The sequence below is a fragment of the Schistocerca piceifrons genome, chromosome X (assembly GCF_021461385.2).
Source record: "Schistocerca piceifrons isolate TAMUIC-IGC-003096 chromosome X, iqSchPice1.1, whole genome shotgun sequence".
Taxonomy (NCBI): Eukaryota; Metazoa; Arthropoda; class Insecta; order Orthoptera; family Acrididae; genus Schistocerca; species Schistocerca piceifrons.
The window spans coordinates 293,976,672-294,120,850 of NC_060149.1; the positions used below are offsets into that span (position 1 = coordinate 293,976,672).

The 144,179-nt window shown below is 39.9% G+C and overlaps 1 protein-coding gene across 1 annotated transcript; it reads left to right on the forward strand.

The window, feature by feature from the left end:
• Positions 1-7,739: 7,739 nt before the first annotated feature.
• On the forward strand, positions 7,740-119,852 carry LOC124722066 (serine/threonine-protein kinase 16). Its single transcript, XM_047247265.1, has 6 exons — positions 7,740-7,948; positions 63,670-63,904; positions 77,488-77,692; positions 96,495-96,649; positions 116,846-116,980; positions 119,477-119,852. Exons 1-6 carry the CDS (start codon positions 7,872-7,874, stop codon positions 119,591-119,593), a joined length of 924 nt encoding a protein of 307 aa, XP_047103221.1. The 5' UTR covers positions 7,740-7,871; the 3' UTR covers positions 119,594-119,852.
• The last annotated feature ends 24,327 nt before the right edge of the window (positions 119,853-144,179 follow it).

Below are 144,179 nucleotides of genomic sequence, written 5' to 3' on the forward strand. Positions count from 1 at the left end.
ACTGTTATAACGGGAGCGTTAAACGCTTTCCTTCTTTTTATTGTTACTTTATCTAAGGACGTTATTAATACTGATAATTTACACGTTGCTTTTGTACGCCAATTGGCACATGGTTCGCGCCATGAGCGCCACCTGCCCTGGTCGCAGAGTAACTACGCTGGCCGATTACACTCAGTCGGTTGTGAGCTCTGCAAGATCCATGTACTGATTTATATTGACGTGACAAACCCTATTTCTAGAGCTATATTTTAATTTTGACAAATGGATCTATGCCGACATTTGTAAAAACGGCGATGGTACATTAGTCCTTACTAATGAAAAATTGTAAGTACCAGTCGTCGTTCTCATATTTCTGTAATGCAAGAGCTCTCTAATTTATGTTAAAATCTATTTTTGACGTAAGTTTCATACCTTTCTAATGTAAGCTATGATGTTCATTGTCCTTAGGCCACCTTCTGAAGAAGACAAATTTAAATTTGTTGAAACCTAGGTAAAGAATTCTTTATCCATTGCAACTGGTCGGCTGTTTATAATTTTATTAATTTAAATATCTTAACCTCAGAGATCTATGACGCAACAACAAGAAAAGAGGATGTAACAGCTATTTTCCTGGATATAGTTGGAGCATATGATAATGTTCTTATATCTGTGTTGCTACAGAAGTTGGAAACCATTGGAATTCCGCCACAACTGATTTATGGGATCAGCACTTTCCTCGCTGAAAGACAAATATGGATTCAGTTCCAAAATAATTTAATTGGATCACAACAACTTACAACAGGTCTTCCACAAGGAGCTATTCTCAGCCCCCTACTCTTTGCACTATATACTAACGAGCTGGCGAGGATTATTCCTTTTTCTATTAAAATCCTCCAGTATGCAGATGATATTTGTTTGTATGTGTCGACCAAAGGAATGTATCAGGTTGTTTGTGAGCTATCAAAGGCGATGGGCACACTGGATCAAACATTATGTAGCTGTGGGTTACAGATTTCTGCACAAAAATCGGTACTTGTTCCTTTCACGAACTAAACTATGGCAGGCTGCTTGAATAGTGTAAGACTTTCTGGTCATAAAATACCACTAAAATCCCAGGCGAGGTTCCTTGGTGTTCCCTTCGATTCCAGAATGAGTTGGATACCTCATATTCCAACCGTCGTCAGTACGTGTGAAAAAGCATTGAACCTAATTAGATCAGTGACAAGAGTATGGTGGCGGGGGGGGGGGGGGGCTAACCCCAACACTCTGCTCACCCTCTACCGCACGTTGATATGTTCCCGTACAGACTACGGCTCCACGGTCTATCACACTGCTGCCAACAAGTACCTAGCACTACTGGATAAACTGCGGTACAGAAGCTTATGCATCTGCCTCTGAGCTATGCATTCTCCTCCCACTAACGCCCTTCTCCTGGAAGCACCAGAAATGCCTCTACATATTCGCAGAGCAATGATGTGTGATTGATCGTTATATCTTTCAATGGATGGCAGATACTAAACATTCACTGATAAAAAAGTGCGAAACGCTGTCTCAAACCTGGATTAACAGAAATGTAAGGAAACAGCAGTTTTATATGTACTGGAAATATCTCCAAAAGAAATTATATCGAAGTGAGGTTCTTTCACCTTTCAAGATAGCGACTAGAGTAAAAGTTAAGCAAGTGTCCTTCCAGAAAAACATAAATTTTGCCGTAAAAAAGAAATCGTGTGAAAATTGAAAGGACGAAATTACGAAACTGAATGAATGCATAACGAGCTTACAGTTCATAATCGGCAGTTTGGAAATGGATATTTCGAAAATACAACAAGAAAATAGTGAGGTGACCACGCTAAAACTTGTGCGAGATAGTTCGTCCGTTACGGAAAAGTGGTCAAATGTAAAGTGCAATAACAGCAAAACCAAAGTGCAAATTCGGAAAACCTGTGAAAGTTACGCAAGCATTGCACACGAACACATTTCAAGTACTTTCAAAAGCCGGTAGTGAAAATGCAACAGACAGTTCGCATGAACGATGGGAAAAGCAAAAAGGCACTGTGAATAAGGTAAGAGAAGAAAATTTATTGACGCAAACAAGCGTGAATGAGGTCAATGTAAATGTGCCGATCAAAAATTGTGCCAAAATGTTTCGTAAAACAATACAAAACGATTCGCACATTGTGAACTCCAATAACAGCAGACTGTTTGTGTTTTCAGACAGCCATGGTCGTGGACTTGCGAATAAGCTAACAGAAACAACTAAAAGATATTCGTGTGGTATAGTGAAACTGGGAGCCCCACTTAGCGAAATTAAAAAAAATGACTGCATCCGCACGATAAAGACTATGTTGTACTTCTGGGAGGCGCAAACGACATATACAAAAATGAAAAAGCGAGTGCAACGCGCGATCTTAAACAGTGTCTGAGAAACCTCAGTCACACTAACGTAATAATGGTCAATGTTTCGCATCGTTATGATCTTGTAAGATGGTCATGTGTTAACATTAATATGAAAAGTGCCAATGTGAAATGCGTTGATATAAAAAATATTGGATGTAGATTCCATACGCAACACGGAATTCACCTGAATGACTTGGGGAAAGAATATCTGGCAAACCTGATAACCAATGTCATAAAAAACCACCAAAATAAATTCAAAACCAAAATGATAATTGCATCGCCATCGCCTGACTTCATAACGAAAACACTTCAAAAAAGGTAAAAGCATTAGAACCATCATCAGCACCAGCAAGGCATGTAAAAATTACTAAATGTCAATAGAAAGAACAGTGGACAATGATTTCAACAACAAAAGAACTACGTTTCATGATCATCCAAATATTATTTTAGGCAAAAACAAAAAAAAGGAGAATACTCCAAGTTCACAAGAAAACACAGTAGTGGCGAACCAACATTTGAAGTGTCAGAAACAGCATCACCATCATCAACAACAAATAGAAGTTTGTTAGGCAGAAGAAATGCTGAGTCCCCCGCTCATCTCAACGATTTTTATGTGTTACCACTGTAGGGAAAGTAAAGACAAATATGGAGTAGCAATTTATGTTAAGGATAGTGTAGCATACAAAGCTATAGATATTAAAAAATATTGTGTGGAACAACAATTTGAGGCATGTGCAACAGAAATAATAACTAAATTCTACACAATAATAGTGTTGGCTGTCTACAGGGCTCCTTCAGGTGACATAAAAACTTTTCTACATATAATGGAACTCCTGCTGTCAGGGTTACTTTCAAAAGCGAAGGATGTTGTAGTTTTAGGTTATTTCAGTATAAAATTTATGACAGAAAATTAGAATAAAATTGACTTTGAGATTGTGATGACCTTATATAATCTGATATCAGTAATAAACAACCCAAAAAGAATTACATCGGTGTCCCAAACTATGATAGACAACATTTTTTAGATGTAATTAGACATGAGAATTATACTGTGAGGCAGGTTATAAGTGGGCTTTCAGATCATGATGGACAGATTCTCACTCTTTATGGTGTTACTCTGTTCGAAAAACAATTTCCTCAATGGAAATTCATAAGAGTAATGAATGAGCAGGAAAAAGAAACTTTCAACCATAGGTTGCAGCAAATGGACTGGTCTTTAGTATATAGCCATGGTAATGTTGATACTAAATTTAACTGTTTTATAAATGAATTCTGTGCTCTTTTTTAAGAAATATTTCTAAAGAAATGGGTCAGAAACACTGCTTCCAATTATGTAAGTAAGCCCTGGATTACAAAAGGTATAAAACAGTCATGTAAATCCGAATGGGAAACTTATGCTGCAGTAAGATTATGTAAAGATGTACAAAAATGGGAACACTATAGATTATACCATAAAATTTTAACGAAACTAATACAGAAATCAAAAGCTCTTTATTATGAGAAGAAAATAGATAATTCTTATAATAAAATAAAAGCAATTTGGAGCATTGTAAAAAAAGACACAGGAAGAGATATAACAAGCAAAGAAGATGTAAATAAAATCAGATATGAATAAACACTTCCTATCAGTAGCTCAACACATTGGTTGCAAGCCCAATGTTGATGAAGCTGTAACTCTTTGTGAAGCAGTATATTCAAATACAATTTCAGAAACGCGCCTTAATCCTGTCACTGTAGAAGAAATTCAAAAAATCATAGTGCCTCTAAAAGGTAAGAACTCTGCAGGGTTTGATCATATATCTAGTAATTTAATGAAATATTCTTGTGGTGGATAAGGGACATTCTATGTCATATTTGCAATGTTTCCCTTCAGAAAGGTGTTGTTCCCAGTAGACTTAAGTATACCATTGTGAAGCCCCTGTACAAAAAGAGCGATAAAGCTGAACTACCTAATTATCGAGCTATCTCTTTGCTGACAGCTTTCTCCAAAATTCTAGAAAAGCTAATGCATGTAAGAATTGCTGATGATCTCATGAAGAATTGAGTTCTCATCAAGATCCAATTTGGCTTTCAAAAGGGATGTTCAACAGAAGACCCAGTCTATGCACTTGCAAATGAAGTCCTAGAAAACCTTAATGAAAAAATGCTAGCACTTGGTGTCTTCTGTGATTTATCCAAAGCGTTTGACTGTGTTGATCACCAGATTCTCTTGCAAAAAGCAAAATTAGTAGGAATAAGTAGTGTTGCAGGCAACTGGCTACATTCGTATCTCCAAGACAGAAAACAAAAAGTTGTCTTGAATAGTTCAAGTGGAGTATGTGACGTTTCCTCACATTCTGAATGGAGTTCCATTACATGTGTAGTGCCTCAGGCCTCAATTCTTGGGCCACTATTATTCCTGATTTTTATAAATGATCATGTACAAGCCTGCTGTGTAAATTTACATTATTTGCTGATTATACCAAAATTTTTATGAGCAGTAGAACAGATAGTAATCTTGGTAACTGATTAATCACATACTCTCAGATGTGGTTAATTGGTTCAAGGTGAATGGTCTCTCATTAAAGTCCAGTAAGACCAGCTTTATTCAGTTATGTACAACAACAGAAAGAGAGAGAGAGATAAGTGTGACATGTGGTAATCAGCCAATAGAAAGAATGGAAACAACAAAATTTCTTGGAGTGCACATTCATAAGAAAATGAACTGGTCTTCGCATATTATAGATCTCTGTAAGAGGCTTAACTCTGCTACATATGCTTTACGGGTTGTCACTACATGTGTTGAACCTAACACTGCAAAAGTGGCATACCATGACTATTTTTACTCACTCGTTGAATACGGCATTATTTTGGGGGGCAACCAGCCATTAGCAAGGAAAGTGTTCATTGCACAGAAGTGAGCTTTAAGAGTTATATGTGGATTGCGCCCAAGAGACTCGTGTAGAAATAGCTTTCGAAAAGTTAAAATATACACAAATACATGCCAATATATTTTTTCTCTCATGTGTTTTGTTTGTAAAAATATAGAGATATTTAAGCCAAACAGTAATTGCCATGAGCATAACACACAGAGGGTTGGGTTGGGTTGTTTGGGAAAGGAGACCAGACAGTGAGGTCATCGGTCTCATCGAATTAGGGATGGACGGGGAAGGGGGCCGGCCGTGCCCTTTGAAAGGAACCATTCCGGCATTTGCCTGGAGCGATTTAGGGAAATCACGAAAAACCTAAATCAGGATGGCTGGATGGGGGATTGAACCGTCGTCCTCCCGAATGCGAGTCCAGTGTCTAACCACTGCGCCACCTCGCTCGGTAGCACACAGAGGAAGAATCACATACACAGCGAGCATAGAAATTTGAGCTTGGCGCAAAAGGATGTCCACTACACTGGAACAAAACTCTTCTTTGTAGGGAGCACATTGTGTTCATGTGGGAGCAGTCTAGATGCTTGTAAAACAATAAACTGGTAGCCAAGATCGCAGGAATTCTTTTTATTCCATGATTACCGGTTTCGGCGAAACTACAGCCGCCATCAACGGATCTTAGGACACATACAGTTGATGTTGTAACCTGTATGTGTCCTATGATCCGATGATGGCGGCTTTAGTTTCGCCGAAACCGGTAATCATGGAATAAACAGAATTCCTGCGACCTTGGCTACCAGTTTATTGTTTTACAAAACTTTTCAGTGCTCTTCTTCCTGAAATAAAGACAGAGAGTCATAACAAGAGTAAGTTTAGGAAAGCACTAAAAAGATATCTGCTAGAAAAAATTTTTTACAGTCTAGATGAGTTTTTAATTAAATAAATTGTAAAATTTTAATATTATATAATACAAGTTGACATAACGCCGCTAAGAATGTTATTGAACTTGAGCTCTGTATCTGTTTGTTATCTGTATCTGTTTTCCGTAGTGCTTTAATGATTCTAAGAAAATATGTATTTTCTTTTACTTGTATTGCTGATCAAAGAATTTACTGTATAAATTTTAATATAATTATGTACTCAAATGTCTGTATATGCTATAAGATTATCATATTGTACTTGTAAAATACTGACTCGTTCCACGTCCTCGTGAACCCAACACAGTTGGATCTCTGGAACAAGAAATAAAATTAATTCACATCAATCCAATGTTCCTATATGACTGTCACAGCTCTTATCACGATATTCCTGTAACACACGCCGACTATTCCAGCAAAGTAAAAGGATATGGGGAGTTTTCACCTACATCGCACCTGGCAGAAAAGTGGGCAGGATATCTTAAACTATGTACAGATGGCTCAAAAATGGGGACGGAAAATCAAACCTGGTGTGGTTTCTTCTGTCCAGAATCTGCAGAAGAAAGAAAGATTCAACTACCAAGTGTTTCTTCCACATTTCTTGCTGAAACTTTCGCTATTATAGAGGCAATCAAATATGCGACATCTGTCAAACTCCCCAAGGCAGTAATAATCACTGACTCTCAAAGCGTTCTGAAATCCATTAGTTACAAGAATTGGGACAAAAGAACTAGTAAATACACCCCCGATATACTGGATCAATACCAGAAAGCTAAAAAGACTGGCCAAATTATAGAATTTGTATGGACCAAATCACATTCCGACATTCTATACAATGACAAAGCTGCTCAACTAGCGAGAGATGCGATTAACAGTGGAAGACATATCGACATTAAACTCCCATGCACAAAATACCTCCTAAAAGTAAAACAAAAAGCGATTCTCTCATGGCAGAAAGAATGGAATGAAAGCCAACAAACAGGAGGTAAAAGCTATACACGTATACAGACATTTATACCAAGACAGACATGGTTTGCGAACTTCAAACACTCAAAGAAAATTATAACGTCCATTGTGAGAATGCGCCTCAATCATGGATCTTTCCCTGCCCGCTTACATAGAATCGGAGTCAGCCTAATGTCAATGTGAACAGGAAACAATTGGTGACGTAAATCACATCTTATTTCAATGCAGACTCAATGAGAAAGGCGGAGTCGACTTTTTGAAGGAGCTCTTAAGACTTGCTCACTGCCAGCCGCTTTGTACGATCCTAATTCACGGAGACTCAACCAGGAGTACATATGATGCCATATCCCGGTTTCTAGCGAAAGCAGACTTAATAATCTAAAATGAATTGAACTTAACTTAAGAACTTAATTAACAAATGAATTTTTAGCAGCCAACTGTGTTTTGTAATCTGATTACAATAATTTTCATTTGAAAACATAAGAATGTATGCCCTAAACAGTACGTATAACGAAGAAAAATTTTTTTACCTTGTTATGTGTGCCAGTTCATTTATTTGTGATGGCGAAAAAGTTTGTATGATAGAAGCGAATAAAAAAAGTTGTAGAGACTGGAGATTATCTTTGTGTTTGTTTGGGTGTTGACATGTGACGTAGTGTGTTTACATCACGTTACTGATAAATGTGTAATTATTTTACAATATGTGTAATTTTTACAAATAATTTAAATCTTTTATGAATGTGTGGTAAAAATGGGCTGTGCTTGTTCAAGAACGAAAATTGCCGTCGGTGGAAAGACGTACACTGTCCAAGAACATTTGGCAGACGGGTATGTTGCCGTAATAGGATTATTTGTACAGTTGTCTGGTTCAGTAAATGAGAAAATGTATATTTTATATGAGCATACAGACAACGACATGCCGCAGATAATCAACATGCGAGCACCTATGTAAACTTAGCAATGATATAGTTATTGCAGTTTCTTCTAGCGTACAACTGTATAAAATCGCTTCCTCTAACGCACAACCAGTTTTGTCCATTGTAAATTGGAAAATACCAGCAGTCTTTCTGTGTATTGCATTTTTCCAATGCCCATATTTTAAATCATGGTTATACATCTATAATCGAAATGTACAAACTGTTGTATAATACAGAAACATAAAAAAACAAATTTTACTCAGTTCGAAAGCACTAGTACTTAAAAAGATAAAAAAATAATACGCCGCTCGAAACATACTCTGTTCTTCTCACAGATACGTTTATAACACAATGCATTGCTGCAATTTCTTTTCAATGTCGTATACTCTCCTCATCAAGGTATTGTTATCAAAAAGTAAAAGACCAAACCATAAATAATTTGCAGAAATATAATCACAGTAATTCAGCACAAATCATAAGTACCTTCCTCTGTGTTATGAATTCACAGTTTGAACAACCCAAGAGTTTGTTCTACAATTGCCGTCATTTCTTTATTTGTCTCCCACATTTGACTCATTTCATGAAGCATATCTTCTTCCTTTCCAGCAACTGACGGGAAAGACTTAAGTGACAAATCATAATATTATGCCTTAACAACTACCCAGGCTCCTCTGTGTTTTAGCTGTGTGTATGCTCTTAATTGCATCGAAAATTGCCACTAATGACTGATTACTAGATTTGCCACAGTTATGCAAAGATCAGCTGGCACAATTAATAATTTTGAAAGAATTTATTCATCCTCATGTGCGAGGAATAAATTTTGAATTCCTCTTCATTGCTTTGCACATAAGTTGATATCATATTTTATCACCCATTCTTTCATCAGACTGGACATTTGTTTGCTGTGGCACTCAAAAAATGCAGGCTACAAGTTTATTCACCAGATCAGCACATAATATAAATTCTCTGCATCAAATATTAATCTCCCTCCTTAAACATTCACACAGGTCACTTCGGATCACTGTAGATGGCGTAGATCTGGTAGCAGGCACTAATAAGGAACAACACTGCTGATAAATGTCATGGCAGTGAATTGGTGTGTATGTCACAGCTGCCTCATTTGCTGGGGTATCAATGCAGACTATGGAACTTGCTACAATGATGCACCATTTGGAGCCATGTAAAATGGCTTGAGAACAGTGGTCATAAAATATCTTAACTGAAAAGTGGCAGAGACATGTTCGTGGACTAATGATGCCAGTTGCTTTCCAGCTTGACAGGAATTGCTGATTCACTGAATGCAGGTCCATCTCAACCAGATTTCGGGCAAGCATAGTGACCTGATGAAACACTTGGAGATAGGTACCTTGCAAATAGCCACTGTTCGCAGCTGGTGCATGAAGCCAAACAATACAGAAACTGTGCAGTAGCTCACAGGAGCCGTATAGTGTGATCCAATGACTCATAATTTTGCCTATTTTCTGATGATGCAAGGCACTGAGTTCATTGGCAGCCCTGTGTGGCATTTAACCCACAGTGTGTTGGCAGTATAGTTCAAGCTGGATGTGGTTATGTGATGTTTTAGGGGTGTTTCTCATACCGTATTTTGTGTCCAGTCATTCAAGTTACTATGAATGTGAACCAGAATGTTTATTTCAGCATTCTTGATGCCTGGGTGTTTCCCTTTCTACTATATCTCCATGATAAGTATGGGGTGGACACTGGCCATCTTCCAAGATGACAGCAGCTGCATTAACAGGACTGCATGTGTACATTTCTAGTCTGATGAACATTTGAGAATCGCATCATGGGTCTACTGACCCGTCCTGTAGAAAATTCCTGGGCCTCTGTAATAGTGGTAAAATACAGCCATCATTATATGCTCACTTTGGTAGCTCTGTGGGTTCTATTCATCTGTGAGCAGCTTCAGCTGGATATAGCATGGCTCTACCTGAAGAAAATTTTGGACTGTATTCCTAGCCGAATGGAGGGCATTATGAGGCCTAGAAATGGTATTAGCATTTTCCCTGGGGACAACTACTTTTTTTTTAAAGTGATATGCAAATCCATTTTCTGCAAATTGTAGATGAAATGGTTCTTATGAATGTAGAATATGTAAAGAAAACTGAAACATAGCCCATTTACTTATATTTATCACATTGCTGCCTGAAAAATGGAAGTCAGATTTCACGTAACACATAACTTGGTATTGTTAACAGTATTTACATAAACTGGTTCAGTTTAGGAATTCGTCAGTGGAGTAGAAAGAGTTAATCACCTATAAGCCCAATAAGCTCCTTTGAAACTGATCTTTATTTATAGACTAATTTTTTATTACTCCTCGCAAGTGATTGAAAATGTGTACTCATGAATAATGGAAAGCTTCCTGACCCAAAGTAAATTACTTAAAATCTTTAAGCAGTAATCGTAGTATTGGTTCCATGAAGTGAGCTGTTGGCGTGATTAAGAAGTATATTATTTATGCCACATTTCATTAAGCAATAAGTATATTGGTAAGTTATAGTTAGTGTCCTCAATTGCGTGAACATGCCTCTGCGGGACATCACTGATTTCACACTACAAATAGTTTGTACTGCATGCTTTTTGACTTGGAAAACTTTGGCTTGCATTTGTGAGTTACTCCAGAAAATTATCCCATAGTACATTATAAGCAGAACATGCTAGCATTTTTGTATCACCTATGACCCCCGCTCCCCCAATGAACCATGGACCTTGTCATTGGTGGGGAGGCTTGCATGCTTCAGTGATTCAGATAGCTGTACTGTAGGTGCAATCACAACAGAGGGATGTATGGTTTCTGAAGAGAGGCAGCAGTCTTTTCAAACGGTCTTGCGGTGCTGGTACTGCTAATGGCTGAGAGCAAGGGGAAACTACAGCAGTAATTTTTCCTGAGAGCATGGAGCTCTGCTATATGGTTTAATGATGATTTCATCCTCTTGGGTAAAATATTCTGATAAAATAGTCCACGATTTGGAACTCCAGTTGAGGCTACTTAGGAGGACATCGTTATTAGAAAAACAAAATGGCATTTTACAGATCGGAGTGTGGAATGTCAGATCCCTTAATCGGGCAGGTAGGTTAGAAAATTTAAAAAGGGAAATTGATAGGTTAAAGTTAGATATAGTGGGAATTAGTGAACTTCAGTGGCAGGAGGAACAAGACTTCTGGTCATGTGAATGCAGTGTTAAAAACACCGAATCAAATAGGGGTAGCTTAATGCCGGAATAGGTCTAATAATGAATAAGAAAATAGGAATGCAGGTAAGCAATTATGAACAGTGTACTGAACACACAATCATACGCAAGATAGACACTAAGCCCACATCCACCACAGTAGTACAAGTTTATATGCCAACTAGCTCTGCACATGATGAAGAGATTGAAGAAATGTATCATGCGATAAACGAAATTATTCAGATAGTTAAGGGAGATGAAAATTTAAATGTCATGGGGTGACTGGAATTTGATAGTAGGAAAACGAATAGAAGGAAAAGTAGCTGGTGAATGTGGACTGGGGGTAAAGAATGAAAGAGGAAGCCGCCTGGTATAATTTTGCACAGAGAACAACTTAATCATAGCTAACACTAAGTTTAAGAATCATGAAAGATGGTTGTACATGTGGAAGGGGCCTGGAGACACTTTAAGGTTTCAAATAGATTATATGATGGCAAGACAGAGATTTAGGAACCAGATTTTAAATTGTAAGACATTTCCAGGGGCAGATGTGGACTCTGACCATAATTTATTGGTTATGAACTGTAGATTAAAAGTGAAGAAACTGCTAAAAGGTAGGCATTTAAGAAGGTGGGACCAGCGTAAACCGAATGAACCAGAGGTTGTAAAGAGTTTCAGAGAGAGCACTAGGGAACGATAGACAAGAACAGGGGAAAGAAATACAATAGAAGAAGACTGGGTAACTGAGAGAAGAGATAGTAAAGGCAGCAGAGGATCAAGTAGGTTAAAAGACAAGGGCTAGTAGAAATCTGTGCGCAACAGAAGAGATATTGAATTTAATTGATGAAAGGAGAAAATATAAAAATGCTGTAAATGAAGCAGGTGAAAAGGAATACAAATGTCTCAAAAATGAGATTGACAGGAAATGCAAAATGGCTTAGCAGGGATGGCTAGAGGACAAATGTAAGCACGTAGAAGCATATATCACTAGGGGTAAGGTAGATACTGCCTACAGGAAAAATTAAAGAGAACTTTGGAGAAAAGAGAACAACCTGTATGAATATCAAGAGCAGAGATGGAAAACCAGTTCTAATCAAAGAATGGAAAGCTTAAAGGTGGAAGGAGTATTTAGAGTGCCTATACAAGGGTGATGTACTTGAGGGCATTATGGAAATGGAAGAGGACGTAGAGGGAGATGAAATGGGTGATATGATACTGCGTGAAGAATTTGACAGAGCACTGAGACACCTAAGTCGCAACAAGGCCCCAGGAGTAGACAACATTTCATTAGAACTATTGATATCCTTGGAGAGCCAGTCATGACAAGACACTTCCATTTGGTGAGCAAAGTGTCTGAGACAGGCAAAATACTCTCAGACTTCAAGAAGAATATAATAAATGCAATCACAAAGAAGGTGGGTGTTGACAGGTATGAAAATTAACAAACTATCAGTTTAATTAGTCATGGTTGCAAAATACTAATATGAATTCTTTACAGAGTAATGGAAAAACTGGCAGAAGCCGACATCGCTGAAGATCAGTTTGGATTTTGTAGAAATGTAGGAATACTGACCCTATGACGTATCTTAGAAGATAGGTTAAGGAAAGGCAAACCTACATTTCTAGCATTTGTAGACTTAGAGAAAGCTTTTAGCAATGTTGATTGTAATACTCTCTTTCAAATTCTGAAGGTGACAGGGGTAAAATACAGGGAACGAAAGGCTATTTACAATTTGTACAGAAACCAAATGGCAGTTATAAGAGTCGAGGGGCACGGAAGGAAAGCAGTGATTGAGAGGGGAGTGAAACTGTATATTGAGCAAGCAGTAAAGGAAAGAAAAGAAAAATTTGGAGTAGGTATTAAAATCCATGGAGAAGAAATAAAAACTTTGGGGTTTGCTAACAACTTGTAATTATATCAGACAGCAAAGGACCTGGAAGGTCAGTTGAATGGAGTGGACATTGTCTTGAAAGGGGGATGTAATATCAGCAAAAGCAAAACAAGGATAATGGGATGTAGTTGAATTAGATCAGGTGATGCTGAGGGAATTAGATTAGGAAATGAGAAATTTACAGTAGTAGATGAGTGTTGCTATCTGGGAAACAAAATAACTGATGATGGTCAAAGTAGAGAAGATATAAAATGTTGATTGGCTGTGGCAAGGAAAGCATTTCTGAAGAAGAGAAATTTGTTAATATCGAGTATAGATTTAAGTATTATGAATTCCTTTTTGAAAGCATTTGTATGGACTGTAGCTATGTATCGAAGTGCAATGTGGATGATAAATAGTTTAGACATGAACAGAATAGAAGCTTTTGAAACATGGTGCTACAGAAGAATGTTGAAGATTAGACAGCTAGATCACGTAACTAATGAGGAGGTACTGAATAGATTAGGGAGAAGAGGAATTTACAGCACAATTTGACTAGAAGAAAGGATTGTTTGGTAAGACACATTCTGAGGCATCTAGGGATCACCAGTTTACTATTAGTGAGAAGCATGGAGGGTAAAAATCATAGAGGGAGACTAAGAGGTGAAAACACTAAGCAGATTCAGAAGGATGTAGGTTGCAAGAGCTGCATCAAACCAGTCTGTGGACAACAACAACAACAATATGACTGCAAATAATGATTTATTTAGGCAGTTCAGCAGTTCTTTGATATGCTCCTCCCCATTGAATTTATTATCAAGCTGCAATCCCAAGAATTTAACACTGTCAACCTCTTATATCTGTTTGCAGTCATATCATAGACATATATTGTGAGCAAACCTCGTTTGGAGTGTAGGTCTTGGTCATTAAATATTCTGAAACATAAATTCTGTCAAGCTTGCTTTCAGAGTGGCTCGTGATGTGTGTGAAACTAGGTGTTGTCCTTGCGTATTTTCCCAGGTCCCATGTATGAGTTAAACACATTTCATGAATGAAATATTCCAGTTCTGCAGATTTGTTTAAGTTAGGCATCTGATCTCTTGGGCATAGCGTGCAATTGAAATCGCTTGCTAATATTATGTGGTCTTGGTTCTTTCAGAAAAAAAAAGTTTACTGACAAAGAATTGGCAACAAACGGTTTGTTAATGTAAAAGTAACTAACACCACTCATGCATTAGGCCTTAGGCCTTTTCCAACTGGCCGGACTTAGTACCAGGCCCCTGTATCTTGGAAAAAGTTTGAGGAGGCACCAGGAATTGAACTTGGGTCCTTCTACACCAAAGGCAGTGACATTAACTTTTTTCTGAATGAATTTTCTTCTCATTGTAAGGAAATGAGAGAACAAAATTGTCTTTTCCTTCTTGTCTCAGAAGTCTCTGTTTGGTTTTCTAGCTAAATTGAATCTCTAGTGCCTTTTAAATTTAAGGTTGTTCCTTCCATGTATGTTACAACAATCAAGGATCTTCTTGATATTAAAATACAGATTTATGGAAAATGAAAATATATAAAAAACAAACTCCACCCGAACAGGCTGTGAAGGCCCAATGGTACTGACTGACCACTGTGTCATCCTCAGCCCTCAGGCATCACCAGATGCAGATACAGAGGGGCATGTGGTCAGCACACTGCTCTCCCAGCTGTACTCAGTTTTCGTGACTGGTGTCGCTACTTCTCAATCAAGTAGCTCCTTAATTGGCCTCACAAGGGCTGAGTGCACTCCGCTTGCCAACAGCACTTGGCAGACCCGGACAGTGACCCATCCAAGTGCTAGCCAAGCCCGACTTCAGTGTAACACCTGTACTGAGATGTTAGTGCATAAGGTTAGTAAAATATATAGCTTGCACAGTGTTCACAAGATATTGATGGTTTATTGTGTCAAATGCTTTTGAAAAATCAAGTGAAACGAAAGCACACTTGATTTTTATGCCACTGTAGTAGTGATTCCGTCTCTGTATTAACGTAAGAAGTGAAGGATCTTCCTGTCGATGTCTACACTTAACTGGTACTAACCAATTATTGCATTCATTAGCATTTTAAGTCTGTGGGAAATGATACATGCCATGCTTTTATGGTCACTGTTCAGTAACATAATTGGTCTAAAATCAATTAATCTGCTTCCTTGATGTTTAGGGATGAATACAGTGATTCCTTCCATGAGCTCTTTAGGAAGATTAAAATTTAGTTCCAGTAATTCACTACACATACATAATAGCTTAACTTCATTTGTTGAAATACATTGTAAAATTCCACACTCCGTCTGTTGGGTCCTGGAGATTTATTTTTTGGACTTCATGATACAGCATATTCCAGTTCCTGTTCATTGATTTCTTTTGTAAGTGTTTCTGTTTCAGCTGTGCTTCATTTTCCTTGCAGGTTATGTATTAGTTCTTGCTTTATTCCTTCATTGGCATGGTTCATTGTCAGCAGCTCCTCCAGGTGTTCATAGACATTATATTTTATTTTGTTTTGCTGCTGGACTATGGTGCCATAATGTAGCTTTAGATATGTTCTTATTTTCCCTTTTCATTCCTTTATTTTTGCAGATGTCATGTAACATGGATTGTTCCTCTTCCTGTATTATGCTCTGTGACCTGGTCCTTATTTTATAGCCACCTGACTCCTGTAGCTTAAGTTTTGCTTTCATTTTTTTTATGTGCACATAATTGTCTGTGACAGGGTCTAATTTGTATAAGGCTCTGAAACAAGTAAAATAAAATTCAGTTGCTTTCTTTTGCTATGAATTTTTGTCTCTTGCACAAATTTTAAACATTTTCATTATTTTAAGTTTGACATGTTTTAGCCACCATTCTGTTATCAAGTTGTAGTGTGCTAAATTCCTTTCACATTCCTTCTGTGTTGTGTTAAAGGTAAGCTGACATTTTTCATCTTGGCGATGAGCATTTCTGAGTTCCTTTGGGTTGAAATGTTTCTTGCTTACTCATGTTTACAGTGCATATACATGCAGCATGGTCAAAGAAAATTGTTGTTCAAACTTTGGAGTGTAGGTCTTGGTCATTAAATATTCTGAAACATAAATTCTGTCAAGCTGGCTTTCAGAGTGGCTTGTGATGTGTGTGAAACTAGGTGTTGTCCTTGCGTATTTTCCCAAGTCCCATGTATGAGTTAAACACATTTCATGAATGAAATGTTCCAGTTCTGCAGATTTGTTTAAGTTAGGCATCTTATCTCTTGGGCATAGCGTGCAATTGAAATCACTTGCTAATATTATGTGGTCTTGGTGCTTTCAAAAAAAAAAAAAAAAAAAAAAAAAAAATCTGCCCTGCATTGCCTATTGCTACTTCCTGATGGAGCGTACACATTGATTATCAGTGTACGGCTAATGGTGACAGTGATCCCTCTGCTGGCTAGTAGTTTTGTCACATCTTTTATCATAATCCCTTCTTTCGTCGAAAAGGCTGTATGTAAATCTGCTCCACTTCCCAGATTAGTGATAGCATTGTATTCAGTTATTTCTTGAGATAACATAATGTCTAAATGTGTATAGTTGCAGGTAAGGTCAGATCTTATTTATATTCAAAGTAGCAGTTCTACAGACTTAAGGCTGGTTCATGTTCTGAGGTGCATGTTGGGAGCTAATGGTCCTTGCTTGCAAGGCAGTCCAACACAAGCTAATGTTCCAAAATCAGTTCTTTGGGAGTATTCTGTTTTGTAGATGATTGGTTCTCTTTTTGAGTTGACAGTGAATCTTCAACAAATTCTGGGATTGCAGCCATGTCATTATTCATGACTGTTTCTTCCACTTCTGCTGCTGCCAGTTCCCTGTTTGTGTGGTCCAGTACAAAGTGTCTTCTGTTTTTTCAGGCTCACAGTGATCTGACATAGGATGTTGATACAGGCTTCCAATAGAGTCATAGGGCACCTCGTGGTATGTACTCATTGTGAGGGTGTCTGTCGCATCAGTGTCCATCGGTCCTGACATAAAGTGGCTTGAATCAGGATTTTTCTGGGTCAGCAGACTACTAATTTATTTTGCCTTTTCTTGAATTGGCAGTGCTACTTCGTTAGCATCCTTGTGTGCCAGTCTCTGTTTCTTTTTTAGATGAGCTCCTTTTGGAATTTTATTTCTTTTCAGCATTGGTCCCGGAGGCGTGAATTTCGTGGAGAACATCAGTCTTTTGTGGCCTTTCTCAGTTCAGCACTGTCAGCTCTGCATCATCACAAATTTCCATGAGAGTTTCCAAGTTAATATCATCACTTAAAGTGCTGCCTACAATTTGAGATGCAGGTTTGAGTCTAGTGGCTGCTGCTGTGTGCAGAGCCATTTTCACATGGGGGGTTGTGGCTACCCCGGCGGGTATCTGCACCACTCAATGTTGTATGCAGAGTGTGCAAATGTGGCCCAGCAAGCCACAGCCAGCAGACATGTGTGGTTGGCCATCATACAAGGGTAATCCCAAAAGTAAGGTATCCTATTTTTTTATAATTACATAGACCTATTTATTTCTACAAAGGTTTACATCAGTTTACAGCTTGAACATTTAGCTATTTTTCGACATAATCACCATTTCTGTCGATGCATTATTGTACATGCTGTGGCAGTTTTTGTATGCCCATGTCATACCAGCTCGCCACCCTGCTGTTCAGAAAGTTATGAACCTCTTCTTTCACCTTGTCGTCAGAGCTGAATCGCTTTCTGGCCAAATGTTCTTTTAATCTAGGGAACAGGTGATAGTCACTGAGCACCAAGTCAGGACTATAGGGTGAGTGGGTCAGTATGTTCTACTGAAACTGTTGCAGGAGAGCAATGGTTTGCCGAGCAATATGTGGGCGAGCGTTGTCATGGAGAATGTCTACGCCCTTGCTCAACATTCCTCTTCTCAGGGTCTGAATTGCCCGTTTGAGTTTTTTCAGAGTCTCACAGTACCTATCAGCGTTAATTGTGATCCCAGCAATTCAGCTTCGATGATGAGGTGAAAGAAGAGCTTCATAACTTTCTGAACAGCATGGCGGCAAGCTGGTATGACATGGGCATACAAAAACTGCCACTGCATCTACAAAAATGCATTGACAGTAATGGTGATTATGCCAAAAAATAGCTAAATGTTCAAGCTGTAAACTGATGTAAACCATTGTAGAAATTAACAGGTCTATGTACTTATAAAAAAATACAAGACCTTACTTTTGGGATTACCCTCGTATAGTACTATAGCATGATGGGCACATACTGTGATAAACGAAGATATGTGCTTTAGGAGATCCATTTTAACTGCCTAACTCTGTTAAGCACCAGGAATTTACGTACAGTTGACCACGTTTCTGCAAAATTATCGAGCACCTTGCCTTAGGACAATACTACATTTTTTATCTCCCATCTGTAAATTCAAATTGTAGCTCGAAAATTGTGACTGCAGATACCAAGTACTGCATGCATAACTGCTACATCGCTAACATTACCATCTCTGTGTTTGAATTTCAAGACATCTCCTCAGGATTCTATTATTCTTGTCACTCATTTCAGAGATTTTCAGTTTAACGTAAACTATGTTGTCCACTGTAGAGTAATTCCACATTCTGGCCCTAGATGGACTAATTTGGCCCAACCAACCATCATGTTTTCCTCTGCCAGTGGTGTCATTGGATGCGATTCTGTGACTGTATTGGATGCAAATTTCTCGACCTCTGCTATTGGATGGAGAATCATAGGGTTGCCCTTATTAGGTCAGGGGTGAACTACAGCCTGCCAAAATTGGAGATACATCAGCCACAATGTTCTCAGAGAATACTTCTCCTCACAGATCAGATATAGAAAAGATTAGTATGATATTAGGAAACTGCCCGGAGCATTCAAGAAGAGATCCCAGAATTAGTGTCACTTACTGAAGGCTATGTGGCTATGTTGCCCAGATGGTAATAGGAACGGAAAGAGCAGAAACCAGAAGTGAGTGACAAGAAAAGCCTAAGTTCAGATTGGGGTATTTATCATAAGGATAGGTTATTTACCAATGGTGGCAGTGTATTTATTGCAAAAGCATTTGATAATATCTTGCGAGGTCATCACAGATTCCAAATGTGAACTAATCTGGTTGAAGTTATAAATCATAGGTCAGCCAAAAATGGTAATTGGATGCTTTTATAGACTGCCTGGTCCAGGAACTGTACTGGTTGAGTTCTTTAGAGATAACTTGCACAGTATCATTAATTACATTCCTGATCATGGCATTGTAATTGGGGGTTGACCTCAACTTGCCAGGTATATGTTGAGAGAGTCATGCAGTCAAAACTGGTGCCAGGGACAGATATTTGTATGACCTTATCCTAAATGTTTTGTGTGAAAATTACTTCAAGTGTAACATGTGAGAACAAGTAACAAACAGACCTGAACGTATTGAATCAGTTAACACAGAGGAAAGCATCAGTGATCATAAGGCTGTAATAGCAATTATGACTACGAGGCAAGGATTGTTAAGAAAGGTAGGAAAATATGTTTGCTTAGCAAGAGTGACAGGATACAAATTGCAGAGTATCTGAGTAGTTAACATCAAATTTTCGGTGCTGGAGATGATGATGTGGACCACAAATGGGAAGAATTCAAAAGCATTGTTCAATATGCCTTAGACAAGTATGTCCTAAACAAGGTCGTAAGGAATGGGAAAGACCCACCATGATTTAATAGCCATGTTAGAAAACTGCTTCCTAAACAGAGAGAGCTTCAACACTGATCCAAATTAAGTCAAACTGTAGCCGACAAACAAAAGCTAAATAAAGCAAAAATGAGCATAAGGAGAGCAATGAGATAAGCGATCAATGACTTAAATGATTTAAAATCATAAGAGGTTTTGGTCTTATGTAAAATCAGTAACTCGGTGTTGGTCGATACCAAAAGAGAGTAGTGAGAAAAGAATATTGGTGCTAGTTAGTAGCCATGGGAGGGATGTAGGCCAGATGGTGCAGGAAAAGCTAGGAGCAGGGTACCAGGTCACAAGTATTGTGAAGCCTTAGCCAGGTGACAGAGGACATAGGAAAACTGTGCACGGATTTTGGCAAAGAGGATCAGGTTATTATAGTAGGTGGAGCAGGAAATAGCCTGTCTAAGAACAGCAATTACAGCATTAGGCATGACCTGGATAAAATAGGAGTAGCAACTACACACACAAATGAGAGTTTCATGGAGGTCTTGCAGCACCCTGACCAGCCTGGGTTAATATTGCTGTGATCCTTGTTAACTCTGAGTCAAGCAGGTTACTGCTGACTGAAATGGAGTCTCATATGAGTGCAGTGCCTGTTGCTACAATTGTGAAATTGTGAGATGGGGTTATACTAGACATAGCCTGCACCTGAGTAGGAGAGTGAAATATAGGTTGGCTGAACATGTACGGGGGGAGGGGGGGGGGGGTACCATTACACAATACAAGATTCCTGTGGTTACTGGTGTCGGAGGGACACCTTTTTTAGGTTAGAATCAAGTTTCAGACACCCTGTTTTGCAAGAAGGCACTATAACAGAAGAGCCCCACAAGAATGCACAGAAAAGTAAGGTTAGCTTATTCCACCAAAATATTAGAAGACTGAGTAATAAGGTAGAAGAGCTTCTTGCCTGTGTGCAAAATTTAGAGGAAGAGAGAGACATCCTGTGCCTGTCTGAGCACCACATAACCACAGGGTTAGATAAGTTACATATAAAGGATTACAGTCTAGCAGCTTACTCACACAGAGCTAATATGGGAAAGGGAGGATGTGTTGCATATATTAAGACAGAATACAAGTTCAAAAGTGTTGACACGTATTTGTAGCGATCAACACATAGAAGTGTGTGATTGTGAATTAATACTGAAAAACAGTTCACCTTTAATTGTGACAGTATATAGATCCCCACTGGGAAATTTTGAATTATTTATGAGGAATCTGGATTCCTTACTGTGCTGTCTGTCAGACATCAGCAAGCAGTTGTCTGTTGTGACTTCAGTGTAGATTTTCTAAAGGATTCTGATAGAAAAAATGATCTGGAAACCTTACTTGGATCCTACAATTTGATCTCAATAGTTAACTTTCTAACATGGGTGTATAAAGACAGTAGGTCCATAATTGATAATGTTGTCTTTGATGTGGCACAAAGCAAGAAAATAACTGTTTACACAGTAAGAAATGCTCTCTCTGATCTTGATGCACAGTTGGTCAGGATAAATGACATAGTGCCCTACAATGTGGATACACCTCAGTGGAAATAGTCAGAATCATTAATGACTACAGGGCAAATATTTTTAAGAGTAGTTTACAAGAAACAACCTGGTATGAAATTTATAAAGAATGAAATGCCAATATAAAATTTAATCTATTCCATGATAAATTCATATCAGTATTTGAAAATAGCTTTCCACATAAGCTAATCAGAAGAAACATTAAACAGCCATGTAAAAACCATGGATCACTAAGGAGGTTAAAGTGTCTTGTGAAAGGAAAAGGGAAATATGTCTTTTGGCAAGAACAAGTAGAGACCCTGCTCACTACAAAAACTATTCAAAATTACTAAGAAAGATTATGAAAAAATCAAGAAACATGCACATAATGTCAGAAATTGGTACATTTGACAATAGAGTTGAGACAATATGGAGTGTAGTGAAGCAAGAGACAGGGCAACCAACCACAGAAGAGGATAACATTACTATTGAATTGAATGGTATGGTCATAAATGACAAGTCACAGGTAGCAAATGTATTTAATAATCATTTCTCAAACATAGCAGAAAACACAGGGACCAACAGTTCAAGAGAAAGATCGTAGCAATTTGTTGAAGAAGTAACTCTCATAAAATTATATTTTATGAATGTACCACCAACTTCTACTTCTGAAATCAAGAGGTTCATACATTCTCTCAAGAATAAAAGCTCTTCTGGTTTTGATGATGTTTCCAGTAGAGTACTAAAGATTTGTTCCCATATAATAAGCCCAGTATTGTCCAAAATATGTAATGCATCACTAACTCAAGGCATTTTTCCAGAGAGACTAAAATATGCCATTGTTAAAAGCCTCTTTAAGAAAGGTGATAAGAGAGATGTCAGTTACTACTGACCTATTTCACTGCCAACATCATTTTCCAAAATTTTTGAGAAGGTGATGTATTCTAGAATAGTATCTCACCTTGCCATCAATAATATCCTCAGCAAATCACAGTTTGTGTTTCAGAAGGGTTGCTTTACGGAGAATGCCATTTACATGTTCAAACACCAGATATTACAAGTATTAAATAACAAAATAGCACTGGTAGGTGTTTTTTGTGATATATTCAAGGCATTTGATTGTGTGAATCATAGTATACTCCTAGATAAATTGAAGTATTATGGGATTGATGGTATAGCCGACAAATGGATCATGTCGTACCTAACCAAAAGAATGCTGAAAGTTGTACTTAGTAGTAATTCAACCAACAGAATCCAGGGACATAATTCTGACTGGGGAGAAATCTCTATGGTGTTCCCCAAGGCTCATTCTTATGTAGGTCCACTACTGTTTCTCATATATGCTATGTAAATGATCTACCATCTAATGCACAACAAGCAGAATTAGTTCTTTTTGCAGACACATCACTATTGTAGTCACTCCCAGTATACATACAAAAATGGAAGAAATGGTGAAAAAGTTCTCAGAAATATCATTGGTTTTCTGCAAATGGTCTCACCCTGAATTTCACAAAGAGACATCTTATTCAGTTCTGCACCTCTAGGGATACTGTACCAGTGATAAATCTAACACATGGTGATGAAATAATACATAGGATGGAAACTTCAAAATTCTTAGGTGCCCATATTGATGAGAATGTAAATTGGAAAAACACATTTTGGTACTCCTAAAATTATTTAGTTTAGGCACATTTGCACTTAGAATCATAGCAAATTTTGGTGAGAGAGAAATCAGTAAATTGACATATTTTGCTTATTTTCATTCAGTAATGTCATATGGAATAATGTTGTGGGGTAACTCATCTTTAAGAAAAGAGGTCTTCATTGCCGAAAAACGTGCTGTAAGAATAATATGTGGTGCTCACACACGATCATCTTGGAGACATCTGTTTAAGGAGTTGGGCATTCTGACTACTGATTCACAGTATATTTATTCCCTCATGAAGTTTGTAGGAAATAATCCACTACAGTTCAAAAGGAACAGTGAGGTCCATAATTACGATACTAGAAGAAAAAATGACATTCATTACTCAACATTAAGGTTGTCTTTTGCACAGAAAGGGGTGCCCAACGCTGCAACAAAAATTTTTGACCACTTACTCAGTGATATAAAATGTCTGACAGGCAGCAAGGTAAAATTTGCAAATAAATTGAAAAATTTTCTCCTTGACAGCTCCTTCTATTCCATAGAAGAATTTCTATGTTTGTAAAGAGTAAAAGGTGATGGGTAGGAATTGCTAACTCAATCTGTATATCTTGTTTTCATTTCAGGGGGGGAAATTAATAATAATTATATCATAATGTTTAGAGTACAAATAGATGTACAAATTAATTTGCAATATGAATGTAAAAAGACTCGTTCCACATCATGACGATTTATCATGCAAAATGATTTGTGGAACTTGAATGTAACTAAGTAACGAACTAACAAAATTGTTTCACTGTGGGAGATCATAATACAGTCTTCCATTTCAATCATTTTACGAACCTTGAAATGGCAGATATTGAGATAACCAATCGCGGAATAGAAAAGCAACAACAATTGCTTAGTAGTGGAATCAGGTGACATACCTGTAAGATTCCATAAAAATTGTGTGAAAGAACTTGCTCCCCTTCTAACAGCAGTTTATTGTAGTTCATTGGAGAAACAAAAGGTACCTAGCAAATGGAGAAAATTGTAGGCCATTCCCATTTTCAAGGAAGGTCATAGGACAGGCGCACATAATTATAGGCATATATTGTTCATGTCAAGGTGTCATAGAATTATGGTACATGTTTTTTGCACAAGAATTGTGACATTTTTGGAGAACGAAAATCTCCTTTGAAAAAATTGACATGGATTCCACAAACAGAGATCCGGTAAAACACAGTTTGCGCTGTTCCTCTATGCGATCCGTAGCACGGTAGATAATGGCGCTCGGGTTGATGCCATGTTTCTTGACTTCAGGAAGGCATTTGACACCATCACACACTGCCATTTAGTGAAAAAATATGAGTTTACTGAGTATCAGACCTGATTTCCTTGCAGATAGAACTCAATATGTCACTGTTAACAAAACAAAACCAACAAATGTAAAAGGAATTTCTGTAGTACCCCAAGGAAGTGTGATATTTTGTTACTGTTCACAATATATAAAAATGATGTAGAAAGCATCAGAAGTTCTTTAAGACCATTCACAGGTTATTCAAATGTCTGTAAGAAAGTAGCAACACCAGAAGACAGTGTTGATTTACAGAATGACGAAGTGCTGGAAACAGTATCTTCTGGAAAACATTTAGGAGTAACTATCTAGAGGGGCCTGAAGTGGAATGACCGCCTAAAATAAATAGTAGGAAAAGGAGATGTCTGGCTGAGATTCACGGAAAGAATCTTAAGGAGCTCATCCATGAAAGAAGTGGCTTACAAGGTGCTTGTTTGACCAATTCTTGAGTATTGTTGATAAATCTGGGGCTCTTACCAAGTAGGACAGAGAGAGAGAGAGAGAGAGAGAGAGAGAGAGAGAGAGAGAGAGAGAGAGAGAGAGATCCAATGAAAAGCAATACATTTTGTCAAAGGATCGATTGGCTGGTGGGGGAGTGTTACAGAGGTGCTCAACAATCTTCAGTGGCAGATGCTACCAGAGAGACATTTTCCATCACAGAGAGGCTTACTATTGAAATTTTGAGAGATTTCTTTCTGGGAAGAGTCGGACGACACATTACTTCCTCCCACATACATCTCATGGAATGACCATGACAAGAAAATTCAAGAAATTTGAGCTAATACCGAGGTATTCTTCTCATGCACCATTCACAAGTTCATTATTCATATTTGTAGTATTGGTTCCATGAACTGAGCTATCAGTTTAATTAACACATTCCATTAAGCAATAAATACTGTATATTAGTAGGTTACAGTTAGTGTCCTCGGGGTTGCTTTAACATGCCTCTGCAGGACATCACTGAGTTCATACTACAAATGCTTTGTACTGCAGGGTTTTTGCCTTGGAAAACCTTGGCTTGCTTGGGTGAGTTACTCCAAATAGTATCCCATAGTACATTATAAGCAGAGCATGCTAGCATTTCTGTATCACTTATGTCTGACAACATCCACATTGCAAATAATGATTTATTTAGGCAGCTCAGCAGTTCTGTGATATGCTCCTCCCCATTGAATCTATTATCAATCTGTAATCCCAAGAATTTAACACTATCAACCTCTTATATCTGTTTGCCATCATATCATAGACAAATATTTCGAGCAAACCCCGTACAAGCTATGAGCTGTATATAATATACCCTTTCAAAGTGTAGTAACAAAGAATTGGCAACAAACCATTTGTTAATGTAAAAGTAATGAAACACCACTCATGCATTAGGCCTTAGGCCTGTTCTCCAAGGCAGTACGGGGAGTGATCAATGACTATGGGAAATAGCATGTCATCAATCACTCCAGCTGTTATTGCCAGTAGATGAACCATGATGATGCTGCTGCACCTTTAATCAAGCAGCTCTTCATTTGGCCTCACAAGGGCTGAGCGGACCTGTACCAGGCTGTTCCAGCTCACTAAAAATCTGAGTAGGTACTGGGATTGAATTTGGGCCCTTGTGCACTGTGGGCAGCGACACTCACCATTTGGTTATGGAGGCGGCCATGTCCTTGAAAATTTCATCAATTGTGCACTGGTAACCTCATCTTTGAGTGCCCCTAACCCACAAACACACACCCATTTCATTAAACACCCTTTCTAAAACATACTTGATTTGCTATTTATCACAATGTTTGTACCATCTGCCAACAAAACATCTTGAAAATTTTGTTGACATGTGAATCCACAGCTCGGTATAGTTTTCAAAAGAAAACATTATGTGTTATGGGCTGTACAATTCTCATTTTATTTGATATTGTCCAGTTTCAGCATTTTTAGTTACTATCAAACATCCTATAAACATACTAAACACAGATGGAATGCAATATTTAAGTAAAAAAAAAAAAAAAAAAATGCACCAAATTGCAAAATTGTTGGTTAAACATACAGGGTGATTCAAAAAGAATACCACAACTTTAAAAATATGTATTTAATGAAAGAAACATAATATAACCTTCTGTTATACATCATTACAAAGAGTCTTTAAAAAGGTTTTTTTTCACTCAAAAACAAGTTCAGAGATGTTCAATATGGCCCCCTCCAGACACTCGAGCAATATCAGCCCGATACTCCAACTCGTTCCACACTCTCTGTAGCATATCAGGCGTAACAGTTTGGATAGCTGCTGTTATTTCTCGTTTCAAATCATCAATGGTGGCTGGGAGAAGTGGCCGAAACACCATATCCTTAACATACCCCCATAAGAAAAAATCGGAGGGGGTAAGATCAGGGCTTCTTGGAGGCCAGTGATGAAGTGCTCTGTCACGGGCTGGCTGGCGGCCGATCCATCGCCTCGGGTAGTTGACGTTCAAGTAATTACGGACAGATAAGTGCCAATGTGGTGGCGCTCCATCCTGCTGAAATATGAATTGTTGTGCTTCTTGTTCGAGCTGAGGGAACAGCCAATTCCCTAACATCTCCAGATACTGTAGTCCAGTTACAGTAGCACCTTCGAAGAAAAAGGGACCAAAAACTTTATTGGCTGAAATGGCACAGAAAACGTTCACCTTAGGCGAGTCACGTTCATACTGAGTTGTTTCCTGCGGATTCTCAGTGCCTCATATACAGACATTGTGACGGTTGACTTTCCCGTTAGTGTGGAAAGTTGCTTCATCACTAAACACAATCTTTGAAACGAAAGATTCATCTGTTTCCATTTGAGCAAGGATAAAATCACAGAAATCGATTCTTTTAATCTTATCAGCTGCAGACAATGCTTGAACCAATTTCAGACGATAAGGTTTCATAACTAACCTTTTTCGTAGGACTCTCCATACAGTTGATTGTGGAATTTACAGCTTTCTGCTAGCTCTGCGAGTCGATTTTCCTGGGCTGCGAACAGATGCTTGCTGGATGCGTGCTACATTTTCATCACTCGTTCTCGGCCATCCAGAACTTTTCCCTTTGCACAAACACCCATTCTCTGTAAACTGTTTATACCAACGTTTAATACACCACCTATCAGGAGGTTTAACACCATACTTCGTTCGAAATGCATGCTGAACAACTGTCGTCGATTCACTTCTGCCGTACTCAATAACACAAAAAGCTTTCCGTTGAGCGGTCGCCATCTTAGCATCAACTGACGCTGACGCCTAGTCAGCAGCGCCTCAAGCGAACAAATGTACAACTAAATGAAACTTTATAGCTCCCTTAATTCGCCGACAGATAGTGCTTAGCTCTGCCTTTTGTCGTTGCAGAGTTTTAAATTCCTAAAGTTGTGGTATTCTTTTTGAATCACCGTGTATAATACAGTGTAGTACTTATGACTACATTGAGGTAACCTCAATGCGGCACACCATAACAGATTTCACATAAAAACCAATTCATCATCCCACATACGGAATTAATTTTTTGAGAAGTATAAGGGTACAGCTGATGTGGTGATAAACACATCGACGATAGGTTGGTTCTGTTTAATGGGACCACTAATCAGATTGACTGCAATACTAATGCAACTGTACATATTGTTGTTGTGGTCTATAGTCCAAAGACCGGTTTGATGTAGCTCTCCACGTGACTCTATCCTGTACAAGCCTCTATATCTCCAAATAGCTACTGCAACCTACATCCTTTTCTATCTGCATACTGTATTCATCTCTTGGTCTCCTACAATTTTTACCCTCCACACTGCCCTCCTATACTACACTGGTGGTGCATTGATGTCTCAGGATGTGTCCTATCAACCGATCCTGTTTTTTACTCAAGTTGTGCGCCAAATTTCTTGTCTCCCCAATTGTATTCAGTACTCCATCATTAGTTATGTAAACTACCCATCTAATCTTCAGAGTTCTTCTGTAGCACCACAAAAAAGCACTCCAGACAAATACCTTCAGAAAAGACTTCATAACACTTAAATCTATGATCAATGTTAACAAACTTCTTGTCTTCAGAAATGTTTTTCTAGCCATTGCCAATGTACATTTTATAGCCTCTCTACTGTGGCCACAGTTATTTTACTGCCCAATTAGCAAAACCCATTTACTATTTTTAGTGTCTCATTTCCTAATCTAATTCCCTGAGCATGATCTGATTCCTTTCAACTACATTCAATAACCCTTGTTTTGCTTTTGTTGATGTTCATCTTACATCCTCCTTTCAAGACACTGTCCATTCTGTTCAGCTGCTCTTCCATGTCATTTGGTGTCTCTGAAAGAATTATAATTTCATTGGCAAACCTCAAAGTTTTTATTTCCCCTCCCGGAACTTTAATTCCTACTCCAAAATTTTCTTTGGTTTGCTTTACTTGAATGATATTAGGGATAGGCTACAATCCTGTCTAACTCCCTTTTCAACCACTGCTTCCCTTTCATGCCCCTCAAATCTTATAACTGCTGTCTGGTATCTGTACAAGTTGTAAGTAGGCTTTTGTTCCATGTAGTTTATCCCTGCTTCCTTCATAATTTCAAGTAGAGTATTCCAGTCAAACTTCCTGGCAGATTAAAACTGTGTGCCGGACCAAGACTCGAACTCGTGACCTTTGCCTTTCGCGGGCAAGTGCTCTACCATCTGAGCTACCCAAGCACGACTCACGCCCGGTCCTCACAGCTTTACTTCTGCCAGTACCTCGTCTTCTAACTTCCAAACTTTACAGAAGCTCTCCTGCGAACCTTGCAGAATTATCACTCCTGAAAGAAAGGATATTGTGGAGACATGGCTCAGTCACAGCCTGGGGGATGTTTCCAGAATGAGATTTTCACTCTGCAGCGGAGTGTGCGCTGATATGAAACTTTCTGGCAGATTAAAACTATGTACCTGACCAAGACTCGAACTCGGGACCTTTGCCTTTCGTGGGCAAGTGCTCTACCATCTGAGCTACCCAAGCACGACTCACACCCTGTCCTCACAGCTTTACTTCTGCCAGTACCTCGTCTCCTACCTTCCAAACTTTACAGAAGCTCTCCTGCGAACCTTGCAGAACTAGCACTCCTGAAAGAAAGGATATTGTGGAGACATGGCTTAGCCACAGCCTGGGGGATATTTCCAGAATGAGATTTTCACTCTGCAGCGGAGTGTGCGCTGATATGAAACTTCCTGGCACATTAAAACTGTGTGCCGGACCGAGACTCGAACTCGAGACCTTTGTCTTTTGCGGGCAAGTGCTCTACCAACTGAGCTACCCAAGCACGACTCACGCTCTGTCCTCACAGCTTTTACTTCTGCCAGTACCTCGTCTCCTACCTTTTAATCTGCCAAGAAGTTTCATATCAGCACACACTCCGCTGCAGAGTGAAAATCTCATTCTGGAAACATCCCCCAGGCTGTGGCTAAGCCATGTCTCGGCAATATCCTTTCTTTCAGGAGTGCTAGTTCTGCAAGGTTCGCAGGAGAGCTTCTGTAAAGTTTGGAAGGTAGGAGACGAGGTACTGGCAGAAGTAAAGCTGTGAGGATGGGGCTTGTTTCATGCTTGGGTAGCTCAGTTGGTAGAGCACTTGCCCGCGAAAGGCAAAGGTCCCGAGTTCGAGTCTCGGTCCGGCACACAGTTTTAATGTGCCAGGAAGTTTCATGTCAGTGCACACTCCGCTGCAGAGTGAAAATCTCATTCTGGCTCTATTCCAGTCAACATTGTCAAAAACTTTCTCCAAGTCTACAAACACTACAAACATAGGTTTGTCTCTCCTTGACCTATGTTTTGGGATAAGTTGGAGGGAGAGTATTGCCTTGTTTGTTTCTACATTTTTCCAGAATCCAAACTAATCTTTCTCATGGTTGGCTTCTTTTGTTCCATTCTTCCATTCTACTTACTGAACAAATAGTTGGATAATATTCACACCTGTCAGCACCTGAATTCTTTGGAATAGGAACTATTACGGTCGCCCTGTAGTCTGAGGGTATTTTGCGTGTGACATACACCTTTCACAGAGGATGGAATAATTTTGTCATGGCTGGTTGTCCCAAGGGTATCAATAGCTGTGATGGAATATCACCTACTCCATGGGCCTTGTTTCGACTTGGGTCTTTTAGTCCGATGTGAAATTCTTTGTGTTGTATCATATCTCCCACCTCATCTTCATCTACATCCTCTTCCCTTTGTATATCATTACCTCCAAGTTCATTCCCCTTGTATAGACTCTCTACACAATCCTTCCTTCCGCCTTTCAGCTTCCCCTTTTTTGCTTAGTACTGGTTTTCCATCTGACTCTTAATATTCATACAACTGCTTCACTTTTCTCTAAAGATCTCTTTGATTTTTCTGTTGGTGGTATCTATCTTTCCCCTACTGAAATATGCTTCTAAATCCATACAGTTGTCCTCAAGTTATTCCTGCATAGCCATTTTGCACTTCCTGTCAGCCTCGTTTTTAGAGGTCTGTATTCCCTTCCCCCTGCTTCATTTGGCTGCGTTTTTATATTTTCTCTATTCATCAGTTAACTTCAATATATTTTGTGTTATGCAGGGATTTCTACTAGGCCTTGTCTCCTTACATATTTGATCCTCTGTTGTTTTCACTATTTCCTTTCCTTTCCCTTTTGTAGTCAATCATTGCCTAATGCTGTAATCAGACTGAAACCTTCCGGTGTCTCCAAGTCTCTTCCACACATAAAACCGTCATTCATGATCTTTAAACCAAGTTTTATTGATTACATTATGCTCTGTGCGAAATTCTACCAGGCAGCTTCTTCATTCCTTTCTTTCCTCCCAGTCCATATTCACCTACAATTTTTCCTTCCCTTTCATTTCCTGCCATAGAATTCCAGTCCCGCATCACAACTACATTTTTATCTCCCGTAACTATCAGAATAATGTCTTTTATCTCATCATACATTTCTTCAATCTCTTCATCATGTGTGGAGCTAGTTGGCATATAAACTTGTACTATTGTGGTGGGTGTGGGCTTAGTGTCTATCTTGACTATGATTATGTTTTCAGTATGCTGTTCATAGTTGCTTACCTACATTCCTGTTTTCTTGTTTGTTATTAGAGCTACTCCTGCATTAAGCTACCTGTATTTAATTTAGTATTTTTAACACTGTATTCACCTGACCAGAAGTCCTGTTCTTCCTGCCACCGAACTTCACTAATTCCCACTGTATCTAACATTGACCTACCCATTTCCCTTTTTAAATTTTCTGATCTACCTGCCCCCCAGTTAAGGTCTCTAACATTCCACACTTCAACCTGTAGAATGCTAGGTCCCCCCCCTCTTCTGATGACGATGTCCTCCTGAGTAGTCCCCATCTGGAGATCCAAATGGGGGACTATTTTATCTATGGATAATTTTACCCTAGAGGATGCCATCATAATTTAACCATACAGTAGAGCTGTATGTGCTTGGGAAAAAAACTTCACAATGGAACTAGAAAAACCAACATATGAAAGTTACTAATTTTGGACAGTTCTTTTCCTTTAGTCTGAAAGTTAGAGCTTCGATGACTTGCTTTGACAGACTAATGTCTCGTACTGGATCATTCAGTCCTTGCTGGCAGACTGTTGACTTGTTGCACATCCATCATACTTGCTTCCACTGCTCCCATCTGTGTACTGCATTTCGTCTCTGTCTGACAAATGTACATCAGGCAGTGCAGTAAACAATGGTATCAGGACATCTTCACTATGTGGCATAGATCATCTTCCAAATCTGGGTATTCCCTCATATGTTTGTTGTACCTATTGAACCCTTTCACATTCACTAAACAAATGTAACAGTTTTCATGGTGGTTTTTGGTTTCTCTCCACACTGTTGGCACATCAGATTGTTAACTTTTTTTTTGCTCCATTTTTCCGTTCAAACACTCCACACAAAGTCGTTGATATTTTTTGTTTGTTTTTGCAGCATATATTCACTGCATATGTAATAGAAGGCATCTGGCTGGTTCACCCAGACTGCAGGATGAACTCTTTTTTTACTTGCACAAAGAAAAACACAAATTTATGTTTATGTGTATGGGTCTATTTTGTGATAACCAATTACATACGCTTTACACGACAAAAATATCAGTGCTATGCTGTCATATGTTTGCGCCTACACAAAACACTGAAGGATTGATCAACATATAAAATGGAGCTAATTAGATAAACCTAATTTCATATTCGAATTCAGTAGCCACAATATCTCCTAAAAGTGTTGAAACATTGCATGCAATGAAAAAAAAATTCATTTGTTGACCAGTGTAATTTATGTAAATATGTTTGGACTGTGGCTTATGTAAATGCTCTCCCTATGTATGTGGTGATTTTACACCCTATTTTACAGTAAAGTATGAATGATTTTATGTAGGTCAGTACCATGTCCTCATCTTTATTGTATTGTATCTGCCTTGAAATGTTTTAAGTCTGTTGTTAAACATTATATAAATGTGAGCAGTCCCGCCCTCCCTCCCCATCTGTAGACTCTTTTGTTTTATTCTCAACAAAGAAACAGTTAATGCAGAATAAGTTGTTATAAATTAATGTTTTAGCTGCATTATGTAATTGGTAATCCTTGCTTATGTGCACTTTGGCAAGGTCCTAGAAGCCTTTTTGTTTTACTTGTGGTAACAGCCCTCCTCTCCTATTCCAGCCACGTGGAGTGGCCGCGTGGTTTGAGGCGCCATGCCATGGATTGCGCGGTCTCTCCCGTATGTTCAAGTCCTCCCTCAGGCATGGGTGTGTGTGGCTTTCTTAGCATAAGTTAGTATAAGTAGTGTGTAAGTCTAGGAACTGATGACCTCAGCAGTTTGGTCCATTAGGAATTCACACGCGTCTCCTATCCCTTAATTTTCCCTCCTTAACTGGATTGGTCCACTTTGATCTGTTGTAACACTGATGTGCCCTCAATGGTGTATTTAGATAGGCCTGTATTCAATTCATTTAATTGTACAACATTGTTGATGTAATTGAAGTTTTATATGTGGGTGCTATGCTTCTCGTTATAGTGCTGATAGCCTTAGTGTTGAGCCCCTGTAATCTCAAAACATATTCTTCTCATTGTACAGGGAATCTCAAACCTTTTGGATCGAATTTGAACAGGTGACAGTGAGACCACAACCGATTATGTTAAGATAGGGACCCAATGGTCAGAAATACATATTTATTGTATTATAGACATATGCAGTGTACAGAACATAATGGCAATATAACTTAAAGTGGTTGTTGAATGTGATGACCACTACTCTCAGTGTATGCTTAGCTATGACACATCACATTCTGCTACATCTTAAAGATCCCTGTTGTCTGTTGTACCAGGAGACAGGCAGCTTGAACCATAGCAAGCAGGCCTTCATTCATTTCTATGAAGTTTTCATACACCAACATCTTGACGTAATCCCATAGGAAGAAATCCAGTCTCACTGGCCATGGGACAGGACTTCCCCTTCCAGTCCAACAATGAGGGTATGTGTTGTTCAGGTGCTCACAGATATAACGTTGAGGTGGGCTGGTGCACTATCATGTTGAAACAGCATCCTTTCATGGACAACAAGGAGTACAGTCTCCAAGAACTGTGGCGGCACATCTTGTAGGAACACCAGGTAATGTGAACCAGTCAAATGGGGAGGCAGCAGACAATGTCTTATTGGCTGATCTTGGACAATGTCCACCCTTATGTTGACAGAGAATTGTTGCTGGTGGCCACCAATTTGGGTGGTGTGGGGATTGTTCTAACTCCAGACGCGGGTGTTGCGGCTGTTGAAAATACCTTCACAGGTGAATGAGCCATCATTCAGGAACAGTACACACTGTACAAAGTTCAACACTACAGCACTGCGGTAGATAATCCATTAACATTCAAGCATTAACCCTCTGACTGCGGCCAACTGCTACAGCAGTCCGAGCATGCTGTGTCCTGGATGCAGATGACTGTCACAGCAGTACAGTGCTGCCATGCCCCAGGTGCTGCCAACTGCTATAGAAGTTCTGAGATATTTGCTTGCCTATTGTTTAGCTGCACTTGAATAAGACATCTGTTTGTTTACAGTGCTACTGGCAAACTCTCACCACATCTTATTGTTTGCGCTAAGCGCAACAGACAGTGTTTCAATATGTGGAACAGGACTATATTTGAAGTCAACGTCATCGCTTTTATCGGGCCCTTACAGCATTTGTATGAGTAATTTGCTTTAGATACAACAGATAATGCTACTGAGATTTCTGTCGAGCTGTAGTTTCATGCCTTTCTGCGAGACTCTATTCTTGGTTCAGACATCAATCACCTATTATTCGCCTGTGTTTGCATAGTGAATCTACGTATTGTGATGGCGTGTAAAAAGCTCCTCACCTCCAAAGAGATAAGACAGAAGTTGATGGAGAGTGACTCTGAAGAATCACTGTGCTCATCAAGAGACAGCAATTCAGATGAAGAAGATTCTCTTACGAATAGTGTACAGTCTACATATGTTTGTGATTCTCATTCATCTTCATCTGTAATTACTAGTGCAAAGCCGACAACATCAAGAGAAGTCCACTGCTGGGTACTTCTATTCAACGTTCATCATCTTCAAATGAAGATGCACAGCGACCCACTAGGACGACAGAAAACAAATGGAGATGTGAAAACATAAATCCAAAGAAGCATCAGTGAAAATGAGAGCTGCCTTGTTTCATTAGACTTTTTGTAAATACAGGCATTGTTGAAATGATTTGCTAGGAAATAAATAAGTATTATACGTATCAATCAGCCAGTTGCAAACCAACGACAAATTCTAGAATAAACAAGTGGAGTGACACAGATGTCTCAGAAATGTATGTTTTTACAGTGTCTGCCTTTCTGATGGCTAGAGTGAAAAAGTTAAAACTGAGTTAGTATTGGTCAACAGATCCTTTGCTGGAAACACAAATTTTTTCCAAACTAACCTCCAGAGACCAATATTTTTTGCTGTTGAATTTACTGCATTTCCACAACAACACTTTGCCCCTAAATGGGGATTACTTGTCAAAAATTAGGCCTATTGTAGAACATTTTTGGAAAATGTTCAAGGAAACTTTCTGTCCTTATGAGGAACTCTGTATAGACGAATCTCTGAGGCTGTTCAAAGGCTGTCTGAAAGTAAAGCAATAGATTCCAGCAAAGAGAAGTAGGTTTGGAATTAAAATTCTTGTAATTTGCGATTGCAAGACAAATTATATACTGGATTTTGTCATTTATGTTGGTGCACAGACAGAAATTGATAATCAAGGTATGGCAGTGTCTGGAAATACAGTAGCCACATTACTCCACCCTTACTTGGAGAAAGGACATATGCTGTTTGTCGACAACTGGTATACCAGTCCAGATCTATTTTGTTGGTTGAATGATAAACGCATGTGGTAAAGTTAGGTGAACATGGAAGGAAATGTCAGTAATGGAAGAGAAACTGAAGAAAGGAGAAATAACTTTCCGATCTTCAGAATCAGGAACGCTAGTTGCTCTGAAGTGGCACGACCAGACTGAAGTCTGGATGCTATCAACGTGCCACAAAGGTGAAATGCATCTGACTTCAAAAAGAGATCGGAAGAGTGGTGATCTGAAAATGAAACCGTGTGTGGTAATAGGTTACAATAAATCAATGGGACTAGTCAACCGAAGTGACACGCTAATAAAAACAGTGAAAAATACACAGAAGTCATTTAAGTGGTGCAGTAAATTGTTTTTCCATATTTTGGACCTTGAAATGTTCACTGCCTTTTGCTTATACTGGAAAATAAAGTACGAAAAGTTTCATCTCAATTTAATTAGAGAAAGTTTTGCAACTTTTTATGTCGATCGCAAGAGAGCAAGTGCGCTAAATGTCAAGAGCACCCTACGCATTTACTAGATCAGTGGGAAAAGTACAAGGCCTGCATAGTCTGTGCTCGAAATGGTGTTGGGAAACAAACTAAGTTGTGCTGTAATGAATGCAATGTAACTCTTTGTGCTTATCCATGCTTCAAAACCTATCACAAACAATTTCAGAAATAAAAATCCATTAAACCTTGTTTTAAGAGAATGTAGAAGTATATCACCATTGTAAATGTCATTATTTGTTTATACATTATAATAAAAAAGCACCTCACATGGAAATTAAGTGTAAATGTTGTAAATAAGTTTCCCCAATTCTTCCAAAGCCAGTCCAAAGACCAGAACAGAATATATAAAAAATCAGTGAGCATGTTGTAAGCATTGCGCGTGGCGAGCGTGCCAGAAGCATTCAGCACCCAATGTACGGCGAGCGGCGCAACAATGCAGCACATGAGGGGCGACTGCCAGTGTTGCACATAGCTGTCATATGGTTAAATGCATGTCTGCCAACTCTCATGACAAGTAACGTTCCATGTTTGACTGTGCCTCATGCATTGTACACAGCAACACACCTAACTATGAACACATCACAAGCTGTCCGAATCAGTGGACAACTGACACCAGGGATAGTGGTGTGCATGTGGTACAGGTTAATGTGCCGGTGTGATTCATGCGCATTGACACATGACAAATGTGCTGTGAGCTAAGTTGTGTACAATATTTCTGTTCGTTGTCAGGGGTGTATGCTATTTATCACCTGCTGCCTGTTCTAGTGTACAACAGACACCCAACATCTTTGCGAGAGTGTGGCAGAATTGCAAGCACCAGTATGCCTGTCTGGTGGTCAGGGGTGTACTCTGTTTATCATCCACTGCCTGTTCCAGTTTACAACAGACACCCGGCATCGTTGTGAGAGTGCAGCAGAATTGCACGTGCCATTGCAATTCACGCATTGAGACTGATAGTCGACACTTTGAATAATTAGTATGAGCTAAGTTGTTGTTATGCAGCACTAAATATTCATTTCCAGCTATTGGCTCCCTATCTCAAAATAATCAGTTGTAGACCCATCATCACCTGTTTCAGTTTGACCCAAAAGATTTAAAAACACCATGTATATAATACACAGTTGACAGATTTCTTTAGTTACGGTTTTATGAATAATATTGTGTGTATTGTAATTCAGAAATGCAGCTGTGATAACATTCGCACTTTTCCTTTATCCTTAATTTCCTGTCCTTAGTTGGATTGGTGCCCTTTCATATTTTGTAAACACTGATGTGCATAAATGATGTTTCTGGATAGATATGCAGCTCATGCAGCTGAACAATGTGGATTATGGAAATTAGATTTTATACTCCTCTCTGTATGTAATGCACAGTTGAAGTGCCTGTTATAAGGTTTATTTAGGACATTGTAACCAATATTACATGTATTGTATTTTGGAAACGAAGCATGTAATTATTCCCGATCCTTACACAGTGAACAGAGAATACGTAGAGCATAGATATACATTACTGGTATAGACCTGTAATGTCTTTGGCAACATTTTTGCTGTATGTTGCAACAGTTGTTTTTGGCTATAGTTCACTTGTGGACATATCAAGAGAATAAGTTGATGATTATCAATGGAATGATGGGGGTTCTCAGTGTTTCGATGTTGAATATGTCCTTAAGTGATATTGCAAGTGCTTCTCTCACTTGTCTTATAAACAATCTGCTCCTGTTTGATACAGGTCTTGTTAATGTTTATAACTTGTTCCGCATGTGGGCTAATGAATTGATTTGTATATCACATCTGTTGCTATATGTTGGTTAGAGGTTATCCCAGTGCATGTACTGGGATTTGGCCTATGTTAAATTGACGACCCTGCCATTTGGCGTATTTTTATATAGTTTGTTTTAATATAAGTTACATGTTTCATTATGTCTGTGTTTGGTACATGTATAGGCTGCTTTATAATGATTAAAAAAGTAGAAATTGGCCAATATAAAAAAAAGTAAAATTGTGCAGTCCATAATGGACAATGTTTTCTTTTGAAAAGCAAATGTGGCAAGGTTTGATGTTACTGAAGCAACATCTTTAATATACACAAAATCTAATCTGGGCTTTAAGATGGGACATTGTGCTACATCACACGTAGTTAGTTCACTGTTTGAGGACTTATAGCTTATGTAGTACTGCTTCCTATTGACACCCTTCACTTCCTGTCATAGAGATACAATTTGAAACATTTTACTGCATTTCTTATTACACTTTAATTTTCTAATTTACTTAAAAATCTGTTCTGATTTACAGTCAGACAGCTTTGACAGCGCACGGAATGTACCAGTAGCCTGTAATATGTTGTCTAAAAAAATTAATTCATTCTCACTGTATATGTAAGTAGCCTTCTTGGTATTGAAACCCTTCAAAAATCCAAACTGTGACTCTGACAGTATATTATTTGTAGTTAGATGGTTAAATTGCCAGTCATATACTACCTTTCCTAATATAATAATGATAATTCTGTCTTCTTTTGTATATAGAGGTTTAACTTCAGAATATTTGAGCCAATTGGGGGAAATGTTCCAGTGATAAATTCCTGTTTACACAAATAACTTCATGTGTTACTGAACCCAAAAGAACACTTAATTAATGTCATTATTATTTTATCATAACCACTAGTTTTTTATTTTTTTTATTTTAAAGATTTTGTGGTGGACATTACTCCTTTTGGTTTAGTGATGATCATATTTACATTAATACGATCATTTGTAATGGCTGGTATGAGATACACTATGGCAGTATGTGTTGAACCTGACAACTCCCATCTTTTCAAGAACAGTTGCAAAATGCATGTTAAAAAGTTTTGCCATTCTGTGAACATCTGTTACCAATGTGTCATTTACTCTTAAAGAAGTGGTGACTCATGGCCCTATATTCTGGGGAGGCCAGGAAACATGTTGGGAAATCCACCTTCCTTCCCTGTTAATGTATACGTATGTAGTGTCCCTAACAACAACAACTACAACATCATCAACAACAACAACAACAACAACAACCACCACCACCACCACCACCACCACCACCACCACCAAGACGACAACAACAACAACAACAACAACAACTACTACTACTACTACTACTACTACTAATAATAATAATAATCACTTTTATTTTATGAATGAACTAGTATATTGGTCATTTGAGCATTTTACTTGTAAAACAAAGTTAACTAGGTGATCTTTCTCCTTACTGAATCTTTCAACAATGTTGTCATACCAAGTGTCACGGCTTTCAGGTATTCACAGTAATGGTTTATCACTTGAGGTACAAGCAAGAGCTGATAAGTAATCCTGGCCCATACTGTTCCTCAAATATGTTTCTACGTATTTGGCAAGAAAAACTGCTTTCAACTGAAATATTCACTGCAGGAATGGCAGCAGTCAGACAACATAGTCTTGAAACTTCTCAAAGAATTTGAGCCATTTCATTCTCAATCATCCTTTTGATAACATATTCCAAACTAACAGAATGAAATGTTATTTTATGCTGGGAAGAAAGTACAAAGTACAGTCTCCAGTTCTACACACAACGTGAGTGACTGCAGGATGCACCATAAATTTGTAATAATGAATCCACACTGTCTACAGGAAAATGCCGTCCATAACTGGCAAACTGAGTGGTATCGCCTAATTTAAGGAAGAGCAGTTTATCAGTTGTGTTTCAGTATTATCCAATGCTTTGAAGTACACCTGTTTGTATTTTGACATCAATAGATTGTCAATGTATTCTTTCATCATTTCAGCTCTATTCATGGAAGCTTCAGCCTGCAAATTAGTTGTGAGTCTAATGGAATTTTAAAAGTTGATCTCCTTATCTTCATTTCTTAAGTTTTTTATGCAAGTGATGCATTCTTAGACAGTATTGTTGCAAAACTACCCATCATTGTTTTTTTTGTGAAGAATGTTGAAAACAAGTTCAGTCTTTAAAAATATTCCTTCAAAAGCAGAGAGAAAAAAAACAAAGTGCAGGAGTGTATATTTGAAACCAGAGGCTTCTCTTGTAGTCGTTGCACTAGGCTGTGGGCTATCAGTTATTTCATTTAAAACCTCAGGTATCCCCAAATGGTTTTCGTGACTGGTACATATTATTCAGGCATTACAGTTCTATTTCATTTGACTGCTGGAAGGGATGCATTTACCAACACTACTGTTGGGAATTGCTGTGTGCTTGAAGGACCAGTGAAAGAAAGCAGGAATACCCTGAATCCAGGACAAAAAAAATCCTTAATGGTTTTATACAAGAACAGCTCTGTTGCAAAACTGAATTTAAATGTTGTGCAAAACATTGAGTAAAAAGAGCTTGGGGCACAATTTCATGGACCTTAGCATGCAGGCCATTTAAGTTTGCTGCCAGAACTGAAGTACGATCAAAAATAAGGTTCTATCCAAACTCGAATGTGTATACCACAAATCTACTCATTTATGCTTTCAATTAGTTCAGTCTGTATAACTTGAAAATCCCCATAAATAGTCCATTTCCTTCCTGTGTGCTTTGAAATCTCTGTTTCTGTTTAGCACAAGTTTAAAAATGGCTCTGAAATTTCTGGAATTCAGGGAATTTTCTGTCTCATAATGACCTCTGAAATCTATCTCCCACTTACACAAAAGATTTGTGACATGAATTAAAATTTTCATGATGTGTGTGTTAGCTTTCACTTCTTTGTTGTGCCTGATTTTCATCAGTTTGTGATGTTCATTAAGTAGCTTCAAAATACTGAACACTTGTTTGGGTAGTTCTTTATATGAAGTAAAACTACATAGATGATCTTTAGAAGAAGCATACCATACTAATCCTCTGTACAGATTGTTCAAACAGTCAAAACCCTCAGTGGACCATACAGTTTTTCTTGTGCTTATTAGTTAATATGGCCAGAAGAATAATTTTCCTTTTGTAGGGCTAGCACATAAACACTTATGCTGCTCATGCAATGAGCTTTGGAATGCAAGTGTTTTGAACTTATCTTTCTAAATGTAATGCCTGTGTTTAATGTCTTTTCTTCAAAATTAAGTTTCTTTCAGTTTCACGTCTCCTTGAAAATGAAAACTCCTGAAAGGAAGTAATGATGCCCTCACTCGAAAGCGTTACATCAGTGCTTGTATTAGGCTGGGCTTCATCCATTTTCACTGCACATGGGACAGCTAACTTAAGAGAAATCTGGAGAGGCATTACTATAGCTGCTGGCCTCCTGTGCTGTATAAGTGCACTGCAACACAGCTGTGACAGCCTGTACCCCTTCTTCTGTTCCCGTCATGTTGTGGTTACCATGAAAACTGAGCGTTTGCAGGCAGCCTGGCATGTGCCTGGCCTCCTTGCCATGTGTTTCACGCCTCTGTCTGCCATAGGTTAGGGCGAAGCTTTCATTCTTTCATTTTCTCTCAAGTGCTGGCAGTTAAGAAGAAGTAACACAAGCTAACGTTTTTCATGCTCACTGACGAATGTGCATAAAGATCTACTGTATAAATAATTATTGCTAATACTACTACTACTACTACTACTACTACTACTACTACTACCACCACCACCTCCACCACCACCACCACCACCACCACCACCACGACTACCACAGAAAAGTGAGGTGGTCTGGCCTCCCTTGTTGCTCCTGATCAGCCACCACTGTCTTATAAAGTTGTCTGCTGCTCCTCACATCTGGGTTGTGTTTATTAGTTATGTAACATCAACCAACTGATTTTGTAGAATAGTGTTGTAAGTCTGCTTCTTGTAGTCCATACCATATTCTGAACATATTTCAAATAACTTCACTCATCCACACCATAGAACACTGTAGGTTTGTCTGATAAACTCGAATTTGAACCACACTCTCAGTTTACCCATATGCCATAAGTTCATTCTTGGAAAACACAATGTTTGGTTGAGCGCAGATCGAATACAGTCATGTCTTTTGACTGGTTTCGTGCAGCCCACCATGAATTCCTCTCCTGCACTAACCTCTTCTTATTTTGCTTCAAGGGTAGCAGAATTCTCTAACTTCATTGACTTCATCATCATCAATTTTGATGTTAAGTTTCTCGCTATTCTCAGTTCTACTTCATCTCATTGCCTTTGTCTTTCTCCAGTTTGCCCTCAATCCATATTCTGTACTCATTAGACTTTTCATACCATCCAAAAAATCCTGAATTCTTCTTCACTTTCACAGAGGATTGCAATGTAATCAGCAAATCTCATCATGGATATCCTTTCCCCTTGAATTTTGATCCCACCCTTGAGTCTGTCTTTTATTTCTGTCATTGTTTCCTCAGTGTATAGATGGAACAGTGGGGCAAGAGACTGGTGTTGCACTCTTTTTAATCCAAGCTCTTCGTTCGTTGTCTTCAAGTCTTACCGTTCCCTCTTGGTTCTTGTACATATTGTATATTACCCATCTTTCCCTATATCATACTCCTATTTTCCTCAGAATTTCCAACATTTTGCACTCTTTTACAGTTGAACACTTTTTCTAGGTCAAAAACTCCTATGAGTGTGTGTTGATTTTTCTCTGGCCTTGCTTCAGTTTTCTAGCACAAGATCAGAACTGCTTCTCTGGTGACCTTACCTTTTGTAAAGCCAGACTGATTGTCATCTAATTGATCCTCAATTTTCTTTATTAGTATGTAGCAACAAAATCCAAATCACAGTCCAGGAGAAAAGCACATAGTGCAGGGCTGTAGTCACAAGATACAATGGCGAGCTTGCTGCATACATCAGCTGGATGACAAGTGAGACCATGGCAGTCTGTGGCAGCCCTTAAATCTGCCACATGGGTGTTCCCTGTGACTTGCTGTTGGCAGATGTATCTTTTGGTGCTGCACTTAGCAGCCTCACCAGGCATGTTCATTATTATATCAAATGATCCATCAATACATCTGGCGAGATTGGGAGATCCCTCCTCCCTTAGATGTGGCCTTTGGGCTGACTGTCTTGGCTGGTGTAGGGGAGGATGATGTAGGCTTGGTCTGTTGTGAAGACTGGGGTGTAGCTTCTGATGCTGTTAGTGCTAGAAGTGCTGTGCCTGGGTCTGTTGTCCGAGATTTATGTATTTATTTATTTATTTATTTACACGTCAAGTTCCATAGGACCAAATTGAGGAGCAAATCTCCAAGGTCATGGAACGTGTCAGTACATGGAATTACAATATAAAAGTAATAACAGATAAAAATAAATGTTTATGAACCTGAAAAAGTCAGTCCATAATTTTAAGTAAAAGCAATCAACAATACAACAAGAATCATCTTAGTTTTTCAACAAACTCCTCAACAGAATAGAAGGAGTGAACCATGAGGAAACTCTTCAGATTCAGTTTGAAAGTGCGTGGATTGCTGCAAAGATTTTTGAATTCGAGCGGTAGCTTATTGATAATGGATTCAGCAGCATACTGCACACCTTTCTGCACAAGAGGTAAGGAAGTCCGATTCAAATGCAGGTTTGATTTCTGCCGAGTATTAACTCAGTGAAAGCTGCTTATTCTTAGGAGTAAGCTAATATTGTTAACAAGAAATGACAGTAATGAATATATACATTGAGAGGCCAATGTCAAAATACCCAGACTCGTGAACAGGGGTCGACAAGAGGTTCATGAACTTACACCATTTATTGCCCAAACTGCCTGTTTCTGAACCGAAAATATCCTTTTAGAATGGGAAGAGCTACCCCAAAATATAATACCATACGACATAAATGAATGAAAATAAGCAAAGTAGACTAATTTTCGTGTTGAATGATCACTCACTCAAGATACTGTTCGAATAGTAAAAATGGCAGCATTAAGTCTTTGTACAAGATCCTGAATGTGGGCTTTCCACAACAGTGTAGTATCTACCTGATCACCAAGAAATTTGAACTGTTCAGTTTCACTAATCATATGCTCATTCTGTGAAATTAAAATGTCAGGTTTTGTTGAATTGTGTGTTTGAAACTGTAAAAACTGAGTCTTACTGTGATTTAGTGTTAGTTTATTTTCTACAAGCCATGAACTTAGGTCATGAACTGCACTATTTGCAACCGAGCCAATGTTGCACACAACATCCTTTACTACCAAGCTAGTGTCATCAGCAAACAGAAATACAGGATGTTTCTAAATGAATATCGGGTTTTTAATGCTTTATAATATTTATTATATTAAACTTACAGTTATAAATGACATCAAATGAAAGAGCAACTCAAACAGTTTTTCCAAGAACCTTATAAATGCTCAATGTGAGCACCATTTGTCACACAGCACATATCAAGTCTATAGCTGAGCGCTGGATAGGCCACTAGGGGCTCAATGACAGGGCTTACTTTGAATGGCCTCCACGTTCACCCGACCTAACGCCATGTGATTTTTTCCTTTGGGGGCTTCATCAAGGATCATGTGTACATGCCTCCGCTACCAGCAGATCTCCATCAGTTAAGAAACCAGATTGAAGTAGCTGTTGCTACAATCACTGAAGACACACTTATCAACATTTGGGGAGAACTCGGCTATAGACTTGATGTGTGTCGTGTGACAAATGGTGCTCACATTGAACATTTATAAGGTTCTTGGTAAAACTGTTTGAGTTTCTCTTTAATTTGACATATCATTTATAACTGTAAGTTTAATGTAATAAATATTATAAAGCATTAAAACCCTGATATTCATTTATAAGCACCCTGTATTTTGAATTACCTGTAATACCTGAGGGCATATCATTTATATAAGTAAGGAACAGGAGTGGCCCCAACACTGATCTCTGGAGCACCACCCACTTGACTGTACCCCACTCAGACCCCACGTCACAGCCATTCTCAACACTGCGAATAATGACCTTTTGCTGTCTGTTACTAAAGTAAGAGGTGAACAAATTGTGAGCTACTCCTCGTATTCTGTAATGGTCCAACTTCTGGAGCAATATTTTGTGATCAACTCAATCAAATGTCTTAGTTAAATCAAAAAATATGCCAAGTGTTCGAAACCTTTTGTTTAACCCATCCAGTACCTCACAGAGAAAAGAGAACATAGCATTTTCAGTTGTTAAACAACTTCTAAAGCTGAACTGTACATTTGATTGCAAATCGTGTGATATGAAATAATCAATTATCCTTACATACACAGCGTTTTCAATAACTTTAGCAAACACTGATGGCATAGAAATAGGTCTAAAATTGTCTACATTGTCCCTTTATCTCTTTTTATAAAGCGGTTTACTACTGAACACTTTAATCGCTCAGGAAACTGACCATTCCTAAAGGAAAAATTACAAATATGGCTAACATGTGCAGCACTGTACTTTAATATTGTGCTAGGTACTCCATGAAAGTCCAAAGTCTTCAGTGATTTAATTATTGACTCCATCTCCCTCTTGTCTGTATCACAGAGGAGTATTTCAGACATCAATCTCGGAAAGGCATTTGCCAAGAAAGTTATATGATTCCCCGTACAAACTAAATTTTTATTTAATTCACCAGCAATGCTCAGAAAATGATTGTTAAATACTGTACATATATCTGATGTATCAGTAACAGAAATATTTTTACTGTGAACTGACTTTATATCGTCGACCTTGTGCTGCTGACCAGACACTTCCTTCTCAACTGACGATGTGGTTTTAATTTTATCCTGTGAATTACCTATTCTATTTGCTTTCCTCTTTGCCTTCCTAATAAAACTTTTAAGCACCTTACAGTACTCTTTGTAATGGGCTGCTGTAGCTTGATTGTGACTACTTCTAACATTTTGATATAATTCCCACATTGTTCTACATGATATCCTTATCCCACTATTCAGCCACCCGGACTGCCTATTACTGCAAGTACCACGTTTAGAATGTTCTAATTGTAAAAAAACTCTCAAATAGCATGAGAAATGTGTTAAGGAAAGCATTATATTTATCATCTATGTTATCGGCACTATAAACATCCTGCCACTCTTGTTCCTTGACAACGTTTAAAAAACTCTCTATTGCTGTTGGATTAACTTTCCTACATAGTTTGTAATTAAAAGTGATGTTTGTTTGAGTACTAAAGGCTCTTAGTTTTAAAAGTTGTGCATCATGGTCTGAAAGGCCATTCACCCTTTTACTAACAGAATGCTCATCTAGTAATGAAGAATGAATAAAAATATTGTCTATGGCAGTGCTACTGTTCCCCTGCACCCTAGTTGGAAAAAACACTGTCTGCATCAGATCATATGAATTTATGAGATCTACCAACATCCTTTTTCGTGCACAATCATATACAAAATTTATATTGAAGTCACCACATTTCTGGTACTTCCTTCAAAGTGAATCAAGAACCCTCTCTAACTTGAACAGAAATGCTCTGAAGTCGGAGTTAGGGGACCTATAAACAACAACAATTAGAAGTTTAGTTTCACTAAATTCAACTGCCCCTGCACAACATCTGTTCAGTGCAGTGCCGTGATACGTCTATGGGCTCAAATGGAATACTGTCTTTTACGTACATAGCCCCCAACCTCACAAGGAACTCCTTGAAAAACAGCCAGTTAATCTGTATCCTGGTGAAGGAAGTCTCTGAATTGTCAAATTATTTAAGTGGTGCTCTGATATACCAATAACTTCAGAGTCAACATCTATAAGCAGTTCACTAACTTTATCTCTAATATCTCTTATATTTTGATGAAACTCCTTCACTACTTGGAAACGTTATACCCTCGGAAGGTGAGCCCTTAGAGAGACTTCCTTTAAGCAGGTATACCTTTCAGCTGCCTTCAATCTAAGAAAGATGCAGCTCTAACACCAACTACTACAGGAATTTTTCCATGAGTGATCCCACCACCACTACCCACTGCACTGTCACCTATAAGCTTTGCCAGCCTCCCCTTCCCATACCTATTTAGGTGCAGGCCATGCCAGGTGAAACTCAATCTACTGATAGACCCAACTGGCACCACTGAAATGTCAACCATGTCTTCTGCCATCAGTGCCCTCACCAGCCCCATGCTAATGTGCCCAACAATGACATTACAATGAGACCGATCACGACGCTGAAACAGCTGCACGAAATGCACACTAATGCCACCAGTTTGAGTAGCTATCTTTACCAGGTCACCACCTACATCATATTCCCCGTCCCTATCAAGGCTGTTCCCTGCTTCCCCCACCATCACTACCTGATCCTCCTTTGTAAAATTCCTACATAACTCCCCTATACTGTCAGTCACTTGAGCCAACCTTCACAATCCTGGTGTCCTGATACTCACCCCCCCCCCCCCCCCCCTGCTAGTCTGGGGCTAAGAATAGGCCCGCTGTATTCCTGCCTGTCGTAAGAGATGACTAAAAGGTGTCTAACACATCTTGGCCTTTATGTGTTGGTCCCTTGTAGGGTTTGACCTCCATTCTTCAAAATTTTTCCAAAGAGCGAGCCAATTGGGGAAGGGCACTTTACGTGGTGCATCGTGTCCTCTCATCATCGCATTGCAGTCCCACTCATTCTCCATCTCGTGGGCGAGGATACCTTCCTGGGTATGATTTCCACCATGCACTATGCAGTGTTGCTTTCTGTGCCGTCGACGACCATGGACTTCTTTGCACCTGATATCCAGCATGGTAGGCCAGTCTGTTATGGTGGGGCCACCATGTACCCTATTGTTTGTAGCCCCCAGACAACACAGGGATCGCTCTGCTGATGCCTGCGCCGTAAACTTCCCACATATGCCATGGAGTAGATACTCGTCCCTCTGGGACATCGGGACTCCTGGCGATGGCCGTCCTGCCAGGTGGCCCTTGCTGCGGCTGGGTGGCACCCATGGTGAGGGCCCTTGGACGGAGTGGGTGGCGTCAGGGCGGATGACAGCGTTCAAGGGCTCAATTCAGTGCGCAGACGTATGACCCCAAATTGTACCCCTCCCTGGCCACACCATGGGAGGAACGAAACGCTAAGGCTGGCACTGAAACTTATTCACCCCGGTACCTAGTATGTATGAGAGCTGATGGGGAGTCTTTCATGACGATGAAGCCTCAGTTCTTCGTAGAGCATTTAGAGGACAAGCTTGGGGAGGTGGAGGGCTTGTTCAAAATGCGCTCTGGGTCAATTTTGATTAAAACAGCATCCTTTGCCCAGTCACTGGCATTACTTGCTTATGACAAGTTGGGGGATGTTTCTGTTACCATCACACCCCATAAGAGCTTAAATATGGTCCAGGGTATTATATTCCACAGGACCTTCTTTTGTAGTCTGATGACGAGCTGCGCACCAATTTAGAGCGGCTAGGTGTTCATTTCATCCAGCCCATTCATCAGGATCCGAGGGATAATCAGGTTGCCACTGGTGCCTATATCTTGCCCTTCGAGGGTGATGCATTGCCTGAGAAGGTCAAGGTGATGGTCTACCGTTGTGACATCAAGCCCTATATCCCTCGCCCGATGCGGAGCTTTCAGTACTGGAAGTTCGGCCATATGTCTTCCCACTGTACTTCCAGCCTCACGTGTCAAGATTGCGGACACCCATCACATCCCAATACTCAATGTGCGCTGCCTCCCATCTGTGTCAGCTGCAGAGAGCACCATTCACCTTACTTGCCAGACTGCAGGGTTTTACAGAAAGAGACAAAAATCATGGAATAAAAGACCCTGGACCAACTGCCTTACACTGAGGCTAAGCTGAAGTTTGAACGCCTCCATCCTGTTCGTATGACCTCCTCTTATGCCACCGCTACAACTGTTCTAGCCCCGTCAGCTCCACCTACCCCAGTCACCTCTCAGAGCCGCTTGGAAGGGGTCACTTGGGTCCCTCCCTTCCCAGGTTTCCACCAGTGGGAAAGGTGACACCTGTCAGTGGCTGAAGTGCCCAGAAGCAGCTGGTTGTAGAGCTTCACGATCCTCCTCTGTTCTGGAGACTGACTCAGTGAAGCCCTCTCAGCCGGGAAAACCGAAGGAGCAGTGAGACAAGTCCAAGAAGAAGACCTCTAAGACCAAAGAACTTGCAGTGGCACCCCCCCCCCCCCCCCACTACTTACAAGCTCTGCATCTGAGGATGAGGTGGAGATTCTGTCGTCCGCTGAGGACCTGGATCTCGCTGAACTCTCAGGCACAATGGATATTGCATCCTCAGGAAATCAGTCAATGGCAGCAGGTGACACTGAGACATAAATCGCCTCATTGAATGTTGAATGCCTTCCCAGCCTCACGATCATATTATCCTCAAGTGGAATTGCGGTGGTTTTTTTACACCACCTTGCTTAGCTCCGACAACTTATCAGCCTTCACCCTTTCTTCTGCATTGCTCTCCAGGAAACTTGTCTGCCGGCAATGCAAACCCCCGCCCTCCGTGGCTATCGGGGTTACTATAAGAATCGGGCAGCTTATGCGAGGATATCTGGTGGAGTCTGCGGCTATGTCCTGGGGATTGCTGAGGTGATTTGCGATCACAGGCGGGCCCTCCGACATCATAAGCGGCACTCGTCACTGGACCACACTATTGAATATAAGCGGTTCTGTGCCCGAGCCTGACGCCTTATTTGCCGACGAACGCAGGAGTGCTGGGAAAGGTATGTTTCCACCATTGGCATCCGTACCTCTCCATCACAGGTTTGGGCCAAGATTAGTCAATTCTATGGCTATTGGACCCCTGTTGGCGGACCTGGGCTTTCCCTGAATGGAGCAGTCTATACTGACTCTAACATGATTGCAGAACTCTTAACGGAGCATTGTGCTCAGAGTTCCGCTTTTATGAATTACCCGTTGGCCTTCTACTCCGTGAAAGAGCGGTTGGAACATTGGAGACGGAGCCTTTCATTCCATACGCGCCACCCCGAATCGTGCAATGCTCCATTCAGTGAGTCGGAATTCCAAAGTTCCCTAGCCGCTTGCTCTGATACGGCTCCCGGGCCGGATCGCATCCACTATCAGATACTCAAACACCTCTCGGTGAACTGCCAGCAACACCTCCTCGACCATTTCAACCATATCTGGGTTGAGGGTGAGTTCCTGTCACAATGGTGGGAAAGCATCATCATCCCCGTGTTGAAACCTGGCAAGAACCCACTGAGGTGGACAGCTACCACCCCATTAGCCTCACCAACGTTCGATGCAAGTTGCTCGAACGCATGGTGAGCCGGAGGTTGAGTTGGCTACTTGAGTCTCGGGGCCTTCTGGCTCTGTTCCAGGGTGGGTTCCGTAAGGGCCGCTCTTCCACCGATAATCTGGTCTTCCTGGAGTCTGCCATCTGCACAGCATTTTCCTACCGACAGCATCTGGTTGCCACCTTTTTTGACATGCGGAAGACATACGATACAACATGAAGACATCACATCCTTACCACTCCACATGGGTGGGGTCTTAGGGGCCCGCTCCCAATTTTTATTCAAAATTTTCTGTTGCTTTGCTCCTTTCGCATGCAAATTGCTCCCTCCCATAGTTTCTCCCAAGTCCAGGAGAGTGGGATCCCACAAGGCTCTGTCTTGAGTGTCTGCTTCCTTTTAGTTGCTATCAATGGGCTTGCTGCAGTTGTGGGAATGTCCGTATCGGCTTCTTTGTATGCTGATGACTTTTGCCTGTACTATAGCTCCATTGGCATTGTGTTTGCTGAACGGCAGGTGCAGGGTGCTATCCGCAAGGCGCAGTCTTGGGCCGTATCGTGAGGCTTCCAGTTTTTGGCCACCAAGACTTGCGTCATGCATACCTGCCGGCATCACACTGTTCACTCTGGGCCACAGCTTTATCTTGATGGTGAACCTCTTGCTGTGGTGGAGATGCATTGGTTTTTGGGATTGCTTTTTGATGCCTAATTGACTTGGCTCCCTCATATTTGGCATCTTAAACAAACATGCTGGCACCATCTTAACGCTCTTCGTTGTTTGAGTCACACCAGCTGGGGTGCCGATCGGTCTACCCTTCTATGACTGTATCAGGTATTGATTCAGTCCCGTCTTGATTATGGAAGCCTGGCTTACAGTTCAGCATCGCTTTCCGTGTTGTGGTTGCTTGACCCCATACTTTACTGCGGGATCCAACTCGCAACTGGAGCTTTCCTCACAAACCCTGTAAACAGCATACTTGTGGAGGCTGGTGTCCCTCCATTGCAGATGCGGTGCCAACGACTACTGGCTGCTTATGCTGCACATGTTTGTAGCTTGCCCGGGCACACAAATTACTCTCTCCTGTTCCCCAACTCAGTCGTCCATGTTCCAGAACAGCAGCCCCGGTCAGGGTGTACAATCGTGGTTCACGCCCGGGCTCTTCTCTCTGGGATTGAGTTTTTCCCTGTTCCACCTCTTTTCCAGGCCCATATATGATTATTCCTGTGATGTGTGCCCCGCCCATGCCTTCGGCTGGATTTGGCACAGGGCCCGAAGGACTCAGTCCCTCCTAAGGCCCTCCGCTGCTGCTTTCTTTCCATCCTTGACACATTTCACGCCTCTGACATGGTCTATACCGATGGTTCGATGGTTACTGGTCGAGTTGGTTATGCTATTACTCTTGGGGATCATTCTGAACAACGCTCAGTGCTGGCTGGCTGCAGTGTTTTCACTGCGGAGCTGGTAGCCATCTCTTGCGCTGCAGAGTATATCCCCTCCTGCTCAGGTGGGTCCTTTGTCATATGTAGTGACTCCCTAAGTGATTTACAAACTATCGACCAGTGCTTTCCTCGCTCTCATCTGATGATGGCTATCCAGGAGTCCATCCATACTCTTGCCCGTTGCGGCTGCATCATGGTTTTTGTGTGGACCCTGGGTCACATCAGCATCCTGGGTAATGAGCGTGTTGACAGGCTGGCCAAACAGGCTATTAGTGCCCCAGCCCTAGAGATTGGCCTTCCGGAATGTGATTTCCAGTTGGTATTGCGGCAAAAAGCCCTTGGTGCTTGGGATTCTGAATGGCGCACCCTGCCTTCCCCCAACAAACTTTGGTTCATCAAGGAGACTACAGGTGTGCGGTGCTCCTCCATGCGAGAGTGCCCAAAAAACAAGCCATAATGCAAGCTAAATACTGGTGTAACTCAAGGATCCATTCTTGCTCAACTGCTCTTTATATACACTCAGAGAGAGAGAGAGAGAGAGAGAGAGAGAGAGAGAGAGATGATGCACCACAAAGGAGTTATCCAAATATGACAGAAATCAGTAAATGTGATGTACATGTATAGAGAAACAAATGAGTACAGTTTCAGAAAAAATTGGATGATTTATTCAAGAGAAAGAGCTTCACAAACTGGGAAAATCAATAACACATTGGTCCACATCTGGCCCTTATGCAAACAGCTTGGCTTTGGTTGATAGAGTTTCTGGATGTCCTCTTGAGGGATATCATGCCAAATTGGTCTGGCAAGCATGAAGACAAGCAACAGAAGCCCTTACCATGTGTGGGCAGGCAGTATGTTGCTGAAATGTAAGCCCCAAGATGGCTTTCTATGAAGGGCAAAAATAAAGGGTGTGGAATGTCATCACATATCGCTGTGCTGTAAGGGTTACACAGATGACAACCAAAGGGGTCCAGCTCTGAAAAGAAATGGCACCTCAGACCATTACTCTTGATTGTCGGACCGTATGGCGAGTGACTGTAAGGTTGGTATTCCACCACTGTTCAGAGTGTCTCCAGACGTCTTCGCTGGTCATCTGGGGTTGGTTACAAGCTGGACTCATCACTGAAGACAATTCCACTCCAGTCAGTGAGATTCCAGTCAATGAGATTCCAAGCTGAAGACATGTCTGGAGACGTCGTGGAGAGCGGTGGGGTACCAACATGACTGTCGCCTACCATGCGAACTGACAGCCAGGAGTTATGGTCTGGGATGCCATTTCTTTTCATAACAGGTCCCATTTGGTTGTAATCCGCAGCACTTTCACAGCAGTATGTCAGTGATATTCTATGTCCTGTTTTGTTGCCCTCCATGGCAAGTCATCCAGGACTTACATTTTCAGCAAGATAATGCCTACTCGCACACAGCGAGGTTTCTACTGATTGTCTTCGTGCTTGCCAAACCATCACTAGGCCGGAAAGGTTGCCAGATCTCTCCTCAGTTGAGAACATTTTGAGCATTATGGGGGGGACCCTCCAACAAGCTCAGGATTTTGGTGATCTAACCCACCAGTTGGACAGAATTTGGCACGATATCAGTCAGGAAGATATCCAAAAACTATACGTGTCATTGTCAGTCTGAATAACTGCTTGCATAAGGGCCAGAGGTGGACCAGTGCATTACTGACTTGCTTAATTTGTGAAGCTCTTTCTCTTGAATTAATCATCCAATTTTCAGAAATTGTAGTCATTTGTTTGTCCATAAATTTACATCACCTTTACCAATTTACATCCCATTCATATAATTCCTTTGTGGTGCTGTGGATTTTTTTTTAGTGTGTATGTACTACCATCTGGACCTGTTCAGCTGCAATTTTGAGTATGTAAATGATTGAATCCAAGATACAAAAAATCAATCTATTTCTGCCACTGAACAGGCACTGGTGTATGACCAAGCTGGTCTAGGTCACTACTTCATAAGAATGGAGACTTTGTCGTAACATGACAAAAACTGAAGTATACTGATTCCACCAGTGCAGTAACCTTGCAAATGCCCAGTTGGACTGTAAAACTTTCTAAACATACTTAAATATTTTAGAGGACTGATTGAATCTACAAACATGTTCGATCTGAAAAGTAAGTGAAATGAAATAAGTTTAAAAGAGTGTGGTACCTCTGGGATGTGACCTATCTCACCCACTGTGAGTTGGACTTGGAGAGCCTTAAAACTGCATGTTGTGCTGCCTCATCAGTAAAATGGGGTATCCAGCAATCAGCTACCAGTGTTTGGAATTAAAAGTGAGAGTGTTGGGCATATTGCTCTGAGTGTCCCATCAGGAGGTATCTAGTTGAGAAAGAATATTTATTTCAACCATGTCACACCTGATGTTTTTGATTTCTTAAAGAACCTGGACTGCTAACTGTAATAAACTTTTTAATTTTAGTTGCCATAAGCTAAGTAATAAATAAATCATTCATTGAACAGTAACTGAATCTTATGGTTCTGGAACTATCATTAGTTCATTTTTGTTTATGATTTGGTGTGACTAGCAGAATTTTCGGTGTACCATTGGTTTTCTTCTTTCATAGCCTGCTGATGTTCTCCATACCTTTTGTGTTGGTCTGGTAGTTGGTGCCTTTTAAGCAAGTGCAGCCTTGAAAGTGCTTTCTTCTGCTGCCATTATTTGGTTATGTCTTACTGGAAACATTGTGCTAATGACCACAGAATCCATTATTTGATCTGCTACGTTACCACACTTTCCAGAAATTCCCTGTCCTTTCTACACGTGCATACTGTGAATATAATGTAACTGTTGATTGCACCACATGGAATATGACCATAGTTTATGGTACAGGAAGCCTGGCTTTCCTTACATGAGCGAATGAAATATTTTTACAGAGATTGTCATTTTCCTCAGCATACTGTTCACTTATTTCATTAAATATTCTTACATCTGCAACAGCATCCTCAGGCCATTCCTTTTGTCACTGCAGAGCACAGAATATTTGCTGAAATAAAGTATAGTGTATGTTTCAGTAATGAAAGGATACTCAACTTCCATTTAGGAATATATTCTGTTTGCCAGTATGCTGATATTTCAGTCAGATACCCATTACAGAGTCTCTTATGGATTTGAGGCATTTTGTCATTACACACAATATGAATGACAAAATGCCTCAAATCCATAAGAGACTTTGTATGTGTGTGTGTCTATATACACTCCTGGAAATTGAAATAAGAACACCGTGAATTCATTGTCCCAGGAAGGGGAAACTTTATTGACACATTCCTGGGGTCAGATACATCACATGATCACACTGACAGAACCACAGGCACATAGACACAGGCAACAGAGCATGCACAATGTCGGCACTAGTACAGTGTATATCCACCTTTCGCAGCAATGCAGGCTGCTATTCTCCCATGGAGACGATCGTAGAGATGCTGGATGTAGTCCTGTGGAACGGCTTGCCATGCCATTTCCACCTGGCGCCTCAGTTGGGACCAGCGTTCGTGCTGGACGTGCAGACCGCGTGAGACGACGCTTCATCCAGTCCCAAACATGCTCAATGGGGGACAGATCCGGAGATCTTGCTGGCCAGGGTAGTTGACTTACACCTTCTAGAGCACGTTGGGTGGCACGGGATACATGCGGACGTGCATTGTCCTGTTGGAACAGCAAGTTCCCTTGCCGGTCGAGGAATGGTAGAACGATGGGTTAGATGACGGTTTGGATGTACCATGCACTATTCAGTGTCCCCTCGACGATCACCAGTGGTGTACGGCCAGTGTAGGAGATCGCTCCCCACACCATGATGCCGGGTGTTGGCCCTGTGTGCCTCGGTCGTATGCAGTCCTGATTGTGGCGCTCACCTGCACGGCGCCAAACACGCATACGACCATCATTGGCACCAAGGCAGAAGCGACTCTCATCGCTGAAGACGACACGTCCCCATTCGTCCCTCCATTCACGCCTGTCGCGACACCACTGGAGGCGGGCTGCACGATGTTGGGGCGTGAGCGGAAGACGGCCTAACGGTGTGCGGGACCGTAGCCCAGCTTCATGGAGACGGTTGCGAATGGTCCTCGCCGATACCCCAGGAGCAACAGTGTCCCTAATTTGCTGGGAAGTGGCGGTGCGGTCCCCTACGGCACTGCGTAGGATCCTACGGTCTTGGCGTGCATCCGTGCGTCGCTGCGGTCCGGTCCCAGGTCGACGGGCACGTGCACCTTCCGCCGACCACTGGCGACAACATCGATGTACTGTGGAGAGCTCACGCCCCACGTGTTGAGCAATTCGGCGGTACGTCCACCCGGCCTCCCGCATGCCCACTATACGCCCTCGCTCAAAGTCCGTCAACTGCACATACGGTTCACGTCCACGCTGTCGCGGCAAGCTACCAGTGTTAAAGACTGCGCAGCTAGCGCCATTCGACGGCCAACACCGCGGTTCCTGGTGTGTCCGCTGTGCCGTGCGTGTGATCATTGCTTGTACAGCCCTCTCGCAGTGTCCGGAGCAAGTATGGTGGGTCTGACACACCGGTGTCAATGTGTTCTTTTTTCCATTTCCAGGAGTGTATAAAAAGAAGAGCTACCCCATTGTCCCCTTCTCTCCTTTCACTATAAGATACACTTTATGATGTAAATGGTCTCTGTTGCTTTAAACACTTCCACGGTATTCTTTTAGTTTCCACAAGAAGACTACATATGAATTTTTGTTGTTGATTGGGTGCTATTACTCAAAGACAGAATGCCCACCTCATTCAAAGTGTTCTAACTGTGTGAGAATAGATCCATTTCACCACCATGAGAAACTAAGGAATTACTAGTTGACTCAGGCATTGTCCTATGTAGCTTAACCAGCCAAATACAACTGGGATGTGCCAGATGTCCCATAGGTTGTCAACTAACAACTATTTTGCTTCAGAACAAATCCATCCCATTGGGACCTGGCTCACCTTGTGGTGAGAGGTATTTATAGAGGTTTGTACCATTCTCACTATCCAAGAAGTTAAATCTCATTTCCTGTATTACAACACTCTGTCAGTACAACAAACCTTGGTTGCTAAAGTGTACCTAGAGACCATAGTAACAAGGGGCTGGCAGTGCTGACCAGCACTCACCTCTGGGAACGAAAAGTTTGTCAAGTCCAAACTCATTCATTCCTTACTGAGCTCCCTGAGAGGCTTGGCACTTGGAATAACATAGGAGCCATGTGTAGCATGTCAAATGCAATTAACATGATTAGTGGAGCCCATTTTAAGATAAAAAAGCATTTTAAACTATATTTTAGTGAAATACGAAAGAAAGCCAGAAGCTCTTTAGGCCTTCACTTCTGTAAGAAAATAGCAGTACCAGAAGATGCTTCTGATTTGAAAATTACCTACAGAAGATAGATGAATGGTGAAATCTCTGGCAGTTGACCCTAAATGTAAATAAATGTAACATACTGTGTATACATAGGAAAAGAAACTCAGTGCTGTACAACTACACTATTAATGACAAACTGCAGGAAACAGTGTATATCAGAAAATATGTCGGTGTAACTATTCAGAATAGGCTTAAGTGGAATGACCACATAAAACAAATAGTGGGGAAAGCAGATGCCAGACTGAGATTCACAGGAAGAATCTTAAGAAAATGTAACTCACACGCAAAAGAAGTGGCTTCAAGGCACTTGTTAGGCCAATTATTGAGTATTGTTCATTAGTCTGGGACACTTGCGAGATAGGACTGATAGAGGAGATAGAGAAGATCCAATGAAGAGCAGCGCGTTTTGTCACGGAATCGTTTAGTTGGTGCGAGAATATTACAGAAATGCTCAACAAACTCCATTGACAGATGCTACAGCAGAGGTGTTGCGCATCACAAAGGGGTTTGTTATTGAAATTTCAAGAGACTACTTTCCGCAAAGTGTCAGACAGCATGTTTCACGAAATGACCATGATGAAAAACTCAAGAAATTATAGCCAGTACAGAGACTTATTGACAATTATTCTTCCCACATGCCATTCGTGAGTGGAACAGGGAAGTGGGGATCAGTTAGTGGTATCAGAAGTACCCTCTACCAGAAACCCTCAGATATCTTATGGAGTATTGAGGTAGATGTAGATGTTCATTATACTGTGTGTAAACAGATCTAAGAATAGTGCTGTTTTGGTGTGATAATTTGTGTATCAAAATAATTCTTGATCTGTTACTTAGAGCTGCTTCTCATTCTGAAAACAGTAGGATGAATACAACTTCATAATGAAATTCATGTGTGCTCTTATTTCATCAGTTATCGACAAGTCATTTCAGGGGTAAAATAATCTACGCTTACATTCTTCTACTTGTTCAAAGCAGAGGGGATATTATTTCTGCTGTCAGACCATGCAGAAAATGAAACTGAGTTAACTAAAGCAGAAGAAAGTGTGGCTTGCAGTTGTCCCTGTTAATGCATGTTGCCGACCTTCTATAAGCTGCCACAATTTCATCTTGGCATTTGGTCATGGGTTGGTTGAAGAAAATGTGACTGAAAGTGAGGATCATTAAAACTGAAATCAATGAAATGAAACAATAGTTAATTGCACATCTAGTTCCAGCCTCACAGTCAGTACATCAAGCACCCATTATGGTCTTCATGTAGTACTCTGTGCAAGTAATAAGCCTAGGTAGAATTTGTTATGATGGATGTACTATGAGTAGTGCATCAAATTTTCACACTTTCCCCCTTCAGCTCAGTGAAGAGGCCAACCCTCCATGTAACTTGAGGACAATTTATTGTTTGTGTTAACTGAGCAAGGTAGCATACTAGGCTCACATCTTTGTTTTTTAAGTATGGAGAAGAGACTTACCGTATATGTAACCTGAAGGCTCTGTGACCCACGTAGCATATGTGTACCATCTAGTGCATACTAGTGTAACAGTGCTCAAACCGAAGGTTATGGGTTAAAATCTTGGTAGTGGTAGCCATGTTCACCACCTTGTTTTGTGGTTAAAGCTTTTGACCACTAGAGTGCTGTTCAGTGATTGGAACTGAACTCCTAGTCTCTATGGAGTGTCTCATTCATTGTAGGTTTGTTACAGTGTCAATGTGCTGCCCACTTTGGTGCTGTTTAACTGGAATGAATTATGTATTTTCATTGGATTTCGTCCTATTTCTCACTTTCATTTCATCAAGCAAGGTGGCACAGTGGCTACTACACTGGACTAGCATTCAAGAGGATGACAGTTCATATCCATGTCTGGCCATTCAGATTTAAGTTTTCCATTATTTCCCTAAATTGCTGCTGGAAAACACTGGGATGATCCCTTTGAAAGGCCACAGCTGATTTCCCTCCCAATCTTTTAAACAGCTGTGATTGTGTTCTGTCTCTAATAACCTTTACCTCTGCAGGACATCCACGGTATGCTTCCTTCCTTTCTTCATTGCTTTCATTTTGATAGTCATCGATAAAAATGCAAACATAATGCTACACTTTGAAGATCTAATCAGGATGATGCACATGAACATTTGAGACACCACACTGGGATACAAAAGGGACCACACCTAAGTAAAATGCAGTGACATGCAAATATGTTAAAAGATACTCAAATCCAACATCAGTAGATAACAGTTCTCTGTATTATTTGGTGGAGAAGGTAAAGCTTTCTGTGTCTGACATTTGATAGCCACACGTAACTCCTGGGTCATGCCAAATAGTGAGAAACTCTGGGAATCATTCCGGTTTTGGCTAGGTACTGATTTGGTAAACCTGAAGTTCCTGACCTAGGGATAGCAAGAACTGTCTGTGCTCTCTATCTGTAAGCACTGTGCATGCTTCAGTAACTTTCATGTTGTGCAGTGGTGGAACACTGTATCATAGGGACTGGGGTTCTTGGCTCAGCTGCTTGGATTTTGAGGATGGTGAATACCACAAAATGTGCTGTATGCTAATGAGACTATAATAATGGCTGTTGATACAAAATGCTCTGGTGCATCTGCCACACATCAGTTGTGTAATGAATCAATTTGTGTTCTCTCAGGTATTTTCAGCATGATTCATTAATGATGATGTACTTCCAGGTTTTCAACCAATTTTGTGTTTCCATTTTTGTACAATATTTCGGTGATTGAGCCAGTCTTCTTATTCAGGTGCTACAAGTTTTGCTGTTATGTGAAAATGGAAATATAAAATATACATCATTGATGGATTAGTTTGTACTTCCCAGCTCCAAGTAGTATCTTAATGATTCTGATCTTACAAACTAACAAAACCTCCAATGGTATGGGAGTGCCATTTGGGAGAATGGGAGAATAAAACCAAAACAACCAAGAACTCAAAAGATGTTTGAAAGATGCCCTCCAAGAATGACAGTGGTCGAGAAGTAAATGAATGGTAACAGAATGTGTACTGTACCACAGTGTTTTTTCTGATATTACAACATGATGAGAGGTCTTACCTTTTTATATTCAAATTGCTTTCCATTGTGTGGTAGGAATCCTTAAGTCAGTTAAAAGGCTTGGAAATGGAACATTCCTTGCAGAAGCATGTATGTCTCTGCAAGTCACAAAATTAAAAAAATGGGAGGGAGGATATTGCTTGGTGAATACCCTGTAGCTATAGAGTTTCACAACTCTCTTAACCTCAGCAATTGTGTTTTGTTATGAAGAGATATAATGGGAATGGGTATCAAAAGAGTTAAAAGATGACTATAAAGAAGTTTTATAGCTGTAAGAAACATAATACAGTTGCAACTTCAACACACCAATGTTACCAGAATATGTCAGATCTGGTTTTATCCATCTTGAGGTGTGACTATGTATCCAACCTAATGAGGCATCTTAAAATGTCAACTGTATGGCCACAACACTGCAAACTGTAAGCATCAGGCAACATAGTGTGAATCTAGAACTCTGTGCTCATTGACACTATTGTGTGTAAATGTCAGTAGGTATCATGTGATCTGGTTTCACAAGTCTTCAGCATTCAATGAAGAAAGGAAACCCTAGGAAATCAAGCTCACAAAGTGAATCCATTTTGTCCTATACTGTGAAGTGCTGCTGCAAACTGACCCTTCCCATAAAGTTAACAGCGTTAGCAAAAAAGTGCTATGAGTACCAGAACTGAAGCATAGTGTAAGCTTAAATTGTGATTGGGATAAGTACTAGAAGCATATTCTGGAGTCCAGTGGTGACAAAATGTTTATTATAATAAACAACTCCATCATATTTAGTGATAGTGGTACAGGTTGCAAATGAAGAGTGAAAATGTCAAACATTCTGAGTGCCAGTTTTTCACAAAACATGTTGTCAGTGCTATTGTGTTCTTGGTATTCTGTTACATATCCCTAGACTTATTCCAAGTGCCAAATCATAGAGAAAATGTTACAAACATTCATTACCAGATGGCACATGGTCTTTGTGCCAAGCAGTGCATCCCTCTGGAATTCCAAGTGTTATGCATCGAGGTCTCTTCCATTTAGTTGATGCACAGTTTGTGTAGTAAGCAGACTCCATTAAGCTTTTATTTGTGTCAGTAAAACACCTTTATGACAGAAGGAGAGAATTTGGGTTTCTAAAATAGTAAAAAAAGTAAAAAGCAGTATGATCAAAGCATCTCATCCATCTCAAATATCTATTAACAATTCTTATTTTATAACAGAAGAACTGAAAAATGTAAATGTATTCAATAGAGAAAGGATGATGGCAGATTATGCCATCCCATACTTTATTTGAAAGACGAACCATGTTTACCAGTTCCAAAACAGTAGACCTCTTGAAGGTGTTGCCTTTTCTTCCTCAACAGCACAGGAAGTTTTACAGTAAACTTTGCAACAGCTGATCCCATTAATGGAGTTGTGTAAGAAATATATGTCAATACTGAAAGGTTTTTTTAATTTAATTTTATTATTCTCAGGAAAAAATTTAAAATCTGTGAGAAATGGTTTTTGTTGACAACAGTTCTAATTGTTAAAATATTATTGCTGTACTTCTGTTCTTGTATCACACATAAAATGTAGTGTCTCGATATTAATGACACTTGAAACATAAACTATCTTATTGGCACTTAGAAGCAGTCAGTTCTCTGATATGGCATCTGGAATGTTCTTAATAAATTATTTATTTTCTAATTTGTCTCCTTATTTTACAGTGATGAGGTGAGCAGCATAATTCTATGGTATCAGAATACGTTCTCAATTTTTTTGGATATGAATAGATTGTGCACAAAAAGAGGTACATTGATTTTTTTTATTCTACTGACAAATATGAGATTTGGCACTTAGAACATTTGACTTTCTACTGTTCAAATGTAGAGTAATTTGGGTGAAGGTAAGTGTCAAAAGTTGAGTCAAAAATGACAATTGTACGCTAGACCACTAACTTGCAGAATGATCCAGGGAAAACTTGGAGAATGTAAGGTGTAAATTTCCTGCTCACGCTGTGGTAGTAAGGGCAGATTTCAGCTTATCAGCTATAGACCGTGAGACACACATTATCAGAGCAGGTAGTAGGGATGCGGATTTTCATTATATTATACTAAACATCATATCTGAAAATTACCTTGAGCAACTATAAAAGTAGCTTTTGAGTAGCAGCATCATAGATCATCATTTGGCAAACAGACGTAAACTATCTGATTCATTTAATGTTTAGGAGGCAATCAGTAACCATAAATCTCTTATAACATCAATGACTACAGGTTTTAAAATAGACATTAAGAATGGTAGGAAAATATTTGTGTCAAGCAGATGTATGACAAAACAGCATACATTAGGTTACATGAGTAGTCAACATCGAACATTTATATTGTACAACATAGTTCAACTGCCAAGAGCTGCTAATAAATACTTCTTTATCCACTACTGGTTTCAAATTTCATATCATAGCCAGGTATCCCAAAGTCATTAATAATACCTTACATGGCAATATTAAAACTTTGGTATCAAATAATATAAGGTGCATTTTGTGTCAATGCTGTCAAACAGTACATCGCATTGTCAATAATAAAATGCACCACAAATCTTTATGTACATATTATACTCAGGTTAAGAAATTCTGTGTGTGTTCAATTTGCAAGTGGAACAGGGAACTGAGAAAAGGACAATGATACAGAGGTACTTGCAGCTGCACAGTGTAAGGTGTCTTGTGGTGTCTACACATAGACATACAGGATGAGCCAGAACTCTACTGGCAAACTTTCAGCTGGTGTTCGGGGATATTTTCTGAGTATTTTGTTTTAAGGAACCTTTGGACTCCAGTGGGTCTTTACAGAGTAATTGTTTCATCAAATTTCTTATCCCCATTTATCTTTGCACAAGTATTGCACTGAAAATCTCTGCACAGCAGTACAAAATTTTAGTGGTATGCCCTGTGTGTCTTGAAAACAAAGTTGTTCCATTTACTCATGATACTAGCTTTTGATAACAGTAAGGCACACTTTACTCTTCGCCTTTTTCACTTTTCACTTTTATTCAGATATGTTGTGGATTAGTTTTTATTGAACTGTTATTTGTCCAGTAACAGTGATACACAGCAATACAGATAGGTCTACTGATGAAGTGGTGGCTGATGTGCACCTCATGTATGGGTTTGTTGAATGCAGTGCAAGAGTGACACAATGATGGCACGCTGAGCTCATGTTGCAGCAGTGACAACCACATCGCAGACTTTTTGCAGGCAATGGTTGTTGTATTATGATGTATTTGTGTTTTACATTTTGGCGACTGCATATTTCAGTGTTTTTCAGTATTGATAAGATATTTTCACGTAACTGACAGTAACTGGGATGACAAAATGAATGAATCATAATCGTATTATTACTCTGTACAAGCTGTCAGAGACCATGGTTCCCTTATACCAAAATACTCAGAACGTATCCCTGAACAGCCTCTGAAAGTTTGTCGGTGGAGTTCTGGTTCAGCCTGTATATGCCCTGAGTTTGGAACCTTTCTTTGATACCCTGTTTTTAAAATATGTGCTCTTTTGATGTGTATCCAAGTATTTTAATTCTCCGCTTAACATTTCTCATTTCTGAATTTAATCCACATGTTCATAGAACACATTATAGCGTCCCTTTCCAATGTGTATATGCATATATATTTATCCATGCCTCTTTTTTTTTGTTTCAGTGGGTTTAGTTCAATTTATCTTGTCCAAGACAGTAAATCACACAGATTGTGTGTTTTGAAGAAGATTGTCTGCCATGCGAAAGAAGATCAAATGAAAGCATTGCAGGAGGTTGCATATTATGGACTCATTAAGCATCCTAATGTTATTGAATGTTTAGATTCTGGTGTGTCTGGTGAAGCTGATGCTTTTTCTAATTATACCAGTGAAGTTTACATTTTATTACCGTATTATAAGGTAAGCAAAATTTTAAGTAACCCAAAATAAATCATAACTTTTAGCATTGTAATGAGCACATGGTGCCATTTTATTTAGGGTGCAGTTTGTTACCAGCCACACACTAGAAAACTATGTAATGATAATACCATTAAGTGCACTAATGTGGTGATGAACTTATTTATGCTATTGAGCTTCAGAAACTAATTTACGCTAGTTACACACTGTGCTGACATACAGCATTTTCAGTCTATATCAAATTATATGCGTCAGCTGCACGAACATAATTAGAATGCATCCTTTCTTTCTTCTTCTTTTTTTACACAAAAGGCCTGTTTTGGGCCATGACTGAATTGACTGTTATTACTCTGTACAAAGTTACTTAATAGCTCAATCTGAAACAATTAACATAATTCCATCTCCTCACCACCAGAATATTAAGTGACCTTCCAGCAGAAGTTCAAGTGCCTTCATTAAGCTCAACAGCCAAATAGCTCACTATATTGTGTGTGTACCAATGTCTCCATTCTCCCCTAGTATTCCTCAAAATGCATCCTGGGTACGTCCTTGTGTTACTGAGGTCAGTTTGAGTTCTTTGTCTTGTTCATCAAATTATTTGTTAGCGACTTTGATTATTCAATGTGACACACTCTTTTTTTCACATTGAAAGGAATACACCAGTACTAAAAACTCTCCATTCTGAAAACATTCCTGAATAATGCTTAGTTTACCAATATCTCACAGAATCTGCAAATTCCTGTTTGACTATACATCATCTTCTCCTCAGGTGCAGCCATTGTGTATTATTACTATTGACCTACAAACCACCAACACACACAAACAAACAAACAAACAAACCCTAAATAGCAACATTATGTGTTGTTGTGATGAATAATACAACAGTTATGATGTAGCAGACATTGGCATAGTAGAGTAATAATAATAAGAGTAGGCCTCCGGTATGTTCTGCCAGTCATAGAAGGCGACGAAAAGAACAAACCACTAATAGGGCTAAGCCCCCTTTTAGAGTGATTAGTTGGTTCAGGACAGAACTAATGAAGCCTCGGACAAGCGCTGTCATGGTCGGGGACGTCACTTGAACCCTATGCCCGTCCACAATGTTAACGACACTGCTAGCCACATGGAAAATGATTTAAATCCAAATAGAGGTGTTTTGCAGGATATGCTTCCTGCAACCACTCTAGAAGGAAAACAAAGACGGAGGATGAGATGGTCAGATGAACTTAACCGACACCCCATGTTCTGCTATTACCAAGCAAAAAACTTAGGTACCAACACAACTGGATACAGATCACAAGTATACACAACATTTATTACCAGATACCCAGAATTAAAATTTTTAACAGAACAACGACTAGCTGATCAGATCCATGTAATAATAAAAAATAACAGGATACCCCAGTTAGAATTAGAAAACATCAAACAACAAGTACAACAAATACTGGAACAAAATAATGTGCAATCAGAAGAAGAAGAAAATACAGTAATGGACTCAAACAACCCAGAGCAAACAAACAAAAAACAACACGCATCAATTAAACAATCAGAGGAAAACGAAATCTTAAGACAGCCTCCAGAAAAAGCACAAATAGAACATGAAGTGACACACATGTTAGATATCGAAGAAAAATTTCAGCTGACATATATAGAATACAAAGACACAAATACAGACATTAGACCATTCTTGCATAGACCCCCAAGTAACCCACAAGTCAAAACAACAATAACAACTATCAACACAACCATACACAACAAAATAAATGAAAATACAACTATGGAAGAGTTACAACTACTGCTTTATATAGGAGCACTCACTACAGTAAATATACGCACTAGGCAAAGATCAGAACCAACCAACACACAGAAGAAACCCACAAAACCAGCATGGCAACACAGGCTACAGATCAGAATAGAAAAGCTGAGAAAAGACATCAGACAGCTAACACAATTTATAAGAAATGAAATATCAGACAAAAAACAAAAAAGGTTAGGTAAAATCTCACAACAAGAAGTGATAGAGCAATTAGATGAAAGGAAGCAGAAATTACAAGCATTGGCCAAACGACTTAGAAGATACAAAAAAAGTGAAAATAGAAGGAAACAAAACCAAACATTCAACACAAACCAAAAGAAATTTTACCAGACAATAGATAACACACACATTAAAATAGACAATCCACCAAACATAACAGACATGGAACACTTCTTGAGCAACATATGGTCAAACTCGGTACAACATAACAGATATGCACGGTGGATACAAGCAGAAACAGACACATACAAGATGATACCACAAATGCCTGAAGTGATAATTTTGCAACATGAAGTTACCTGAGCAATTAATTCTACGCACAATTGGAAAGCCCCTAGAAAAGATAAAATAGCAAATTTCTGGCAAAAGAAGTTCACCTCAACACATTCACATCTAACTAAATTATTTAACAGTTACATTGCAGACCCTTCCACAGTCCCTGATACACTTACGCAAGGAATAACTTATCTGAAACCTAAATATCAAGAAGACGCAGCAAACCCAGCAAAATATCGCCCCATATCATGCCTACCAACAATATACAAAATATTAACTTCAGTCATTACACAGAAATTAATGACACATACAACACAGAACAAATATATAAATGAAGAACAAAAAGGCTGCTGCAAAGGAGCACAAGGATGTAAAGAGCAACTGATAATAGATGCCAAGGTGACATATCAAGCTAAAACTAAACAAAGGTCGCTACACTACACATACATTGATTACCAAAAAGCTTTTGATAGTGTACCCCACTCATGGTTACTACAGATATTGGAAATATATTAAGTAGATCCTAAATTGATACAGTTCCTAAACATTGTAATGAAAAATTGGAAAACCACACTTAATATCCAAACAAATTCAAATAATATCACATCACAGCCAATACAGATTAAGCGTGGAATATACCAAGGAGACTCATTAAGTCCTTTCTGGTTCTGCCTTGCTCTGAACCCACTATCCAACATGCTAAATAATACAAATTATGGATATAATATTACTGGAACATACCAACACAAAATCACACATTTGCTATATATGGATGATCTAAAACTACTGGCAGCAACAAATCAACAACTCAACCAATTACTAAAGATAACAGAAGTATTCAGCAATGATGTAAATATGGCTTTCGGAACAGACAAATGTAAGAAAAATAGCATAGTCAAGGGAAAACACACCAAACAGGAAGATTACTTATTGGATAACCACAGTGACTGCATAGAAGCAATGGAAAAAACAGATGCCTATAAATATCTAGGATACAGGCAAAAAATAGGAATAGATAATACAAATATTAAAGAAGAACTAAAAGAAAAATATAGACAAAGACTAACAAAAATACTGAAAACAGAATTGACAGTAAGAAACAAGACAAAAGCTATAAATACTTATGCTATTCCAATATTGACCTATTCATTTGGAGTAGTGAAATGGAGTAACACAGAACTAGAAGCACTCAATACACTTACACGATCACAATGCCACAGATATAGAATACATCACATACATCCAGCAACAGAAAGATTCACATTAAGCAGAAAGGAAGGAAGAAGGGGATTTATCAACATAAAAAACCTACATTATGGACAGGTAGACAATTTAAGAAAATTCTTTATAGAATGAGCAGAAACTAGCAAAATACACAAAGCAATCACTCATATAAATACATCGGCTACACCATTGGAATTTCATAACCACTTCTACAACCCTTTAGATCACATAACATCAACAGATACGAATAAAGTAAATTGGAAAAAGAAAACACTACGTGGCAAGCACCCATATCATCTAACACAGCCACACATCGATCAAGATGCATCCAACACATGGCTAAGAAAAGGCAATCTATACAGTGAGATGGAAGGATTCATGATTGCAATACAGGATCAAACAATAAACACCAGATATTACAGCAAGCATATTATTAAAGATCCCAATACCACAACAGATAAATGCAGACTTTGCAAACAACAAATAGAAACAGTAGATCACATCACAAGCGGATGTACAATACAAGCAAATACAGAATACACCAGAAGACATGACAATGTAGCAAAAATAATACATCAACAACTTGCCATACAACATAAACTAATAAAACAACACGTTCCCACATACAAGTATGCACCACAAAATGTACTGGAGAATGATGAATACAAATTATACTGGAACAGAACCATTATAACAGATAAAACAACACCACATAACAAACCTGACATCATACTCACCAATAAAAAGAAGAAATTAACACAACTAATCGAAATATACATACCCAACACAACAAATATACAGAAGAAAACAGGAGAAAAAATTGAAAAATACATCCAGCTGGCTGAGGAAGTCAAGGACATGTGGCATCAGGATAAAGTTGACATTATACCAATTATACTATCAACTACAGGAGTCATACCACACAATATCCACCAGTACATCAATGCAATACAGCTACATCCAAACTTATATATACAACTACAGAAATCTGTAATTATTGATACATGTTCAATTACCTGAAAGTTCCTAAATGCAATATAACGTATACCGTACAGTTTGCAGGAGAGCTTCTGTAAAGTTTGGAAGGTAGGAGACAAGATACTGGCAGAAGTGAAGCTGTGAGCACCGGGCGTGAGTCGTGCTTCGGTAGCTCAGATGGTAGAGCACTTGCCCGTGAAAGGCAAAGGTCCCGAGTTCGAGTCTCGGTCGGGCACACAGTTTTAATCTGCCAGGAAGTTTCATTACCATAGTTGTATAAAATTTAATTTTTGTATCTTCTTGGGTTTTATACTTAAATATATATGTTTATTGTTTCACATTTTACTTCAAACTTTTGGGACTTTTTGTCTGTGACAGGACTTCAAGAAGTAAATTACACTTATTAGATTACACTTATTAAGGCAGGCCAAGTAACTTTTATTGAATGCTGAATTACATTCCATAGTGCCACAGATACATGACATTATTTTTCAACATAATCACCAAGTCTCTGTTATCAATGATTAGAAATTTCTACCAATCATTGAATTCCTCAGTGATAGAAATCCACATCTTGGTAACAGAACCATTCGACACCCGCTATGAGAATGTCCTCATTGTTGGAAAAACTGCTGCAAATGCTGTGAATCATTTCCTCAATTGCCAGGCCATTGTTGTCTGTGGTGAGTGCTAATGATCTTAATTCCCAACCAGCATCAATCACAGCTGTGCAGCTGAGGTCATGTTGTTGGTATCATTTGATTATGCATTTGGTCCGTATTTATGGTGAATATGTGTGCAATGTAGATGTAGTGCCCAGAAAATTTTACTGGCCAGTGTACTTCAGCTTTGGAGTAATTTTTCAGCTGTCACGCCATTTCACTCCTGCTCTGTGATGCACCTGTTTTCTATACCACAACAGAACTGTGTGCTACCCCTGTTGCGCAGTTGCATTAGTGAGGGCTGACATGTGTAACTTACTTTTTGAAGTCCTCTTATGTGCAGTTATCATAATCATTACTCAAGTCAAAGCCCAGCTGTTTAAAATGTGACACCTGTTTTCAATTAATATGTTGTTATTACTGTCTTCGATCATCTTATGTGTGATATTTTAAGATTATATTTTGTATATAGTTGATTTAACTCGTGTACTGCTAAATGTAGATAATGTTTACCCTCTCATATTATTACTTAAGCATATGCGGATCATAATGCCTGTAGATTAGTATTTTTATTTGATTTAATTCCTACGTTTGATTTCCGATATTTATGGACATTGTTAGTATAAATAAAAAAATGTGTGAAATGCACACTCCCATCTCGTACCGTGATTGATTATTATCTCAGCTATGCCTTTCTCTCTTGCACTTATACTATTCTTGTTTCACAGTATAAGGTACTGATTGCCCTTCTGAGGTGTGGTAGGTAACTACTGTTGCTCATTATTGCCCCTAGTTTAATTCTGATCAACTCAATTGAAAGCTTTTACAAAAACTATAAGACTTATAAACATATTATCTCTACAGGATAGCCTTTTCTTAATCCACTATGATCTTCTAGAAGACATATTTTATATAATTCTCGAGCTATCGGTGTTTTGTTAATTTTTTGCTTTTTCCACCTGGCCAGGGCCGGCACAAGCCCAAGTGCCGCCCCGTGCGAGCTGCTAAATTGCCACCGCCGCCCCCCTCCCCCCATTTTTTTTCTTTTTTACAAAACGTTTGTGGAATTTTATTTAAACCAATCTGTAGGAAATGTCAGCAATCATTCGCAATCTTTGTTTTTGTTTTTACTTTTTAGATCTACCTAGTTTTCAGCCACTGAGTGGCCAGTCTCAAGGCTTTTAATATGTGCTTACATGTAAAGCTTCATGTTGACAGTTACGTTCAGCATGACGGTATAGATGTAAACATAACTTAAAGCATTGAGAATAGACACACTGTGCCCGAAATCTATGTAGATTTGGAAAATAAAAACAAAAATTGCTACTGATTGGTGACATTCTCTACAGATTTGTGCAAAACAGTCTCTGGGCATCAGCTCAAAAATGGAGTCAAACCTGATTGAAGAAATCTAGCTAATTTTAATAAGCCTTATGAATTTACAAAAATTTTCAAATGTGTGTGAAATCTTATGGGACTTAACTGCTAAGGTCATCAGTCTCAAGCTTACACACTACTTAACCTAAATTATCCTAAGGAGAAGCGCACACTCCCATGCCCGAGGGAGGACTCGAATGTCCGTTGACACAAGCCACACAGTCCATGACTGCAGCGCCTTAGACCGCTCGGCTAATCTCGCGCGGCATGAACTTACAGTTAACGTAAATACACATCTTTCAGTGGTTGTGAACAGATAATGTATTCAACGGAATACAAAATATATTTACAATTTAACGATAATTTGGTTTGAAAAATAATATTTACAATAACTATTTAATGTTGAACAAAAAGAGAAACAACACAGTAAATAACCAAGGCACTGATGATAATATAAAAATTTAAAAAAATACTAGACAAATCGAACCTTCCTGGCTTTTGCTTGTGCAATCTCTTTCACACGATCTGTGTAATTTAAGTCCTCTGCAAGCTCGTGCTCAATCGATATTGTTGCAAGATCATTCAAGCGAGTTTGGCTCATCGTTGATCGGAGGTATGTCTTTATCAATTTCAGTTTTGAGAAACTCCTCTCTCCACTCGCAACTGTCACTGGGAGTGTTAGGAGGATTCACAGAGCAATGTTAACATTAGGGCAAAAATTATGACTTCCTATAAACTTCAGAGTCTCTTGCGGACCTATTCCAGGTTTCAACAATGTTGAAAGTACTTTTAGTTCTTCCCTCAACTCCAGTGCATCAGTGTCGCTTGACTCATGATCCTTCAAAATCGCTGTGAAGTTTCTACACTTTGTGTCCAGGCTGTCAGGAGGTGCATTCTTCAGCTCGCCTATGTCCTAGAGAAAACCAAAATAATCACATTGAGATTTTTGTTGTTTGAATCTCTCATCCAAAGATGTGGTTACTACATCTAAAGGATAATAGTAGAATTGAATCTTGTAACATTTTGTTGGGTCATCTATTGTCTCATCCCTTCCTTCATAGGTAAAATGTATTGGCTTCTTACTTCGTCGCCGGGAAACACTTACCCATGGTAACTTTAGATCTTCTAGCTCTAATTCTGTAACCAATTCTTCGGAATCCATCAAGAAAGACACAAACTTTTCTTTTGTTCTGCAGGTCTCAAAATATGCTTTCGTTTTTCAAGCATTTCCACAGTCTCAGAAACATTTATGTCAGTGGTCTGGAGGGTCCTGCTGACTACACTGATATGAAGCAGAATGTCGTACCAGATTACCAGAGAAGTGAGAAAGGTGTAATTTTTTATTTGGTTCGCAAGTGACGCTGCTTCGTGAGTGGTCATGCCATTGAATTCTTCTGATATCTGAACCAGTGCATCATAAATGCCTCCAATTTGAAACCTCACGGGAGTAAGTGCACCGATGCGACTTTCCCACCTAGTATCGCTCAGTGGCTTCAGCGACAGGTTAGGCAGATACTTCTTCAAGACATCCCAACGTCGAACGGAGAACGAGAAGAAGTCATACAAGCTTTTCACTGCCGAAAACATGGAAACAGCATATTTAGAAGACATAGCGGCATTGTTTACAACAAGATTCAATGAGTGACTGCTACATGGTACATAAAATGCTCTCTTGTTCATATCTGAAATTCTTTCCTGGAGACCAGACTTCTTTCCTTTCATGTTTGCTCCATTGTCGTAGCTTTGCCCTCTCATATTACATAATAGCATTTTTTTATCTTCCAAGAACTTGAGTACGACCTGCATCAAAGTGGAGCTTGAAGAATCGGGCACTGGAAGAAATCCCAGGAAATGCTCCCAAATTCGGACATCGTATACCCAGTTGAGTCTTGTGTCATGGACGAAATGTAACACAACTGTCATCTGCTCAACTTTTGAATTATCTGGTGTGCAATCCAGAATTATACTGTAATACTTCGCAGATTTCATCATTAATAGAATGTTGTTGGTTATAGATGATCCAATAAGATGAATTATTTCATTCTGTGTTTCTTTTCCAAGATAATGATGATCCTTGTTCTCGCCTTGCTTTGTTCTGTGCAGTTGCTCCATCATCACAGTGTTGAACTTTACGAATAATTCAATGAGTTTCAAGAAGTTTCCGTTGTCAGGCTGAAATAGTGTATCTGTACTTCCTCTCAAAGACAAACATTGCCAACCCAGGAAATGAATTATTGCTATTAAGTGCTCAAGAACATTTTTCCAATGTCCGCTTTCAGTATTCAGAAGCCTTTGATGATGGGCGTCGACAGTTCATGACTTTTTCAGTCCCTTGGAAAACATGATCCACTTTTTATGTAAATTCAAATGGTCGGTAGACTTCCCGTGTCTTCCGAGATACGAAGCAAGGTGCTGCCAGTTGCTTATACTGTTCTTTGCAATTTTTACTGTAGATGATGAAAAAAGTTTGCAACAAAAGCAGTAAACAGCATCCTTGCTCTTTGAGTACACCAGCCAATGTCTATCTGCTTCTTCTAAATTCTTCAAAGAATAGGTGTAGTGCACAGGGCTCAAACACCAGTTGTCCGCGTTTTTAGGACATTCTTCAGCTTCCTTATTGTGGTCGGGAGGACCTCGCATGACCAAAGTCGTTCGAATGCAGTCGATAATAATTTCCGGCTATCTTCCAGGATCTGAGTCAATTGTGTCTTCCAGTTTAGACTCGTCTTCAATCCTTTCTCCGGTAGTGAGTACTTCCAGTTTAGACTCGTCTTCAATCCTTTCTCCGGTAGTGAGTATCTTAGCTGATTTTCCTCCAGTATTTTCCGAATCTAGTCACTTAATTTGAGTTCTGCCTGATGTTTCGTTCTCGGAGCTTTCGTCACAAAGCAGGTCTTGAGTCTAGACGAGGTCTGTCGAACATGTGGGTGGTCCACCGTCAGCATTGCTACTGTATGCGATGGTCGCAGTACTGTGTTCATCAACTTTCTGGTCATGTTCTGAAGATAAAGATGTAGCTTGAGTAGCTCCACTAGTTTCTGTATTTTCAGGATCTATTTTTCCACTCTCGCCGCTGCTAGGTCGTTCTCTCTTTGGCTTGAAATATCGTTGTAGTGCATCCTTTTGCTTCTTATCGTCATCTTCCTTCAGCGCCCGTCTTTTCCTATATTCACTGCCAGACAGTCTTTTTCTACCGTCGGACATGTTTCGATCCAGCCTGTAAAGAACGATTACGCGAAACTAACTGTTGATGTCAGTGTGCTAACTTTATTTGCAACACACTTTGCAAACAATTTCCTGATATTCCACTGCACGTAAACAGAAAATTGTATTACTGTAGGATACACTGTTCAGGAGATGAAGTCATAAGAATTGAGCCACGTGAAATTGAATTTCAGGCTGAATTTCACTACAGACGCAGGTGAAACGGTCAAAGAGTGGGGCGGAAGACAATGGAGAGAAGAAGAATAAGGAGATGGAGTAACATAATAATGCAATAAATACACACCCGGGCATCGACGGATACTAATGCTAGTTGAAATATATTAACTCACTGCACTGTGGTTGTTCATTTCGAAGAACTGACTCTCGACATCTGTCGTAATTTCCATGTGTCACTTCTTTCGTGTCTGATTATGGAATAAAGGGTAACAAATTAGTCATCACCGTATCACTTCACTTTTCTTTGCTTTATTTTCATTCTAGCTATTGGGACGACGCGTGCTTATTTGCCGACTTGCCAATTTTTGAAGTAACAGATCATAAGAAAAATAAATTTTCCTATTCTGCAATCTTGAAGGAGAAAAATTCTAACTTATGAGTAACGTGCGTGAGCAATACTAATTGTATGTTATATGAAAAGCACTTACCTGTTACATCCCAAGTTGCAAGAAATTTGGATCGGAAGGAGTGAAGACTGTCTCTTAAAAAAGCGTTAAGTGCAGTTTTATCAGCTTTTTAAAATAGCTATACTTTATGTTGTTGTTTTTTTATGGTTGCGGGTGTTACAGTATTCAGCCCAGCAGTGACTGCCTTGTGGTCGCTAATCCCTGTTTTCATCATGATACTCACTATTTGTCCAGGATTATTTGTTACTAAGAGGTCAAGTATGTTTTCGCAAACATTTGTGCTTCGAGTAGGCTCATGAACTAATTGTTCAAAATAATTTTCTGATAATGCATTCAGTACAATTTTGGATTGACATTTTATGCCTGCTGCTGGCTTTAAACGTATAATTTTTCCAGCATATTGAGGGTAGATTGAAGTCACCACCGATTATAATTGTATGAGTGGGGTACCTGTTTGAAATGAGACTCAAGTTTTCTTTGAAGTGTTCACCAACTGTATCTTCTGAGTTGGCGGGTCAGTAAAACAATCCAATTTATAGTTTAGTCTGATTGCCAAGTATAAACTCTACCCATAGTATTTCGCAGGAACTATCTACTTCAATTTCACTACAAGGCAAACTACTTCTGACAGCAATAAATACTCCACCACCAACTGTATTTAATCTATCCTTTCTGAACACTGATAGAGTGTTTGAAAAAATTTTGGCTGAACTTATTTCCAGCTTTATCCAGCTTTCTGTACCTGTAACTATTTGAGCTTCAGTGCTATCTATTAGTGTTCGGTTTTTGTTCCACAAGAAGGCTTTGGCTATGTTTTAATATGTGTGAAGTTGTGTTTGGTTTTGCAGCAATTTCGTAATGTATTTGTTGAACCATGGTGGATGGTCCTTACGATTAATCAGTGTATACCTGTCTAAGGTGTACTGTACAGTCGTCTTAAATTTTGTCCATTTATACTCAACATTTTCAGTCTCGGAGTTGGATGTTTGATGTTGACTTTTCAGGTAATTTGAAATCTGTTTATGGACACACTAAGCACAAATTATTCCTACCATTCTTTACTTCAATGACTCAAAAAGAGCCTGTTTGAAACCATGAGATCTATGTTACACTCATGATTTGGTTCTATGATTAATAGCTCAGGATAAGTCTTGGATAAAGCATTTAGAATAATACCACATGAATCCTTGTTCCTAGCAGGCAAGTGGAAATTTCTTCCTAATAATGTAACTTGATCAGAAAATTTACGCACTACCTTCTCCCAGTTAACCCTGAAATGTTCTGCCACAATGACCCCTAAAGAAGGGAATGAAGGGGTCTATAAAGCAATCAGACTACCATGTTTGATTTACTTTTAACACTTATATTCACCCAAATGGTTTTGCATTCAGAATCTGTATTAACCTCACTAAATATTATTCTAGTCTACAGCTATAAACATGCATCATCCACTGACATCTGTGCAATCTTTGGATATACATTCCAATCAGAATTTAAAATATTTTTGCTGGTTGCTTCTGATTCCAGCCAGCATTCTATTTCTAGTGTTTATGGACAGTGTTACCATTTATAAGCAAGATTATTTCTGATTCCTTTCCATTTCTTGATATGCAGTGACAAATGCTGTCCTCTGTAGTTAATAGAGATGGTGATATCTCCTTTCAAAAATCAGAATGTAATTTATCAGGCTAGTGGAATGACTTCTCTGGCTTGAGGATGGGGTGGGGGGAGGGACAAAACATATTGGAAGGAGCTGCAACATCAGATATTCCTGAGTGACAATAGAGGCACTGGTTATGCCACAACTTTCACTGCAGGAACCACAATGCCATCAGAGCCTAGATCAGTATTCTGAAATCTGGCAATCGTGGCCAGTGCAGTTTCCAACTATATCCAGACATTGAGTAATTTCCCTTTCATAGACTACAGGTACTGTACCTATCCATCATTACCTGCTTTCAGCAGTACAAACAGAAATATATTACTAACCCAAGCACCCATGTTCCTACAACCTGTGCACTGTTACATGTTTTGATAGCTATCCACAAGTTGGTTAAGACAATGCTGCTGAAGCACATCCCAACCTCTGACAGCAGCTATCTTGAGGTCATCCCATGTATGGTAACAGTTCTTGCAATGACACACTTCAAGTTTCAGCTGGTCCAAAGCTTACTCAATCAGTTCTTGTCTGCAGATACCACAGGCCATTCCATTTCTTTGATTCCTGCCATCCGGAGGAAGGGGTTCATGAAGTACAGCATGCTCTTTAATTGTCATTGTAAAAGATGATCCCACCAATGAAAGCTGGACAATAGGTCAGAGGATTCTGTCTCGATGCTGCACAGCTCTCAAATTACCATCACCGGCAATTAATGCACGCAATATTCATACATGATACTGACCCAAACATGACGGACCTTTCTTCCTACTGAACATGTGGGATTGCAGGTGTGAGATGTCCACTGATACCTGCCCACCTCCACAGTCTTCCACGACAGTCTTCAAATGTTAGATAGATCAAATCTGCACCTTTCATCAGGTGTCAAATCTTGCATTCGATGAAGGGAACTCCGTGCCACAGGTCCATGTCTTTTGGCAGATACTGCATCTGGTCTACATGGATTTCTTAAGCACCTTATAGACTTATTTGTTTATTTTTTAATTCCTTTCCGCAAGTTTAAAATAAATTAGTTTTTCAGTATTTGGAGGTGTTATTTTTTTTTCCTTTCATACTCGGCAATCCACCGTACGGTGCGCGGTGGAGGGTACCTCGGACCATAACTAGCATCTTCTCTCCCTGTTCCACTCCCAAACAGAACGAGGGAAAAATGACTGCCTATATGCCTCTGTACGAACCCTAATCTCTCTTATCTTATATTTGTGGTCTTTCCGCAAAATGTAAGTTGGCAGCATTAAAATTGTACTGCAGTCAACCTCAAATGCTGGTTCTCTAAATTTCCTCAGTAGCGATTCACGAAAAGAACGCCTCCTTTCCTCTAGAGACTCCCACCCGAGTTCCTGAAGCATTTCTGTAACACTCGCGTGATGATCAAACCTACCAGTAACAAATCTAAATTTTTGCGTTCTCCAGAACTTGAATCAGTCCTGTAACTGTATTCTTTGTTTTCATTTTTCCTATTGTTACAACATGCAATTACAACAAAGGAAATCACTGTTATTTTTCAGAGAGGAACTCTGGCAGATGAACTTTTGCGGCGAAGTAGAAATTGTGATCATCTTCCAGCCATGGATGTTCTAACAATGTTCCTGCAAATTTGTGAAGGTGTCAAGGCATTCCATGAAGCATTGCCAGAGCCTTTAGCTCATCGGGACCTGAAGACTGCCAACATACTTATTGGAGAAGGCAACAGACCTATTATTATGGATTTAGGTAAAGCAAAAGTTCAGTCTTACATATTATTCTCTTCATTCAGTCTCATAGTATTTGTTTGTATATGTAATTATTTGTGGATCGAGGTGTCCTGCAGGGTCATTATTTGAATACTCTACATATACTACTTTCAGTAAACTGTTTTTTCCTGAAGAGGGCTGGGGTAATTTAGAGGTAATGTTTTTGCAACTGTTTTCAGGAAATCTACTATATAGAGTTTGTTGAGGAATATGTTGTCTCCAGTAAATTATAGCATTCTGGTTTGCTTTGTTATGTGAAGGTGTAGTTCTTCAAAAGATAAGACATCTTTCTTAAACTCCTTGTAACTTGAGTAGCTGCCAGGGGGAAAAATAATCTTCAAATATAATTACAAGCAATAGTATTGTTTACATAACATGCAAATGCAATCTTCCTTGTCAAATTTCAATTAAGACATCTTCTGAGGTTATCAGAAAATAACAGCATTGTACCAGTGCAATATTTTGACGGTATTATTTGTCTGATAATCCCAGAAAATTTCGTCCCTGCACTAGAAACAACATCAGTATCGAGATACTTGGAAATGAAGTTTTCTGCAAGCTAGTAAGGAACAGTAGAATGATGAAGTAAAATATTTGTTAGCTTTCAAGATGATAGGCTGTAATTGTGAAAAATGAACAAACTAAATAAATAAAAATGTCCAGCATTGGGATGCCATCTAGATTGCTGCACTGTGGTCCATTTATCTACTGTTACAGTCAGTGACAGTTGATGGCATCACGTATTATGAACACATTTGCCCACATCAGTTACCCGTTTGTGGTGAGGGTTTCTTGGAATTGTGTATAAAATGAGGGTGGGTTGCTGGCCGCGGTGGCCGAGTGGTTCTAAGCGCTTCAGTCCGGAACCACACGACTGCCATGGTCGCAGCTTTGAATCCTGCCTAGGGCATGGATGTGTGTGATGGCCTTGGGTTAGTTAGGTTTAAGTAGTTCTAAGTTTTAGGGAACTGATGACCTCTGATGTTAAGTCCCATAGTACTCAGAGCCATTTGAACCATTTTTGAGGGTGGGTATTAGCAGAGTAACTAAATTACGCACACCTAATTTAGTGGCATTTAGCATCCTTATTCACTCAGATGACACCAGTGACACACTAGTGGCAGATGAAAAGCCCAGGGCTTGGACAACCTCTGGCACCCACAATCTGCTTGCAAACAAATTAACTGATACATAAAATGTTGCTGAGCCTGCTCTTCATTGTAGTCTGATGGCCATTACCTACTTTTAGGAGTACTCTCTCTCCAACACAGCATCTATCTCTGATTCGGTTGTGCATTAATGGACATCCTTGCAAGCATAGTTTTCTACAATGACAAATTATGCATTTGAAGTAAATCTATGCTCTATTCATCATTAAATTGTGAGCAACGCTTCAGTACCTTTGAAAAATTTGGTGGAAATACAAATAAAAATGATGAAAGAACTTAATTTGTCATAAGTCTGTCCTTTCTAGTTGTCCAAATAAGTTTTTTGACGATAATAAGAAGAAAGGTAGAATATAATGAATTTTCTTGAGACAGAAAAGCTTCTGCCCTCTAGTAAGCACAGATTTAAAAAATATCGCTCATGTGAAAGTCAGCTTGTCCTCTTCCCACATGATATCCTGCAAATCACTGATGATGGGCAATAGGCATATTCCATATTCTTAGATTTCTGGAAATCATTTGACACGATGCCCTGCTGCAGACTGTTACTGAAAATCTGAGCATACTGAACAGATTCCCAGATATGCAAGTGACTTGAAGACTTATTATTATTAAGTAACAAAACCTAGTACATTCTCCTCGATGACGAGTGTACATCAGAGACAAGGGCCTCACCATGAATGCCCCAGGGAAGTGTGATAGGACTGCTCTTGTTCTCTATATATAAGGGACAGTCAAATGAAAATGAGGCAGATGGAAAAAATTAATTAAACTGTTTATTATTTCAAAAGTAAGCACCATGGCTGTTAATACGTTTACCTCACTGTGAGACAAGATGGTCACCTTCATGAAAAAATGTTTGTGGATGCCTACAGAACCATGATTGTACCCAGCCGTGCACCTCTTTATCTGTAGCAAATTGATGGTCACGAATGTCTTTCTTCAGGACCAGAAAAATATTAAATCACGTGGGAAGAGATCAAGAGTATATGGAGGATGTGTGACAGCTTCCCAACAAAACTTCTGCAGTGTTATCAAAACAACTTTGGCAAGATGTGGACAGGCATTTTATTGGCAGGTTGTCCTGAATGCTCTCCATGTGTTTTCCATATTTTTGGAGCCCTGAAGAAAGACATTAGTGGCTATTGAGGTGCTTCAGGCAAAGAGTTTCACGCCTGGGTACAATAATGGTTCTGTTAAAGCGCACTTGCTGACGTCAGAAACCGCAGGGGGGGGGGGGGGGGTCATGGGTTGCTGTTGGCAAGTGATCAGTCAAGGCTATCCAAACAGATGTAGGTATAAAAGGACTGCAGTAGACAGCAGATGTTCAGTTGTATTGCAGTGACAATGGAAACATAATGCCTAAGTCGAAAGCATGGAAGGACAAAAAGACAGGTGCAACTCGTTCTTTACCGTGGGCTGCAATAAGAAGAATTAATGCTTCAAGAGCAGCTACATCTGCGACACGTGCTGCTATTGATACAGATGAGGTGCTTGGCGCTATTGTTGATTTGTTTTCCAATTTAGACGACGAACCACAAGAGCCACGAGACGTTATTCAAGAAGCGTCTGATAGTAGCGAATTAAACACTCCACCTATTGAGGAAACAGATAAACATTTTGGAATAAAACGGAAAGCAGAAGAAGATCTTCGGCCTGATTTGGCAGAACATAAGCAACCACGTGAGGAAACTTCAGGTAATGAAATAGAAATGGCTGAAGAATATTCTGCACAAATTCGTTCTGTAAATAGTGACAATGGTACTGATGGTGGTACTAATAGTGTGGAACAGTCATCAAAGTTTTTTATGTGGAAAAGTGTAGATGCTATTAAAAATTGTGATATACATTTTATTAATACTCATTTGTTCCAAGTATGGGGCTATGGACACAGCTGGCAAGATATTAAAGATGCTCAAGGTAATATTTATGGTAAACGTTATGTAACGTCTGCAGCGCAATGGTATTCTAATCAATTAAGTCAATTTTTATCTAAAGCTCAATTTCATAGTTTACCTGATTATTGTTATGTTAAATCTATATCTATTGATTTAATTCCAGTTGGATTAGACGCTTCATTTTCCACAAGTAGTACATTAAGTGGATCAGGATCTATAACACATGTACCATTTATTATTTATAATAAAGGTGGAAATTTAGCTGTTGCTCATGAAATAGATGAAATAAGTAGCACATCTAGTAATCCAATGTTAATTAGTGGTATTAAGGGAAAGAAAGATGTATCAAAAATTATGTGGGGAGATGGATATAACGATTATCCTTCTTGTACAACAGTAGTACGTAATTGGCCTAATTATGATTCATGGATTATACCATTTGATAATAATGGTTCAGGAAAAAAGTGTGACATCTGTGACAATTACTATTGAAATAATAAGTAATTTACTTACTTTTTTCCGTCTGTCTCTTTTTTTGTTTGACTGTCCCATATAGATAAATGATCTGATGGATAGCGTAAGCAACTGTCTGCGACTGTTAGCTGGTGACGCTGTAGTATACAGGAAAATATCATTGTTGAGTGTTTGTACAAGAATGCAGAATGACGTATTGTAGAAGAATACAGGATGCCTTGGACAGAATTCCTTTTTAGTGTTGCTGTAAATGTAGAAAAATGTAAGTTAATGCAGATGAGTAGGGAAAAAAAATCTGTTTTGTTTGCCTACAGTATTAGTAGTGTGCTGCTTGACACAATTGCATCAATTAAATGTCTGGTCATAATGTTGCAAAGCGATATGAAATGGAACAAGCATGTAAGGACAGTTGTAGTTGACTTCAATTTATTGGGAGGTTTTAGGAAAGTGTAGCTCATCTGAAGGAGACCATGTATAGAACACTGGTGTGACCAATTCTTGAGTACTGCTTGAGTGATTGGGACCCCTATCAGGTCAGATTAAAGGATGACATCCAGCCAGTTCAGAGGCAGGCTGCTAGATTTGTTGCCAGTAGTTTGATCAACATGTGAATATCATGGAGATGCTTAATGAACTCAAATGGGAATCCGTGGAGGTAAGACAATATTCTTTTGATAAAATACTATTGAGGAAATTTAGAGAACTGTCATATGCAGCTGACTGCAGAACAATGCTATTGATGCCAATGTACATTTTGTGTAGGGACTGGGAAGACAAGATAAGAGAATTATGGCTTGTATTGAGGCGTATAGATGGTTATTTTTCCCTTGCTCCATGTGCACGAAGAACAGGAGGAGAAATGGTTTTAGTGGTAAAAAGCACACCCTGCCAAGCACCATATGGTGGCTTGCAGTGTACTATATGTGGATGTTGATGTAGAAGCTGGAGAATGTAGCAAAGCATGCTTGTATAGTTAGTACAATCACTCATTAGTAGGCTAAATTCTGAAAGACCATTTCTGTAAGGTAATGTAATGAGCCACACCAGTAGTTTTGTTTATATTTGCACCCTGCATACTACTGTCAGTTATGTTCTTCTGGTGCATAGTGTAATGCATATCATACTAAGGCACTCACAGTATGAAAACAGTGTTGTACTTGGAGTCCTCAGAATGATTGGTGCGTGATGGGAATAATTGATGGAAGGGGAAGCTGTTTATGGGAGCTGAGTGGCAGTTGATTGGTCAGAATTTAAATCTAGAATACTAAAAAATAAAACCTGGGTCGAACTTATGAGTACAGACAACCATTCATAATTTATCAACGCACACAAATGTGCCATGTTTGTGCACACTCTCTCTCTCTCTCTCTCTCTCACACACACACACACACACACACACACAGAGAGAGAGAGAGAGAGAGAGAGAGAGAGAGAGAGAGAGAGTGGGGGGGGGGGCTTTAGTTCCTTTGGCACTGCAGCATTCTTGAGTATTGAGGTAAGTAGTTATCTCAGACATAGCTGTTAGGACGAATGAAGAAGGGGTAAGGTCTAGAGAGAGTGTGAAGTCAAAGATGACTAGCAGGAAAATAGACATTTATTTGTCTGCAAACTCAGAACTTTGAAAATTATCCATTTTGGTAAGAAAGCATGAAAAATCACATCCACATAGTTATGACAGTGAAGATAACTTGGATGCTTTCACAGGTAGGCTTGTATATATGGTTGTATATGTGGTAGCCTTCACAGGTAGGCTAATATATATGGTGTACCAATGCCAGGACTGAAATCTAATGTTCTGGAGGGATGCATGGGCCAGATCTAGCGCATAAGAGTTTAACACACATGATCCATTTATCAGGCAACTGTGAGTAGGAGTGGCAAAATATGGATCAGGATTTTAGGTAGGCTGAACCAGGTGATGGAATACAATATTGAGAGGGGTGAGAAGGGTTTTTGGGAGGACACTATTCATTTTAGGGCAAACTTAATGGTAGTGTGATCCCTTCAGAAGGATCTGGTTCAGCTGTTTCTGTCCTGGAATGTGTATAATATAGGCAGAGGTGCTTGTAAGAACTGTATCACATCTGCTGCAGTGACTTCAACACTTTTTAATCATGCCCCAGAAATAAGAAATATCCTTCCCAAAATAAATCTTATCTCAATGTAAACACACAGTTGTCTATCGCAGTGAAAAAAAAAAAAAAAAATACTGCCTACTGGATGCAAGACTTGAACTCTAAGTCCCATGTGCTAAAGTTGCGCATGTTAGCTATACTAGCACTCACTGTTCAAATATTCTCTAAATTGCAAGCTGATATACAACAAAATGATTAAGTATCAAATTGGTACACTTCGAAATATTTCTAAAACCGAACATACTTGACCACATGTGGCTCTCTGGCTACTCAATCTTACCAAGAACTTTACCCAACCAGCTACAAAGATCAGAAGACCATAAAGCATGCTCTGCTTGCCTCTTTCTCTCTTTCGTCATGTGAATGACTACTGATGTCTGGAACCTTGACCGCCATTCCATTGGATATAAGCTTTTTGCAATTTTGAATATTTCAAGTACACATAATATACATGTTTAAACAATTTTCAGATAGATATTACTTCATTAAAATTAAACATTATAGGATAATCAACTTTAAGTTATATTTTAAATTTCGCACGAAACAGAATGGCAAGGAGTAGTCAAATGTACTAATTTATTCAGCTCGCTGCTTCCTCACTACATTACTCAAACTGATATCTTATAAACATTGTTTTAAAAATTTTCATATTAAACAAACATAAACAAATGGAAACAGTAGTATAAATTTTTCATGTTGAAGCTAATCATTTGTGTTTCTGTGGAGAACACTTCATCACTCAGAAATTATTTATGATGTTGATCTGTCTGTCCTGCACTCTAATAAATATACTTATTTTATAGCTGACTTCAAGTCCTATCAGATGATTTGTAGTGTGTGTGTAGCTTATGTTGTTGCTGTTATAAAAATTTTACACATAAATGTTAATAACTTTAATGATATTTGTTGTATAAATATGGTAATAATTTTATTAAACTTGTCCCTGTTTGCGATTTCAGTGCTATCTTAAGACTTTCTGCAGCTTGTTTGGAAGTTATTTTAGTGTTTGTGATGAACATCTCACCATACTGCTTAGTGTCCACAACCATGCAGGGACAAAGTTCCTTTTTGCCGCTGCAGGATTTCCAGGCAGCTTCCATCCCACCTATTCTCCTGCTTTCCACATCAACTTGGAGCTCACCCCAGCATTTATGTACCTACCTTACCTAACTGCATCACAGCGATTTCTCAGCCATCTCATGCTGAAATAAACCTCCAGTTCTTTTATTAATTTATATATGTAGTAAACAGACTGCTTGTAATGCTACAGTGTCACCCATAATACATTTACAGATGCGGTAGCAAAGTTGCAAGACCTAATGAACCTGTTACTAGCTTCAAACCAGTACTATTCCTGACATCTGACAGGCCATTTTATTATGGAAAATTTGAATACCATTTACTCAGTAGATCTAAGTTGATCAAAAGTGTCCCACCTCAGAACAGTACCTGTTGATATAATGTTGTATTGCACACAACCTAAATGTTACCAAACATTCTTAAAAAACTAGACTGCCCCTCCAGTTCCTATATGATGTATATTCATGAATTTTCCTTAACCCTTTGTTTCCTGACATAAGAAAAAATTTACTTTTTAACATTTTCTTTGCAGAATTTATGCTATTGTGACCTCAAATGACGGTAGGATTTTTCTAAAATTTTTATTTTATTTTTCACAACTTTTTTCTCTCCTGGTACTCAGAAGTACCGTCAGACTCCATGGACAGAATCACAATATGCGCAGAAAAGTGCTCCAACTTTTATAACTTGTACTTTATTCCACATAAATATTAAATATTTTTACATTAGAAAATTAATTAACAGAAATATGATATTTTTGAATGTTTTTTTTTTTTAATTTCGCGTAAATTTATTCTAGAGCAACTTCACAATACATAGTAACTTAGCTATGCATTTACAACAGTATATACATATCACATATTTAGTGTTAGTGACACCTCATGAAATTGTAGGAAACAGTTCTTTTTCTCATTGTAGCACAAATACACTTTACATGTGCTACATTGTGAATGTGCTGTCGACTGAATTTTATTTTTTGCACACATTTCGCATCGTCCTCTTTTACAACTGAACACTACAAAATGGTTTTCTCAGTTGCCAAGACGTACATTCTTCGGAACAGAGAAGTTGTCCTTCCTTCTCTTTGGGGGAGTTATTTCATCTTTACCAGAGTTTCTTGTTTTGAGATTTGGAACTTGCTGTTCATTCATTAGCCCTAGTGCCACAGCACTCCTGAATTCCAGCAGTGGCAGTGCCCCATGTAGATCACTGAAAATTACGTAAGCATTGGCAAAAGCAATTTCTATTGCTCCCCAGGAGAGACGGTGCCACCATTTCTTCAATCGCCTGTCAAGACCATAAGTTGAACGTAATCTGTATGCATGATCCACACCACCCATATGTTTATTGTAATCACATAAAATAACTGGTCATGGTATAGTCATACTAGTTCCATCTTTCTGTTTTCTTGTCACTACACTCTGTTCAGTGCCATGGAAGTTTGACGCAAAATACACTACTTTATTTTCCCTTCATTGAAATACTGTTAGGTCTAACGATGAATCTCTGATTTGATTCCCCACGGTTTAGACATTTTTATTTAGGTAAATTACCTGGCAAACCTTTCCTGTTTGTTCTAATTGTTCCACAGGCAAATCTATTTACCGATTTCTGTGTGAGAAAAAGTGGACAGAACAACTAGTGAGAGGTAACACATTGTTGCTACAATAAAGTGTTCGCACAACCTGACGGTACTAATAAGTCCGCCTTATAATTTCCACTTTATCTCATTCACTTCTAACGTAATGCTTCAAACTATTATAAAAAAACAAAGAAGGTAAGTACGTACAATGGAAAACTCAACGGAAGTTTCAATAAATTGCACACAAATTCAGGCAACATCGTGGAAACAAGCACATACAATCTTCTGTTTTCACAGCAGCGCGCGAAAAGCAATTTCAAGCTCTGACTGCCAGAGAGGTCTATGTATTGCACAATAACATCTATGAAACAGTAGAGCAGAGTTACCGTTACGTACCGACAGGCTTTCAGATCACGAAACTGCACCACGAGAAAATAATGAGAGTCAAAACTTACTGGTACTTTTAAGTACCGTCAGGCAACAAAGAGTTAAGGTAGGTCCCCACATTTGAAGTTAATTAATGTTGATTAAATTTTCTAATTATGATGTAATTTTTCGCTAGAGTGTGACATTTGTAATTGCTAACAAATGAAAGGATAAGATGTTCCATCTGCATGAATATAAATATAGTATATAACAATTGCTTTTATATATCATACTATTATATCTGTTAGGACAGTAGGTAGATGGAGTGCAGTTACCCTTGTGCAAAATGTGTTATGACGAAATTGATATCTTTCCATCATACATTACACTTAAAAAATAAAACAATAGTATGACCATCATATTAACAAAAATATCGGTGTTGTTTTTCCTGGAAAGACTGGAAAACTGTGGCCTGGCATCAGTCCCAGTTTCAGTTGGTAAGAGCTGATGGTTATGTTGGAGTGTGACTCAGACCTCGCAAAACCATGGACCCAAGCTGTCAACAGGCACTGTGCAAGCTGATGGTGGCTCCATAATGGTGTGGGCTGTATTTACATGGAATGGAGCGAGTTCTCTGGTCCAGCTGAACAGATCATTGACTAGAGACGGTTATGTTTGGCTACTTGGAGACCATTTTCAGTCATGTGTGAAGGAATTTTTATAGATGTCAGTGCACTATGTCACCAAACCACAATTGTTCGTGATTGGTATGAAGAACGTTCAGGACAGTTTGAGTGAATGGTTTGGCCACCTACATCACCCAACATGCATCACATCGAACATTTATGGGACGTAATTGACAGGTCTGCTCATGCACAAACTTCTGCACCAGCAACATTTTCACAATTATGGATGGCTATAGAGGCAGCATGGTTCATTATTTCTGCAGGGGCTTCCAGTGGCTTGTTGAGTCCATGCCACATTGAGCTGCTGCACTATGCCAGACAAAAGGAGGTCTGCCATGATATTGGGTGGTATCCCATGACTTTTGTCACCTCAGTGTATTTCACACAAGGAGTGTTACACCCCTAGCATTCTGCAGAAATTGAAATTTTTGTGAGCAATCACACCACCTCCAAACTGACCATAATTTTGTCTGAATTGATTCTGGTTTATTTATGCCCTCAAACATTTCAGCATTTGTAATATGATGACCCCAGAATCAGTTATTGCATTTAGTAACATGATTAGATATTTCACCAGTGTGTAGGTTGGAGAATCTATAGCATTAACCACAGGTTGCCATGGAATGCCTTCTTTGTGGATTTTAGGCACAGCCTTGGCAGTGTAGGATGTTGTGTTTGCCAGTTCTTATCACATTTTCTGGTAGACCAGAATTGTTGAATAGCATCCTCAGTTTTCTGTTAAGTGATAACGTAGCATTGTGTTTAATAGTTTTGCACATACTATCTTCCAAAAGTAAAGAAACTTTATCATTATACCCTGTGGAATTAAGCACAACTGTAGCTTTTGCCCAAGTCAGTGTGCAGCACAACTAGATCTTCTCTCTCCACAAATCACAGATTCCTTCTGCCTCTTACATTATGACTTGGGAGGCTTGACTAATACGAGGTGTGGCTAGAAAAAAACCGGACTAGTACTGGTGAAACAATAAAACGAATGCAATAAGGCTGAAAGTCGCGTGGCCTGTCACGTGACTCTCGCTCCGCCTACTGCTCGAGTTTCATCTGCCTCCTGCACTCAGTCTGCCCGTGGCGTCTGTTTTAAGTAGTTGACGTTTTGTCTGTGCGTCGGAAAATGTTGAGTGTACAGAAAGAACAGCGTGTTAACATCAAATTTTGTTTCAAACTAGGAAAATCTGCAAGTGAAACGTTTGTAATGTTACAACAAGTGTACGACGATGATTGTTTATCGCGAACACAAGTGTTTGAGTGGTTTAAACGATTTAAAGATGGCCGCGAAGACACCAGTGATGACACTCGCACTGGCAGACCATTGTCAGCAAAAACTGATGCAAACATTGAAAAAATCGGTAAACTTGTTCGACAAGATCGCCGTTTAACAATCAGAGCAGTGTCTGAGTTAACAGGAGTTGACAAGGAAAGTGTTAGGCAGATTCTTCACGAAAGTTTCAACATGAACAAAGTGTGTTCAAAAATGGTTCCAAAGTGTCTCACAATTGAACAGAAGGAACGCCGAAGAATGATTTGTTCTGACATCCTGGAAAACATTGAAAGTGATCCCACCTTCTTACAAAATGTTATTACTTGCGATGAATCGTGGTTTTTTACTTACGATCCCGAAACTAAACGCCAATCGATGCATTGGAAGACTCCTGGTTCTCCACAACAAAAAAAAGCACGAATGTCAAAATCGAAATTCAAGGCAATGATGATTGTTTTTTTGACATCAAAGGGATTGTGCACATTGATTGGGTACCAGAGGGACAAACAGTGAATCAGCATTACTACATTAGCGTCCTGGCTACCCTACGTGAGCGAGTACGGAGAAAACGGAACGATTTGTGGAGAAAAAAGTCATGGATCCTTCACCAAGACAAGGCCCAAACTCACAGTGTGTTGTCAGTGAAGACGTTTTTGGCAAAACTCAACATTCCCATCTTAGATCATCCACCCTACTCACCTGATTTGGCCCCCTGTGACTTTTTTCTTTTCCCTAAAATCAAGTCAGCTTTGAAAGGAACTAGATTTGAGACTGTTGAAGCAGTAAAAGAAAAAGCGACGGAAGTAATGTATGGACTTACCGAAAATGATCTGCAGCATTGCTATGAACAGTGGAAAATTCGTATGCAGCGGTGTAGAGACCGAGGAGGAGAGTACATTGAAGGAGATAACATGAAATTGTAAATAATTGTAAATAAATGTTTTTTCCAGCATCAGTCCGGTTTTTTTCTAGCCGCACCTCGTATATGATTTGTAGGGAACCTTATCTCATTCACCATGTCATGTGAAAGATGCTGCACTGCCTATTGCGCTCTGCTGATATCCTTTCTTCAGAGCCACAACAAACAAAATAGACAGTCCTGTGCAGACACATTATTCAATCAGTTTTCTGAGCACGCAAGAAAATTAAGGCAATGCTAACCCTGGTAAAGGTAGCCTTGATTTCAGTGTTCCTAGAATTGATAAAATTCGATGTGATTATGGTAGCAGCTACATTGCTCAGTCAGTACACACAGTTTCAGAATGCTAGACAGAGCAATGATGCCACATTAAATATGACTATTTTGGCAAATCTACTGTTGCTGAACACAGCCTCATAATCAAACATAGTTTTGTGGCGGTGTTCGTAGCGACAAACAATTCGCTGTAGAAATGGCTTACGAAGTCACCGCCACACTTTTAATAGCGGGCCGACCGGTCCGCTGGAACAGTGAACAGAAAGATGAAAACCCAAACACTCTGATTAAATAAAAGTCGGTACTTATCTTTATTGATGAAGATACAGAAACACAATAGTGAACTCCGTGTCTAGAGAGATCTGTCTAGTTCGAGTCGGAGCGGCTAGGTCAGCGTCGGCTGACGACAAACAACAACTCTGCTGCGATGAACACACAACTGACTAGCAAGTACACAATTCGGTGGCAAGTATACAACTGAGCGGCGAATACAGAACTGTCCTAGCGCTCGCGACTCCAGCGCTTAAGAAGCCAGAAGCCAGCGGTGGCGCGCGTAGACTTGCGGCGATTTCCTGTCTCGCTGGCGCTGCTTATGCGGACGGCGTCCGGACTTTGATGCTGCCAACCTTTTGGCAGCGGGCTCGGGTGGCATTACTGGCTAGGATATAACACTCCTCCCCCCCAAATTGCCGCACCGTCGTCGAATAATGACGTGGCGAGCGTCGACGGCGGGGGAGGGGTCTGGCCGCAGGCGTAGCAGAAGAGACCGGGGCGGAGACTGTTGTCGGTGGCAGTCCCCGGTCCGCACCCCAGCATTGGCTGCGCGGGGCCTTGGGAAACACCGACTGAAAACCGAGGTCAGGGTGCACGCCTGTGACCACGGGCGCAGCTTCTGGTACTGGACGCGACGGGGCGTCGGGACCCACGAAGAGAGGCAGCGTCTCCTGACACTGCGTCCACGGCTGCTGAGTGGGCGCCGGACAAGGCGCTGCGGTGTCAGACTCCTTGGGTGTGCCCAAGGAAAGCGGCTGCAGGACAGGCTGCACAGCCACCGCTTGGGAAGGCGGCCCGGCTGAGGGGTCAACGTCCATCAGCTCCGAAGGCGGTGGCGACTGAAGAGGGACCGCAGGCGCCGGAGCGACCACCTGGGGCGCTCCCGGATGAAGCTGCGCGGGAGGCATCAACGGGACGGGCTGTCGGCGTGGTAGCGGCGACGGCTGCTGCTGCTGCCCTGGGGGCGGAAGCGAAGTCGGAAGGCGCGGCTGGAACCCGCCGCGGACCAAATCTGTGGACAAAGAACGAGCGGCAGAATCCGGGCGGCCAGCGCGGCGCAACTGGTTCTGATGCCTCCTATGCACCCCAGTAGCACCTTGAACAGTATAAAAACCGTGACCCTGGACACTTATCACGGTACCACGTTCCCAACGACGGCGACCGTGATAAACTCTGAAAAAAACGGCGTCGTTGCGCTGAAAACGCGTGCGATGCTCAGAAGCGGCGGGTCGATCCGGGGGAACCGTAGTAGGATGCGATGACGACGGCCGTGGAGAAGCTCCGCAGGCGAAGGGCCGTCGCGTGGCGTGGTCCGGTACGACGACAGGAACGTGATGAGGGCCTGCTGACGAGAGTGCGTAGCACGAAGGCGGTCCATATGATCCTTGAATGTGCGTACAAAACGTTCCGCTGCACCATTCGATTGAGGGTGGAATGGCGGAGTAAGAACATGGCAAATGCCATTGGCAGAACAAAAACTTTCAAATTCAGCAGAGGTAAATTGTGGACCATTGTCAGACACTAAAACTTCTGGAAGACCCTCAATACAAAAAATTGAAATCAACGCCTGTATAGTTTGTGCAGACGTTGTAGACTGCATGGGCACAACAAACGGAAAATTACTAAATGCATCTATCACGATAAGCCAACGAGAATTCCAATATGGACCAGCGAAATCAATATGTACTCGCTGCCAGGGACCGGCAGGGCGTGCCCACTCAAAATAGCGTTGAGGCGGAGCAGCTTGGTGTTCGGCACACGTCGAACAATCTGTAGACATCTGCGTAATCTGCTTATCAATGCCGATCCATGTACAATGACGGCGGGCAAGCTGCTTGGTGCGGACCACTCCCCAATGACCTTGATGTAACAAGTCGAGGACCTTGGATTGGAGCACTTGGGGAACCACTACACGAAGCTGGTCATTCTCGGTGCGTAACAGCAAAACTCCGTGCGAAACAGACAACAGATGACGTTGCAGATAATAGCGACGAACCACAGGATCCGATATGTCCTTTGCCTTGGACGGCCAACCACGTTGAACAAAACGTAATAGTAAACTCAGATGAGGATCCGTAGCTGTCTCACGTGCCACCTGACGATAATCAATCGGAAAATCCCGGAGGGATTGATGCTCATTGGCGTCAATCTGATGGCAAGAGTCGTCAGAGGAATCGAAGACATCATCCGCAGCAATCGGCAACCTAGAAAGCGCGTCTGCGTTTGCATGCTGAGCTGTAGGGCGATACAGTACCTCATACTGGTATTGTGATAACAAAAGAGCCCAACGTTGTAGTCTCTGAGCTGTCCGCTGAGGAACTGGTTTAGACGGATGAAACAGTGACGTCAGGGGCTTGTGATCTGTTACTAAATAGAATGGTCTACCATAGAGGTAGTGATGGAATTTTGTGACACCGAACACAATAGCCAACGCTTCCTTGTCCAATTGGCTATAATTACACTGAGCTTTGTTGAGCAATTTAGATGCGAACGCAGTAGGACGTTCGGTGTTACCGACTCGGTGAGACAACACAGCACCGAGGCCGAAAGAAGAGGCATCACAAGCTAACACCAGAGGCTTGTTAGGGTCGTAATGGACCAGACAACGATCATTCAATAAAGCCTCTTTAAGCTGCTGAAAGGCTGATTGGCAATCAGCTGACCACACAAACGGAACATTCTTACGGCGGAGACGATGCAACGGTGCAGCAATCTGTGATGCATTAGGTATAAACCTAATATAATATGTCAATTTGTCAAGAACTGCTTGCAATTCATGCAGATTGCGAGGGGCGGGCAAATCACGAATAGCTGCTAAATGTGACTGGGAGGGATGAATGCCTTGAGCATTAATAACATGTCCCAGATACTCCAGCTCCGTAAGGAAAAATGAACATTTATCGATGTTGCAACGCAGGCCTGCCTGAGACAACACTTTAAACAAACACTCCAAATTACGGAAATGTTCAGCAGGCATCCGACCGGACACAACAATATCGTCTAAATAGTTGCAACACGATGGCACATTAGCCAGAAGTTGTGACAAAAAACGCTGAAAAACAGCTGGAGCTGACGCACAACCAAAAGGCAAAAGCAGAAAACGGAACAACCCCAACGACGTGTTTATGACAAAATACTGTTGTGATTGCTCGTCGAGGGGCAATTGCAAATATGCTTCACGGAGATCAATTTTGGAAAAGAAACGAGCTTCCCCTAACTTATCCATCAGCTCGTCCGGTCTAGGCAAAGGAAAAGAATCAATGACAGTCTGAGGATTAACTGTCGACTTAAAATCAGCACACAAACGTAACTTGCCAGACGGTTTCTTTATAATAACTAAGGGAGAAGCCCACTGGCTCGCTGAAACGGCTTGAATAACACCGTTGTTTTGCCAACGATGAAGTTCATCTTCTACAGGTGCCCGGAGGGCGTGAGGCACTGGACGAGCACGACAAAATCGAGGCTGAGCATTATCTTTTAACGTAATATGAGCGGCAAAGTTCGCAGCACAACCTAGTTCGTCTTTAAATATGTCACTGTTTCGTTTACACAACTCGGTTATGCTGTCTTGAGGAACAACAACAGAATTAATTTGCAACACATTGTCGTGGATAGACAGGCCAAACAAGTCAAAATAGTCTAATCCGAAAATGTTGACACTGTCTGTAGCGCGGAGCACTGTGAATGAAACTGTTTTTGTATTGCCACGGAATGTGGCTGGCACGCTACATACACCTAACACAGGAATTTGTTCTCCACTATAAGTAGCCAAAGAATGTTTTGCCGCTGAAAGTTTAGGGCGGCCGATAGCCGCATACGTAGCACTATTTATGAGAGTCACAGACGCACCAGTGTCTAATTGAAAATTGAAGGTCTTATCCTGGATGCGTAGCTTCACAAATAGTTTATTACACTGTCTCTGGATCGGTGCAGTGGAGGCGGAAGACACAAAATCAGCGCGTTTAGCGCGTGTTCGCTGCTTACGACAACTCGTGGGTTGGGCGGGTGGAACAACAACTCCCGCTTCACTTGCAGTCTGTACATTACGTTTTACAGCGTTTGAATTACGCTTGGGTCGCATAGCAGAGGGCTGGGTGGGTGGCTTGTTGCGAACAAGTTTATTACCCACACGAACCGTGGAAGAGTCTTTAAACGCGACCTTCTGGGCGGGCTGGCTTTGAAGAACATGAATATCCATGGGCTGGGCAGCACTAGAATTGTTCTTGCGTTTACGCAAACAAACAGTCTGGATGTGTCCTTTCCTTTGACAAAAGTGACAAACCGCATTTCTTAACGGGCAACGTTCACGAGGATGAGCAAGAACACACTTAGGGCAAGACTTAACTCTATCATTTTGCACACGCGGCTGACGAATGTGTTTAACATGACGCGGCCGGCTAGTGTTTACAGTCTGACTCTGCCGGTGGGGCCGCGGGCGTGACATAACTTGCTTAGCACAGGCAATTTGAGAAATACATGGCTGGTCTAACTCACACTCAGCATAGTCAAAAGTATCTTGGGCTTCAATGATGTTCATCACAGTCTCTAATGACGGGTCAGGCAACTTTAAGATAGCAGCACGAATACGAGAATCTGCAATGTTTTGAGTACAGAACTGTCCTAGCGCTCGCGACTCCAGCGCTTAAGAAGCCAGAAGCCAGCGGTGGCGCGCGCAGACTTGCGGCGATTTCCTGTCTCGCTGGCGCTGCTTATGCGGACGGCGTCCGGACTTTGATGCTGCCAACCTTTTGGCAGCGGGCTCGGGTGGCATTACTGGCTAGGATATAATACATAGGATTACGTTTGAAGAAATATACCATGCATCTACCTGCTGGGATTCTGTCATCAAAAAAACCATTGTGGTCAGACTGTGCAGCAGCAGCTTTAACTAGGACATTGGCTGTAACCTTAGGGGTGCACGGAAATGGACACTTGATACTGAAAGGCAACAGAGAAACAAACTGAGTTATCCACCATCTAACAAAACCATCATAGATATATCAACATAACCTCTGGTGGCATATGGAAGTTCTGTGACTGTTATATCTCCATGATGTAATTTGCCCAACTGAATAAAGCACAGCCTGACAATGGCAACAGAGGAAATCATCGAAAGCTTGAGATTCCATACAAATCTGACATGGCAGGAAATATGTGAAACATTTCAAAGGAAATACATTCTCAAGTTAATGTCAATGTTTTTTTTTTAAAATTGCCTTTTGCTGTAATATTTATGAAAGAAGCCTAAAAAATCATGCGAGTCAGTTGATTTGTGATGTCATATTGATTGCACGTTATAGTGTTTCATCAGTCTGCAGTTAGTTTTGATGCTTTGCTGTGCTGCTACACTTTGTAAACAATTAAGAGTTTAAAATTGGTACCAGTGAGAACCAATGCCTACCTACTTAGAAAAACTGACTGAAGTAGCACACTGGTGAGACACCGTATTTGCAGTCAGGAGAAAGGCAATTAAAGTCCTGTGTAGCTTTCCTGTGGATTTCCTAATGCCAGAATGGTTTCTTTGAAAATAGCGAGTTTCCTTTCTTGTCCTTCCCCAACCCTTGCTGGAGCTCCATCTCTAATGACCTCATTGTTGTCAGCATATTACACCCTAATCTTCTGCTCTTTGTTTACTTGGAACACAGAAGGTCAACCCATAATACATCCAATGTCTGGCTCATGGCTATAGGTCTTTTAATTAGTGTGGCTATAAAGTTTTTGCAGTAATAACATGTAATTCTCTTTTTTTTGCTTGAAGAACTCGGTTGTTTTTGTTGTGGTCTTCAGTCCTGAGACTCGTTTGATGCAGCTCTCCATGCTACTCTATCTTGTGCAAGCTGCTTCATCTCCCAGTACGCACTGCAGCCTACATCCTTCTGAATCTGCTTAGTGTATTCATCTCTTGGTCTCCCTCAACGATTTTTACCCTCCACGCTGCCCCCCCCCCCCCTCCCTCCCCCAATACTAAATTGGTGATCCCTTGATGTCTCAGTTCTAGCTCGGTATGTTCACTTATTTTATTGGTTTGTTTCTTCCATTGATAAGGTAATAAAAGTTTTCTTGTTACTATTAGCAGAGTTGTGTTGAGAGCAGTAATTTAATTGTGTGGTGTCCAGAAATTCGACATGCATGTTTATCTCTTTACTTTTCTGTGTATGCAAAATAGCAGTACTGTTATTAATAGTTTCTGATGTACGCAAACAGTGCATCAGACTTAAGATAGGAATTGACATCTGAACCTTGGAAATATGTGCTCTGTGAGATAGTTTCATTTCAGTGCATGCTCTACTATAGGGCAGATTTTTCATTATAGAACCTGTCAGCCTCAGTCATTCTTTTCCTCCTCAGATTGTTAGTCCAGCAAAGTATGCAGGAGAGCATTTGTAGAGTTTGAAAAAGTTAGCAACAGCTGGTGACAGAGTGGAACTTTGGACTGCCCGTTAGTCATTCTCTTATGTCTTAGTGAGGGAGAGCATTTTAGTTGAAATTTTAGTGTAAGACATCTTTTTAATTTCTAAGGAAGCAGCATTTCTGAACACACTCCTCTGGGAAGTTGATGTATGATTCTGAGATAATATTACCGTTTGTGTCAGTCGCAATAACTGTGCATATGTTTATGTAATTAAGTTATTTGTGATTGTGTTCCAGGTTCCATGAGCACAGCCCGAATTAAAATATGTGGAAGTTCAGAAGCCCAGAAACTTCAGGACACTGCCGGGGAAATGTGCTCCATGCCGTATCGGGCACCAGAACTTTTCAATGTTGAGAGCTATTGTATGGTGGATGAGCGCACAGATATATGGGTATGTTCAGACACTAAATGGGTATGATTTTTATTGACTTAGGAAATACTTTAATGAGAAATTCGCAGTACATATTGGTGCTTGAATATATGACAAGAAAAAAAACCTGAAGTACTTCAACTAATAGTATAAATTTTAAATGTATTCTTTCTGTAGATCCTTACTAGATTGGTAAAATAAAATCAGACTATAATTTTTTTCCAAACATTCACTCACTTATTTGATTATATGAACTTCATCACAAGTGTTATAGTCAATAATAAATTATACAAATGTGATTATGAGCATATCAGTATGCGTTTTTGGGGGTACTTCAGATTGTTCTGGCTTTTTGTTTGTCGATAAGAAACTCATTCCAGCCAACAGTCTTAATTTTCTAGAGATAATTAAAGAAGTTTTTTCTTCTGAAGAATGCTCTGGACACAGTGAGGTCCCTGTGTGGGGTGATGGTGTAAATACCTGGCTTCTGTTTTGTTCCATTTAAATATACCTTATATGGCAGTATGACCATTGGTCTGAACTATATCCACCAGCACAAAGGATCAATTACCCCATATTCATTTTGATGACTTGCCATCTACCTAACATCACAAGGGATCAACTGTTTCATGGTCATTTGATGACTTGCCATCAGTGTGTGCTAACATGTACCACTTCTTATCAATCCAAGAGACCTTTCTTGTCCTTTGAACACACAACAGCATTAGTCCTGCTTTCATATTAGTGATTGTGCTCTGTAGCTTATAGTGACACTGGATTTAGCATTCTCATATGTTGTTGCCTGGCATTTCGCTGAATGCTACTTTGTGCTGTGGCCTGACGATATGCTTGTTCATGGTGTGTGTAATTGTCACTCAGATGGGTGGTAGATTTGACCAGAGAATATAATATGAACAGCATTCCTGGTGTAATCCATGTTTTAACTTGTGGATCACACCCACTATAAATCTGTTGTTACTATATAAACTGCTAAAAAACACTTTTTCGCCACTATCATCTAAAAAACACTTTTTTGCCAGTAGCATATCAGTGAATGTGTTCAGCTTTAGGTTTGTAGGGAGCAGATAGCAGAGCCACAGGCCTTAAGAAACTAAATTAAAAAGTAACTGCCAGAGAAAAATAAAACTGTAACTAAAATAAGGCAGTTTGTCCAAAGGTGCACATTTTTGCCATTTGTAAAATCCAAATCACTACTGGGTAACATTCAATACCATGTTGCTCCTCCTATATGGTATCACATTCTTGGGCTCTTCCTGGTATGCTTACCAGAGAGTGGGTGAGGCAATGACGCATGAGCCTGTTTCACTATTTGGTAGTGAATGCCCCGAGGATATCTATTATGTGAGGTCAGTTCCTGCAATAATGCACTGCAAGTTTCAGCTGCTCCCAAGCATGATTAGTTTGGGTTCATGCCATCAGATACTGCAGACCATTCCATTTAGTGGATCCCTGTCTGTTGGAGGAATGCGTTTTTGAGTTTTGGCATTGTGCACTCGTAATATAATCTTGAAAGACACACGCATCATCAAAATATTGACTGTACATTTAGTATGGTACTGGTAATGAAATAGTATGTCATATGATGCTGTATGGCATGCCCAGTTTGAATGTCATGTAAAATATGAATGATCTGGTTGTAAGTCTTAGTTTTGTAGAATGATACTGTCAAAATGTGTGTACACAAATGCTGTGAACCTTCATTGTGGTTTATCACTTGATTGATAATGAGCTAGCGGTAAGATTACCATAATGATTTATAACGCTGATATGTGCCTTTTAAATAAGATGTAGTTTCAGAAATGTTTAGAGCCTCAAGGCATGTTATCCAAATGTTTTTTTTTTAATTTTTTGTTTATTTTAAACATTCGAGTGCCCATGTCCTAAGTTAATGTAATCTCTTCAGATAGGACAACCTCCAGTAGTTTTCTTCATTAATGATAGCTGCCATTCCTTGCCTCTTTCACTCACTACTGATCCTTACACAATTACAGAGATACTGAATTTATGTAAAATAATTTTTATTGTCTCCCCTAGTTGTTCCCAACATGCCCACTCCCGGATAAAAACTTCCTCTGCAGTTTTCGATGGATTATAATTTTTAGCTGTATGCGTCCATGTTGCTCATGCATTTCTAAGGTCATCTACCCATCTTCCATTAGGCTGTCATTTCAGTGTGTTATTAGCTCTTGGAATTCAACTCTGTACTTCCTTGGTCCATCTACTATCACTTCACTTGGCTACATGACCCACTCACCTCAAACCTCATTTTCGTTGCACTCATAACTACATTTTTCAGTACAGTCTGTTCCCTGAGCCATTCATTTTGTTTTTTGTTTTCTTGTCTTGTCTCGTCTAATTATTCCTAACATACCTCATTGCTTGCTGAGAAACCCTCAGATTTGGAATGGTTTTTCTCATTAAAAGTCTGTTCCTTATTGTTGTAATTCAAAACTGATTACACACACTGACCATAATCTTTAATTTTTAGAAAATTGGAAGCTTAGTTTTGAAAGCCCTGTATATTTTACCAGAAGCACTTCATACTATTTTTACTCTTCTCTTTATTTCTTTTGCTATCCGTCTTGCTAAATACAAAACTAATCAGATGTTCCAGTGACTTCATTGTGAATCTGAAGTTCTTCTGTGATATATAATCTGTGAATGCCATTGGCAGCACAAAATGTTTCAAATTCCTTGGAGACAAACTGGGGGCCATTTTTGGAGACAAGCACTTCCGGCAGACCCTCTAGACAGAAAATCGACATCAACATCCGTATGGTACTCATCGAGGTAGTGGAAACCATTGGACAACAAAGGGGAAGTTGCTGTAAGCATCGATAACAATCAACCAGCGGGCGTCCCTGAACGGACCCGCGAAATCAACATGGAGACGCTGCCAAGGCGCATTAGCAGTCGGCCACGCAAAGAACTGTTGGCAGGGAGCAGATTGATGCTCCGCCTGACAAATAGCGAGCAAATCTTCACTGTCCCAATCAATACCAATCCAGGTGCAATGGTGTCGAGTGAGCTGTTTCATCCGCACAATACCCCAGTGATCAACATGGGGAAGGTGGAGAATTTCCAACCGCAAAGAATGAGGTACCACGACATGGGATTGGTCATTTTCCGTTCGCAGTAATATAACACCGTGGTGAACTGACAAACTATGGCGTTGTGTAAAATAACGCCGAACCAGGGGGTCAGGAATTTGTGAAGCAGACGGCGGCCATCACGTACGGATGTACTGCAAAACTAGGCGTAGAGAAGCGTCGGCAGCCCTTGCGGAAGCAATACGATGGAAGTCGACCGGAAAACCATTGGCAAACTCTGCGCCTTGCGACTCAATGTAGAGGCACAACACTTCGGAGGAGTCAAAGGCGTGGTCCGGACCAATAGGAAGATGAGGCAACATGTCGGCATTGCCATGTTGAGCCGTAGGCCGGTACAAAATTTCATAATTGAAGTCTGACAGAAACACTGCCCAACGTTGCAATTTCTACACCGTATGGGTTGGAACGGTCTTGGACGGGTGGAACGACGACGTCAAAGGCTTGTGGTTGGTAACCAGATAGAACTTCCAACCGTACAAAAAATTGTGGAACTTGGCGACTCCATAGACAATAGCTAGAGCTTCCTTTTCTATCTGAGAGTAGTTTTGTTGTGCCGAATTGAGCAATTTGGAGGCAAATGTGATCGGGCGATTGACCGAATGTACATGGTGCGAGAGAACCATGCCGATGTCGTGCGAAGATGCATTGACAACCAAAACCACAGGCCAGAAGGGATCAAAAGGAACCAAACATTGATCACCAAGCAACGCAGATTTGAGCTAGCGGAAAGCAGCGTCACATTCCGGAGACCACACAAAAGGCACATTCATAATGCCGAAGGTGATGCAAAGGCGCTGCTATCTGAGTGGCGTTAAGAATGAAGCGAATATAGTAAGTAATTTTTCCCAACACAGATTGGAGTTACTTCAAGTTTGTAGGTGCCGGCAAGTCTCTGATCGCATGGAGATGCAACGGGGAGGGGTGGCCTAAGTATTCTATCTCAGTCCGAAAAAACTTGCACTTGCTCTTGTTACATTTGAGACCAGCATGTGAAAGGACACTAAACAAAGTTTTCAAGTTCTGCAAATGTTCTTCAGGGGTGCGACCTGACACTACAATATCATCTAGATAATTAGAGCCTCCTGAAACCGTAGTACACAATTGCTGCAAATGTGACAGAAAAATAGCTGGCGCCGAAGCACAACTGAAAGGAAGTCGGCGAAACTTGAACAGTCCCAAGTGAGTGTTTATGACAAAATAACGCTGTGACGAGTCGTCGAGCAGAATCTGGAAGTACACGTCTCTCAAATCAATCATAGAAAAATACTTTCCTGCATCCAACTTATCAAATATGCCCTCAGGGCGCGGCAAAGGAAAAGTAGCAGCAACAGTCTGGGGACTCACTGTGGACTTAAAATCTGCACAAATGCGGAGTCGACCATTAGGTTTCTTAACACACACTATTGGTGACGCCCATGGTGAGACAGACACGGGTTCTAGGACCCCAACATCTTTCAAATGCATGAGTTCTGCAGCTAGTGCGTCGTGTTGCGCATGCGGGACCGGGCGAGCGCGCCGGTACACAGGTATAGCATTGTCTCTAACTACAACATGCGCAGCGAAATTAGAAGTGCAGCCCAAGCCATCGGAGAAAAGTTCACTAAACGACACACAAAGGGAGTCAACACTGTCATTATGGTCACTAGCTGAGATGGACAGGACATTGTTTTGCACCGAGAGACCAAAAAGTTCAAATGCATCCAGTCCGAAAATGTTTGTACCATCACACAATTGAACGACGTGGAAAGTCACTGTTCTGGTTGTGGCACCGTACATGGCCTGTACACTACACACACCAAGCACTGAAATTTCTTGTCCTGTGAAAGCAGTCAGCTTGGAAAGCGAGCGGCGGAGCGATGGTGAGCCAAGCAATGCATATGTCTTGTGATTCAATAAAGAACTGAAGCACCATTATGTAACTGCAAACGCACAACACGTCCAGCAATGCAGAGAGTCACAAACAGTTTGCGTGCACTGCGCTCAATGCGATTGAGAGTGTCTGAGGAAGTGCGGCTAGGCACCTGACTTGTGGGAGACGCACGTGGCATAGAAGCCCATTCAAAAATTGCATTAACATCCATAGGTTGCTCAAAGTCAGTTTCACGGCGAGAGCCATTGTGACGATGCCGCTGCGAATTACGGGAACCTGACACGTGTATGGGGTGAGAGTTCCGTTTAGAACACACGGCTTGAACACGACCTGTTTTGTTACAGAGAAAACACTGAGCCCGACGGGAAGGGCACTTGTCCTGGGGATGAGCACTAAAACACTCAGGGCAAGATTTGAGGCTAGGCGCGGAAGCATGGTTAGCAAATTGTTTACGCGCCTGCTTGCAGAGCGGCGGAGCTGGCCGTGGCAAAGCGGAGTGCAGGGTCCTGTTGTGGGAAGCACTAAATGCACACACGCCTGGCGTTGCATCGAATGTGGAATTTACCCTGTCCAACGTGTTCTGGCGATCCAGCAAATCTAACACTTCTTGCAAAGTAGGGTTCTTAAATTTGAGGATCTGTTCCCAGAGATGATGATCCGTCACATTTTGCACGATAGTGTCTCTGACCATTACATCTGCATAGGACAGTTCGCAGGCACACTGAAAGTCACAGTCGGACGTAAGCCCTTGCAAGTCTGCAATCCACAAGTGGTTAGTCTGACCAGGTGCATGTCGCAGGTGAAACAACTTACAACACGCAGTACGACATTGACACTGTCCTTGTAATGTGTGTCCAACTTGCGGAGCACGTCGTCATACGACTGTTCTTCTGGGTGGGAGGTGGGGAAGAGTTTCACTAACATGCAGTATAGTTCCACACCAGCGTGGGAAATAAGGAAAGGCAGCCGCGCATTACCTGCAATTTTGTAGGCCACATAGTGTGCTTCAAGCTGCACCTGGTACTCGTCCCAACGTTCCGTGTCAGGGTTGAAGCATCGGAAAGGCGGTGCTGGTGCTGGTGGTGGAGGCGCTGGGGGTGCCAGCGGCGGCGTCGTGTTTGCTTGCGCCACTGTAGTCTGCATGGCCACTAGTCCTTGCATCGCTGCGAGCAACTGCATCATCTGCTGCATCAGAAATTGTAAAAGCTCGGGCAGCAAAGGTTGTTCTCTTTGCAAAGCCATGGTGCAACAATCAGGAAGCAAGCAAATTCATGAAGTGGGTAGCAACTACCGTACCGCAGATGAGGGCAAACCAGAAAAGTGAGCAAGGAAGTGTCCGCAGGGCGAAAGCACGTCGCCAACCTAGGCGAAACTAAGTGGACAAACATGGAAGCAAAGAACCAGAATCTCAGCTAGTTTAGTGAACTCGGAAATAAGGGACCAGACTCGGCGCCATTTTATTTATTGTGTCTCAATGTTTAGAGGCACAAAACACGTGGGTGTTTTCAGCTCGTTACTAAATGCAAATAAGTGGGAGGCCGAGTTGATAGGAGCTGAAGGAGTCCAGGTTGCAATAATATGTGGTATGGCACACTGTTAGAGAGAAGGATTATTATTCAAGAAACACATAGTATAATGAAAATTACTTATCTTCAGTATTTTGTAGGACTGCAGCTACGGCTATAACTAATACAACATATTCTCAGGGACTAAGCCTGATGGGCCCTCCTCATGGAATCAATGCAAACAGAACTGGCTGAGGCCGATTGTGAAAGTGCGTCTGCCTAGGTTGAAATCTAGCTAAGAAGTGAATGAGGCACACTCCAGTTCCGTCGAGCTGTACAGCCCGCTATAGTGCGCTGTACTCAGCAAACGATGGGCTGCCAACCTTGCGTTGGCGCCGCGTTGTAGTAGTATCTGTGGCAGTGATACTACACTCAGGAATCAGGAAACATCTATTACAAGTATTATTTGATCTTGAAAAGTATGATTGTACAATGTAGAGGAGCAAATCTACACTCTGCCCATTACTTCTCCCTTGTACAGACCACTGTACAATTCTGAAAGAGATCACTCAACATTACAAAGAGCTCTGAGATACCAAAGTTCAACATTCTATGACTGTACAATGAGGACTGCACCTTCCAGATCACCCAAAGAAAAAAAATCTACAAAAACAAGGGTGGCCCAGCCTACAAAAAGCTCTGCTGGGTGTCACAAAAGATGCTATCCCTGCCTCATCCAACAAAGTTAACCATCCTTGGTGGACCATAGAGTGTGAATAGGCCACAGATGAAATGTGCAGACATGGATCGAGTGGAACCAGTGTAGAGATGAGCACAACTGCCAGGCATTTTTAACATAAAGAAAAATAACTGTGGACATTTTCTGCAATACCAAGAGAAACTGCATCTGGTCACTGAGACAACAGACAGCAGAAGACTTCAGGAAGAAGAATTCAAGAGACCTGTATAGGGAACTCAAGAAGCAGAGCATGCCATACACAGTCCCACTCTTCAGCTTCCTGGACCTGATGAGAAGCTTCATTTAACAGAGGAACCTAAAAGGAGACTCAACTTCCATGTGCCCCAGTCTACGAATCCAGACTCCATACCACCAACTGGGGAAGAAATAGAGGAGATTATCAAGAGAATCAAGAAAAATGCCTCAGGTGAAGATGGCATAGTATCAGAGATGTGGAAACATACAGGTGAACAATTTGTACAGAGCATCCACCAGATAATACAGGACATATAGGTAATAGAGACTTTACCAAAAGGATGGACCTCAACTGTGATTCATCCTCTTTACAAGAAGGGTAATAAGACTCACCATGACAATTACAGAAGCATATGTCTTATATCTGTTACATACAAGGTTTTTGTAGAGTCCTGCTAACTAGTCACCAAACAACTTAACTCCCAACTTGGTGAGTATCAGACTGGCTTTCAAGCTAGTAGGCTAGTAGATCATACACACAACATATACAAAACCTAATGTCCATCCTTACATACAAGAATTGCAGTGGACATCCCTGGTTAGTCATCGTAGTGGACTTTCAAAAGTCATATCATTCAATACACACACACACACACACACACACACACACACACACACACCGATCACCCTGTGAGTGAGAACTGGGCTAGATGAGAAGACCACTGTATGGACTTGCGGAGTATGTATGCAGATATAGATGTAGTTCAGGAACACTGCCTCCAAAGTCAAATTTAGAGGTGAACTTTCTGAGAGTTCCACCATTCAAATGGGAGTTAGACGAAGAGATGGCCTCTCCTGCATACTTTTCAATTGCATACCAGAGAAGATTGTTAGTGAGTGGACTTGCACACAACCATTGGGAAGTGGAATGAAGACAGAATACAGGAAAGATAACCTCAATGTACCCTGCCTAGCCTTTTCAGATGAGCCTATCATGTTAGCCAACAAGATGGAGGAGGCTACTCACCAACTACAGAGCCTCTACAGCATAGCAGCTAAGACCAGTTTGAGGATCAGTATACAAAAAACAGTTCATGACTAATATAAAGGGAGCCCCATCTGCAGTGCCATTAGAAGGCACCACCATTTGTAAAGTACCTGCAGTCACGTATTTAGGAGAAAGGATTTCAGCAAATGAGTGAGAATTTGCCAGTAGATACCAGATGTTTCCGTATGGAGAGAGTCTACCACACCTGCAACAGCATTTACATCTCCAAGTACCTCTCCAATAACCTTAAACTCAAATATTACCACTCACTAGTAAGGCACTCCATATTATACTACTCTGAATACCTCTTAATGAACAAGAAGGGTCCACTGAGGAAACTAGAGCTTACGGAGTGAAAAATCCAAAGAGAGTACTAGGGCCAATAAGAGAAGTGGATGGTACCTACAGGATCAAACACAACAGTGAGCTTTATCATATCCAAGAAAAAATAATCACTTCTGTGAGGAAAAGGTGACCAGCTTTCTGTGGACACTTTATCCAAATGAACCCTAGCAGTCTCACCAACAGGATCTTCACCACAACAGGTAGAAGGACAGCCTCCAAGAACAAATGGATCACCCCAATGAAATCAGACCTAGAGAAACTTGAAATCCCCTAGAAACCATAGAGGTCCAAATTCCAGATCATCACTCTTCAAGGGATATTCCCAGTGTCTCTTATAAAAGCTAACAGACCAAAGTGGACAAAGGAAAGGAAGCTTGCTCGCAGCCAGAAAATGAAAGCTTTCTGGGCTAAGAAGAAACAGAAGATCCATGTAAAAGAGCCAAAATGAGCCCCAAGGTCCTAAGTAGGCTCAAACGAAAGAGAGAGAGAGAGAGAGAGAGAGAGAGAGAGAGAGAGAGAGAGAGAGGGGGGGGGGGGAGGCTTGTATCCTCATACACAACTACATGAATAGGACTTTCTGAGTGTATTATCATACTTATATTGCCAATAGTTGTTTTAGATATCAAGTTTGTAGTGTCCTGTGAAACTGCATTGAACATTATGCTTGTGCCATGTGGGTACTGTTTTAAGTGTGACATTTTTGCAACCAAATCCAAGAGGTGGCCCAGTTCAGCACTCATTCGTGATGGCTTTGCTCAGTTACTGCCGCCCCTCAGTCTTGCAGTGACTCAGCTACAGCTGAGTGCTGACTGGAGAAATGAACAGGCAAAATTGGTGTATTTTTGAGCTAGAAATCTGCATTTCCTTTTAAATCATTCCTTTTGTTTCATATATTCAAGATCTTTGAGTGAGGATCACAATTTCAAGTTTAAGATTGTACTTAGATAATGGCTTTGTGTTAATGGAATGTGCTGAACTTTTACTGTTTTTTGCAGACTTTCCTTCTTTCTTTGTGATAAGTTTCGGAAATGTATTATCAGGTCGAAACTACAATCAGTCCTAATCTGAAGGCAAGGTAGTCAGCGAAGTACAACACGTAGAACTTAAAGCACATTTATTACTGACACCAATGTACAGGCAGAACAGAACTGAACTCCTGGATAGGGAGTACCGCTGTTTATGCAAACATCAAGTATTTCAGAATATACAATCATTAGAAACAAAATATTTCAAGAACATTCCAGAAACAATAAATGTTAAATAAAAAATAATTGCTGGTATTTGTGTTTGAACCGGTGACTTGCAGCGTGCCCACCAGTGACACTAACCACTACAACACACTGCTTACACCATAGCTTGTGATATTGCTCCTTCTGGAGAAACAGCAACCTGCTGTTTCAGAAATTCTCATTGGCATGTAGTACAGCACCCAGTATCTAGATCTTGTCAGTGGTCCTCTGTATGGAATCACTAGCTGATCCTCACATTCTGTACATGTTGTAATATCCTACTCACTGCGATGAGCATCAATGATAGCCCCTCCCATTGAAGCTTCACAATAGTCGAATGTGTCTTCAGTTTCCTGGAACCTCCCATCCCTGATCTGCAGTTCGGGACTCTAGTAGGGTTTCACATTGAGGACATGGATGATGTCTCTGTGCTTTTGTCATCTTGATCATGGGTCGTAATGCTCAACTTCATACGTGGTATCCAACAAGGAAAGAAGGATACATTTTGGACTAAAATACCATTTAGTACCTTTTCCCACGGCCCCACTTTCCGCAGAGGTGTAAAAATCCGTAACGAGTCTCCTGGGCTGTATCTCATATGCCGTTGCTTGGCGTTATGGTACCCTTGGTCTTTCCCCTGGTTGTCCAAGATCCATATGGTTGTCCAAGATCCATATGCAAGCCAGCTATCTTGTTCTTCAGTCCCAGTGAGGAAATTTTTCACTTAGTCATACTATGTATTGTCTGGTTGAAATGTGAGACCATTTGTATGTGGGTGGTAGCAGTTGTCATCCTGCGGGTGGTGTCTCAAAGTGAGATTACTTCTGATACTAATATCGAGTGGAAACTTTTCGACAATCAGTGTTCAGAGATCATCATACTGGATGCTCCATGCTTCAGAATGATGTTTTCTACATGGAACTTTGCAATTTTCAGAGCACAGCTTTAGTGACAGCATAACTGGCTAGGTAGTCACTGCATATTCATTGATTCCCATTTGTTGATTTTGAGAACCTCCCCAAGAGGTTGAGTCCTATTCAGTGGAGTGGTGCAGCTGAAGGTGGGATTGGTTCCAGATGCCCTGGAGGTAATTGAGGCGTGTGCTTCCATTCTTGGTATTCCTTACAGACGGTCACATAGTGTCAAATGGATTGGTAGATACCTGGTCAGGTATATACGATCTGTTTGAAAACCATGTGAGCCGCTGTAATATCTGTGTCTGATTCCGTCTAGGATCTTCACGAATTCCAGGTGACCAGATGTTGGAGCATCACAGAAATACTTCAGTATAGTGGCCCATAGATGAGCTGAGACAGAGAACAACAATTTCTGCTCTACTGGATCATAGTACCTCTTATACAATGCTTTGTTAGTTAATTGGAATTCTCCTTTCATCAGTTCCTACTCCTTCAAGGCTTCTGTGGTTTTCAGCAGTGCTGGATCTTCCTTCTGTTCAGCATCAGTGACTGACATTTTTTCAACATTTCTGTGTTCCAATATAGGATTCCTTGAATGGCAGTTGGTGTCCTTGTTTTTGCACCTGCTCTTGTGTACCACTCTGACGTACTCCTGAAGCCTCAGTGCTGATCTTACCAGATAACACGATGGATGCTTCAGCCTAATCAATCAGCTGAGAGACTGGTGATCTGTCACAATGGTGAATGGTTTGTCAAATAAATACAGCCAGAACTTGTTGATCGCTCAAACAACTGCAAGGCGTCATGTCTTGGTTGTAGAGTTGTTCATCTTGGCCTGCCCCTATTCCAAAACTGCTTGTGTTGGTGTGAATTTCTGCCGCCACATTCTTATCTCACAATGCTAGAATGGAGAAGATGTTAGCACCTCCTTAAGCACAAGGAAATATCTTTCTTGCACCTCCTTCAAGAAAATTTGGCTTCTCCCAGCAGTAGTTCTGGCAAAGTACATGCCTTGGTACTTTATGAATCATGTTAATAAGTGCACATTCTGAGACAATGTCTCACACCACAAAAGTGCCGAAGGGTCAAAAGATCTGTGTAACAGCTCTTATTTTGTCTGGATCAGGATGGAATCCATCACCATTAACTAGATGCCCCAAGATTTTTATTTCTTGGGTGACAAAGAGGCAGTTTTTCAGATTCAGGTGGAGACCTGGAGTCTGAACATACTTCAACGTGATTGTTAGGTGGCTTAGATGTTCCTCAAAAATCTTTGAAAAGTGGCAATGTCATTCATGTGGCAAAAACATGTCATCCATTTAAGGTGTTGAAGCAGATTGTCTGTCCATCATACATCTGAAAGTGACTGAAGCATTACACAGTTCAAACAGCATAAATTTAAACTCATAGAGGGCATCATGGGGTATGAAGCAGTCTTCTACCTCTCAGTCTCATCAACCTCGATTTGCCAGTAGCCTGTCAGCATGTACCTGGTTGAGAAATGCTTTACTCCTTTCAAGCATTCTAGGGTGTCATCAAGGCGCAGCAATGGATACGCAATTTGTGAGTTTGTTCAGTTATCAGTAGTCAATGCAGGAACACCATGTGCAGTCCTTTTTCACAAGGACCATGGTAGTGGAACAAGGACGCTCTGAAGGTTCAGTGATCTTGCATCTTCTTCTCCAATTTCTCCCAAATTACCCGTCACTCAGTCACTGACACCCTATATGTGTAATGGCCAATTGGTGGATGATCCCCAGTGTTGATACAGTGTTTTACCATGGAATCTGTGGTCTGTCTCTTCTCCACACCTTATTTGAAAGCACCCAAAAATAAATACAGAACAGCTATCAGTCAAGGCCGTGTTTCCTCAGTCAGGCCAGATCCTATTGGCCATTTCATAGTAGATACCTCTCCTGCATTATCCGCAGGGGTATCAGAGCATAATTCTTCATCGATGACACGAAGCTGCCCTTCGTGGACTGGTTTAGCTCTCTCTATGCCCATGCATTGAGAGATGAGTTGTGGCTGCTCATGACAATTAGTGGTTCAAAGTTCTCCTTGACCACCTACAATGCTTATGGTCACCACTGGCAAGTACATTTATTTTGTGAACCTAAATAGCTTTTCGCATTCGACAAAAGTTTCACAGGTTAACTGACCATTTCGATTGACAACTGGAACTGATGTTATTGATGACTGCGTGATAACATCATCTTCAACAGCAAACAATTGCTCAGAGCAGTCTTTGTTATGTGTGGTTGCGGGAAAAGCTTCATTGGTCTGGTGCTCTGATCTTCCACAGTTGGTGACTGCTTGTGATGCCTACAAGAAGTCCCATCTGAGAATAACGTAACGACTACTTTCTGCTAAAATGACGAGTTCGAAAGGTTACATTCTGTAGTTGATAGTTATTTTTGCGATACATGCTCCTTTCAGCTGGACATATTTTCCATTTGCGACCTTCAGCACACTCACTTTTGTATCACAGAACATAGACTTCTTTAGCTGATGACATTAAGCATCCAGTGTTACAGAATAAGAAGCCCCTGAATTGACTATTGCTCAGATAGGTTGGCCGTTGATGAAACATCACTGACATTTCCTGACACCTCGGTGACTGGTGTCCGTGTAGGATTTTCATCCATGGCAGCCACACTTCCATAGATGGTCACCTCACTTAGATGTCCTGATTTTGGTGGTAAGGCGAGCAGCTGGTACCTCTGTACAGTGATGGAAAACAGCAGCGGCATGTTGGGGACCATAATCATCTGCAGTCAACTAATGTGAACAGGTCTGTTGTGGTGGTTGATGTCTCACAGCATAATCATCATAGGGGTCTGTTGTAGTGAGTGATGTCTCACAGCATAATCATCATAGAACCTTTTTCTTCTCACTGCTGTAGCATACAACATGCAGAGGGTGACCACAGTGAAAACATGCCAGCGTGTTGTTCTCTGTCCTCTAAATGTCAGTTTTTCATCAGTTCATTGTACTTGTTAGAGGAGTGGGTTGTACCTGTATTGGTTGGCTGCTGACGTGTCATTTGTTGGTTGCGACAAAAGTTAGAGTTGGCCATGTCCATTCTTTGATACAAATCTTCGGCAGTATTTGTTACCTCCTGATGTACGAGTCGACATTTATGGCTGCTCTCTCTTGTGTACTTGATCTGATGTTTCTGGCTGCCATACACTGCTGTATCTCTTACCTTACTATCTGAAATATGAGAGAGACGAGCCCATGGTGGTCTTCCACAACAGATGTAAGGGCCACATTCAGCGGTCTTTCATACCTCTTTTGTTCAGTTCTTTTCTTTCATATTTCCTCTATTTGCAGGCACCACTTGATGGGTTCCTTTGTTGTTGTAACATCCTTCACCAGAACAGCTTGGTACCTTTCTTCTGTGACTCCTTTAATTAAGTGTGAGATTTTGTCAGCTTCTGTCATATTGAAATTTATGATATGGCATAAGGCCAAAACATTCCACATGTCATAGGTCCCTGTCCTTCAGTTATTCTTCCACTAAGCAAACTTGCTGCTGGTTGTACATTTTCTTCAGGTTGATGTAGAATTTGTCCCAGCTATGGAGAATACCTTCATAGTTTTTGAATCATTACTGGGCTGTGCCATCCAAGTAAAAGTGTACATTTGCCAAACATATCATGTAATTCCACCTGTTGTATTTGGTGACTCGGTCAAATCCTTTCAACCATTGGTCAGGTTCCTGACCAGTATCTCTTGAAAACACTGATGGATGCCTAATATGCAGCTGACGAACTGTTGTTTTGGACTACATCTGTGTCCTGAATATATTCATCTTCGGAACCATGTACTGTTTGTATACCATTTCCTGTCTTGTGTAGGAATGGCTTTTATGTTGCCTAACTGGAGCCACAGTGATGTAGATCTTTTGAATTTCTTTGTGCCTCCACCAAACAAATATATGCGTATACGAGGATTGAGTCCTAATCCAGAGGCAGTGTTGTCAGTGAAGTACAATACATATGTCTGAAAGCAGATTTATTACTGACACCAACATACAGCCAGGCAAACACTGAATATTCCAGAATCCTGATAATTATACAAACATTGAATATTCAAGGCTATACAAACATAATATATGTCAAGAACACCCCAGAAATAAAAAAAAAAAATAATAATAAATAATTTCTGGTGGTTGTTTTTGTACTGATGACCTGCAGCATGCCAACCAGTGAGGCTAACCCCTATGCCTTACTGTATGTGCAACAGCTTGCAGCAATATCATATGAGATAGAGGAGAAATGTTGAAACACGTTAGGCAATACTGACCTTACAACTTATCTTAGAAGCTAGATTAAGGAAAGGCAAACCTACATTTCTAGCATTTGTAGACTTAGAGAAAGCTTTTGACAATGTTGACTGGAATACTGTCTTTCAAATTCTAAAGGTGGCAGGGGTAAAATACAGGGAACGAAAGGCTATTTACAATTTGTACAGAAACCAGATGGCAGTTATAAGAGTCGAGGGGCATGAAAGGGAAGCAGTGGTTGGGAAGGGAGTGAAACAGGGTTGTAGCCTCTACCCGATGTTATTCAATCTGTATATTGAGCAAGCAGTAAAGGAAACAAAAGAAAAGTTTGTAGTAGGTATTAAAATCCAGGGAGAAGAAATAAAAACTTTGAGGTTCGCCGATGACATTGTAATTCTGTCAGAGACAGCAAAGGACTTGGAAGAGCAGTTGAATGGAATGGACAGTGTCTTGAAAGGAGGATATAAGATGAACATCAACAAAAGCAAAACAAGGATAATGGAATGTAGTCGAATTAAGTCGGGTGATGCTGAGGGAATTAGATTATGAAATGAGACGCTTAAAGTAGTAAAGGAGTTTTGCTATTTGGGGAGCAAAATAACTGATGCTGGTCGAAGTAGAGAGGATATAAAATGTAGACTGGCAATGGCAAGGAAAGCGTTTCTGAAGAAGAGAAATTTGTTAACATCGAGTATAGATTTAAGTGTCAGGAAGTCATTTCTTAAAGTATTTGTATGGAGTGTAGCCATGTATGGAAGTGAAACATGGACAATAAATAGTTTGGACAAGAAGAGAATAGAAGCTTTCGTAATGTGGTGCTACAGAAGAATGTTGAAGATTAGGTGGGTAAATCACGTAACTAATGAGGAGGTATTGAATAGGATTGGGGAGAAGAGAAGTTTGTGGCACAACTTGACTAGAAGAAGGGATCGGTTGGTAGGACATGTCCTGAGACATCAAGGGATCACAAATTTAGCATTGGAGGGCAGTGTGGAGGGTAAAAATCGTAGAGGTAGACCAAGAGATGAATACACTAAGCAGATTCAGAAGGATGTAGGTTGCAGTAGGTACTGGGAGATGAAGGAGCTTGCACAGGATAGATTAGCATGGAGAGCTGCATCAAACCAGTCTCAGGACTCAAGACCACAACAACAACAGAGGAGAGATTTAGCCATTTAAAGTTTGTTACAGAAAGCAACTCATGTAGCACAACATTATCTGCGTATGCACAAATGTTACCTTTGGTTCTTTGTTTAAAGGTAGTCATGGTGAGGGTGCATCACCATTGGCCCAAAATATGACAGCTCTTGTTGTGAGGTCATCGCCAGTGGTTCATCACATGCAGAGGTTCATGTTTAAAGTATTAACTCTACATAGTCATACAAGTGTTCAAAATGTGCTCAGTATCTCAGGCACCCATATATCATACTGTTGCTTCTCCAATCATTAATCTACTCAAAGGACTTTCTTTTAGAAATGGATGTGACAAGCAGTAATGTTTTATGCCAGTGTTGGTGTAAATTTCATGCTTGGCTTCATAGATGCGGAATTATTTTAGACTTGGCTAAGTTAAAGAAATAATACACTTTTTAATGTAACTTAATTTCCTGTTTTATAGAATTCTGGGTAAGGAAAGCAACTTTTACATGACCTATCTTGGGTAAACCCATTGGCTGCACATTTATTTACTCAAGCATTCGTGATCCATTACTCAGAGGAATTTACTGTATGTGGGAGGTGAGGGGGGGGGGGGGGGATTCCAGAAGTAATTAGGATTAGGATTCTTTTCCTGCAGGTGGAAGTACAGCAATGGTGGTTTCTCTTTCTGGGCACCTCAGTTTTTTAACTTTATTTCAGAAGGTATTTGTTGTAATGAAGAGAATCGAATGTACTTTAAAGAAGCTTGTCCCCTTTTATGTTAAAAAAACTGTTGAAGGTATAGCATATACATTGAAATCTGTTAAATGGCTTCAAAATGTTACTCTACAAGTTTGACAGCAACAGTACATCGGTCATCAGAACAACAGAGTACATGTACCCCCCTTGTGTGACACAGCATACAATTCAGTGGATGAAGCACAACATACCAAATTATGCTAAAAGTGCTATCACATGTTGTGATGTAATGTCAGTCAAAGTGGCAAGAGTCTAGATCAGGGCCAGTGTCATTACCTACATGGTTTAGCAGAGTAACGTTGCCAACGATCGCCATAAGGTGTGATGAGAACACGAGGGGGAATACCAGCAGTTTGATCTAAGTAGCTAGTAAGGAGCAGTGGATAGATGATGTCTTGGGTCACAATGAATAGGAGGAGTCATCATCACAAAGTTAATACGATAATTTACTTAACAAAGAAAAGTGAAGTCTGTGGCACTCAACTCGTGAACAGGTTTCTGGCCTGACTGCATGTGGAGTGCAGCCATTCATCCATCGTTGCACTAGGAGGCAGAAGGTGGCAAGCCCATTGCCCTGGCTGCCTTTTACAACTGGGAAAGATACTTGGTACTCAATTTGGTAACAGGCTAAGTTACCTGGAGCCATCCTGTAGGGACCAGATGGAGAAAAAATCCCTGCCCTGACCCAGGATCTCCAGGGCTGGAGTCTAATGCTCTACCCGCTAGACCAGCATGGCCACACTAATTGCCATAACAGTAAAAATAAATTTGTGGCACATCATAAAATGTACATGCTGTAATGACAGTGCAGAGTAATGTGAGCTGCACTTAACCTTTGATCACAGACATTCTATTGAATTGTTTGATAGGTGTAGCCAGACTTCTTGTCATCATAGCACCTGTATTGGCATCACAAATTCATAGCTCAAACCATCACCTTCGTCCTAACCTAGATCTTGGACTATGGAACGGATAAATCTGTGACCACAACCTTAATTCCAACAAATAACTTTTTGTGATATGACATTTATTGGCTTCACCAAATCGCAACCAAATTGTCCACTGTCATTCTAGCCTAGACTTCAAGCTGAGTCTAACATCACAGACTTCATTCCAAACAAGTAGTAAAAAATTCTCACCTCACTGGTTCCCTAAAACTATCTCCCATTGGTTATGCAAAACTAACATGTTGCCAATATATATGTTGTAGGAGGACACTGCCCTTGTTTTGCACTTTAGCTGTCAGCATTAATGAATTGGGAAAATGCAATAGTAATTGATGTTAGGAATATAATGAAGTGAGTTAACGGTGAACTGCAAAGAGCACATTTACTTTTCAAGGCAGAATTTCTTTACATGAAAGTGCATTCCAATATTCTTAAATTGTTATAAATCAAGAAAAATTCAGAAACACAGCAGGGTCAGCAAAGTAGGACTCTACATGGCACATCACTAAAGGCTTCATAAACAGGAATCTGACAATGGCTTGCTGTACCACCTGATTTATTGTGCATAGCATGTCAGATGTCCTGTCCGTTGAATTCGCGTGTGGTAGCAGCCTGTGCCAATGTGAGACTTCCCAACCAAGCACCTCACCTGCTAACACAGTCTAGTGCCAGCTTGAATTATTCTATTTCTCCATCATTGTCCAGTGATGATAACAAACTTCCATTGATTAATGCTCCCATCCTTTGCTAATCTTGAGAGACATCAACGCTGTCTGTCTGAAATGAGTAAGTATTGAGAGTCTCATTCATGTCCTCAGTATCAGAAATATAGCTGATTCCAACACATCTTCAAAGTGATTCTCCAATTTCTTCTACATGATGCTCAATATGGTAACCACTTTCCTAATTAGATACACTTGCAAAGCAAAGGAATCTACAAAATCATGTCTCCTGAATGTTTACTTGATATTAGAGCTTGACACTATTGCCAGCTGCCTGTGTATGAATGTCAACACAGGCTGCTGCTGTTGCATCCATACTGAAGTCTCCAAACTGACTAGGAAGGCAGCCTATCCATTGGTGTAATTATGATTGCCACAGTGAAATTAGGAACAGGTAGGCCACACTGAAAATGTTCAATCCAGACCATCAATTGCATTTTAGTGATGAGTCATCGATTTCAATTAAATGAACAATGAATTGCACTAAAATACCTAAATGTGCCATGAGGATTTCCAATGAAGAATCCAGGTTACTAATTCAGCTGTACATGTGCATCTACATATATATCTACATACACACTCTGCAAGCCACCGTACTTCTAGTATTTGCCTTCCTGTTCCACTCATAAATAGAGCAAGGCAAAAATGACTATCAATATGCCTCCGTATGAGCCCTGAGTTTGTTATATTATATTCATAGTCCTTACATTAAATTTATGATGGTAGCAGTAGGATTGTTCTACAGTCAGCTTCAGGTGCTGTTTCTGTAAATTTTCTCTATAGCATTTCTCAAAAAGAACATCACTTTCCCTCCGGGGCTTTCCATTTGAGCTCCCAAACCATCTCCGTAATAATTGCTTGTTGATCGAACCTAACAGTAACAAATCCAACAGCCCACCTTCCTTTAATCCGACCTGTTGGTGATCCCAAACACTCAAGCAGTACACAAGGATGGGTGACATTAGTGGTGCCCTAAATGTTTTCTCCAAGAGATGAACCACACTTTACTAAAACTCTCCCAGTAAATTGAAGTCAACCATTCACCTTCCCTCTCTATGATCCTTACATGCTTGTTGCATTTCATATCACTTTGCAACTTATGCAGTAGTTTATATGATGATAAGTTGCTGGTGTCACCAAATAGTTCATACAAATTCATCTGATTCAATTGTTTACTGGTGCTACATGACTAATGTTACTCTTTTAGATGTTTTACACCAGCACATTTTATTTGTGGTTAGTACAGTCCAAATTATTAGTTCCAAATTTTTTTAAAATATATTCTTGCTTTAGGTTGATATTAGCGACATGTATACAATATATTTTTATGTAAAATTGCAGTGACTTTTTTTGCCACTTGAATATTCTTTTCTGTTTTTCAGTCCTTGGGATGTGTGCTGTATGCCATGTGCTTTTTCAAATCACCATTTGATGTTGTTTATGAACGTGGAGATAGTGTGGCATTAGCGGTGATAAGTGGTACAGTGTCATTTCCAGACAGTTCTCCTTATGATCAGGTAATATTACATTACATTGCAGTTAACTCAGTTTTTTCTACAGATAGCAGATGAGGAAAAAGTTAGAACATTGCACATACACATACATCATTGAAAGACTAGAACTCATGATAAGTATCAAATACAATACAGGGCCTTATTGCTTCTTGAGAGTGGCATTGTAAACCTCATGAGAAATACTACGCCATTTTTCTTTTTTTTCTGTAACTGCTTGAGGCAATGTTCCAGCATTTACAGATGTGAGATCTTAAATAAGAATGAATATTTGTTCAACTTAATACAAATGCTGACTTGATTAAATATTGGGCATATGAGGCGTTGTTTGAGATTTTACCGACTATCTCAAACCAGATTTGAAAATTCCTTTTCTGTGAATGGATGCATTATCTTCATGTAATATACCACTGTTTTAGAGCATTTCAACTTTAAGAAAGGGTGCAAATAACCTCCAGGTATTCATTCATAGAAGTCATTATTAACTGACCTGTGAAGGCAAATTGAATGATCCCTGCCACCCCCAGTTAAAATGCACCATATAACTTGTAAACCCCTGGCCCCAGTGATTGAAGCAGGACATTGTGCAGTGATTAAGACCAGGCATGCATACAGGCTCTATGGACCACTCAGCTGAACTTGTGCAGGCTGTACCAAGGAAAACGTTTTGATAAACAACCAGCAAAAAACAGCATTTTAGAGCAGTTTTCAAATTAAAACCCTATATACTAGCATTTATGATATATTGTTTAATTGTGTGAAATTTTATTATATGAGCTATGATTTAATGGCTTGATGAAATAACAAATATAAAAGAAATTTCTTTTTGACTTCCATTTTTACATTTTTCTTTCCTTTGAAAAGACATCATTTTTATTTCTGGCAATCTATAATAACAGATTACACGAAAGATATAAAAATAATCTTATCACAATGTTAGTTTTACATTTGCTTTTACATTATTGTTTTTCACCTACAGTAACTGATACAGCTGCCGCGGAAGCTGTATGTATCATGTAATGGTGACAGATACAGCCATCATAACACTGTGAAACGGGTGTTGACAAATTTTTGGAGATGTTTCCAATTGGTGGTGGTAGAGTTATTACAATGAAAAAAATCACAAAAATAGATTAACATTTGTTTGAGTTCTGTATTTCCTACTAAAATGCTCACAGTACTCAAGTGACCTAGCTATGACACCACGAGTCAGTACATTGTCTGTCGCATGCAGTGGATTTTAATATATTGTGTACATTTCCCCAAATATCTTGTTAATGAATACTGAAAATAATTTTCCCTGGTTTCATCAGCTCAACAGTCTGCCTCTGGCAACAATAAATAAAACGAAAAGAAAAAAATTACTGGTCTTGGCAACAGCTCAACAATCTGCCTCTAGTGTGTGTGTGTGGGGGGGGATTACTAGCCTTGGCTTGAATGAAATGAGGTATGGAAGAAATATGCTTTCCACAAAAATTAAAAACTCATTTCAAACTACCAAAATTTTGCTAACCATTCTTTTAAGCTTCATTTTCCAACTATTCCATATAATGATCAATACAATTACCAATGCCTCAATTTTACTTTAAACAATTCTCCAAACCTATTCGAGGTGTAACTTACCTCATGATCAACTAATTATCACTGTTTATTCCCTAATGTAGTATTTCATTGTCTGGATTAAATCTTAAGTATAACTCAGCTACTGGAAACAGCAAGATACACCCAATTTATCCCAAAGGTAATTACTTTCCAGTTACCATTTAAATTATTACACACTGCCAACAAGTTCATTCAGTGGTCTACAAACACAAACTCGACAGACCTAAAGAATGTTTCTGATTATCAGCATTAACTATTAAAAAAAAAAAAAGAACAGAGGTATTCATGCTTTTTAACAATGGTCGATTGTGTTTTGTGGCTGTCACTTAGGTATGTAGCGATCAGCCTCTATGCTGTGGGCATTTTTTAGCACCTTTAATGTGAGCAGAATGGTCATACAGTCTTTCTGAAATATAGGTTCTCAGTATTCACCCAACATGGTTTTACAGTAACTATATCTTCTTTCCTCCAAGGACTGCCATTTAAGTTCTCAGAGCAGTTCTGATACACAGGATGGGGTATACCACACTGTTGTCCTAGCAGTACAGCTGTAAATTTTGGAAATATCAGGAATTCCATTACACTAGTTTTATCTTATTTTTACGCATTGGAGATCCTTTTCTATATTTTGTTGATGGTGGGTAGTTTCAGAAGGTTTCTGTATTCCACTATACAATAATTGTATAATTATTATCTTCTGTTTTGTAAAATGAGAGAGTAATTGTGGATAAAAAAGTACTTAAATATTTCAGTTGTTGGTTACTTTTACTAATGCTTCTTTGCAGAAGAATTTACGATATGTAATTGTGACCATGGGTTTGATTCAGTGTCACTATGATGATTAGTCTTAATATCTGTTTTATTGCAATTCTTTGTAACTCAGTGAATTGTCATTTACAGGATCTGCATGACCTGATTCTGTACATGCTGAAAGTGAATCCTATGGAACGCCCATATATCTATAGTGTTATTGAAAAAACACATGATGTCATTTCAAAACTGCAGTGTGTCGCATAAGAGCTTGTCCAGTATGTGCATGGAAGCACATATAAAACTGCAATGCATTTACTGTGATACTTATTTGTGCAAAAGATGTACATATGAGAATGTGATGATAAAATCACACTCTTTGAGTGTGTGAGTTGACATACTACAAGCAACAACTCACTCTGAGTTATTGTTTTTATATTTGGTGTAATTTGTTCAGAGAGTGAAGACTACTGTTTTAGATATTTTAATATTATAGAATTCAATTTAAGTATTTCATATGAAGTATAGCTCTTTGTTCAAATTTTTGTGACAGTGAAGTTTTATTATGTAATAAAGTTCCTGTGGAAAATTTGGATGCTTCATCTTATAGTACAAAATTATGGATACCAATAAATTATGGCTATCAAACGTTAAAAAAAAGCTACTAGATGAAAACACTTTGCTGCATTTTGTATTATTAAATGGCTTTAAAAAGTTCATATTGTTGCATGGGGCAGCTGGTAATTAAATGTGTATGAAACAAGCTGATTCCATAAGCATATCAGAAGAAAGAGTGCAATACATTTTACACAAAGAATTTATTATGAGAAAGCATAGTGTGGCACACTTGTTGAACACTGATCAAACATAAAAGTGAATTTAAGCAGTTCAATATGGTACTTGTAGTATATACATGAAAAAATACATAGTATTGTAGACAACACTGAAATATGATTTTGGCCGTACAGTGTAACAAAATGCTAGTAAGTAAGCACACTGAGCAAAAAGTTGGTCATCCCCAGGAGACATAATGTTAATACCCTCTAACAGCATTTCCAGCCTTGATAATGGTCTCAGTTCTGCAAGGAAGATAGTCCATAAGTTTCTTCTGATACACCATATCCAGCTGTATTCACTCATTGATAATTAGATCCCATAGAGCTACCAAATCATGGGGATGTTGATTGCTGTATTTCACCTATTGTTCCGTATAGTCCCAGACACTTCCTGTGGGATTAATGTTGAGTCATTAAGTGGGCTAGTTGAGGTGCAATAGGGTATCTGAGCATTTGTCAAATCAGGAATGTTTGCATGCAGCCCTGCAAACACGGCTGTTCACAGGGAGACGAGTGTGTCCGCAGCACACTCATCATGAAGGTATACCGGGTGTGTTTCCTAAGAGCTTTTCTCTGAATTTGAAGGGAGATATTTCCAATTTAGCTTTTGCAGTGTGTAGCTGGAGTCAGCCCAAACAAATATTGCTCATCATGTCTTTTATGCAACGCCCGGTGACGACACTGAAGAAACTTCAAGCTCGACTGAGTCGTGTTCGACCACATTGGCAAAAGCATGATGTTTTGCAGTTGTACGACAATGCACGGCCACGTGTCAGTCAAAAAACCATGGAAGCGATCACAAAACTCGGATGGACAACACTGAAACACCCACCTTACAGTCCTGACCTGGCTCCATGTGACTATCATCTCTTTGGGAAACTGAAAGACTCTCTTCGTGGGACAAGGTTTGAAGATGATGACTCCCTTGTGCATGCTGCCAAACAGTGGCTCCAACAGGTTGGTCCAGAATTTTACCATGCGGGTATACAGGCGCTGGTTCCAAGATGGCATAAGGCAGTTGAGAGGGATTGAAATTATATGGAGAAATGAAAATATTGTTCCTAAAGGATGTATGTACACACTGTAAAACTTTCAAACATGTAGAACAAAAGATGGATTTAAAAAAAAAAAAAAATTGTGTGCATTTCTTTTGGAGTGACCCTCGTACATCTCATTGGGCCATTGGTATACTCAACACGTTGCATCATTGCATCATGCCTCCAGTCAGCTATTGTCCAGTATCTGGGTTTGGCCCATTGAAAGCATGTAGTTTTAAATGATGCTGTTTGCGCAATTAACTTATCCAAGGAACATGACACCCAATGGCCATCAGACGCAGATCCTTTCGCAATGCTTGCTCAAAAACTAGTTGGGATGAACCTGTGTTCACTGAAAGCAGCAGTTCCTGTTTGCTTTGAAACCAACTCTCATTGTCAAATGTGATACTTGTCTCTGGCCCCTTGTCAGCTACAATATTTTATGACCACTGTTCTTGTGCCATTTTAAATGACTGCAAGTGGTAGGCCATTCCTTGTACCACTGACAATCTGTGTAGATAAACAACTTATTGGGAAACTTCATTCATGGTACGATCATGGGTCCATTCAAAAACAATGGCTCTTTTTTACCATTCTGTCACATCTACATGTTGACATGTCAACCTATCATACTGTGCTGATTCCATATAATCATCCTGGCACATACACACCACTTCAGTGCCATGACTTGGTGTCACACACTGTTACTCAGCCCCTCTGTGGTTGTCGGAAGTTACCTGACTTTGTGCCTCTACACAATGTTCATGCTCGTTGCCAGCTTTAGCTACGTAACAATACTGTGTGCCATAACAATAATTAGCCATTGTGGATATGGCATTGATCTATGTGCTGTGTTGTGCTTAGTGATTGTAATATTGTTTACAGAAATATGTGAAGACACTGTATTTGCTCTTTTTAGTGACTTGCCATCAACTTTTGTGTCACAATATGCTGGATGCTCTGGGAGGAGGAGGCAAAGTTTATCTTGGCAAATCAATGTGCTACTAGCCGATTACAAGCTCCTGCTCCCAGCACTCTCCGGTCAGGGACTAAATAATAGTGTCCAATCAGTGCATCAGTATTGGAGGATCACATGACCAGCTCTACACCATCTACAGTGCTATAAAGTGACAAGTGTTCTCTTTTAAGGAAAGGCTAATATTTTATGTGGTGATGATCACATATCTTATCCAGATTTTTGTGTCTGCAGTTGGGAAATATGAATGTTTGGACCATTTTAAAATGCATTCAACTTGTGCACTGATGTAGCAAATGCCATGGGATAGTGGGGCCCAGATGGTGCAGGTGTGTTGTATGTGCATCACATGCCCCATGTTCCAGCTGCTGTTGTAACGGAGACTTTCTGAGAAGTGGTTGTGCAAGTGATTTGAATAATGTGCAATGTCGTCATGAGCTGATGCCACGCAAGCGGGGTATGGTGGTCAGTGCCTGATGGATGTGAATTTTGATTTTAGCAATGGTGCAGGAATTTGGCTTCACACATTTGAGTGTGTCCGGAGTGTATCGTGAATGGCTGAATGAGCGTGTCACAGTACACAACAGACAAACTGCCGGCCATCTGGTTACCCTTGAGGATCGTGACTAGTGACATCTGAGATGGATCATCAGAAGTGACAGAAGGGCAATAGTGCAACAAAACATGGCTCAATTCGATACAGAATGTGATAGACAAATCTCCCAGTGGGCAATCCGTGGGAATTTGGGTACTGTGGAGTTCAGGAGCCAACACTGCACATGGGCACGATGGCTTGCATTTGTCTCCAATCACCAGGGCTAGACACTGGAACAGTGGCATAATGTGATATGGCCAGACAAATCACGATTTCAACTGCATCATGCCGATGGGCTGCACCATGTGTGGTGCAGACCACACAAAACGATGGATCCCACCTGCTAAGAAGGTGCCCCATTATGGTCTGGGGTGCATTTTCCTGGTATGGAATGGCACCCTTGTAGTTCTGGAAGGGACTTTGAATGGTCCGTGGTATTTTGACCTCCTTAGGGACCATCTGCACACATTTTTGGCCTGCTGACACCCTGGTGGTCCTGTGTTATTTTGAGATGATAACACATCCACATCTACGTGATTACTCTGCTGTTCACAATGAAGTGCCTGGCAGAGTGTTCAATGAACCACCTTCAAGCTGTCTCTCTACCGTTCCACTGTCGAACGGTGCGTGGGAAAAATGAGCACTTAAATTTTTCTGTGCAAGTTCTGATTTCTGTTATTTTATTGTGATGATCATTTCTCCCTATGTAGGTGGGTGCCAACAGAATGTTTCCACAATCGGAGGAGAAAACTGGTGATTGAAATTTCATGAGAAGATCCCGTCACAACGAAAACGCCTTTATTAGACTTTCCCGGCGATTTGATGACATCTCGTGGAAATCGGGTTTTCTGCCGGATATCAGCGTCTTCCAAACACGATATTTCGACGTCATTACTTGATGTCATCATCAGGTGTTCCCTGATGAAGACGTCAAGTAATGACGTCGAAATATCGTGTTTGGAAGACACTGATATCCGGCAGAAAACCCGATTTCCACGAGATGAAAACGCCTTTGTTTTAATGATTGCCACTCCAATTCATGTATCATGTCTGTGGCACTATCTCCACTATTCCACTATAATACAAAACGAGCTGCCCTTCTCTGTACTTTTTCAAAGTCATCTGTCAGTCCCACCTGATGAGGATCCCACACCACGCAGCAATACTCTAGTACAGGGAGGACAAGTGCGGTGTAAGCAGTCTCTTTAGTAGACCTGCTGCACCTTCTAAGTGTTCTGCCAATGAATCACAGCCTTTGGTTTGCTCTGCCCACAACATTATGTGATCATTCGAATTTAGGGTATTTGTAATTGTAATCCCTAAGTATTTTGTTGAATTTACAGCCTTCAGATTTGTGTGACTTATCGTGTAATTGAAATTTAGTGGATTTCTTTTAGTACTCATGTGAATAACTTCACACTTTTCTTTATTCAGGGTCAATTGACACTTTTAGCACCATACAGATATCTTATCAAATCATTTTGCAATTTTTTTTTGTCATCTGATGACTTTACAAGATGGTAAATGACAGCATCATCTGCAAAAATCTAAGACGGCTACTGAGATTGTCTCCTATGTCGTTAATATATATGAGGAACAATAGAGGGCCTATAACGCTTCCTTGGGGAATGCCAGATATTACTTCTGTTTTACTCAATGACTTTCCATCTATTACTACGAACTGTGACTTTTCTGACAGGGAATCACGAATCCAGTCACACAACTGAGGAGATATTCCATAGGGACGCTGTTTGGTTAGAAGACGCTTGTGAGGAACGGTGTCGAAAGCCTTCTGGAAATCTAAAAATATGAAATCAATTTGACATCCCCTGTCGATAGCACTCATTACTTCATGAGTATAAAGAACTAGTTGTGTTTCATAAGAATGATATTTTCTGAATTCCGTGCTGATTATGTGTCAATAAATCATTTTCTTTGAAGTACTTCATAATGTTCAAATACGGTATATGTTCCAAAACCCTACTGCAAATCGACGTTATTGATATGGGCCTGTAAATTAGTGGATTACTCCTACTTGCCCTTTTGGGTATTGGTGTACACTTGAGCAATTTTCCACTCTTTAGGTATGGATCTTTCTGTGAGCGAGCAATTGTATATAGTTGCTAAATATGGAGCTATTGTATCAGCATACTCTGAAAGGAACCTGACTGGTATACAGTCTGGACCAGAGGCCTTGCCTTTTTTAAGTGATTTAAGCTGCTTTGCTACCCCGAGGAGATCTACTTCTACGTTTTTCATCGTGGCAGTTGTTCTTGATTGGAATTCAGGAATATTTACTTCATCTTCTTTGGTGAAGGAGTTTCGGAAAACCTGGGAATGATTCTGGGAACATGGAGAGGAGGTCCAAAGACTGAGATGGCCACCCCGGAGCTCAGATTTGAACCCCATCAGGCATATCTGGGATGTCATGGAATGCACGCTCCGTGTCGTGAATCCTGCACCCTTGAACAGATCAGAATTGGCTGCCACTCTGCTAATGATTTGGTGTCAGCTGCTTGCAGAAGAGCACTAGAGACTTGTCGACTCACTTCCCAGTGTCTCACAGCAGTCTGCAGGGCCGGAGGAGGCCCCATGCGATATTAGGTGCCTATCCCATGATATTTGCTGAGTCAGTGTATTGTGTCTCAGTTTGTTAGTGTGTATGAGATTTCATTCCAGAAATGAAACATTAATCAAAGCAGTGTACTGAAGCTGGTGGGCCTGTACCAAAAAAGAAAGTTGATTTTATTTGCGCAAAAGGATGGTCAGTATTCTATGGGTAGCAAAATGAAATCATCTTATTGAGTATCTTGCAATGGGTTTAACAGCTGGGAGCTAATATGATACAGAACTACATGAGAAAAGGTTTGGGTCTCCCTGTTACTAAATTTACTGGAGGTGGCAGAGATTTTGTGACACGTAACAATTTTAGCAGATAAGCCACATTGTCCAACACCGATAGAAAAAAAAAAAAAAAATCCCCCCTCTCAGAAGGAATTTGGAAAAATATAAAAAGAACTAACAATCTGTATTCCTGTTTCCATTAGGTAAAATCAGAAAATGATGTTTCTTTGTAAAACAAGAGCACTGATGTACTGGGTGGCTTATCATCTAAAATTGTCAAGTATGTCTCAAAATACTTCGTAAAATTTCTGCCACTTCAAATAAATTTAGTAATAGGAAGGAATTTTTCCATATTACTTGAAGAGGAGTAAGGCAGTGCCCATACATAAAGGTGGAGACACATGGTATTTAAGAAACTATGGACCAACTCTGTCATAAATACAAGGGCTATTCAGAAGGTAGGGAACGTTTCCGTCAGACGCCGCTAGGTGCGCGCTGATCGCATATATTTTGGAATGTGCGTGTTCGGCTGCTCAGTCAGCATCCACCCGTGACAGCGGGAAACGTCTCTGCACATCTGGTTTTTTCGATATTCAAATTTGAAATGTGCGCTGCAATCGAAAATCCCGCCAGTTGTGAGGTGCAGTCTGTGATGCGGTTTTTCTTGGCAAAAAACCCCAACCTATAAAAATTTATCATGAACTGTGCAAAGTGTATGGAATTAATGTAATGAGGGAATGTTCTGTCCAGAAATGGTGCATTTGACGATCTTGTCGGTAAAGTTGATGAAATGGTTCTTGAAAACCGTCGCTTCACAATAACGGAGCTTTCGCTTTCTTTTCCACAAGTCTTACGGACTTTGTTGTTTGAAATTGTCACTCAAAAGCTAGGCTGCTACAAATTGTTTGCATGATGGGTGCCCAAAATGCTTACAGAGCACCGTAAAGAACAGCAAATGGGGGCAACATTGACATTTCTGAATGCCTACCACAAACATGGTGATTCATTACTGGATCAAATCGTAACCGGTGATGAGACTTGGGTGAAACACGTCAATTGCAAGATAAAATTACACTCCATGGAGTGGGGGCACACAAGGTCCCCACAAAAAACAAGAAAATGTTTGCAAACCTTGTCAGCAAGGAAGTTGATGGCAACAGTGTTTTGGGATAGGCAAGGTGTGCTTCTTATTGATATTCTCAAACTTGGAGCAACCATAAATTTTGCCCGGTACTGTCAAACTTTGCACAGCCTTATGGAGCAGTTTAATACAAATGCTGAGGAAAGCTGACTTCCAAAATTTTGTTTTTGCATGACAATGCCCAACCTCACATGGCAAACCACACTAAAGAACTCCTTAATTCATTCAAATGGTAAATTTTTCCTCATCCACCTGACAGCCCTGATCTTGCACCAAGCAACTTCCACTTGTTTCCCAAGATGAAGAACTGGCTTGCAACGCAGCACTTTGATGACTACGTGGAACTCCAGGTGAGTGTGACTCACTGACTGAAGTCTCAGGCAGCAGAATTTTACGACAAAGGTGTTTCAAAGCTTGTCCAACGCTATGATAAGTGCCTCAATGTGTTTGGTGACTATGTGGAAAAGTAGTGTGTCAGTCGCTCTTTCAGATGTATATAATAAAATGTATTTCTTGTCTTAGTTTATTTTTTTATTTTTTTTATTTATTTATTTTTTTTTTTTAATGCCAAAATATTCCCTACTTTCTGAATAGCCCTCGTACATTATCCAAAATTATTTCAATAACCACTAGAAACAAAATCCTTAAGTTCATTGAAAGATGTAACTTATGAAATGGATCTCAGCATAACTTCAAAATATGTGTAGATCCTCAGGTTACTTACAATTAAAATCAAAACTTGTTTGGAAGTGGAAAGAGCTAATTAACATTTTAATGTGAATAATGTATCCGTAGTGACCCAGTAAAGTGACAATCATAAACTTCTTCACATATATAATCAGAATAATGAAAGAACAAGCAACTATATGTGATTATGTCTAAATCTTTACAAATCTTTTGATTGTGTATGTCACTTATTTCTATTACAGAAATTATATCATTATGGTATAAGAGTGGTAACTTTCAGCTGCACATAACCTTTTATTGCAAGCAATGTGTGGTGATACAGCACAAAAATGTAAAAACTAGAACATTTTTACTCCAGTTTTAAGTCGAAGAATTATATGTATTACACAGTTAACTGTTAGCACTACTACTTTGCTATAATAGAAGCAATGAATGAAAAGGTGGTAATTTGTGCACACAGTGTACACAGTAAGCAGTAGATACTCAGGTTATTTACAATTAGAATCAAAACTTGTTTGGAGATGAAAAAGGGTGATTAACATTTTGCTGTGAGTAATCTATCCATAAATGGAGAGAAAACAATTTACATGCATATATGGGCAAACAAAACATCTGGTATGGAAAATATCAACATTATTCTTGAGGAAGCTGAAGTTTAGAGTATGTAACGGCTTTCTGAACTGATGTCGGACACATATATGACATAGAAATCCCTATCAGATAAAGTATAGTAAAAATTGGGAACAACACATATCTGATCAAGAAAATCATGACTCTGGAGTCCCACATAGATTAAATATGTTAAAAAGTTAGAAGTAACATATTTCTGATGAGAAAAATTACCCAAACTGTGGACAGTGAGACACTGCTAAAAATGTATTATCACCTTATTTATCCTCACCTGTCATACTGTATACCTGAAGTGCAGCAGCTGTTCACTTATGTTTACTGTTGAGGCTACAGAAGAAATCTGCCAGAGTTATTGGAAACTTATTAACAATCAAGCTGGCTCAGTGCTTAGCTCACTGGACTCACACTGAAGAGGACAGCAGTTCAAATCCATGCACAGCCATCTAGATGTACGTTGTCCATGGTTTTCTAAATTGCTTAAGATAAATACAGGAAAGGTTCCTTTGAAAAGGGCACTCACAGTTTCTTTCCCCATCCTCCCCCAGTCTGATCTCGTGCTCCATCTGAAATGATGTCATTGTCAGTGGGGTGTTAAATCCCAATCTTCCTCCCTATAGACAAATATAGAGAATTCTAAATATTAATGCTATTTTTCACTCATCATATATGAAAGAGTGATGTATCTAAAAGTACCTTGTCAGTCCTGTACAACAAAAACATACATGACTCCAGCACCAGATCACAAAATGATTACCACGTTAATCGTAATTTAAGATCCAGTAAAATCTGGGAACATAGAATGTAATGTCAGTATTCCAGTACATGTTGTTACATGCTCTCATAGTGTAAAGGAGCTCTCAAGAGGCACGTGAACATGGTGTGTGCATTACGTTCATGTCATAGACTTCAGTCGGAAGGTTGCTCTGATGCAGCCTTCCGCATTACTCAATCCCTTGCAAGCCTCTTCATTTCTGAATAATTAATGAAACCTATATCCTCCAGAACCTGCTGACTGTATTCACCTCATGATCTTCCTCTACAATTTTTACCCCTCCTCACTCTCTCTCTCTCTCTCTCTCTCTCTCTCTCTCTCTCTCTCCCCTCCAATAATAAATTGGTGATCCGCTAATGTTTCAGAATGTGTCCTACCAACTGAACCCTTCTTATAGTATGAAATTATGCCACAAATTTCTTTTCTCCCCAATTCAGTTCAGTATCTTTTTGCTGGTTACATGATTCTTCTGCAGCACCATATTTCAAAAGTTTCTATTTTCTTCTTGTCTGAACTGTTTATTGTTCACATTTCACTTCCATACAAGACTACACTCAGGCAAATACCTTTAGAAAAGACTTCGTAACACTTAAACCTATATTCAATGTTAACACATTTTTCCTCTTCAGATATGTTTTTTTGCCAGTTCACATTTTATATCCTCTTATCCTCTGTAATTGATCCTTTGTCAGTTACTTTGCTGCCCAAATAACAAAACTTACCCATTACTTTTAGTGCCTCATTTCTTAATGTAATTCCCTTGGCACCACCTGATTTAATTTCTCTACATTTCAGTGCCATGTTTTGCTTTTGTTAATGTTCATCTTACATCCAGCTTTCAAGACACTGTTCATTCCTTTCAGCTGCTCTTCCAGGTCTTTTGCTGATTCTGACAAAATTACGATGTCACCGGCAATCCTCAAAGAATTTGGTTTTTTCTCCCTGAATTTTGATTCCTTCACCAAATTTTTCTTTGGTGGCCTTTACTGATTGCTCAGTATACAAATGGAATAACATTGAGGACAGGCCACAGCCCTCCTCCTCAATTGCTGCTTCCCTTTCATGTCCCTATGCCCCTTGACTATTATAAACTTTTGTACCTTGTATTTTACTCATATTGCCTTCAGAATTTCAAACAATGTATTCCAATCAATATTATAAAAAGCTTTCTCCAAATATACAAAAGCTATAAATATAGCTTTGCCTTTCTTCATCCACCTTCTAAGATAAGTCATAGGGTCAGTACTGACTTACAAGTTCCTACATATCTTTGGAATCCCAACTGATCATCCCCGAGGTTGGCTCCTACTAGTTTTTTCATTCTTCTGTAAATAATTTGTGTTAGTATTCTGCACCCACGACTTATTAAACTGATAGTCTGGTAATATTCACACTTGTCAGCACCTGATCTCTTAGGAATTGGTATTATTACACTCTTCTTGAAGTCTGAGGATATTTGCCTGTCTCATACACCTTACACTAAAGGCAGAATATTCTTGTTACAGGTGGGTCTCCCAATGATATCAGTAATTCTGAGGGAATGCCATCTACTCCAGGGACCTCATTTTCACTTTGGTCTTTCAGTGTTCTGTCAAATTATTCTTGTAATATCATATAGCCTATCTCATCTTCATTTAGGCCCTCTTCTCTTTCTATAATATTGCCATCAAGTTTATTTCCCTTGTATAGGCCATCTACATACTCCTTTCACCTTTCAGTTTTCCCATTTTTGATCAGTACTGGTATTCCAACTGAGTCACTTGATATCCATACAACTGCTTTTTTTCCCTTCAAATGTCTCTTCAGTTTTCCTTTAGGCAGTATCTATCTTTTCCCTACTGAAATATACTTCTAAATCCTTACATTTGTCCTCTAGCCATTCCTGCTTAGCTGTTTTGCATTTTCCGTCAATTTCATTTTTTAGACATCTGTATTCCCTTTCACAAGCTTCATGTGCTGCATTTTTGTATTTTCCTCCTTTCATCAATTAAATTCAATGTCTCCTGTGATATGCAAAGATTTCTAACAGGCCTTGCCTATTTGCCTGTTTTATCCTCCTTCACTGTTTCATCTCCCAAAGCTACCTTTTCATTTTCTACTGCATTCCTTTCCTGTGTTTCAGTCAATCATTGCCTAATGCTCCCTCTTAAAGTCTCAATAGCCTGTGGTTCTTTGAGTTTATCTGGGCCCCATCTCCTTAATTTCCTACCTTTTTGCAATTTCTTTAGTTTTAATGTGCATTTCATAACGGATACAATGTGGCCAGAATCCACATCTGCTCCTGGAAATGTCTTACAGCTTAAAATCTGGCTCCAAAATGTCTGTTTTACCATTATGTAATCATTCTGCAAACTTCCAGCTTCTCCAAGTATCTTCCACGTATACAACCTTCTTTCATGATTCTTAAACCAAGTGTTACTGATGATTAAATCGTGCTCTGTGCAAAATTGCAAAATTGTAGCATGCAGCTTCCTATTTCATTGTGTTCCCCACAGTCCACATTCACCTTCTATTTTTCCTTCTCATTCTCTTCCAGTCACCCATCACAATTAAACTTTCCCCTTCCTTAACTATCTGAATAATTTCTTTTATTTCATCATACATTGTTTCAGTCTCATCATTATTTGCGGAGCTAGCTGGCATATAAACTGTTACTACTAGTGTGGGGCTGGCTTCATGTGCATCTTGGTTAGGATAATGCATTCACTATGCTGTTCATAGTAGCTTACCCGCATTTCTATTTTCTTATTATGTGTGGTGTGCTGACAGTAGCAAACATCTTGTCTGCAGAGAAGAAAACGATTTTATAGAAGATGAAAACTGAACAAAATAGCAGAAAACAATATTTTGGATCTATATTTAGATGGAGACAGGCTATAGTTCCATCCTGACCATTCTGATTCAAGTACTTTGGAGTCTTCATACAGTGCTTGGAGCACACAGCGAAAGTCTCTGAAATTCTGCCACCAAAACTATGACATTCCTCCAGCACTGATCGAAAATATTGGGCTAATGTTCTGTCTCTAATAATTTTATGAGAGAAAGAGAGAGAGAGAGAGAGAGAGAGAGGGAGGAGAAAAAGCATAGGCAGGATATTGAAGGTAAGTAACCATTATTGACTGTAGTTTGCCTTTTCACAATGCCATGTGCCCATGTGCCTCAGCTGTGAAAAGGAAAGGTAAATATCTCAAGGAACATATAGTATACTGATCCTAACACCAACAACAATATGTAAAGTGCATTAGCAGACATGCTATTAACAACAATCTATCACCGCATCCACAGCTTCAGAGGTCTATGTTGATGCCATGCTTTCCAAAATTACAATACTTTCTCATAGAAGTTTTTGAGCCACTCTAATGACATCAAATATATGCGCATCTGCATACTGCTTTCTTCCGTCCATAAGCAAAATATTGACAGAAATATAGAAGCGGAATTAGGAAATAGACTAAAGCTAAAACATGGAAAAAATTGAAAGCTTTAGTGTTCTGGCCGCAGATGGGCCAGTTGAGCTTCATTGACCATCAATGAGCCAATGTCATCACTTGGATGTGATATGGAGGGATGTGTGGTCAGTACTCTGCTCTCTCTGCAAGGTTAGCTGACCTGGAACTGCTACTATTTGGTCCAATAGCTCCTCAATTGGCATCACTGGGTGGAATGGACACCATTCCAACCCTCCCACCATGGAAAAGTTCCTGGCAGTACCAAAAATCAAAGCCAGGTCTTCTGCATAGCAGCTGTGTACACTGATCACTTGGCTATGGAGACGGACAAAGATAAAATATACAGGCTGCAGAATGAATATCTTAATATTATGACACCTTTTATGTATAGGCGCAATTTCACATTTACTCCACATAATTTAGAAGAGAATTGGAATGATTTTTTGATTGTAAATAATGCCATGTCTGCAGAAAAATTAAAAAAAGAAAGAAACAGTGAATGGTGTAAACTTAAAGCTGCTTCTACAGGGATAGGACTAAAACCTTTTTACTACAGATCTACAGCCAAACAAAGATGACAAAACAATAAAGAATTTTAATTAAAAAAACTTTGTTCCATCCTTCAGTGTTCCTTCACCATTGATTCAATACTAGTAATCGTACATGCCAAATTTAGAATAACATGGTATATTAGGTCTTAGTGGATACATGAGGTTATGGCATTTAAGTCATGGTGGTTCATTTACACCTATAGGGAAAAATTAGTATAGGAGGAAGCATATTGTACGAAAGGGATGAGTGCATGTCTGTTGGACCAGAATACTGCATAAAGAAGCAGGTGTGGTCAGGCAGGGACATTTACAATTGTGGCTTCACTTCCTGCATGTAATTTCCATCAGTTAATGGTTTTACAAAAAATGGCTACCAGTAAACTACTGTTAAAAGCATTTACAGATGACAGAATAATTTATGACGTAAGACGGAAATCACAGGCAGCCAGATATTATCATCACAGCCCAAATCTGTATCACTGCTGCTGATTAAGGGTCGACAGAGCCTGAACATCTAAGGTCATCCATCCTAAGGATGGACTCAGTGTTCCTCGTCTGTCTGCATCTAGAGTACATTCTATGTATGAGTGTGAGAAGTTTTCTAAATGTTTGTGTATCTAGGCAGAATATGGGTACCAACCCAGTATTCGCCTATTGAGATGTGGGAAACCACCGAAAAACACATCCATTGCAGCTGGTACAACAGCCCTCTTATGCCTGATTTTTTGTGCTTCGTTGCAGACAATCCCAGAAAATTTTGATGGGGTTCAAATCTAGTGACTTTTCTGGCTATTACATATATTTAATTACTCCTGCATACTGACATATAAAAATGACACACTTTTAAGCTGGTGAATAGGAAAATCAACATCTTGGAAGACACACCTGGTAATATTATGATGTTTGTAAAGGTGATGGATAATAGCAAATGTTGGTTGTCATTATGATACAGGCTACCTACTAGCTCAAACAATGGATTCATTTCCACACGATTCAAGCAGTTCTATATCACCATATAGGCTTCTGTAGTTTTCAGCAACCCTTTTACATCACCATGCAAAACAGCTGGCAAAAGGTGCTTCAGAATAGGGCAAACCATTGATAGGAACAATGAAGCTGCTCTTGAGAACACAGACCTGCTGAGCACAGGTGCTAATTTCTACAAAGTGAGAATACTGTCTATGTTTCTGAAAGAGATGTATTGTGTTCATTCAAACAGGAAGAATTACTGCTAAAGTGGAATTTTGTGCACCACCAAATTCTAGCCAAATGTCAGGGTGAAAGCATGTAGAACAATCTGTGCTTTTGTCATGCAGTGTTGGTCCCATATGTGTACTTTGCACTTCGCACCAAACATCACTACAAATGTAGAAGGGTTACCATAACGTATGGTAACCCTTCTTCTCTAAGGAGTCTTACATAACACCTGTGATGAGCCATACTGAATGCATTGAAACAAGTAAAACCAACAGTATAACACAATATTCACTAGAAACACACACACACACACACATTTATTTTAAATTGATGGTGCACATGGTCACCATATGATTACATTTTCTTTTTTTTGGAGGGGGGGAGGTGCCAGAAAAATCCTTCTGTCATTCATGGCTGTAATGCACAAAGTGCTGAAATTTGCAACAACAAAGAATCTGCATTTAACTGACTTTGGCTTTATTAGTACTGTTGAAGAAGGTGTTATATCTCTTCCTATTGATGGAGCAGAATAAACAGATATGAACCATTCAAGTGTGTATTATTTCCAAAGTAATTACCATAACTATTAATACATTTATCCCACTGTGAGACAAGACTGTCAGTGCCTTCATGGAACCGTTATTGTACTCAGGCCTGCACCTATTTGTCTGGAGCAAATCAATGACCATGAACGTCTTTCTTCAGGGCTCCAAAAATATGAAAATTCCAGGGGGAGAGACTGGGACTGTATGGAGGATGTGTAAAGGATTCCCTACAAAACTTCTACAGCATCGTCAAAATAATCTTGGCAACATCTGGGTGGGAAAATCGTGCGATATTGTGGGGTGCCTAAATTAATGGGTGGTTTAATGACTTTCACATGGAATGTCATACAGGCCCAATTTTCTGAAATGAGGGAGATAGAGTCTGGTAAGGCACTCAGCAAAGTAATTCACTTTGACATTCACTCGTATGCTTTTGACCCATGAAATGGGTGTCCTCTATATCCATTTTCCAGAGGCCATACCAAGGAGACAAGCCATTATTAATGTCTACAATAATGATATGACTTTTGCTTTGTGTGGTCACTTTTGGCTTGTGAAAAAAATTACAAGGAAGATACACAGTGTACAAGTAAATACAATGTGTATGATATTTGTGAGCATTATAAATTAATGGTATTGATTTCATCATTAAACTTCAGGACATAACTAAATTTTGAGAGGCAGAATCCCAGTATATCTGCCTATGTTTACCACCTCAATGAATGCAAGCCATGGGAGAATAAAGATGCTAGACCCTTTCACTTCTCTGATTTTGCTTGTCAGTGCCAGAAACATCTAATCTTGTTGCTGTTCTCTTAGGAAGAAAAATAACACTTCTGCTGGGTCAAAAACATGTCCTACCTAATGTTATTCCAACTGTTAAAACATAAATGTGCATACCATATTTGCCCTAAATGTCTCAACCCATTTGCTTCGAGTGAGTGGTTAACAAAGCACCTGCCAAATTGCCTACACAGGAACTGGTATGTGTGGGTGTGCCTCTCAAAGTGAACAAGTTCTTAAAATATAAGAATTTTCACCCCCAGGAGTGTGTCCCCTTTATTGTATATGCTGACTTTGAGTACCTCTTCACTCCTGTGGTGCAGGGTGACACCACTGTCTCACATACCACCTTCACATAATTTTACATATCTTATGTGACTGCGTTTCAGATTGTACGTGCATCTAACTTGAGTCATAATTATTTTTGACTACATATCAGGGATGATTCTGCAAGATGGCTGCTCTCTGAACTTGAATAACTTGCAAGGGAAGTTGATGTGATTCATTGCACCAACATTCCCATGACCAAATCGCAGGAAAATGAAGCACTATACAAAGGAGCAGTTAACTGCTATATTTTTGGGCTGCCATTAGACAGAAAAGCTGAAATACCACACAAGGATCTTTGTCTTCTTACTGGCAAGTTCCACTCTGCAGCACACTATTAATGCAACCTGATCTACCAACTACCACAATATATACCCTTTTTTCCACAGTTTTAGCAGGTATGATGCTTATTCTTTTGTTGAGTCCAATTATCACATTAGTGTCCTACCTGAGAGCATGGAAAAATATAGTTAATTTTCCTAGTGAATCATCCCAAATATTACCGTGCACTTCTTGAACTCACTGTGATTTATGCATGCACCACTTCAGAAATTTGCTAAAGCTATGCACCGGGAAGACCTGTACCTCACCCAAATAGCACATTCCAGTTATGCTAAGTTTCAGCTCATGACAAAGAAAGGGGTCTTCTCATGTGAATACCTGGATCTGATGGAGAAACTCAATGAAACCAAATGCCCAACATAATCACATTTTCCATTAATCTTACCAGGTAATTCCATAACTGACCCACAACATGGGCAGTAGTTCTACATATCTGATTTAGGGAAGTATGCCAAACTTCCATGGACACAGATGTATGTTTACTGACAGGTATTTCCAAGAAATTCCAGACTATATGTCTGGAACCATTCATGCCGGATCCTGTATTCTGCTACACTATTGTTGAGATATTGCTGTTTTTCAAGTGCGGGATTCGTGGGGGTTTTTCCAATGTGTTCATAGGCACGCCAAAGCAGATAACCCCCCAGATGTTTTAAAAGTTAAACAAATCCAGTGATTTGATTTACATCCTATACTTGTATGTAAACAATTTATACAGGGACACCGTGAAACAATCTTTGCCAATTAGAGGGTCTCAATGGCTGTCTGAAGAAGAAATCATCAGGTTAGGTGATAGCAAAGATGTGGCAGTTAATGCTGACATAGAATATGTCATGGAGGTGGACATGGCATCTCATAATAGTTTGCATGATGTACACAGTGATTTACCACTATGTCCAAAGTGCTAAGTTCTATGAAACTTGTCACTCCCCCTGTTTATTACAACACTGGGGTATAAAAAGAGATATATAATGCATTATAGAAACCTCTAGCAATGTTGGCCTAATGAAAAATGATGGGGTGAATAGATCCCAGGCTGAGGAGTTTATAGGTCTTAGATAAAAAATGTATGCATACCATACAGTGACAAGTGCCACACGACGAGAAGCTAATAGTCTGCCTTGTGCAACCTCAACTGCTGATTATTACTTGAAATGCCTGCTCAGTGGTGTTGCCAGTGCTCCACCTCCTCCTCCATGTATGGTGCGATAAATTATTATTTAATTGCAGTATCATGTGGTTGGTACACACCGTATAAGCTGAAAACTGGTATGACACATCAGGAGGATAAATGGGTCATTTGTGAGAACAGAATCAGAGCCCTGCCATATTCACACATGGGTAAAAGAGAGGGACACGTGTGTGTGCATATTTCTAGAAAATTGAATGCACCAAACAATGTAATAATAAACATAAATCCAGAAAATGAACTTTTAAATTAAAAAACAAAAACATTATATGCATATATTTAAACACATAATTTAAAAAAAATTAAAAACTGTTTTAATTTAATGATGAACTTTAACATGAAGAATCCTTTCCAAGAATCAATAATCTATAATATTCTGGCATCCTCACATTGTGCTTTTATGTACTGACTCAGTTCAAAATATCGGTGCAAAGTTGTCTGCTTTGCCTTGCTTTCTGTCTCTTTTAGCAGTGTTTCATTACACACAATGGCTGAGTTTACTCCGAGGGACAGTTTAGTACTGCATTATTCATTAGGATCATGCCCTGCTCAAAATAAGAAAGGGCATTCAAGAAGTTCTTTGCAGTTAGCTGTTGGCAAACAGCAGGCTGTGGCTGTGTCTTTTCATCACATGCTAGTTCTGTTTCTAGCTTGATCAGTTCCTTGTTTGAAAGACATTCTCTGTCATGACCCAGAATGTCAATCAAATCACATTCTTCCAAATTCTCAAAACCAAGATGGCTTTCTTAGTTTAACATGTTTTTCCAAATTTCAGAAAAAGAATGAATGAACTTCAGCTTCATTAGTTTTTATGCATTCTGGCCAGAGTTTTCTCCAAACTTGGTTCAGTATGGTTGATTTTAATTCTTTCCATGATTTGCTAATGTTGTCTATGGCATCTCTAATGTATTTTTTCCAAAACTGTTTTACTGAAGATTCACCATGAGTTTTGTGCATAACCTTACAAAAAGTTCTGTATGCATAATAAGACTTAAAAGTGGCTATTGTATCCTTATTCACTGACTGGAGCAGAGCTGTTGTATTCTTGGGAAGATACTCAGACTCCAATTCATCATAATCTGATGTCCTGGAATATTATTTGAAATAAGTAATGCCTTGTTGCTTAAGTTGTTGTCCTTTTTTGCAGAGAAGGGGGCAAAAGTAATTTTTAAACCAGTCTTAAAAGAAAATTTTAGTCATCTAACCTTTCTTGTGAGATCTCTGGATCTCCAAATGACAGGCAACAGTTTCTTGTTCAGCCCTTTAAAACTAATTGGATTTTTGGAAACATATACTAACAGTGGTTTTGACTTAAAATTACCTGTTGCACAGTACCAAAGAGCATGGTTAATTGTCCTTTTGACATGTTATATCCAGATGCGGACTTTCCAAATTTTGAAATGTAAGTTCTTCTTTTCAAAATGTGAAGATATTCTTTAGCTGCATCATCCTCTGCACTAGCTCTTTCATCTCTACATATTAAGTGGTGAAAATTGTGGCAATTTTTGGATTTTTCAAACCAACCTCGGCTTCCTTTAAATGTTACATCTTTCATAGTTTCATGACTATCTTCCCCCTTTAATTTTCCAAAACTAATTTTAGCCTTTTCTTGGATAGTCATGACACACACACACACACACACACACACACACACACACACACATGCTCAGAGTTCAAACCACCCTGTATGAAAGCAACCATAGATGCATAAGGTGTTGAAACGTCACTGAGTTAAAAATAAAAGTGTTTGACCTGAGTAAAAAAAAAAAAAAAAAAAAAAAAAATTTTTGAATATGATAACTGTTACTCAGTTTACAAAATAATTGCTTTGGAGTTTGCATGTCATACTCCACATGTTGGTCCATGGGAGTAGGGAGCACACAATCATTGCCAGTTGGACATATGCACCTGCATCCATACTCTGCAAGCCACCGTGTGGTGTGTGGAGGAGTTTGTTTACCATTGCCACTTCCCTCTTTCCCTGTACCAGTTGCAAATATTTCTTGGGAAGAATTGCTGTTGATAAGTGTCTGTGTGGGCTTGAATCTCTCTTATTTTGTCTTCATGGTCTTTTTGCGAGATATACATAGGAAGAAGCAACACATTTGTTGATTCTTCTGGGAATGTATGCAGAATGTCTCCCTTGCAGTATCCACTCTGTGATGATTTCATGATTACTAAATGAGATTGTAACAAAATGTGCTGCTCTTCTCTGGATCTTCTGTATCTCCTCTATAAATCATGTCTGGTACAGGTCCCATACTGACAAGCATTGGTCGAACGAGGGCTTTGTAAGCTTCCTCCTTTGTTCATGGACTACATTTTCTAATGATTGTCCCAATGAATTTCATTCGGGCATCTGCCTTTTTCGCAATTAGTTTTATGTTGTCATTTCACTTTAAATTCTCCATACTCATAATCCTAGATATTTTATTGAATTAACTGCATTCAGTGATTGTTCTGCAATTGTGTAAAATTACAATAACGAGTCTTTCTTTCCATGCATATGCAACATGTTAAATTTGTTTATGTTGAGGGTCAGCTGCCACTTCCTACACCAAATATTGATCCTCTGCGGGTCTTCCTGTATTTCATGACAATTTTTTAGTGTTGCAACTTCTCTGTGTACAACACCATCATCCACAAAAAGCCTCATAGAACTTATGATGTTGTCTAATATGTCATTTATACATACCGTGAAAAATAATGGACCTACAGTATAACACTCCCCTGGGATATTCCCAAAGTCACCTATATGTCTGAAGACTTCTCTTCATTGAGAATGACATGCTGTGTTCTGTTTGCTAGAAACTCCGGAATCTAATCAAAACAGTTGTTCTGATATTACATATGCTTGTATTTTGTTCATTAGGCGGCATTGCAGAACTCTTATCAGATGCCTTATGGAAGTCAAGGATCATAGCATCTGCCTGGGTGCCAGAATCTACCACTTGCTGGGTCTTGCAGTCAAACAGAGTGAGCTGGGTTTCACATGATCATTTTTGGAACCCATGTTGATTCCTACAGAGGGCATTTTCAGTCTCCATAAATTTCATAATACATGAGCATAAAATGTGTTCTGAAATTCTGCAACTAACTGACATCAGAGATATAGGCCTATAGTTTTGTATGTCTGTTCAATGACCCTTCTTGAAAATGGTAACAATCTGTGCTTATTTCTAATCATCAGGAACACTTTGCTCCTCCAAAGACCTATGGTACACTGATACTTGAAGAAGGGCAAGTTCTTTGGTATACTCCATGTAGAATGATATTGGTATCCTGTTCACATCAAATGGTCTTCCATCTTTTGAGTGATTTCAGTTGCTTTTCTAACCCATGGTCAGTTATTTAAGTATCAGTCATTTAGCTGTGTGTGTGAAGATTTAAAGGAGGCACTACCATGCAATCTTCCTCTCTGTAACAGTTTTTGAAAAAGATGTTTAGGAATTTGGTCTTTTCTATGTTTTCCTTTGTTTCAATGTCATTATGGTCACAGAGTGTCTGGGCAGATGGTTTTGATCCATTTATTACTTTGACATTAGATCAAAATTTCTTAGGACTTTCTGTAAAGTTGGTGAAGCTCACTTTGCTTCTGTAGCAGCTTGCTAACATGGCTGTCAAATGTCAGTGAGTCTTTTCCATCCCTAACAACTCTGCTCGACACATATCTTTTTAAAGCTTATGTCCAATGCTCTTGAACTTTGTCCAATGATGTTCAGTATTGTCAGTGTTGGACATGAAATAGACATGCTGTAGACCTGGGTAAAATTCTATCTGCTGTACTAGATGAACCCCATAGACAACATATGTGAATGAAACTGTATACTTACTGTGAATAAAGCTCTTCTTCTTTCTATATAAATCTTTACTTGCACATGTAGGGTAGCTTTAAAAAGCGATGGAAGTTGCAATAATAATGGTAATAATAATAATAATACATTTAAAAAAGTAATATAAATAAACTTTAATAGTAATTTTATATTATCTGAAACATATATAACTTTATTTTTTTCTTCAGGCTTCTGCCTGAGCTGCCTGAGAGATAGACATCCACACTATTCCAGGTTCTGAATTGCCGTGTGATTGTTAATATCACATATCAAAAAAGCATTCTCACTGCCTTTCACTTACATGAGTGTGTCTATATAATCAAATACTCCAAATGATTTCAGCCTAACTTTGTAAGCTATTCTGAGATCATGCCAGTCTATTCCACAGTAATTATGCATTAAGCATAATTCAGTTTTCATCTCTTGGCACATTTCATGTCACTGAATGGTTCTGGTGGTGCAACATTTGTGGAGAGCATTGTGATAACATGTTCAACATTTTTTACAGTGATGAGAGCAAACTGACCATATTCATCACCATTTGCACTTTGGGGTCCCACCTTGAAATGCTTTAAATGTGATGCAGCACCTGGTTATTTATGCAACTCATTACACAATCCCCAAGAGCAGTGAATAATTAATCACATAATCATTTAGTATTAAAGTGTATGCATGCTACACTGTCTTTAGGGAAAATTTCTGAAGATTCAAATTCTTTAGGGGCATCTGTCAGCCTTGATTTTATGATTTTGTTCTGCTTTGAGAAGTGGGAACTAATTCCTTAAATTTCTTCGGGCTGATCATGCATCCAGATGCCTCTTCGTTAACACCCTCATAGTAAGAAGAGTGAAACCTTGCATATATATTACAAAAAGTAGGCTGTAAACGTTGTTGTCCCAGTCCAGTTGTAAATTGCTATATGGGTAAGACTCTGAATAAAAGTAAACTTTTGCATTAATTAGTTTACAATTGTCAAATATGCTTGAATCCTTTTTTGGTCTCCCCTTCCTGTCAGTTTTCTGTGCAAGTATGATGAATCGAGGTGTTTCTAATTGAACAGCTGTTTTCGTGGCCTATGTCAGCCTGCATGCAATTGGTAGTATGGGATATTCAAACAGCTCCCATGAATTCAAAGTTAATGGTAGTTGAATACTAACATTCAATTCCTTTAAAATTTTTAAATGTTGCTCATCAGTTACATAAATATGTGGTATTTTGCATACTAATTTCTCAAAGACAATTTTATTCTCTTCAGGATCAGTCTTCCACTGAATTTATGAGTTATTATCCACTGCACTTCAAATCAGAATTAGTTCTTTCTTTGCATTCATGATGCTATATTTCATGGCCTCAAAGTATTCCATCATCATCTTAAGTGATATACATGTGCTAAAGCACTTGTAACCACTCATTGACCCATGTATGAACCATCCTGCATTTTGCGAACCATTCAGGTTTGAAGTTCATGCAGAAGCATATGTTATAAGGATTTATGTGATTCCAACATTTCTTGTATAGTCAACTTCAGCACCATTCAAGTCATATCTTATTTCCTTAAACAAGAAGCCTAAAGCATTATGAGTAATTTGTGATATCACTATACGGCCTCCATCCTTTTGCACAAGTTTTCCTTACAAGTATAGGAAGCTATTACTGGGGACTGTCAAAGCATCCTGGTGTTGAATGAGATTCCTAATCTCATCATTATTATTAAATGTCACCAAAGCAAAAGGTTTGTGGGAGAAATGTTCCTGATGTATAATTTGCTCATCACATTGAACTGGTGCTGTTATATCAGGTGATGTCATTGCATGGTTTAAAGCCTATCAGTTTAAGAAATTTCTAATTCTCCCATGTTGTCACATTGTGATTCTGCTGTGAAGTGGTCTACTGACAGCTTTGTGTGATGGTTTTACACCTTACACTCATGCTGCCACTCCTACTTCAGGTGTAGACGTATTATGACTTCTTCACTTTCAAAGTCAACTAGATGCCCACCTTATTCTACAGTATTCAACTCGAGAAGGTGTAATGTCTGGACAGTCACTGGATAGTAGATGGCATTGGCAGGCATCTCAGTGACTTTATATCCATAGAATGTTGGAATCGATTTACCACTGAGATGTGCATTCACTTCAGTATTACTGTTGACACTAATTGTGATAATCAACTGAATATTTACTGGATGAGCTGTCTGATGAAATTTATCAGATCTCTTCTCTAAAACTTGATTCCTTGAGAAACCTAAGAATAGTTCATCTACATCTACATCTACATTTATACTCCGCAAGCCACCCAACGGTGTGTGGCGGAGGGCACTTTACGTGCCACTGTCATTACCTCCCTTTCCTGTTCCAGTCGCGTATGGTTCGCGGGAAGAATGACTGTCTGAAAGCCTCCGTGCACGCTCTAATCTCTCTAATTTTACATTCGTGATCTCCTCGAGAGGTATAAGTAGGGGGAAGCAATATATTCAATACCTCATCCAGAAACGCACCCTCTCGAAACCTGGCGAGCAAGCTACTCCGCGATGCAGAGCGCCTCTCTTGCAGAGTCTGCCACTTGAGTTTGTTAAACATCTCCGTAACGCTATCACGGTTACCAAATAACCCTGTGACGAAACACGCCGCTCTTCTTTGGATCTTCTCTATCTCCTCTGTCAACCCGATCTGGTACGGATCCCACACTGATGAGCAATACTCAAGTATAGGTCGAACGAGTGTTTTGTAAGCCACCTCCTTTGTTGATGGACTACATTTTCTAAAGACTCTCCCAATGAATCTCAACCTGGTACCCGCCTTACCAACAATTAATTTTATATGATCATTCCACTTCAAATCGTTCCGCACGCATACTCCCAGATATTTTACAGAAGTAACTGCTACCAGTGTTTGTTCCACTATCATATAATCATACAATACAGGATCCTTCTTTCTATGTATTCGCAATACATTACATTTGTCTATGTTAAGGGTCAGTTGCCACTCCCTGCACCAAGTGCCTATCCCGCTGCAGATCTTCCTGCATCTCGCTACAATTTTCTAATGCTGCAACTTCTCTGTATACTACAGCATCATCCGCGAAAAGCCGCATGGAACTTCCGACACTATCTACTAGAT

What these genes read in the sequence shown, in the direction of transcription:
- LOC124722066 (XM_047247265.1), top strand. Translation starts at nt 7,872, where the DNA reads ATGGGCTGTGCTTGTTCAAGAACGAAAATTGCCGTCGGTGGAAAGACG. An exon ending in ACCTATTATTATGGATTTAG is followed by an intron (nt 77,693 to 96,494) that starts GTAAAGCAAAAG and finishes ATTGTGTTCCAG; the next exon opens with GTTCCATGAGCACAGCCCGA. An exon ending in ACAGTTCTCCTTATGATCAG is followed by an intron (nt 116,981 to 119,476) that starts GTAATATTACAT and finishes TGTCATTTACAG; the next exon opens with GATCTGCATGACCTGATTCT.